This window comes from Urocitellus parryii, chromosome 3 (genome assembly GCF_045843805.1).
Source record: "Urocitellus parryii isolate mUroPar1 chromosome 3, mUroPar1.hap1, whole genome shotgun sequence".
NCBI lineage: Eukaryota > Metazoa > Chordata > Mammalia > Rodentia > Sciuridae > Urocitellus > Urocitellus parryii.
In genome coordinates, this window is record NC_135533.1 from 211363277 (window position 1) to 211499038 (window position 135762).

At 51.2% G+C, this 135762-nt stretch overlaps 10 protein-coding genes across 18 annotated transcripts; 6 read left to right on the plus strand and 4 right to left on the minus strand.

Moving 5' to 3' along the window:
- Window positions 1-4359: 4359 nt before the first annotated feature.
- Cdc37 (cell division cycle 37, HSP90 cochaperone) lies at window positions 4360-14385 on the plus strand. The gene is made up of 8 exons (XM_026399662.2): window positions 4360-4553; window positions 10057-10332; window positions 10892-11000; window positions 11101-11216; window positions 11300-11422; window positions 11962-12144; window positions 12246-12317; window positions 13826-14385. Exons 1-8 carry the CDS (start codon window positions 4452-4454, stop codon window positions 13979-13981), a joined length of 1137 nt encoding a protein of 378 aa, XP_026255447.1. The 5' UTR covers window positions 4360-4451; the 3' UTR covers window positions 13982-14385.
- A 6873-nt stretch (window positions 14386-21258) lies between these two features.
- On the plus strand, window positions 21259-43214 carry Tyk2 (tyrosine kinase 2). 7 transcript variants are annotated; one of them, XM_026399758.2, is made up of 26 exons: window positions 21259-21742; window positions 21836-21929; window positions 22198-22334; window positions 22887-23102; window positions 26366-26489; window positions 26585-26732; window positions 27035-27198; window positions 30228-30594; window positions 31046-31249; window positions 31325-31482; window positions 34326-34434; window positions 34521-34713; window positions 34793-34896; window positions 35001-35177; window positions 35267-35354; window positions 36407-36534; window positions 37528-37663; window positions 37744-37898; window positions 38458-38608; window positions 39046-39143; window positions 39385-39577; window positions 39933-40051; window positions 40483-40655; window positions 41007-41124; window positions 42097-42207; window positions 42291-43214. In XM_026399758.2, exons 4-26 carry the CDS (start codon window positions 22907-22909, stop codon window positions 42423-42425), a joined length of 3549 nt encoding a protein of 1182 aa, XP_026255543.1. In that variant the 5' UTR covers window positions 21259-21742; window positions 21836-21929; window positions 22198-22334; window positions 22887-22906; the 3' UTR covers window positions 42426-43214. The 7 variants fall into 7 exon arrangements, with proteins under 7 accessions (XP_026255543.1, XP_026255538.1, XP_026255536.1 ...); XM_026399753.2 differs by lacking the exon at window positions 21836-21929 and having other exon boundaries at window positions 21259-21336; window positions 21565-21771; XM_026399751.2 differs by lacking the exon at window positions 21836-21929 and having other exon boundaries at window positions 21259-21771; window positions 22890-23102.
- A 7426-nt stretch (window positions 43215-50640) lies between these two features.
- Icam3 (intercellular adhesion molecule 3) lies at window positions 50641-57492 on the plus strand. The gene is made up of 7 exons (XM_026399741.1): window positions 50641-50933; window positions 51523-51795; window positions 55180-55485; window positions 55776-56063; window positions 56342-56596; window positions 56709-56957; window positions 57044-57492. The coding sequence occupies exons 1-7, from the start codon at window positions 50852-50854 to the stop codon at window positions 57235-57237; spliced, it is 1647 nt and encodes a 548-aa protein (XP_026255526.1). The 5' UTR covers window positions 50641-50851; the 3' UTR covers window positions 57238-57492.
- Window positions 57493-57592: 100 nt separating this feature from the next.
- Raver1 (ribonucleoprotein, PTB binding 1) lies at window positions 57593-74147 on the plus strand. Its single transcript, XM_026399738.2, has 13 exons — window positions 57593-57820; window positions 59284-59350; window positions 62087-62556; window positions 67414-67605; window positions 67730-67859; window positions 68225-68319; window positions 69073-69160; window positions 69477-69688; window positions 69784-70080; window positions 71135-71209; window positions 72074-72214; window positions 72598-72681; window positions 72777-74147. Exons 1-13 carry the CDS (start codon window positions 57602-57604, stop codon window positions 72921-72923), a joined length of 2217 nt encoding a protein of 738 aa, XP_026255523.2. The 5' UTR covers window positions 57593-57601; the 3' UTR covers window positions 72924-74147.
- A 254-nt stretch (window positions 74148-74401) lies between these two features.
- On the plus strand, window positions 74402-79347 carry Fdx2 (ferredoxin 2). The gene is made up of 5 exons (XM_026399744.2): window positions 74402-74542; window positions 74630-74684; window positions 74898-75004; window positions 78583-78670; window positions 78913-79347. The coding sequence occupies exons 1-5, from the start codon at window positions 74407-74409 to the stop codon at window positions 79067-79069; spliced, it is 543 nt and encodes a 180-aa protein (XP_026255529.1). The 5' UTR covers window positions 74402-74406; the 3' UTR covers window positions 79070-79347.
- A 388-nt stretch (window positions 79348-79735) lies between these two features.
- Window positions 79736-83997, plus strand: Zglp1 (zinc finger GATA like protein 1). The gene is made up of 5 exons (XM_026399841.1): window positions 79736-79842; window positions 80447-80812; window positions 83001-83071; window positions 83437-83530; window positions 83811-83997. The coding sequence occupies exons 1-5, from the start codon at window positions 79736-79738 to the stop codon at window positions 83938-83940; spliced, it is 768 nt and encodes a 255-aa protein (XP_026255626.1). The 3' UTR covers window positions 83941-83997.
- A 4046-nt stretch (window positions 83998-88043) lies between these two features.
- Icam5 (intercellular adhesion molecule 5) lies at window positions 88044-94234 on the minus strand. Its single transcript, XM_026399720.2, has 11 exons — window positions 94153-94234; window positions 92999-93268; window positions 92501-92821; window positions 92003-92290; window positions 91505-91759; window positions 91114-91362; window positions 90397-90639; window positions 90022-90300; window positions 89695-89934; window positions 89016-89279; window positions 88044-88312 (listed from the first exon to the last, which is right to left on the minus strand). The coding sequence occupies exons 1-11, from the start codon at window positions 94232-94234 to the stop codon at window positions 88044-88046; spliced, it is 2760 nt and encodes a 919-aa protein (XP_026255505.2).
- A 1572-nt stretch (window positions 94235-95806) lies between these two features.
- On the minus strand, window positions 95807-96891 carry Icam4 (intercellular adhesion molecule 4 (Landsteiner-Wiener blood group)). Its single transcript, XM_026399840.2, has 3 exons — window positions 96498-96891; window positions 96072-96377; window positions 95807-95946 (listed from the first exon to the last, which is right to left on the minus strand). The coding sequence occupies exons 1-3, from the start codon at window positions 96889-96891 to the stop codon at window positions 95807-95809; spliced, it is 840 nt and encodes a 279-aa protein (XP_026255625.2).
- A 937-nt stretch (window positions 96892-97828) lies between these two features.
- Icam1 (intercellular adhesion molecule 1) lies at window positions 97829-107938 on the minus strand. Of its 3 annotated transcripts, none has more exons than XM_077795779.1 (7): window positions 107833-107938; window positions 105357-105617; window positions 99981-100286; window positions 99375-99662; window positions 99042-99296; window positions 98641-98889; window positions 97829-98556 (listed from the first exon to the last, which is right to left on the minus strand). In XM_077795779.1, the coding sequence occupies exons 1-7, from the start codon at window positions 107897-107899 to the stop codon at window positions 98384-98386; spliced, it is 1599 nt and encodes a 532-aa protein (XP_077651905.1). In that variant the 5' UTR covers window positions 107900-107938; the 3' UTR covers window positions 97829-98383. The 3 variants fall into 3 exon arrangements, with proteins under 3 accessions (XP_077651905.1, XP_026255489.2, XP_077651904.1); XM_026399704.2 differs by having other exon boundaries at window positions 97829-98559; XM_077795778.1 differs by having other exon boundaries at window positions 97829-98577.
- Window positions 107939-117063: 9125 nt separating this feature from the next.
- Window positions 117064-121868, minus strand: Mrpl4 (mitochondrial ribosomal protein L4). The gene is made up of 9 exons (XM_026399653.2): window positions 121748-121868; window positions 121596-121662; window positions 121355-121505; window positions 120539-120590; window positions 119462-119579; window positions 118623-118729; window positions 118390-118499; window positions 118235-118311; window positions 117064-117482 (listed from the first exon to the last, which is right to left on the minus strand). Exons 1-9 carry the CDS (start codon window positions 121802-121804, stop codon window positions 117337-117339), a joined length of 885 nt encoding a protein of 294 aa, XP_026255438.1. The 5' UTR covers window positions 121805-121868; the 3' UTR covers window positions 117064-117336.
- Window positions 121869-135762: the final 13894 nt, after the last annotated feature.

Consider the following 135762-nt stretch of genomic DNA (forward strand, 5'->3'; position numbering starts at 1 on the left):
AGGAGGGTCCAGATGGCAGAGCAGGCTGCTCTGGGCAGCTGGCACCAGGCTCAGGCTGAGTGAGGCCTCTTCCCCCACTCAGCCAGCCCATCAGTGTCGTCAGCCACCAGCTCAGCCTGGGGGCCTTTGTTCACACCATGGCCTTAAGCATTTGCAACTAACCAAGCTCCACCCCAGAGCTAAAGTAGGCCTGGGAAGCAATCCCGAGGGCTTCAGACATGTGTGCATACACATCGGTGCATATGTAATTGGACAGGCAGACTTTCCAGGGGTCTAAATGTTATATAGTTGAGATCAGATCATAGGTGGAGAAAATGACAGCAGCGCCACATCAGTGTATGTGGGCATGAGGTTGGACAAGCCTCTGTGTGACTGTGAGTGTGTGTGTGCATGTGGGGTGGGTATGTGCATCTAGATGCAGCAGGAAGCAATATTCACAGAGGTTAAAAATGCAGGTTTTACTGTAATCCCAGTGGCTCAGGAGGCTGAGGCAGGAGGATCATGAATTCAAAGCCAGCCTCAGCAACTCATCGAGGCCCTAAGTAACTTGGTGAGAGACTCTTCTCTAAATAAAATATTAAAAGGGCTGGAGATGTGGCTCAGTGGTTAAGCACCCCTGGGTTGAATCCCTGGTACCAAATCAGAGCATGGTGACATACACCTATAATCTCATTGGCTCTAGAAGCTGAGGCAGGAGGATAGCAGGTTTAAGGCCAGCCTTGGAAAATTAGCAAGGCCCTAAGCAACAAGATATCTGAGAATTGTGGCTAAGAGACCCCCCATCTCAAAATTAAAAAAAAAATAAAATAAAAGGGCTGGGGTAATAGCTCAGTGGTAAATCGCCCCTGGGTACAATAAAATAAAATAATGCATAAAATAAAAATAAACTGGGTGCAGTGGCACATTCCTGTAATCCCAACCACTGGGGAGGCTGAGGCAAGAGGATTGCAAGTTCATGGCCAGCCTTTGCAACTCAGCAAGATCTTTTCTCAAAGTAAAAATTAATAAAGGTCTGGGGATGTAGCTCGGTGATAAAACACTCTGGTACCAGTACTTAAGGAAAATAAAATGCAGGTTTTGCACTGAGGATGTGGCTCAGTGGTAGAGGACTTGCCCAACACGTGGTTCTATCCCTAGTAAAAAAAAAAAAAAAAAAAACAACTCTGCTCTGCTACTCAATAGCCAAGGCTCTCAGGCTCCACACATAGATAGTGTTCAACTGCACTGTACTGATTACATTTGTCTGGATTTGAATACTTTTGAAAAGAAATTCAGTTCCTCCCACAGGTCTTCCTGGACATCCAACCTGAAATTCATCTGCCCATTTTTCTCTCCTGGCACAAGTCCTTTATTGTCATTGCAGTCTTAATCACAATGGAACTCCGGGCTAGCACTTGCTAAGCATAGGATCTACCACTGGGCTGTACCTTTTAATCACAATGTTGTTATGTATTAATTTGTTTGCTTATTTTTTCTGTTTTCTCCTCTATCAGCTCCATGGGTAGTGTGTGTGGTGGCAGGGGGTGGGGTAGGGGTGTTCACCACTGTGTCCTCAGCTCCTGGCTGAAATAGGCACTGAATAAATACTTGTTGAACGGATGAATGCAGGGCAGTGTCTGAATCTTATGTGGGGTGGGGTGGGCCCAGCCTGGGTATTAGGAGTGCCTTGAAGGCCTTGTGCTCAATTCTGATCTCCACAGGTCCATTCCTTTAGCTATTTGCAAACAGTCCTTCATCCTTCTTCACTTTCACAGGAGTGATGACATTTCAGGAATCACTCAACCACCATGTAAAATGGAAGGGGGACTGGACTGATTTCATGATAAGCCTCTTCTGGGATCTCAAATTCTCTGAATCTATTCTGAATCCAATCCCCTCTCTAACTCACTTGGCATTTACTGATCACCTATGTGGCCAGCACTGCTCTATACTTGATTCTGCCTTCATGGAGCTCAAAGTGAAGGAAGAGAGCAAATATATATCAGAAATATTTCATTTTATCTTGAGTGCCCTCCCTCCAATCACTCTGCCTGGCAACAGAATTTTAGTTTTCACCGACGGAAATCAACAGGGTTTTTTTTTTTTTGTTTATACACTGATCTTGCTCCTTCCTCAGCCAGGAGCTGGTTTCATTGGTTGCAGCAGCCCTATGGTCTAGCCACAGTGCCAGGCATACATAGGTATTTGGAAAACAGGCATGAAATGAGCCAGGAAATAAATGATGGAGCAAAGATAGCTCACACTGCATGCAGGACCTCGTGGAATCCTCGGGGTGTCATTATCCACTTAGCAGATGAGGAAATTGAGGCTGACGAAGGCAAAGCAGCTTGCGGGGTCCCAACGTAGCTACGTGGTATATGGCTGTGGGATACACCAGTAGAAGCAAAGGCAGCCCCTAAAAGCAGTCCCAGTCCTCCCTAGCCCGAACCCACAAGAGCAAGACACAGCAGGGATGCACTGATGGGGGGTGGGGGATTGCTGGGGATCAGAGACAGGAAGAGTGCAAAGTAACTGGGGGGGGGGGTTCAATTTCTCCGTCCCCAGGGGCTGGAGATGCAGTACTGGCGGCAGATTAGGAAAAACATTTGGTGATGGTGCGGGAAGCTTCCGCCTTCCGCTTACCGAATCTGGGGCTCCTGGAATCCCATTTCACTGGGGCCAGGCAGCTCGTCTACGAAGCTGGGGAGAGACACCCCCCACCCAGCGCGCGCGCCTACCTGGGAATCCTCGCATCCGGGATCCTCCCCGCACACCTTCATCCCAGCTGTGGGGCCGAAGCCCTCAAAGGTCCCTGAGGGGGACCCGTCTTTCCTGGGGAGCCAGGGAAGCCCCACCATCTAGATTCCCTCCCTCCAGTGCGCCTGGCCCCCCTACCCACCACACCTCGCCACCCAAAGCTTACCTTGTTGGGGGTCTGGGGAGGGGATGCCCCGCCCTCTCCGGCCTTGGGGGTGGGAGGGGACAGGGGTGTCCAGACCCTTTGTTTGCTGGTGTGAGTGTGTGTGAATGTGTGTGCGCGATTGTGAGACCTGCTGGATGTAGGTTCGTGCGCGCGCGTGCCTGGGCCGTGACTGCCGCTGGGGCTGGACTGACCGGGCTGTACCCGCAGGGGAAAGAGAAGGGGACTCCCCCGCCCGCCCACTCGCGGGTTTGAATGGAGAGCGAGGGGGAGGGGTGACAGTGGGAGGGCGCTTTTGTCCCGATGGCCCCTCCCCCTCCCTGAGCTGGGGAATCCCTCCTTCCTTCCCCCTGGGGCCCAATCTGGAGCCCTTTACTCCTTTTTCTCCAGATCCGCCCCCAACACCCGCTCTGGGGAAGGCCGGGAAGAGGCACCCTTCACCCAGGTGACTGAGCTCCTCCTATCCCACCTGCACCCCGCGGACACCTTTTAATCTGAGATAATCCTGGCCCTAGGCTACAACATGGCTTTTTATCCCGTTATCAAAGCGTGGGTTGGGATCTAGAAAAGTGTACAGCCGAGGTCCCCCAAGTTAAGAGTAATGGAATCCCTTAAGCTCCTGCTGAGGTTGAGGGCCCCAAATGAACAGGGAGGGGCTATGAGCAGCCAGAGACTGCGACAACAAGGGAAGCCCCCCTCTGAGCCTCCGTGATCCCGGACTGGGCGCGGGGCCAGAAGCATTTGTAGCTAGCTAGACATCAGCGACACTCAGCGGCAGTGCGGGGAGATGCAGCGGACAGGCGCAAGAGACCCGTTAGGCGGTCTCGCTGATGTTGGAGGCGGTGCTTGTGCGCCAGTTGTCTTCAAGGTGGTAGGAGATGGAGGCGGGGTTAGAGGTTGTGGTCAAAACATGGGAAAAACAAGTTCCCAAGGCAGGGCTACAATCACCCCTACACCTCTGACCCTTCCCAGGGGTACAGCCATATCATTCCACACTTAGACCTTCCCAGGACAGAATCATGTCACCTTCGGACTGGGAAAGTTCCATCAGATAGGGTACCCCTCTCCAGAACAGGGTTAACTCCTGTTTTACCAGGGGTAGGTTTCTAGCCGAGGCCCCGCCCCATGCAGTGAGCCCGGGCTGATGTCATTGCGGCGTGGCTAAGGGGACAATCCTCTTCCTCTATCTCAACTCACCCCGCATCCCCGCCGCTGCCCTGAACGTCCACCGCAAGGCGGCGGGAGATGAAGAGGGCTCGTGGTTGGGGTGACTATCCGTATGCCCCCAAGAAATGCCTAGCGGAGCCCCAGGGCCCAATGAAACAGGGTCTCGGCGGGAACTCTCAGTGCTCCGGAACACGTGCGCAGGGCCCTTTAAGGCGGGCCTGGTTGCCAGTGCCGCCGCGACGGTTACTAAGGATGTGACGCCACGCGCTGGTGGGGGCTGAGCGTCCGGACGGAAGCGGAAGGGGCGGGGATCCGCGGCCCGAATCTCCAGCACTGCCGCCGCCTCTGCTACCAGAGCCAGAGCGGGCTGGGCCGCCGAGGCAAGATGGTGGACTACAGCGTGTGGGACCACATCGAAGTGTCTGACGATGAGGACGAGACGCACCCCAACATCGACACGGCCAGCCTCTTCCGCTGGCGGCACCAGGTAGAGCCTGCTCGCCTATCTCCTTTCCCCACTCCCGGGACCCTGATCCAGAGTTCTGACCCCCTAGTACTGCCCAGGGACCCCGGTGTTGACACTTGGGATTCCTGCCACACAGTTTGGGCTTTCAGGATCCTCGATTCAACTCTGGTACCCAAGTATCACTGGGCCCCCCTCTGCTTTCTGCGTGAGACTTCCTATTGACCTTTAGGGCTTTATCATAATCTAGACTCCCAAGCCGAACCTTGGGAGTCTCCTTAATCTAGTCTGCGACCTTTCGTTTACACCCAGAAGTTTGCCTCAGTCTGGACCCGATTTCTGCTAGATGATCCCTGAACCTATTCATGTACCCACTTCTGATTTGGGATCTCCCTTGAACATCTCCCCAATTTCTGGAGTCCAGACCCTCAATAAGTTGATTATATCCTGAGACTCTCCTTGAGTCTTAGCCAGGGATTCCAATTCGGATCCAGACACCCCACTTCTTTTCCAAACCGAACAAGGAACTCCATCCAACATTAAGATTCAGAAACCCCTTCCTAGAGTGTAGACCTGTGCCCCACCAGGGTCTTCAGTCCCACCTAGGACTTAAGTTTTGGAGCCTGGTTCCCTTCCATATTCAGTTTCCAGCTCCACCCTCATGGCGAGTCCAATTCCAGCTGTACTCCTTTGGCCTCACCTCCTCTAGACCCCGTTTTCCATTATACCAGGAAATCCCGCCCACTTAGTTTCCGGCCCAGCCATGCCCCTTGTGTAGTGTTACAGATCCCATCGGTGCCCACCTCCAAGACCATGACTTCGTGTATTAACTTTCCCCATCACTGGAAACTCACCCAACCCAAGCCCAGGACCCCAAACTGCCCTGCCTTACTTGTCTCCCAGCCTCTTGGGCTGCATTCTAGCATCAGGATTGTCTATGCTCTCACCAGTGACCCTCTGGGTCTGATTCCATAGTCACTGACCCTTCTTTTTACCTACCAACAACACCCTGCCTCCATCCATACCTTAGATCCCAAGTTTGGATGAAATCTGTACTACCACCCCTCCTCTGTCCATCAGTGTTCACAGACCAATAGGGTGCTCTAAAGCCTTGATGGCCTAACTTCTTGCTCCCCAAATTAGAGAACCTACACCCACAAACCTGTCCTCATTATGCCTTCAAATCGAAACTTCCAGTTAGGAATCTCTCACCCACCCTCTTTTATGGCAACTTCCAGTTATTTGTCCAGAAACTCCTAGAAAGCCCTTGGGATATGGTATTAGTCTCTACATCTTAGCGTCAGTCTTACCTCCAGACTTATTCCTTAAAACTGCAGCCTCCTTGGTAGAGTACCTGCTGGGCAAGCCCCTGGAGTGTGGGAAGAAAGTTCTAGCACTTCTATTTCTTGCAGTGTGTAACATTTTATTATGAAATATTTAAGACCTCCGCAAAGCTCTAAAGACTATTCTTGGGAACACCTATTTCTGTCACATAAAGAGGTTAATTTTACTACTGCAAAGAGAACAGTTTGGTCCTGCTGGGTGGGAGGCCTCCCCTCTCCTGGCATAGAACCATTTCCTGTCCTGCTGCTGTGGCTATAGTAGAGAGTAGGGGAAGCAGCAGACCTCAGCAGCTCCAGCACAGGTTCAGGGATAGGCAGGCTTGGGTTCTAATCCCAGCCCTGCCTGTTCTTGCTTCAATGGAATGACACGCAAGTTTTCAGAGCCCGTGTGAAACTGGGCTAATATGGCCCCACTGCTTCTGTGAGACCCTTTTAAGAATGAAATGAGACTAGTTGTGAAGAGAATTTGGGCCAGGGCCTGGGAGGACTAAACATTCTGGAGGGGGAGTGGACATTAGTAAGAAGGTAGCATGATAGTATTGTGTTTTCAAGCACAGGCCTGACCACCTGGGTTCAAATTCTGGCTCCTTCTATATTACTGACATACCGTGTGACTTCCAGTGTGTTTCAGTTTCCCCAGCTGAGATTCATCTATCCTGTAGGTTTGTTGAAAGGGTTGCTGTATTTATTTGCTGTCTGTAAGCTCCTAGGACACTAGCTCCTATTGTCGTCATTATTTAGGTAATTCTTGCTCACAAATTCCAAAGGTTTGAGACAGGATATATGAGTCTCTTCACAGCCCCATCTCTCCAACTTCCTTCCCCAGAGATAGCTGCCATCTGTGGCTTCTTCTGGCTCCTTCCATTGACATGCTGTGAGCCTCAGTTTTCCTATCTGTAAGGCAGGATAGTGACATCTGGAGAACTTTCTTGCTCCCAGGCCTTCTGTCCTGCCCAGCCTGCCGTGGCCCCTCCCACACTGGAAGTGTGAAGCTCAGTCATCCCCCCAACTCCAGGCCTTTTTTAGCTTTGGCCTCCCTGGCAGCCACTCTAGAGGACGCTGGGGAGAGTGGTGCAGCCCAGCAGAAGCCAATAGGATGGTCAGTTCCTGCTGCTGCCCAGGGCCAGCATGGTGCCAACCTGAAAGAACCCCTTGCCTCTAGAAACCAGGAGGGCCCCAGGGTGACAGACCCATTGTGGGGAAATGGAGGCCAGGGCTGCTTTCTGTGGGAAGTGGGGATCATCTTGATCTGTTATTCATATGCAGAAAGCAAGGCTCAGACTTGGCTGTGTGGCATTAGAATAGGCTCCAGGTATTCCTATTCTTACCTGTGGTGTGCCTGGCCCTGGGCTATCTGGGCACACTGCCTCAGTAAGGCATAGAGTGAATCAGCAGGTCATTCCAGTGGCTTTGACAAGGACAATGATGATAATAGTGGGACACCAAGTGCTGTGTTGGAAGCATTTTCTGTGCAGTTACTCAATGGGTCTCCTCTGTGAGGTTCCGTTTCACAGAGAGGAAAAAACAAGACCATGAGAAATTTAAGGGACTTAGCCAGATTACTAGTACATGGCAGAGCTGGGTGCTGTGATGCGGGGTAGTGACCACTCCTAGTCACCCCGCATTTCCACTGGGCCAGAAAGCCAGTAGAACACTTGAGACACATTTCCTTGTTTAAGTCTCAGAATAGTCCTCAGAGAGACAGGGAAAGATTGTCCCCTTGGACAGTTGGTTATGACAGTAGCCAACGTGGAAATGGTGCTTGCTGAGCATCCAGCACAGCCCTGGACTTTTTTTTTCCTCTCCCTTTGCTGGGGATTCAACCCAGAGGCGCTCTACCACTGAGCCACTCACTAATCCTTTTTATTTTATTTTGAGACAGGGTTTCACTAAGTTGCTGAAGCTGGCCGTGAACTTGTGATCCTCCTGAGTAGCTGGGATTACAGCTGTGCGCCACCATGCCCGGCTCACAGCTCGAGACTTTTAACTGTAATCATCCTTTTTGCTCCTGCTGTCAGACAGTCCCTGACTTACCTTGGTTTCACTTTGATTTTCCCCCCAGTGGTGTGAAGTATTCCTGTGCAGCCGTTCTATTCTTCACGCTATTTTAGCGCAGTATTCAATAAGTTACATGAGAACCAGAGCAATGGTGCACACCTATAGTTTCAGCCACTTGGGAGGCTGAGGCAGGAAGATTGCTTGAACCCAAGGGTTCAGGGCCAACCTGGGCAACATAGCAAGACCCTATCTCCAACAAATAAATAAAAAACACGAGATAGTCAATGCAGTGTTATAAAATAATTTTGTATTAGATGATTTAGGTGATTAGATTTTGCCTAACTGTAGGCTCAGGTAAGTGTTCCAAGCATGTTCAAGGTCAGCTAGGCTAAGCTAGGATATTCTGGAGTGAGTTGTATTACATGCTTTTGTTCTTTTTTTGCGGGGAAGGGTACCAGGGATTGAACCTATGGGGTGCTCTACCACTGAACCACATCCCCCATTTTATTTTTCATTTTGAGGCATGGTCTTTCTTAAGTTGCTGAGGCTGCCTTCAGACTTGTGATCCTCCTGCCTTAGCCTTCTGACTTGCTGGGATTACAGATGTACGCCACCATGCCTGGCAGTATTCATGCAGTTTTTGACTTACTGATGTTTTCAGCTTATGGGTTTATTATGATATGACCTCCATTGTAAGTTGAAGAGGATCTTTATAACCTTACGAGGTCAGCTGTTGTTTTCATTGACCCATGAGGAAACCCAAGTTCCCAGAGGCTAGTGGATACCCAGGGATAACCATCTGGTATACAGTGGCCATGGGATATAACCCAAGGTCCAGCACCTCTTCACATCATCTGATGGTCACAGTCCTGGGTGGGGTCCAGCAGGGGAAGACCCATCTGAACACAGACCCTCCAGGATGAGGTGGTAGTGAGGGCTGCCTCAGATAAAAGGGTTTCAAAGGCCCTCCTGACAGGCTCCAAGCCTGGCTTAGAGAGGGACATAGTATGAAGTGGTGGCACCCCTCAGGGCTCAGTCAGTGACTCTGGCTAGAGCATGCACTGTTGAGCAGGAGAGATGGCACTGGAGTCGAGCAAGGATAGAGTAGAGAAGGTGGGAGATCTGAGGGTGGTCTGGATAGGGGTCTGATCAAGAGGGCAGTAATTGAGGGTGGACACAGCACTGGGATCAGAAAGACTTGCTGGCCTAGAGCCAGCTGAGGGGGCCTGGACAGTAAACCCACTGCCAAGCTAGGGTGGCAGGAAGTGGATAAATGTCAAGAGTGAAAACCTCATGACAGGAGGTGAGGGCACAGCAGAGGACCTGACTTGGGGGAGTAAGGGCTTGAGTTCTGTTTTGAGCTTGGAGTTGGAGATGGCTGCAGCACTCTAGGCAGAGTTAGCTTGAGGGGATTGTTGGCAGGGCTGGGAGCCCTGGTGTGGCTGAGGGCAGGTCCAGTTCAGAGGCAGAGTCTGAGAGCCAGGGGTGGGGTGGCATCTTCTTACTTTATTCACCTGACCAGACCACCCTTCCCTGGACTCCTGCCATGTTCCAGTCCCAGTCTGGCCCTGGAGATACAGCAGTGAGCAAATCCCCATCTCATGAAGTCAATATCCTTGGAGGAGGACTGCACCCAAAATATGAGAGATAATTGTCACAAGATACTATCAGGCGGCCAGTCCTGAGGAGGAAGACAAAGCAGGGCAAGAATGCCTGAAGGCTTCTACCTTCAGTGTAATACCAATAGCATTCCAGCCCAGAGGGTGAGGACATGAGGCAGCAAGCTTGGGGGGGGGGGGTATCTGGGGACTGAGCATTTAGTGCAAAGGTCCTGAGGTTCAAGGGGAATGAACTCAAGAAAAAGAGAGGCAGCCACTGTGACTGGAAGGAGGAGGTGACAGGACACATTGTGCAGGGTCCTGGGAGCTGCAGTGAAGACTTGGGCTTTGTTCTGAGTGAGGTTGGAGCCACAGAGAGCTCTGAGCAGAAGAGGTACCCAACATGACTCAGGTGGCCCCAGCACCCACGGGACTGAGGGTGGAAGCTGGGATAGCAGGGCATGGAGATTGCTGCCCATGTTTTCTGGGGCCATCTCCAGTGCAAGTTCCAGGCTGCAATGAGGCCAGGGTCAAGGGACAGACTGTTCCCGGAGTGACGGACTGCCCACTGCCTGTCCCTACCTGCAGGCCCGAGTGGAACGCATGGAGCAGTTCCAGAAGGAGAAGGAGGAGCTGGACAGGGGTTGCCGCGAGTGCAAGCGCAAGGTGGCCGAGTGCCAACGGAAGCTGAAGGAGCTGGAGGTGGCCGAAGGTGGCCAGGCGGAGCTGGAGCGACTGCAGGCTGAGGCACAGCAACTGCGCAAGGAGGAGCGTAGCTGGGAGCAGAAGCTGGAGGAGATGCGCAAGAAGGAAAAGAGCATGCCCTGGAATGTGGACACGCTCAGCAAAGATGGCTTCAGTAAGGTGTGTGGGGCACTGGTGGCAGGAGGCCAGGACACGTGTGCAGGGGAACGGGACAGCCATTGCCACTTGGGGTGTAGGTGGCGCCCAAACCAAGTCTGAGGGTGGGATAGGGGTTGGGTGTGGCTCCATGGCAGAGCAGTAATGTGAGGACCTAAGTTGTATCCCCAGCACCACCAAAAAAAAAAAAAAAAAAATCAGGGCTGGGGCTCAGCGGTAGAGTGTTTTCCTAGTATGTTCGAGGCGCTGGGTTGGATCCTCAGCACCACGTGTAAATTAATTAATTGATTAATTAAAGGTATTGTGTCCAACTACAACTAAAAACGACATTTTAAAAAAATCAGATGTCGGGGGTGGTAGTTTGGGGGACTGGGTGAATGAAGCACCCCACCGGTCCCCTCTGATCTGCCCGAAGGCCCACGCCCACGCTCCTGCCACCTTGATGCACATGGCTCTGAGGCCACCTCCGCCGTTGATGGGATGGGCACTGCGGCCGCGGCCCCCGCGCTCCAGGCGCTCCGCAGCCTTGCCCCAGCCCATTTCCCCTCTCGCCCTGTCACAGAGCATGGTCAATACCAAGCCTGAGAAGGCAGAGGAGGATTCGGAGGAAGTGAGGGAGCAGAAACACAAAACCTTTGTGGAGAAGTACGAGAAACAGATCAAGCACTTTGGTGAGTTGGGCTGGGGATGCCACGGGGGAGGCAAGGCCAGGTAGAGGCCGGCCCTTTGCCTCCAGGCCCTTTTCAGCACCTTGCCAACACTTTTCTACAGGCATGCTCCGCCGCTGGGATGACAGCCAGAAGTACCTGTCAGACAATGTCCACTTGGTATGTGAGGAGACAGCCAACTACTTGGTTATCTGGTGCATTGACCTAGAGGTGGAAGAGGTGAGTGGAGCCTGGCTGCAGACTGGGGAAAGGGTCATTCTGAGGCTGCCACTTGGAGACACCGTGCCTCTTTTTCCTGGCAGAAATGTGCACTCATGGAGCAGGTGGCCCACCAGACCATTGTCATGCAGTTCATCCTGGAGCTGGCCAAGAGTCTGAAGGTGGACCCCCGTGCCTGCTTCAGACAGTTCTTCACTAAGATTAAGGTATGGTCCCTGAGCAGCTGGGTGATCAGAGGCCCCTCTATAAGGAACCATTCCAGAGTCCTCTGGGGGAGGCAGGGAGTATGCACTCAGATTCAAGCTCCTGTGGGTCAGAACATCATGTGTCAGGAGAGCCCAGGGTCATGGTGGGTGGGAAGTGGTCCAGTGGCAGCCACATTTTGAGCATGGAGCATCCTAAAATGGGGCGAGGGACAGAGTTATGCCTACAGGGTTTTGATCTGAGCACCTACAGAAATAGAGCTAACCACACTGATGCTGGGAAGGGCAAGGCAGGCTGGAGGGAAATCCAGAGCTGGGATGTGACCATGTTGAGTCTGAGATGCTGGTAGAACCCCACTATGAAGACACTATGCTGCTGTGGGTCTGTGGTTGGGGAGGGCAGAGTGGACAAGGTCCCGGGTAGGGAAGCCAAATGAAGGACAGGTGAGGAGAGACCCAAGCCTAGGGGTGCCCTTCATGCAGTTTAGAACTCACCTGGATGTCGGGCCCATGTCCAGTGAATGCCCCTGTGTTCTCCACAGACAGCTGACCGCCAGTACATGGAGGGCTTTAACGACGAGCTAGAGGCCTTCAAGGAGCGTGTGCGGGGCCGCGCCAAGCTGCGCATCGAGAAGGCCATGAAGGAGTATGAGGCAGAGGAGCGCAAGAAGCGGCTAGGCCCTGGTGGCTTGGACCCTGTGGAGGTCTACGAGTCCCTCCCTGAGGTGCGGCTCCCCAGCCCTAGGCGGGTGGCAGGCAGGCAATGAGCAGGCCCCACTGGGATCTCAGGGACCCAGCCCTGACTCCGGCCCCTCTGCACCCCCAGGAACTTCAAAAGTGCTTTGATGTGAAGGATGTGCAGATGCTCCAAGATGCCATCAGCAAGATGGACCCTACTGTGAGTACCAACTGCGTCTCAGGCTCTTTGGGGCAAGCCATGTGTCCCCTCCCAATCCTGCTCCTGAGTTTCTGAAGCAGACTGATAAAAGTGTCCTTCCTGGGCTTCTCCAGGGAGTAAGGAGGGGTTCATGTTACTGTGCCACATGTGCACTTAGGTTTATTGAGCACCTGTAGTGTGCTCAGCATCCAGCACGAAATGTGGCACTTCTCAGCCCTGTTCCTATGATGGCTGATCGCTGTCATGGTGGGCCATTTGTGATCCTAGCCTTAGTTTCCTCATCTGAACCACAATTTCCCAGTATCAACTTGTAGAATGCATGTGGGGAAGTGCTGAGCACATGGGAAGAGCTGGTCAATAAGAGGTCTTAATGTTTATTATCTGGAATAGTGACGGTGCTGGTGGACAAGGACTGGGAAATGCCTGTGTGGTGCTGAGGATTGCTCCTGGGCCTCAGACATGCCAGGCAAGGGCCCTGCCACTGCGCTGTATTCCCAGCCAGAGGCTTGAGCCTTAGTTAGCCTTCATTTGATGCCATTCCTGCCACCTGGCTTCCTGTTTGTCCATGTTGGTTTCCTTGTCTATAAAATGGGTCTAGTCACAGGACTGGACCAAGGGTGTCTAGAAACTTCTTTGGGGATAAACATCTAGACCAGGGTCTGCAAAGTATAACTGGAAGGCTCATTGTCTGCCTTTATGAAATAAAGTTTTACTGAAATATAGCAGCTGCACTCACTTGTTATCATATTGTCCACAACTAATTTTGCACTATGACTACAGATTTAAGGAGTAATGAGTTAAATCATTCTGACAGAGACTGTATGGTCCACAAAACCAAAAATATTTACTTATTAGTCCTCTACAAGAAATTTTGCTGAGGCTGAGGTTATAACTCAGAGGTAGGAAAATTTCCTAGCATGGTTGAGGCCCTGGGTTCCATCCCCAGCATTGGAAAAAAAAAAAAAAAAAAAGTTTGCTAACTTTTATTCTAGACTGACACTATATAATTTAAAGTTGAAGCCAGGCATGGGGGAATGCCTATAATCCCAGTGACTCCAGAGGCAGAGGATCACAAGTTTGAGGCTAGTCTCAGCAACTTAGCAAGATCCTGTCTCAAAATTTAAAAATATAAAAAGGGACTGGGATGTAACTCAGTGGTAGAGCACCCCTGGGTTCAATCCCCAGAACCAAAAAATAAATAAAACAAAACAAAAAAAGGCTGAGGATATAGGTCAGTGATAGGGCATTCCTGGGTTTAATCCCCAGTATTACAAATAAAAGAAAAAGGTTCCATTCCTCATCTAGACCGCCCACATTTAAAGGGCTCAGTAGCCCCATGTTGCTGGGGTGGTAACTGGACAGTGTGGCACACAGGACAGATATTTCCTTCATTGTGGTCAGCTCCAATGAGTAAAGTAAGTGGTGAGCAAGTTTGAGGATATGCAGGGGACAGCTGGGCCACCAAGCAGTAGCAGCCCAGCCTTACCTGCTCACCCTTCTCCCCACAGGATGCGAAGTACCACATGCAGCGTTGCATCGACTCTGGCCTCTGGGTCCCCAACTCCAAGTCCAGCGAGGCCAAGGAGGGGGAGGAGGCGGGCCCCGGGGACCCATTGCTGGAAGCCGTTCCCAAATCGGGTGATGAGAAAGATGTCAGCGCGTGACCCACCCCAGGCATTGCCACCACCCACCCACCCGCCCGCCTGCCTGCAGGCCTATATGCTCCCCTTTACAGAAAACAAAAAATAGACACCATCTCTCTAGCCCCTGGCTTCCTCCACTTTTGCTGCTCCCCCCAGTCCTGGGGGTCTGCCCCGCCTTCCTCTTCCACTGCCCTGTTCCCAGTGCTCATCCAAGTCTCTGCTTTGAGTAAAGGGGCTTCACTGCCTGCAGCCCCCCCAACCCGTCAGCATTATGCCAAAGGCCCAGGGGTCCAGGGAGGGGCAGAGGTCGCCAGGCCTGCCCTCCATTGGGCAGAGGGTCCCCAGTCAAGGGGCCGGTCACTGTGGGTCTGTCAAGTCTTCTATTTAGTAAAGAGCAATGATCTTCCAATAAAGAATTTCAGATGCTTGTGGCCATAGCTATTATTTTGGGGGCAGAAGGGGAACCCGGTGGAGTACTGATGGAGCCCTTTGCTCCCCAGGCTTTCTTCCAACTGTTTCAGTCCTCACTCTTGGCCCTGCCACATGCTGTTCCACTGTCTAGAACAATCTTCTAGGTGCCATTGCATCAGAAAAGTCCTAGATCTTCACTTCTCACCCCTACAGGGCACCCCTCAGTGCTCTCTTGTTCCTCCCAGCCCCCTTCCACCAGTCCGCCCACTCAGGAGTGGCCTCCTCAGCTGCGCCTTCCCTGTCCCCTTATTTGAGAGCAGCTTGTCCCCAGAACTGATCTGGAATCAGACCCCTGCCTTCATCTCCACCACAGTCTGGGTCCCTATCACCTCTAACCCTAAAATGCTGACCTCCAGGGCCTCTACCCACTTCCCAGGAGCTACCAGAGGACCTTTGTGAACACCAGTCAGGGCAGCTTCCCCCTTAGAGCTAAAGCCAAAGTCCTCCCTGCGGCTCACCAGGCTCTGCACCATGTGGCTATCACCTCCACCCTCTTCTCCCTTTCTGCTCTCCATATTCCTTCCATCCCTACTCCCTCCATGCTGATCTGAGTGCTTGAATTACCTCCATGCTGATCTGAGTACTTGAATTAGTATACGTTTTGTGTTGAGGTTGGAACCCCAGGCCTCACATGTAACCATGCTCTCTACCACTGAACTACATACAACCCCAGCCTTTAAAGTTTCTCTTTATCACTGTGGCCTTAGATGACTTAGTCTTGGTATCTCCCTTTGGACAGCAAGGGTCAAAATGGTTCTTGACACTTGCCTATCCTACCTGGAACACCCTTCCCTGCAAGGGGGTGCTGCTTTAAGAAGTCATGAAACATTCAGCCATGGAAAGGACTTAAAGAGTAACACAGGCCTGGGGTGTAGCTCAGTGGTAGAATGCTTGCCTATCATGGGAAAGGCCCTGGGTTTAATCTCTAGCACTGCAAATAAATGAGTAAAGAATAGTATGATAAACCACTCAATCAGCCCTAGACTTGGATATCCATCTCCAACCCAGTGGAGCCCTCTGCCTGTTCCAAGAGACACCACTCACTAGGAGCCAGTTGTCCCTGAGATCACAGCTTGGTGCCACCTTCCAGAAGTACTTCTTGACCCCCCTTTCTGAGTCACCTTCACACCTAGCCACCCAGCCTTCCTCACCTGACTGTGTGCCCTGCTTTTGCTGACCTGTTTCGTCAACTTTTGGGTGCTGTAGGTGCCAACAGGGCAGAAACAGTCATTTTTTCCTATAATATCCACCATGCTGCAAAGGGATCCTGGCACACAGGCTTAGGAAAACTGCTAGAGCAGGGGATGAAAGAGGCCAAGCTGCTGTTGTGCCCAAGCCAATCACCACCAGGGGGAAATAGTGAGCTGCAAAATGGAGTGTGGTCCCCTGGTGCTTTGTATCTGGGTGAGAAGCAGAGAAGGGGCTTTTTTTTTTTTTTTTTTTGGATATTGGGGGTTGAACCCAGGGGCTCTCTTCCACTGAGCTACTACATCCCCAGCCCTTTTTAATTTTTTATTTTGACATAAAATTTAAGTTGCCCAGGTTAGCCTCAAACTTGTGATCCTCCTGTCTTAGCCTCCTGAATCCCTGAGATCACACCTAACTCATAAATTTGTTTTGAATTAAGTAATGAGCTGGGTGACAGGAGACCACAAACATAGTGGGGATTTACTCTGAAAATCTTTTTGTGCCTTTTTGATTTGGAACCATGGAAATTAATTAGTTGTCCGAAAATAAAGATGAAGGTGCTGTTGTCCTTCCCAGGTGGGCTGCACCCAGAGTTCTGAGATTTTCCTTCACCTTCCTTTTTATTTATTTATTTATTTATTTTAAATTTTAACATTTATTCATTTTTTCTTAGTTCTCGGCGGACACAACATCTTCGTTTGTACATAGTGCTGAGTATCGAACCCGGGCCACACGCACGCCAGGCGAGCGCGCTACCGCTTGAGCCACATCCCCAGCCCCTCACCTTCCTTTTTAATAATGCTTTCTTCCTTAAAAAGAAAAAAATGCTGAAAAGCAAAAGAAAGAGGTTTCTTGGAGCCACAGAATCTCCCAAACTGAAAACCACATCAATGTCCTACCACAAGAGAAGGGACAAATTGCAGCTTATCAATTTGTACATTGCGGGGCTGGGGATGTGGCTCAAGCGGTAGCATGCTCGCCTGGCATGCGTGCGGCCCGGGTTCGATCCTCAGCACCACATACCAACAAAGATGTTGTGTCCGCCAAGAACTAAAAAATAAATAAATATTTTTTAAAAAAATTTGTACATTGCTGGGAGATAGAACGGGGCAATTGATTGGCATCAGTACCTGTGAGATTCATAATGTGGACAGAGCAAGCAAGTTACAGATCCCAGCAAATGGATGACAATTACATTAAGTTCAAGGCTAGATTTTCCCTCAAGGCGTTTGCCTTAGATGTTCCCTGCCTGGTACAGTCTTTGTTAGACATCATTTGTTTCCCTCCTCAGCTCCCTCAGGTCAGAAAGGTGGTCCCCAGCCATTCAACCTCACTGTCCATCTCCAGAACTTTCTCACCTTCCCCAACTGAAACTGTCCCTGTTCAACACTAAATCCCTATTCTCCTCCCTGGCCCTGGCACTCACCATTCCACTTCCTGACTCTGATTGTGACAACTCTAAGGTCATCCTGAGTAGAACCATACAGTATTTGTCCTTTTGTGTGGCTTATTTCACTGAGCATGATGTCCTTAGGATTCATCCACATTTTAGCATGAATGAATTTCTTTTCTTTTTATAGTCGTCTAATATTCCATGTGTGGATATATCATATTTTATTTATTCATTCATCTGTTGGACATGTGGGCTTTTCCTTTTTTTTTTTTTTTTTTTTTGCCTAGGTGATGTTTTTATTGATTTCTATGCTTTTTAAAAATTTTTTAGTTGTAACTAGACACAATATCTTTATTTATTTTTATGTGGTGCTGAGGATCGAACCCAGGCCCTTGGACGTGCTAGGCGAGCGCTCTACCTCAAGCCACAGCCTCAGCCTCTTGATTTATGCTTTTTAAGTGTTTGAAATATTTCATGATAAAACAATTCCACAAAATGGATCTGTATGTAGTATAAAGGAATTCTAGCAAAGAAATATCATTAAATGAAAAAAAAAGTGTGCCAGGTACAGTGGCTCACTTAGAATCCCAGAGGCTTGTAAGGCTGAGGCAGAAAGAACACAAGTTCAAAGCCAGCTCAAAGCCAGCCTCAACAACTTTGTGAGGCCCTAAGCAGCTTAGGGAGAACCTGACCCAAAATAAAATAAAATAAATAATCTGGGGATGTGGCTCAGGGGTTGAGGGTCCCTGGGTTCAACCCCTGGAACCAAAATCAACCAAAAAAAAAAAAAAATGGCAAGGGGGAGAATGTTCCCTCCACTTTGGGCTCCATTCTATTAACTCATCTGATGCCTGAGCCACAACTCTGATGGTGGACCCGGAACAGCAACCCCATTTTACAGAGAAAGAAACAAGCACAGCAAGGGCATATCTGGGATTTGAATTTGGTGCCCGCCTTGGCGCATGTAACTGCCATTTCAAACCAACTATCTGCGGTTGCTGGTGTGAATTTTTTAGAGAATGTAGGTCCTCACACGTGCCCAATGTGGAAAGGAACCTTCTTAGAAAGATTTGCAGGAAATTTACCTCACGGCTCTTAGGGGTGGGAAGCTGTTTCTTGAACTCTAACATTTAAAAGAACACAAAGGGATTTTGTTTTCAATTCACCAACCCTGGCTTTTCCCAGGTTCCGTGAGAGCTCTGGGGAGGCCCCTCCCTACAGACCAGGCAAAGTCAGGGGAATCCCCCAGTTCAAGCTTCTTCCTGAAAAGTAGCCAACTGTCCCAGTGTGCCCAGGGCTGTCCCCAATTTAGCATGGAAAGTCCCTTGTCGGGGAACCCCCCCAGACCCCAGCAAACCCTGGCCACTTGTGGGGTTTGAGGCCTCCCAGCTGGGTGTCCAGATCTAATATCAAAGTTCTGGAAGGAGGCTTCAGGCAGTACATGAGCCCTTCCACCCCACCCCAGACCCCTTTTCTTCACTGTCAAGTGGGGATGTTGGTCCCACTTTGAAAGAACCTGGGAAGGTTGTGGAATGCTGAACACTCAGCCCTTGGCTTAGAATTCTGGCTGGGAACGTGTGAGCCATTGTTTATTATTAGTAGTAGGATTATTGCCTTCATTGTTATAATTAGTCACTCCATCTGACATTTCCTGTCGGTCACTTTTGGAGTGGCAGTTGCTGGATCCCAAGTCCACCAGAAAATCTGTAGTCTAGTCCTAAACCTGGAGGAGGCTCACTCGAGCTGGCTGTTGAAGAATTTGGCACCCACAGTTTCCTGCTACTGAACTCCTAATGGCAGGGGTGGCAACAGAAAAGGAAGCTCAGGCCGGAAGGCCACGGCCAGCCCTTCCGCTACAGTCTGGGCCTCTGGCTCCCAGGCCATTCCCACACTGTTTTTACCTGCACCTACTAGGTGCCAGACACAATTCAGGTGCTGAGCACACAGTGGAGAAGTAGACAGACCTTCCTTTCCACCCTCCCTCCTGGGGCTGACATTCTAGAACAAAATGTCAGGTTGCAGTAAGGCCTGGGAAGAAAATTAGAGCAAGCAGAAAGGACAGAGACAGGCTTGCTGATTCAAAACAGGAAGTTTATAGGAAGCAGTGAGGTTTTATTTCTTGGCCTGAGAGCTTGGTTTATTTTATTGTTTTTTTAGAAAATTTTAAGCTGGATGTGTGGTGTACACCTATAATCCCAGCAACTCAGGCTGAGGCAGGAGGATCATAAATTCAAGATCACCCTCAGTAGTTTGGTGAGATCCTGTTTCAAAACAAAGAACTGCCTGTTAAGTGCAACGGTAGAGTACCCCTGGGTTCAATCCCCAGTATCTCTCTCCTAAAAAAATGCAAACTTTTTTCTTATGAAATGGAAGCCAGGTGCTGTGGCACACACGTGTAATTCCAGTTACTGGGGAGGCTGTGGCAGGAGGATCACAAGTTCAAGGCCAGCCTGGATAACTTAGTGAGACTGTCTCAAAAGAACAAAAAGGGTTGAGAAAGTAACTTAGGGGCTGGGGATGTGGCTCAAGCGGTAGCGCGCTCGCCTGGCATGCGTGCAGCCCGGGGTTCGATCCTCAGCACCACATACCAACAAAGATGTTGTGTCCGCCGAGAACTAAAATAAATAAATAAATATTAAAAATTCTCTCTCTCTCTCCTCTCTCACTCTCTCTAAAAAAAAAAAAAAAGAGAGAAAGTAACTTAGTTGTAGAATGCTTGCCTAGCATGTGCACAGCCCTGGGTCCATTTCCTGGTACTGAAGGGGTAGGGGAGCCAGAGAGAATGATGGGTTCTTGCTATGTTGCCCAGGTTGGTCTAGAACTCTTGAGCTCCAGAGATCCTCCTGCCTCGGATTTCCAAGTTGCCCAGAGGAAGCACATAAGTCAAGGAACTGGGACAACCTCAGGCCAATAACCACCCAATTCACTACTGGGCCCAATTCACTACTGACTGTAAAATAATCTTTTTTATTTCCTTCTTTTTATGGTGCTGGGAATTAGAACCCAGGACCTTGTGCATGCAAGGAAAGCACTCTACCAACTGACCTATAGCCCCAGCCCTAAAAACAATTGTTTTTTATTGTTATAAGGAACAAAGTTTTGGGGTTATTTATTATGCAGCAATAGAAAATTAGTAATTCTCCATATCCCTGTGGCTACTGGGCTGGAACCCAGGGACACTCTGCCACTGAGCTGTTTCCACGGGCCTTATTTATTTATTTATTTGGTATGGGGTATTGAACCCAAGGGGACTTCACCACCTCACCACATCTCCCGCCCACCACCACTTTAAAAAAATTTTTTAAAAAGTATTAGATGAACACAATACATTTGTTTTTATGTGGTGCTGAGGATGGAACTAGTGCCTCACACGTGCTAGGCGAGGGCTCTACCACTGAGCCACAACCCAAGCCCCCCCCCCCACACACACTTTTTTTGTATTTTACTTAGGGATCGGGTCCCACTCAGTTGCTTAGGACCTCGCTAAATGCTGAGGCTGGCTTTGAGCTCCCTATCCTCCTGCCTCAGACTCCCAAACGGATGGGATTAAGGGCGAGTCACCGCGCCAGCGCCTTTTTAAAAATTTTGAGACAGCGTCTCACAAAATTGCCCCAGCTGGGGGCTGTGGTTGTGGCTCATAGGCAGAGCGCTCGCCTACCATGCATGGGGCATTGGGTTCTATCCTCAGCACCTCATAAATATAAAATAAAGACATTGGGTCCACCTGTGACTAAAAAAAAATATATTAAAAAGGAAAAAAAAAAAAGTTGCCGGGGCTGGCCTCAAATTTGCGATCCGCCTGTCTCAGCCACCCAGATAACTGAGGTTACAGTCCTGTTTTTTGTTTTTCCCCCTCTTCCTGAGAAGAGAACTCAGCCAGAGAAGTAGGGTTGGCCAGGCAGAAATAAGAGAAGTCACGGGGGAGAGTCCATGAGCCGCTTTCCCAGGGTCACGACCGTACAATCCGGACTGGAGCCCTCAGCAATCTGATCAATCCACTCTTCAGTCGTTTGGCGTACACACTCTGCTCTTCCGCCCGCCACTGTAGGCCACTCTCTTCCGCGTGTCCACGCCCACGCCCACGCCCATGTCAGCCAACCGCAGACGCTGTGGTGCATCCGGGCGCTCACCTAACCAATCGCTGGCCCACGAAGTTAGGCCAAGGACCAATCGGAGCGGCATCTTCCGGCGGGGCGGAACTACGGCCCACGGGCATGCGTGTTTCAGGGTGCCAACGGGAGGTGGAGTCCGGGCCGCCAACTTGCGGGGGTTTCCCGCAGTGGCGGAGCGGGGTCTAGGGTTCGAGACTGAGTCCCGGGAAAGGGTGAGTCTGGACCGGACACCGAAGCGGCGCGCCCGGGAAGTCATCTGGAAGAAGGCTTGAGGACTGGATGCACTTATCAGAAGGGAGCCCCCACTCCCTCCGGGCTGGCCAGATATCCAGCGGGTGCACAGCGCAGATACTCCCCTGACAGGGGAGGTTTGGAGGTGGTAGAGGGTCCGGAGGTGCTGCTTCCTGGGTACACACCTCACTCCGATTCTATCTTCAAAGCTGGTCCTGGGTCCAGTGGAGACGAGGAAGGAGGAAGTGGCCACCTCAAAAGTTTCATTCTCAAGATGTCATCCCAGACGGTAACGCGAACGTTTATTAAGCGTTTGCTGTGTGCCAGGCTCTGTGCCAAGCACTTTTCCTGCCTCCTTTCGTTGACTCTTCCCAACATCTGTTTGAGGTAGACGTTGGTACATGCCCATTTTCCAGGTGAGGAAGCTGGCTCGGAGGGGAGCCCAGGAATCTGGCAGTTAGAACATTCTTCTCTTTCCAGCGCTGTCTTATATCAGTAACATCTCCAGAGTCGCTGACAGTCTGGTGAAACTGGAGACCTGGGCCAGGAATCGGGGGTACCAAGCTGGACACAAGTGTGTGTCTTTCTCTGCCCCTATGCCTGGGGGAGTCAGCAGGGATAGATGCAGGGAATGGGAATTACTGGGATGGCGAAACCAATTGTAATGGATTTATTTATTTACTTATTTTGTGGTACTGGGGATGGAACCTAGAGGGTCTGGGGCATGCTAAGCAAGCCCTCTACAACTCTGCACCCTCAGCCCCAATAATACTTTTATTCTCATTTGGGTGATGTTCGTTCATTTTTTCATGCCAATGTCCATGTTTGTGCTGAATGTGCAGGACTGCATTGAAACCTCACAGTCATCTTTCCACTCAACATTCTCAGCACCTCCACTTTCCAGATGGGGAAACTGAGGCCTGCAGTGGCTAAAAGAATTGCTTGAGTTGACATAAGAAGTCCTAGGATGCACACCCAGGTTTGTTTTATCACAGTCTGCCTGCCTGATTATTTCAGGGAAGTTGGTTTAGAGTGAGTTGTTGTTGTTGTTGTTGTTGTTTTCAGTGCTGGGGATTGAACTCAGGGCCTTGCACATTGTAAGCAAGTTCTCTACCACTGAGCAACATCCCCAGCTCAGGGTGGATTTTTATATTGGTGCAAATTTGTCAAAATAAGGGAAAGTTCAAGCCAGGCATGGTGGCATACACCCATAGCCCCAACTACTTGGGGGTTGAGGCAGGAGGTTGCTTGAGCCCAGGAGTTTTAAGACTAGCCTGGGCAACATAACAAGACACCATTAAAAAAGGAGGGGTAGTGTTACTAGTGTCAGATGTAGTGGGTGAAGAGGCATACCACCCTGTCAAAAAAATGTGGAAACTAAGGTTCAGGGAGGGGAATTGGGTGCCTAAGGTTTCACAGCCAGGGAGCCAGAATCTTCCCCCCTTGGGCCTCAGCCTGGGTGGGTGCAGGTAGAGGTGCTAAGGGGGCCTGCAGAGAGAGGCCTGGGAGCTAATGTGTTGTCTTCTCCCAGCAGAGTCAGCTTTGAGGAGCATGCCTCTCTGTCAGAAAGGGGCTGCTGCAAAGGGCAGCAAGCCCCATAGGGACAGAGTTCAGCCCATGGCTGACATGGGAGGTCTGAAGGTACTTCTGCACTGGGCTGGCCCTAGTGGTGGAGAGCCCTGGGTCACCTTTAGCAAGACCTCGCTGACGGCCGAGGAAGTCTGCATCCACATCGCACACAAAGTCGGTAAGTCCAGGGTACTGATGTGATGGCCAGTGTTGGGGGATGAGAAAAGCCAAGCCCATCCATCCATCTGCAGCTTCATTCAGCAGATACTGAGTGAGCACCAACTGTATGCTATCACAAAATCAATGCACTTGTGTAGCTGGTATTCTAGGAGGGAAGATGGCAGGAAATAATTTTTTAAAAAGACAAAGAAGACTGTATCAGAGGGCAGAGATGATGAGAAAAATTAAGCAGAAAAGTGACTGGTGGTGAGAAAGTTGCTCTGAGAGGATGCTTAACAAAAACTTAAGGAGATGAGGGAGGGAGCCATGGGACTATCTAGAGGAAGATGGTTCCAGGCCGAGGGAACGGCAAGTACAAAGGCCCTCAGGTGAGAGCTTGCCTGGAACAGTGAGGAGACCAGTGTGGCTGGAGTAGAGTAAATGAAGGGGAGCTGGGAGGTAAGAGAAAGGAGGCGTCAAGACAGTGGTGGAGCGTCTTGTGGACCATGGGAAGAATTCTGGATTTGACTTGCAGTGTGGTGGGAGCCATGGAGGATTCTGCACAGAGGAGAGCTGTGACCAGGCTTGGGCTCACAGATGCCCTCTGTCAGCTGCTGGGGCAGATGAACAGCAGGAACCTGAGACCTGGGCAGGGGTGATCTCTTAGAAGGGATCCATCCACAGGCTGTACCTCACAGGCCTTGTATGTCATGGGAAGAAGTTTCAAGGTGACACTTTCTCCTGAGGGAAGCAGGGATCAGAGCCATGGAATGATGTGAGAGTACCCAGTGGATGTTGATTTGAATCATGGTTCCGGAGGCTGGGAAGTCCAAGAGCTTGGTGCTGGCACCTGGGAGGGCCTCCTGTGCATCATAGTGTGGCAGGGGTGAGAACAAGTGAGCAGGCCAGCTCAGGCCTTTCTTTCTCTTATAAGCCACTAATGCCATCACAAGGACCCTCCTGTCATGACCTCATCTAATTCTAATTACGTCCCAAAGGTCCCACCTCTAAATGCCATTAATAAATGACCCTGGAGATTAAGCTCCAACACAGGAACTTTCTTTCCTTTTTTTTTTTTTTTTTTTTTTTGGACTGGGTATTGAACCTAGGGGCACTTAACTGGGTTATTTATCTATTTACCTATTTATTTATTATACTGAGGATTGAACCAGGGTACTTATCCACGAGCCACATCCCCAGCCCCCTTTATATTTTATTTTGAGACAGGGTCTCGCTAAGTTGCTGAGACTGGCTTTGAACTTGCCATCCTCCTATTTCAACCTCTCAAGTCATTGGGATTATAGGCATCTGCTACTGCACTAGCTCCAACTTATGAATATTAGGGGGACACCTTCAGACCATAGCATGGGATGTAAGGGTGTTCTGGCTGTGACATCTGTCACCTCATTGAACTCCAGGGTTGATTTGACTGACTTGGCTAGCTAGGCAGGTATCTCCTTCCTCCCTCACTACTCTATGTGTGCCCCCTTGAAGTGGCAGCTAGGTGGAAGAGGACGTTACCCCTTCAGAAGAGGACTGCTCTTCCATCAAGTGTATGCAAGGAGCTGGGTGTGCTCCCCTGCTAGACCCTCCAAACCACAGCATGGGTGATGGGACCCCTGCCCAGCAGAGGGAACAACATGGATAGAAGCCCAAAGGGCTTGATCTGTTTGAGGAAGCAAGAGACTAGACATCAATTTTCAGAATCTGGAAAGAGAAGTAAGAATTAAAACCAGAACATAAGCAGAAACCAGATCATGGTTACTCATTGCATAAGTGTTGGTCTTTCTTAGTACAAACTGGAGAGCCATGGAAAGTTTAAGCTAGAAAGCAAAGCACTAAAGAAAAAAAAATTGGAAAAAAAAAAAAAAAAAAAAACGGACTGAGGCTGTAGCTCAGCAGCAGAGCGCTTGCCTAGCATGCGTAAGGCACTGGGTTCGATTCTCAGCACCACATAAAAATAAACAAATAAAAGGCATTGTGTCCATCTACAACTACAAAAGAAATTTTAAAACAAACAAACAAACAAAACAACAACCTCACTGTAAACCTAACTTCTAAGCCATGCAAGGCCTGGGCTTTGGATTTGAAAGAGGTTGCCTGAAATCATCGATTTTGAATAGGTTTATTTTGGTTCCCAGTTTCAGGCATCCCAGTCCATGATTGGTTGGTCCTGTTGCTTTGGGCCTGTGGCAAGGCACCATATCATGGCAGGAGCATGTAGTGGAACAGAACCCCTTACCTTACAACCAAGAAGCAAATAGAAAGGCTCAAGGATCCCATGGTCCTCCTCCAAAGACAGCCTCCATGACCTAAAGACCAACCATTAGACCCCACCTTTTAAAGGCTCTGCCATCTCCCAGTAGTGCTACCCTCTGGCTAAGGCTTTGAGGAACATTTCATTTTATTTTTTATTTTGTTATTTTAAAAAATACTTTTATTTTATTTATTTATTTTTATGTGGTGCTGAGGCTTGAATCCAGGGCCTCGCACGTGCTAGGCAAGCACTCTATCACTGAGCCACAACCCCAGCTGAGGAACATTTAAGATCCAAAATACAGCAGAAGTAGATGGGTCTCAAAAAGATAAAGAATGTAGAAAGAGCAGGACTTGGTGACTACTTTGATATGGAAGGTGTTCAAGAAGTTCTTCAAGTTCTGGCTTGAAGAACTAGGCAGAGGAGGTGCGGATTTGGGGACCATAGATGAGATCTATTTGGAATAAGGCACATCTGAGGAGGCCTTTGATGTCCGAGGAAGACAGCAGAAGGTGATTGGATATATCTTTTGGGCTGGAATTACCCGCACATTGCTAGCTATTTCTAGAATTGTGTTAGTCTGGGATATGTTTTGCCACTGTAGAAAGCAACCCCCAGATCTTCTTGGCTTAAGGTAATCAAGTTTTTCTAAAATCAGATGCAGGTCAAATGGCTCAACTCCCCTTCAGAGCTTCGCCACTCTGTATAAGGAACTTTCAGCCCTCTTAGAGGATAGGAAGATGGCAAGAGGGTTTATTTCCAGACTCAGTAGGGTACCTATACCTTCCATCCCACTGGCCAGCACCCAGTCCATAGTCTCATCCTAGCTGCAAAGGAGACTAGGGAGTATAGTGAAACAGGGTCAACAAATTGCCTTGTCCTCTCCACATTATAACATAAGGCCAGCTGGAGGCCGGGAAGGAGACCCGGGGAAGGCATGTGAAAGGAGATAGCAGGCCTGAAGGTCCTCAGGGCTGATGGCAGCAAATGACACGGCTCCTGACCTCCTTACTCCCCTGTTCCAGGCATCACTCCGCCCTGCTTCAATCTCTTTGCCCTCTTTGATGCCCAGGCCCAAGTCTGGCTGCCCCCAAACCATATCCTAGAGGTCTCCAGAGATACAAGTCTGACACTGTATTTCCGTATGAGGTAGGTGGAGGCCCCTTGAAAACCTTTTCCCCTTTTGTTCTGGAGCTGCTCAGTGCCTCTGCTAAGCCGCAACTGTGTCCCTCCCCTTCCTGCAGGTTTTATTTCCGAAACTGGCATGGCATGAATCCTCAGGAGCCAGCTGTATACCGCTGTGGACTCCCAGGGGCTGAGACTTCCTCAGAACCGACAGAGCAGGGGGTGCAACTCTTGGACCCAGCCTCATTTGAGTACCTCTTTGAACAGGTGTGAGGAGGGCTGGAGGACAGAACCATTTGTGTCACGTTTGGGAGAGTCAAGGAACTCCCACTTCCCTTTCCAACTTGATATAACTAATACATTTTGACTCAGGCCATCCGAGTTTGGGCTGAATGAGAATAAGTGCTGGGATAGACTGGGAGGAGCAGGTGTGTGTGCTGTGTATTTAGCCTTTCTAGCAAATGGTGGTCTCTCCTTCCCCGGATGCCCAGAAGCAAAGAACTAGGTTTCTCTCACTAGGGAATGAAATCATTCTCATACTTCCCTTTCTGCCTGATTCCTACTCCCAGGGCAAGCATGAGTTTGTGAATGATGTGGTATCACTGTGGGAGCTGTCAAGTGAGGAGGAGATCCACCACTTTAAGAATGAGAGCCTGGGCATGGCCTTTCTGCACCTCTGCCACCTCGCTCTCCAACGTGGCGTCCCCCTGGAAGAGGTGGCCAAGGAGATCAGGTGTCTGGGAAGGGAGTGGGGCTACTGAGTAGCATTGGGGGCTGGGTGGGCCTTGAATATTGCCATGTCGGGCTGGGGATGTGGCTCAAGCGGTAGCGCACTCGCCTGGCATGCGTGCCGCCCAGGTTCGATCCTCAGCACCACAACATACAAACAAAGATGTTATGTCTGCCGAAAACTAAAAAATAAATATTAAAGAAAAATTCTCTCTAAAAAAAAAAAAAAGAAAAAAGAATATTGCCATGTCTTTCTTCATTCAGCAAATGCTTACTGAGCACACCCTGTGCTAGCACTAGCTCTAGGTGTTGTGGACACAACTCCAAACACGTCAGACAAAAATTACCCATCCTCTGGGAGCCCACATCTCATGAAGTAAGCAGGCAATGAACAAGATACAAAAGGGAAATGTAGAGTGTTTTAGATGGTGATCAATGAAATGGGGGAAATTAAGCAGGAACCCAATGTGGTGTCCATGCCTGTGATCCCAGCGATTTGAGAGATTGAGGCAAGAGGATGGCCAATTCAAGGCCAGCCCTGGTAACTTGGTAAAATCCTATCTCAAAATAAAAATAAAAAGGGCTGGAGAATGTAACTCAGTGGTAAAGTGACTTTGGGTCCCAATTCTAGTACTAGAAATTAAATAAATCAGGATTGAGTGTAGCCCAGGGGTTGGACACTTGCCTAGCATGTGTAAGGTCCTGGGTTTAATCTCCAGTGCTACAAAATACTACAAAAAATAAAAAATAAAATAAGTAGGAAAGTGGAACATGAAATATCAGGGGTGAGAGGTTTATCATTTTATTTCTGTATTCATTTGTTTAGTTAATTTTTTTTTTTTTTTTTTGGTGTGGTGCTAGGTGCTACGTAATTGCTCTACCACTGAGCTATATCCCCAGCCCTTTGTTTATTTTCTGAAACGGGGTGTCACTATGTGGCCCAGGCTGGCCCTGCACTCCTAGGCTCAAGCCATCCTCTACTCAGCTTCCAGAGTAGCTCAGAGGACTTAGTTTATATTGTTAAATTGGTTAAGTTAGGGGATTCTTTTTTTTTTCTTTTTTTTTTAGTTGTAGATAGACACAATACCTTTATTTTATTTATTTGTTTTTATGTGGTGCTGAGGATTGAACCCAGTGCCTCACACATGCAAGGCAAACACTCTACAAACTGAGCTACAATCCCAGCCCCAGTTAGGGGATTCTTCATTGTGAAGTTTTGTAGTCAAGGAGGTGAAGGAGGGAGCTATACACATGTCTAGGAGGAAACCATTCTATACAGAGGAACTGCCTGTGCCAAGGCTCTGAGGCTATTTCATGCCTGATGTGTTGGAGGAGGTGTGGCTAGAACAGCAGGAGCCAGGGGTTATGGGAGGAGGTTCCAGCAGGGAGGTGGGGACTTGGCAGATCCTTAAAGCTCTTGGCATTAAGAACTCACTAAAATTCAAGGGAAGGCAGGGCATGGAGGTGCACACCTATAATCCCAGTGACTGGGGAGGTTAAGGCTGAGGATTTCAAGTTCAAAATTCTCAGCAAATTAGCAAGACCCTGTCTCAAAATAAAAAAAAGAGGGGGAGGCTGGAGATGTGGCTCAGTGGTTAAGCACCCCTGGGTTCAATTACCAGTACAAATAATAATAATAATAATAATAATAATAATAGTAAAAATTCAAGGGAAGGAAGGAGGCTGGATTCTGGGGAGCTGGAAGCCAGCTCTACTGACAGAGCCTTGGGGGATCCCTGCATTGCAGTAAGGGCTCAGATCATCAGGACACACTGTCTGGAGGAGGCAGCACAACAGTTGTGTCTTTCAGGATCAGCTTGTTTTGGAATTTTTTTGCTTCCCAGTTCTGGGGGGTTGAACCCAGGGCCTTACACATGCTAGGTACATGCTATACCACTGAGCTACATCCCCAGCCCCCAGGTGTTCTTGAAGCACATGTTTTTTAGTTCCTGTTATGGTATCACTCTGAAGGACTAGAAATGTGACAACAATATACAGGAGGAGGGAACACATCCAACCTGGACATCAGGGAGTGTTTCCCAGTTAGGGAACGTCTCTGCTGAGCCCCAAAGTTGAGTTGCTTTATCCAGTTGAGTTGGCAGTATGTTCCAGGCACAGGGAACAGCGTGTACAAAGGCTCAGAGGCAGAAGGCGCCAAGGCTCCTTTATAGGCAAACTGGATGCAGGTGATTGCCTGAGTGAGTGTGGAGGTTGGCCACGCCCTTTTCAGGGTACTGGTGAGCCCTGGGAAGCTTGGAAGTGGGGGAGGGAGAGAATATCTCAGGAGGTAGAGACCAAGGCACGGAATCCTGTGATCTAGCCATACTGGTGGTCGGTTGCAGGCAGGCAACAGGCAGAAGGGGGTGGACTGGGAGAGTGAGGAGTTAGGACTCTGTGAGCAGCAAAGAGACCTCCCAGAGCTGGGTTGTTTATTGATGGTTATAAAATGAATGATTCAAATAATAGCGAGTTCTCCTGTGATGGCAACAGCCACACTCTGTCCTTACTGTGTGCTGGTCCATAGTCCAAGCACTTTGCAGGCAGCAGTTTGCTGAATGCTCTCATCCGCCTTGGAGGTGAGCACCATTTGGTCCCATTTCAAAGATGATGCTCTAAAGGAAACGGAGCCCTTTCAAGCTTTCAGAAGTTGCCTGAGACCTGGGATTTCAGCTCCAGTGTGTCTTTGGGAGGTCTGGGCCCTGGACCCCCACAGCACCCCACTTCCCTGGGTTGGTCCTGTGTCAGGTCTCTCTATCCACTTTCTTTTTTTTTATATATATTTATTTTTTAGTTTTCTGCGGACACAACATCTTTGTTGGTATGTGGTGCTGAGGATCGAACCTGGGCCGCACGCATGCCAGGCGAGCGCGCTACCGCTTGAGCCACATCTCCAGCCCCTCTCTATCCACTTTCTTGCCAGTGTGCATATTCTCTCACTGAGGCAGCTGAGGCTCATAAGCCACTTGTCCTATGTCATTCAGCCAAGCCTGCCAACCAGGTCCCTTACCAGCCCCTTCCATGTCAACCCCACAGCTTCAAGGACTGCATCCCGCGCTCCTTCCGGCAGCAGATCCAGCAGCACAACGCCCTTACACGGCTGCGCCTGCGCAATGTCTTCCGCAAGTTCCTGCATGCCTTCCAGCCAGGCCACCTCTCTCAGCAGATGGTCATGGTCAAATACATAGCCACCCTGGAGCATCTGGCCCCCCGCTTTGGCACTGAACGCATACCTGTTTGTCACCTGGAGCTACTGTCCCAGGCTGAGGGAGAGCCCTGCTACATCCAGGACAGCAGGCGGGCCTCCGCGGACCACAACCTGGAGCCTGCCGTGGGATCCCCCACCCACGAGGTACTGGTGACAGGCACTGGTGGCATCCAGTGGCGGCCAGTACAAGTGGAGGTGAGCAGGACACCTCCTGCCCTCTGTGGGTTCAGGCAGGCCTGGTGGGTGGTCTTTGCTCACCTCTGCTGGTGGGCTGCTGAGTTAGCAGTGGTGAGCCCTTTCCCTACCTACCTCGGGCTGTGTCCCTTGTTCCCTGGGGTCTATCTCTTGGTGAGCATCCTCTGTCTGTCCCCTTGAGACCTGATTTCTGGGGCTTACACCCCTGGGGAACCTTTCATTGTCTGGCAGTTGGGGATGGGGCAGGATTCTCCTCTCTGTCCTCCTTGAGGTCTGGCTTCATCCTATGTGTCTCTTGGGATGAGTCCCCATCCTGCCTGTGGCAGAGGGACTCCTAAGAGAGATTCCAGAACAGGTGACTGGCCCTCCATCTCCTGACCCCTGGGGACGGTGCAGGGGATAAGTGGGCTGTGTCCCGCTTTGTCTTGTGCCCCACTCATTGGATTTGCAGGTTTCTAGTGACGTCAACGACAGCAGCAGGAATTCCCAAACCCGCCTGTCTGGGAAGAAAGCCAAGGCCCGTGAGGCGGGTGGCCAGCCAGCAGACAGGCGGAGGGAGCCACCCTGGACCTACTTCTGTGACTTTCAGGACATCACGCACCTGGTGCTAAAAGGGTGCCGTGTCACCATCTACCAGCAAGACAACAAGTGCCTGGTGGGGCCTGGGGCGGCAGTCGGGCGGGGGGAGCTCTGGCCTGTGTCACCTGCATGACATGCCCCTGGCCTGCAGGAGCTGAGACTGCTTTCCCGGGCCACGGCCCTGTCCTTCGTGGCACTGGTGGACGGCTACTTCCGCCTGACAGCAGACTCCAGCCATTACCTGTGCCAGGAGGTGGCTCCCCCACGGCTAGTGATGAGCATCCAGGAGGGTATCCATGGGCCCCTGCTGTGAGTGGCCAGGGCGAGGAAGGTGGCCAGGATGGGTGCCCCCCCCCAAAGCCGCTCTGCAGGAACTGCATGGTGTGCAAGTGCCCGCTGTGTGAGAGAGCACCCTCTGCGGTCCTCTAGAGTGTGCTCGTGTTTGTGCACATGTGTTGGCTGTGTGGCACAGGTGTGCGCATCTCAGCGAACACGTGTGTTTGTGTCTGTGTGCATGGGACGGCAGGCACACTTATGAGTGCATCCAGACCTGCGTGTGAGTTCAGGCACTACTTGTGTTCACCTGTGTGTGTGCACAGTGAGGGGCTACATGCAGCGAGGGTACCTGGGATGATAGAGGTGCATTTGGGACTGTTACCCCGTATGTCTGGATGTTTATTGTGTAGCTGTCACTGCTCTGGTGATAGCATTTGGGATTAGCGTCACATGTTGACATTGGCATTGTACAGAATGGGTGGTTTTCATGGGACAGTTTGTTGCACCAACCCGTGGTCATTCAGGGGCATGTTGGGGGTGTCCACCTGTGTGGGGGTGTCCACCTGTGAGGTGTATCTCTGCTGGGATTTGTGTGTCCCTGTCTAAAGGATTCTGTTGGTGACCTGGTGCTGAGGTATGAAGTATCCGTCCCCACGTAGGACGAATGTGGAGATGTGTGTGTGGTTCTCTGCATGCTGTGAGGTTTGTGACTGTGGCTTCTCTAGTCATTGGCCCTGTGTCTGGCTGTCCCTTGTACCACCTGTGATGCTGGGGCTTAGCACCTGGGGGTGTCTGAAAAGGGTCTGACCTCTCAGAGGCTTGTCCCTCTACCAGGGGAAGTGTAAGTGGCCATTTTGCTTCCTGTGACTGTCATCACAGGTGTGTGCTGCCACAGTATGGGTGTCTCTGGACCTGGTCATTATGGCAGCCACTTTGTGTGTGGCTTCTTGCCCTACATGGCTGACACCTTGTAGTGTCCATTTGTTCTAGTCTTTATTGTCTGTGATGTCAAGCCCCCGTATTAGTCCATTTTTTGTTTCTGTAAAAAACATGAGTTCTTTTAAAGAAAAGAGACTATTGTGGCTCATAGTCTGGTCCAAGGTTTGAGGGCCCATATCCGGTGGTGGCCTCCTTGCTGGCCGTCCTAGGACAGCCCAGAGCATCACCTGGCCACAGACAGGCAGCACAGGAGTGTCTCTTCTGGTCTCCCCCTCTCTTCTTTTTCTTTTCTCCTTCCAACACTGGGGTTTGAACCCAGGGACCCACACATTAGGCACATGCTCCACCCCTGAGCTTCACTTCTGCCCTTTTTTATTTTGAGACAGGGTCTTACTCAGTTGGTAAGGCTGGTCTCAAACTTGTAATCTTCTTGCCTTAGCCTCCCAAATAGCTGAGAGTGCAGAGAGGCACCACCACACCCAAGTTTTCTTCCTCTTCAAAAGCCACCAAGATTCAATATGGGGCCCTACTCTATATTATTCAGCTTTCTAATACCTATAATGAAAGACCTGAGACAATCAACTTATAAGAAAAAAGATTTGACTCCCAGTTCTGGAGGTTTTGTCTATGGTCAGCTGGCCATGTTGCTTTGGGCCTGTGGAGAGGCAGCGCATCATGGTGGAGTACGTGGGAGCAGTACTGCTCATCTCAAGGCCAGGAAGCCAGAGAGCATGAGGAGGAGGAAGAAGAGAATGGGGTCTCAGAATCTCCCTTTTTAAAAAAAAAAATATTTATTTTTTTAGGTATAGATGGACACAACACAATGCCTTTATTTTTATGTGGCGCTGAGGATAGAACCTGGGTCCCGCCAGTGCTAATCGAGCTCTCTACCACTAAAGCCACAATCCCAGCCCCTCAGAATCCCCTTTGAGGGCATGCTTCAACGGCCTGGAGCCCATGAGCCTCTACCTCTTAAGTTTCTACCTCCTCCCCAAGAGTACCGAACTGGGGACCGAGCCTTTGGGGGGACACAGAAGATCCAAATGATGGCATACCCTCGTGAGCTCATCCATTCCTAATCTCTGTCCCTAAGGCCCCACTGTTACAATTGTCTCTGGAATGTTCCTCAAGGGCTCCTGCGCTGAAGGCTTGGTCCCCAGTGCAGCAGTGTTCAGAGTGGGGTTTGGATCATGAAGGTTCTCACCGGCTCACAGGTTCGACATTGGATTTTCGGGAGGTGGTGGGAACTGTAGCAGGGAGGTGGTGGAGTCGGTCCCTGGGGGCATGCCCTGCAAGGGTATATCTTGTCCCAACCTCCCCCTCCCCTGGCCACCGTGAAGTGAGCAGCTTTTCTGCATCAAGCCCTTCCTCCATGACGCGTCTGCCTCACACAGGCCTAGAAGCAGTGGAGCCCGCCAACTATGGAATCAGTAGCCAGAATCAACCTTTCCTCCTTTAAATTGATTTTCTCAAGTATTTGGTCAGAGTGACAAAAAGCTAACGTGTCAAGGGGATTAGACTCCAACATGGTTTTCGGAGGGGACAAACCCCATTCAAACCAAAGCAGCACCTTTGTTGCTCTGTCACATTATGTAACCAGATGTATCGGTGGTCGCTGTGTGCTAGACTATCCGTGTGTCCCCATGCAGGTGGCTATGGGTGGTGTGCACCTGTCCCCCATTTGATGGCTATTTCCTGTCTCAGCCTGTAAACCATCTTGTTAGTAGTGGCTGTCTCCAGCGTTATGTACCAGTGTGTGCCTGTTCTCTGCTCTCATGCTTGTGTCTCGAATGAGTAGCCGTGTGTGTGTGTGTGTGTGTGTGACTTTTATCCTAGCTGGTGTGTGTTCCTCTGGGCAGGTCTCATGTTGTCTTTGCCAGGTGTAGGTCTATCAGTGGCCCCAGGTGGCCTAATGGCACCCCTCTGACCCCCCCTAGGGAGCCCTTTGTGCAAGCCAAGCTCCAGCCAGAGGAGGGCCTCTACCTTATCCACTGGAGCACCGTCCACCTGCACCGCCTTATCCTCACGGTGGCCCAGCCTGAGCCGGTGGGCCTGGAACTGGGGGGTCCTGGGCCGGGGTGGGGCCTGAGCCCTACCTGGACCTCTGCTCAGTGCCCTTTCCACCCACCCAGGCACCTGGAGTGCAGAGCTTGCGCATCCGGAAGTTCCCCATCGAGCAGCAGGGTGACGGGGCCTTCATGCTGGAGGGCTGGGGCCGCTCCTTTGCCAGTGTGCAGGAGCTGCGGGGAGCCCTGCAGGGCTGCTCCTTGCGGGCTGGGGACGACTGCTTCTCTCTGCGTCGCTGCTGCCTGCCCCAGCCCGGAGGTACAGGGTGAGCCATGGGGTGGGCAGAGCTTCTCTCCCCCATGCCAGTCCGTGTCAGCCACTTCGCATCTGCCCCCAGAAATCTCCAACCTCATCATCATGCGCGGGTCTCGGGCCAGCTCCAGGCCACTTAACCTCAGCCAGCTGAGCTTCCACCGCATCCACCAGGATGAGATCACCCAGGTGGGGTGTGGTAGGGACAGGGTCCCTGGGGATGTGGTAGCTGGGGCCTTGGGAGGTCAGCAGGCAGCTGGCATCACAGCGGTATTCTATGCTACTTCCTGCAGCTATCCCACTTGGGCCAGGGCACAAGGACCAATGTATATGAGGGCCTCCTGAGAGTGGGGGGCCCTGAGGAGGGCAAAGCAGATGGCGGGGACTCCCCCAAACCTGGAGGGGGCTGTGGGCAGCAGCTGCGAGTGGTGCTTAAAGTACTGGACCCCAGTCACCATGACATCGCCCTGGTGAGTGTGCAGGGTGGCCTGGCGTGTTGTGCGATGGGGACAGGGTGCGGGGTGAGGTTCACAGCCCCCCACCTGCCTGGTTCCCACAGGCCTTCTACGAGACAGCCAGCCTCATGAGCCAGGTCTCCCACGCACATCTGGCCTTCGTGCATGGTGTCTGTGTGCGCGGCTCCGAGAGTGAGTGGACCCCATTATACCCCGTGGCACACTAGAGTCCCCATTGGTACCCACGACCTCAGCTGTTCCTGACCCCTGACTACAATCCCAGCGTAGACCTCTTCTCTGCTCTCCTCTGTCCCCACCGCCCCCCAGGCTATATCTTGACCATCAAACTATGCCCCACTCCTGACCACGTGCCAACCTCAACTTGCATCCAACCCCAGATTACACCTCGGCCTCACCTATACCCCTCCCACAGCTGTGGCCCAGCCCTCAGCCTAAACCCTGACTGCTGACCCCATCCCAGTCTCCATCCCATCCCAGCCCCCTCCACAGCCCAGCCTAGTCCCCTCTGACCCAGCAGTACTCTGGCCCCCAGCAGACTCCAGCCCTGTTTGTGTCCCTTGGTCCTCCCAGACCTCAACCTCTGAATATCCAGCCTTGTCTAGAACCTAAGGCCACCTCTGTCCTTCCTCTACATGTCCCTACTTGTACAGGATGACCCCAGCCCCACCAGGACCATAACCCCAAGTGTATGTCTGTCTCTCTTGCTGTCCCCAGCACTGGCCTTACTCCCACCTTGCCCACCTCCACTGTTCTTCTATCCTGACCTTGGTCCTGCCCTAACCTCCTCCTCTACATTTCTCCTTGCTCCACATCCTCTGCCTCACCCCATGCTCCATCTTTTTTGGAAGGGCAGATACTGGGGATTGAACTCAGGGGCACTCGACCACTGAGCCACATCCACATCCCCAGCCCTATTGTGTGTTTTATTTAAAGACAGGGTCTCACTGAGTTTCTTAGCACCTCGTTTTTGCTGAGGCTGGCTTTGAACTTGTGATCCTCTTGCCTCAGCCTCTCGAGCCCCTGGGATTACAAGAATGCACCACATTACTCCACATCCATCTTGCATTTCTTCTCTCCCCAGACTCACTCCCAAACCTGACCTAACCTTCTGTCCCCACACCATCCCCAGCCACAGGCCCAGCCCCCAGGTTGGCCCCGGGCCCCATGGAGGTGGGAGGCCCACAGGAGGTGGGACGGCCTCTGCAGCAGCTAGGTCTTTTCAGACATCATGGTGACGGAGTATGTAGAAAACGGGCCCCTAGACGTGTGGCTGCGGCGAGAGAAGGGCCATGTACCCATGACCTGGAAGGTGGCAGTGGCTCAGCAGCTGGCCAGCGCCCTCAGCTACCTGGTATGTGGGCTGGGCTGGCACCTGTGTCAGTGAGGGAGGCTGGATGGCTGGGCTTCGGGTGGGTGGCCAAGATACATCTCTTGGACCACATGCCACACCTGGGAGATCTGTCCATGAGTCCATCTGTCCTATGCTCACTGTGTCCCAGGTCCCCTGGGTACTTATCCTTAGATGCTGTCTTCTGTCTCTGGCCTTTCATTGCCCAACCCTTCCTGTATGATCACCCCACTTTCCAGAGTTCCAACTTCACCTCCTTGTTCAGTGGGCACCCTCTGCATGTCAGGCCTAGACCTAGCCCTGCAGATAACAGAACAGAACCGGCAAACCCCTACCCTCAAGGCATCTTCACTGGAAGAGTGTCTCTGGGGGATTGGTTCCGGGACCCCCAAGAATACCAACTACACAGATGTTCAAGTCCCTTCTATAAAATGGAATAGTGTTTGCCTGGAACCACCTACACCCTCCCAAAGGCTGTATTTATTTACTCACTTATTTTACTTATTTAGGACCTGGGGACTGAACCTACGGGCACTTAATCACTGAGCCATATCCCCAGTCCTTTTTTATTTATTTATTTTGAGACAGAGTCTCACTGAGAAAGGTGGAACTTTAGGTAGGTAGGTTGGAAGGCCTTACTAAGGCCACCTGGGAGTTAGAGAGGGAGCCAAGAGGACATCAGGCAGGGAACAGCAAAGGCACTGGGGCAGGAGTACACCTGACATGCATTTAAGGAAACTGCAGGGGCCTCTGGCCTTTCATCCCTGGCCACAAGCCACCAAGTTTGGGAGAACAAGAAGGACCCACTCAGCCCCGTGCTGCCTAGCCCTGTGCTGCCTGGTCACGATAACAGTGTATTGTCTTGGCATCCCAGTAATGACCAGGACATCCTTTTCACATGCCTGTCCCCATGAGGGCCTCATGGGATGGGGGTTGTGGATAGTCGGTGCCCCTGCCAGGTGGCCATCCCCCTCCTCTCCTTGTCTGCCACCCCAGGAGGACAAGAACCTGGTTCATGGTAACGTGTGTGGCCGGAACATCCTGCTGGCACGGCTAGGGCTGGCAGAGGGCACCAGCCCCTTCATCAAGCTGAGTGATCCCGGTGTGGGCCTGGGTGCCCTCTCCAGGGAGGGTGAGTACCCAAGCAGGGCTGGCCACAGGGACAGGCTTCCCTACTCCTCTGCACTTGGTGACTCTGAGCATGGCCTGCAGAGAGGGTGGAACGCATCCCCTGGACGGCGCCCGAGTGCCTGCCTGCTGGGGCCACCAGTCTGTGCATTGCCGCTGACAAGTGGGGCTTTGGTGCCACACTCCTGGAGATCTGCTTTGATGGGGAGGCCCCCCTGCAGGGCCGCGGTCCCTCTGAGGTATGACCAGGGGATCCCTGGGCCCAGGGGGTAATCGCATCCCAGCTTTTTACAGTCCTTGTGGAAATCAGTAGTCCCCAGCAAGTAGCAGGCTTCAGCTTTAGGCAGTGACAGACAGAGATGGGGAAGCGCAGGCCGAGGGAGTGGGTGCTGTTCCTTCTTGTCCTCCCAGAGCTGGTGCTCAAGGCTCTTGACCAAGGACAAAGGGCATCTGAAGAGTCAGACAAGGCTTCCCAGGGGAGGTTTGATCTAAGTGCAGAATTAGGCCAATGAGCCAGACCTGGCACTGCAGCGGCGGCAGAGGGCCTGGCCTGGGCAAAGGCCTGGAGACTGTGCTACCCTCAGGGAGCTGCAGTCTGAGAGATGAGGTGCGAAGAGCAGAGGTGGGTGACAGCCACAGCAGGATGTGCTGGTGGTGAGATGCAACAGCTCCCCAGAGGCAGCTAGGCTCGGCTCTGCAAAATGGCAATGACAACAGCAGGCACCAGTGGGCTCCACCTCTTTTGAGAGGGGGCAGGACTGGGGCCACGCTGAATCCCATGGGTCCCCACACACACAGAAAGAGCGGTTCTACCAGAAGCAGCACCGCCTGCCAGAGCCCTCCTGCCCAGAACTGGCCACCATCACCAGCCAGTGCCTGACCTATGAGCGGGCCCTGCGACCTTCGTTCCGCACCATCCTGCGAGACCTCACTCAGCTGCAGCCCCACGGTGAGCCCCACCTCGGTGCTGGCACCCCAGTGGGTAGGGGAGGGCTGGGGTCCCTGCTGATGCAGACATGGTGTCCTCAAGGTCTCTGTACAGAGGCAGGGCCGCTGAGTCAAAAGTCAGAGTCTTGGGGGAGAAGTTCAACTTCTTTGGACGAATTGGACCCTTGCAGTTTTTTTCTTTTCTCTCTGGTGTTTTCTGCCCAATCTCACTATATCCAGGTGTTTACTTTTGGTTTCTCTTTGTTTTGCGGTCTGGGAATGGAACCCGTGACCACCGGCGCTAGGCAGGCTCTCTATGGCTAACTGTGCACTTTGTACAGAAAGTGGACTCTTCGGGCTGTTGAGGGGGAAGTTCCCTTCCTGGGGATGCTGGGGAGCAGTGTCCCCCGCCTGCTGGGGAGAGGGCCGGGGTTGAGCCTCACCTGTTACGACTTCCAGATCTAGTGGACGTCTCCACTGTAAATCCAGACTCACCAGTGTCAGACCCCACGGTTTTCCACAAGCGATACTTGAAAAAGATCCGGGATCTTGGCGAGGTGAGGGCAGAGCCTGGAGAGCTGGGGGCGGGGCCCACCTGTGGAATTAAGGGAGGTCCTGCCTAAGGATAGTTTTGTGTTGTGGATGGGAACACCCTCGGCTTTGAGAGAGGTCCCCGGATGTAGGGCCAGAAGACCCATCCACACAGTAGGTAGAGCCTGGGGCTTTCTGAACAGATCTGCTAGGAGGTATGACTTAGAAACACAGGAGTGGGGTTTATCTTCTGTGCACTGCGGCCAGGGTCACTTTGGCAAGGTCAGCCTGTACTGCTACGACCCGACCAACGATGGCACAGGCGAGATGGTGGCCGTGAAAGCCCTCAAGGCGGACTGCGGGCCCCAGCTCCGTTCTGGCTGGAGGCGGGAGATCGATATCCTGCGCACGCTCTACCATGAGCACATCGTCAAGTACAAGGGCTGCTGCGAGGACCAAGGTGGGCCGGACTGGGTGAGGCTTAGATGTGCGGTGTTGGACTTAGTCTTGTGGCCTTTGGGGCAGAGCCTCTGGTTTGTTCAGTTAGAATCTTGCAACCTCAGGATGGGGTGCAGCCAGGCAGCCTCCTTTCCAGCTGGGAGTTGCCACCTGCTGAGACCAAGAGGGATGAGAGCACTGGTCCTTCCCTTGCTCTGGGACAGGAATCAGGATGGGTCCATCTTGTTTGAGGACTGGGCCCAGAGTGTGCGGGTCCTGGCTTTCCTCCACACCTAGGAGGGGACTGTGTAGGGCTAAGGGCGGGTACCCCTGGCCGGTCCCTCTGCTTCCCCTACGAATCCTTTTTTTTGCAACAGGCGAGAAGTCAGTGCAGCTGGTTATGGAGTACGTGCCCCTGGGCAGCCTCCGAGACTACCTACCCCGGCACAATGTTGGGCTGGCTCAGCTGCTGCTGTTTGCTCAGCAGATCTGTGAGGTGGGAGGGCCCCCCACCCCGATTCTGTTTCCCAAACCTGTGGCTGATTTGGCCTACGCTGAACGACTTTGTCCTGTCTGCTAGCCCTCTCCTGCACACTGGGCTGGGTTCCCTTATCCTTGAACTGACTTCCCTCCACCAGCTTCTTTGTGTCCAGTTCGCCAGGCCACACCCCCTTGGCTCCGCCCCAATCCACCTGCTCAGTTGGCCACGCCCAAAACACTCCTTGGGCCCAGCTTTGCTCTTGTCCCTCACCAGCTTCCTGGCTCCTCCTTTGCTTGACCCCCACCTGCCACCCTGCTGTCTTCAGCTGGGTCCCCCTAAGCCTAATCTGACTGTTCCCCAGCCATCCTGGTCACCTATTCTCAGGCCCTGCTGTTGGGGACTGATCTCCACCCCACTGATCCTGACTCACCCCACCCCGCCCCCAGGGCATGGCCTACCTGCACGCGCAGCACTACATCCATCGAGATCTAGCTGCCCGCAATGTGCTGCTGGACAACGACAGGCTGGTCAAGATTGGGGACTTTGGCCTAGCCAAAGCCGTGCCTGAAGGCCACGAGTACTACCGTGTGCGCGAAGATGGGGACAGCCCTGTGTTCTGGTGACCAGGCGGAGACACAGTCTGGGGGTGGGAGGATGGTGCAAGGGTCACTGGGAATAGGCAGGGTCTAGGCAGACTGGGTCTGAGAGGGCAAGACCTAGTCCCAGTGAGGTTGGGCGGGACCTAGAGATGCAAGGAGGTGGGGCTAGAGCTCAGCATTGCCTGGAGGGTGAGGTCAGCTTGGCTTGGTCAAGTAGAGCTTCACTCCTCTTAGGCTGAACCCTTAAGAGTGGGATCCCAACTGGGGCCAAAGGGGTCCTTCAGTTGTACCCACCCGCATGAGGGTTCTAGTCTGGTCTGACTCCCAAGCCCTGAGTCCAGTCCCTAGAGCTGAGTGTTGCCTCTCTGCAGGTATGCCCCAGAGTGCCTGAAGGAGTGTAAGTTCTACTATGCGTCTGACGTCTGGTCCTTCGGGGTCACCCTCTATGAGCTGTTGACATACTGTGACTCCAGCCAGAGTCCCCCTTCCGTAAGTGCCAGCCCCACACCCTCACCCTCGAGTAGGCTGGGGAGTTAGAAAGGCAGGCATTCACAGCCCAGCTCCCACCCTAGTAAGTACTTCACCTACCTGAGCCTCATAGTCCTGACCTGGAAAATGGGCCATTTGCAGTGCAGGGGGCTGTGACTGTGATGGAAACTGTGCTCAAGTGGACACAGGCAACATAGGAGCAGTTTATCCCACTATTTGCAAATGCCGCTGGGAATGGGGCCTGAGTCATCAGGAGGCACATACATCTTCTTGGTTCTGTACTCTATGCATTGTAGGCTGACTCTCCCTCCTCTCTGGCAACTGTGCCCCCAGCCCTCCAGGTACCCACCTCAGCCCAGGGGACCAAGGGTCCTCTTTCCTGCATAATTCCCAGGACTTCCTCTGATTGGCCTAGGTTGACGCATGTACGCCTGTAGCCAATTACTGTGTAGATGAGGGTCTCGGGTTGGTCAGGTCTGAATTGAGGGGCAGAGTCAGGAAATTGTTAGATTGTCCACAAAGGCAGAATGCCTTCATAAAGTCAAATAAATAATTTTGATTTGGGCATTTTGGGCAGACCATATCGCAGCTACTCCAGAGGCTGAGGCAAGAGGATCACTTGAGTCCAAAAGTTGGAGACCACCCTGGGCAATACAGTGAGACCCAGTCTCAAAAAATAATAAAAACTTTATGACAGGTAGAACCAACATGTCGCAAGGCTTAAGAACAGTGAGCCCCTGAAGGAGGCTTAGCATGAAGATCAGATTACCTAACTTTTATAGTAACCCCAGTGGAAGATGTTAGCATCCCTTTTCAGGACTGAGCAAACTGAGGCCCATAGAAGCTTAGTGGCAAGTCCAAAGTCACAACCTAGAAGTGTCAAGGTGGGATTCGAACTCTAGCAGTCTAGTGCGAAGTTTTTGGCTAGTCTTCCCGGCTTCTGGGAAAGAGCTTGTCTTGATTCTACCGTAGAAATTCCTGGAGCTTATAGGCCTCACCCAGGGACAGATAACTGTGCTGAGGCTCACTGAGTTGCTGGAACGAGGGGAGAGGCTACCACGACCTGAGAGATGTCCCTGTGAGGTGAGAGCCTCCTGCCTTTTCCTCTGCTCCTGCCTTCAAGCCACAGAGCCAGCAGCAGCCACAGCCCGTTTCTCCTTCCCTAGATCTATCATCTCATGAAGAACTGCTGGGAGGCAGAGTCCTCCTTCCGCCCTACCTTCCAGAACCTCATACCCATCCTCAAGATGGTCCATGAGAAATACCAAGGCCAGGCTCCTTCAGTGTTCAGCGTGTGCTGAGGCACAAGGGCAGCTCTGCCTGGGGGATGTGCCCAGGCAGTACCCATGGAAAGGGCTCCTACTCCCACCCCAAGAGGAGGAAGCTGACCTCACACACCCCTTGTGCCTTACTCCTGTCTGGAGACTCCATCTCTGTGAACTGACTTCACTTCCTTGGCCATGAACCTGACCATGACCCTGAAAGACCCAGGATAGGCAAGGGGCTAATCATGTCCTTGGATCCCATCCTTTTGCCTTCCCCCAACTCCCAACTTGAAACCCACCATCTTCACTGGCTGGTAGTGAAACTCATAATTCCTTGCTGCAGGCTGTGGCCTTTGGGGCCCATCTTCAGCAAAGTGGGTTTGCTGGGGTCTACTTTGGGGGACATGCAGCTAGAGTGAGACTGAAGAGGTAGCAGGATTCAGCTATTAAACTTCTGCTTCTGTCTGAACCATTCTGGTCGGCTGGGGTGGAGCTCAGTGGTAGGGCGCATGCTTACCATGAGGGGGGCCCTGGGATGTCTCCAGCTCCAATAGTAAAAAGTTAAGCCACCCGCTCAGTCTGTGCCTGGTACACAGAAGGCACTAAGTAGCCACTTGTTAAATGTACAAAATAGTGGGGGGGGGCCACTTGTCACATAGACATGACCTAGCCAGTTTCACTCTTTCCTTCCTGTGCGGCCACAGGAAGGAAATGTATTCACCTCTTTGGGCTTCATATCTCAGCTGTGGGGATGGTGGTACTCAGTACCTCATAGTGTAAAGAGCTGATGAAATGGTGTGTGTAAACTGCCTAGCAGGGAGACATGCAGATGTGCTTAATAAACATTTGATATTATTGTTGTTCTGGTGTTTGTCAAAGTGTTTCTGCTTAACAGGCCTGATTTGAGGTGGATTATGAAGTCAGACACATTTGTGAAAGGCAGTTAAGTATTTTCCTTCTCCATTTCCATACAGAACTTCTTTTTTTTTTCCCCCAGTACCAGTGATTGAACCCAGGGCATTTACCCACTGAGCCGCACCCCGAGCCCCCCCACCTTTTGTATTTTATTTAGAGACAGGGTCTCACTGAGTTGTTTAGGGCCTCACTAAGTTGCTGAGGCTGGCTTTGAACTCATGATCCTCCTGCCTCAGCTGCCTCAGCTGTCTCAGCCACTGGGATTACAGGCGTGTGCCACTGCGCCCTGCTCCATCAATAACTTTTAAAGACTTGTGTGTTGGCCTGGGGATGGCTCAGTAGTATGCTTGCCTGGCATGCACGAGGCCCTGGTTGGATCCCTTGTACCACACACACTCTCAATGCTCTCCTGACTGAAAATTCCATACTATTCCAAAGCAGTTTGGGTTATTTGGTAGTTTTGTTTTGGCAGTGCTGGGGATTGAACCCAGGGACACTCTACCACTGAGCTCCTTACCTAGCCCTTGGTTAATTTAAAGGTAAATAAATAATTTTGATTTGGGCATTTTGGTGCAGACCATATCACAGCTACTCCAGAGGCTGAGGCAGGAGGATCACTTGAGTCCAAGAGTTGGAGACCACCCTGGGCAATACAGTAAGACCCAAAATGTTGAGAGAGGGTCTCATTAAGTTGTTCAGGCTGGCCTTGAATTTGTGATCCTCCTAGGAGTCTCAGCTTCCTGAATAGCTAGGCTTACAGGTGTGCACCAGCATGCCTGGCCAAATCTTAATTTTTTGGGGGGAGGGGTACTGAAGATTGAACTCGGGGGCACTCAACCACTGAGCCACATCCACACCCCCAGCCCTATTTTGTATTTTATTAGAGACAGGGTCTCACTAAGTTGCTTAGCACCTTGCTTTTGCTGAGGCTGGCTTTGAACTCTCGATCCTCTTGCCTCAGCCTCCTGAGCCACTGGGATTACAGCCATGTGCCACTGCACCTGGCCCCAATTTTAATTTTTTAAAAAGTAGTCTTTAAGGTTGGGATTGTGGCTCAGTGGTGGAAAACTTGCCTCACATGTGTGAGATACTGGGTTTGATCTTCGGTACCACATAAATAAAAAAGGCAATATGTCCATCTACAACTAAAAAAAAAAAAAAGCTTTTTAAAAAAAGCAGTTTTAGGTTTCACAGCAGAGTGTAAAGTGCAGGGTTCCCACAGACCACTGCCCTCTCTGGCCACATCCTCCCTTGCTATCCACATCGCATCCACAGAGGTACATTTGCTAGAATCAGTGAACCATCAGTGATGGTAATTGACATTACCATCCCCCAGAGTGCAAGTTAGAGTTCACATTAGGGTTCACTTTTGAGTTTTTACAGCCTGTGGATTTAGACAAATGTGCAATAACATGTATTGTGTCATCCAAAGTCTTTTCACTGTCCTAAAAGTCCTCTCTGTTCTACCTATTTATCCCCACTCCTCCCAAGACCGATCAATCTCTTCACTGTCTCTAAGTTCACCTTTTCAGAATGTCATTAAGTGGGAATCACACAGTATGTAGCCCTTTGAGATTGGCTTCTTTCCCTTCGCCAAATGAATTTGTTTCCACCATGTCTTTCTGTAGCTTGAGAGCTCATTTCTGAGGTTTGGTTGGGTTATTTGGTAATGCTGAAAGTGGAACCCAGGGCTAAGAGCTCATTTTCCTTTTTTTTTTAAGTTGTAGATGGACATAATATCTTTTCAATCATTCATTTTTTTTGGTGGGGTTCTCTTTCTTTCTTTGGAACTGGGGGTCAAACCCAGTGCTGTGTGAATGCAAGGCAAGCACTTTGCCACTGAACTACATCCCAACCCTTGTTTATTTTTATGTGGTGCCGAGGACCAAACCCAGTGCCCCACACATGCTAGGCAAATGGTCAACCACTGAGCCACAACCCCATTTTTTTTTTAAGCCTTGAATAACATTACATCATCTGAACATACTCCAGTTTATCCTTTCCGCTACTGAAGGACATCCTGGTTCCTTCTACATTTTGACAGTTATGAATAAAGCTGTTATAAACATCCATGTGCAGGTTTTTGTGTGGATGTGTAAGTTACTTTTTAAAACCTTTTATTATGGACTATTTAAAACATATTCCCAACTGGAGAGAACAATGTAACAAATCTACACCTTAAAACCAGGCAGCATCAAAGGGGGCCAGTCTTTTGTTTTTTGTTTGAGGGGAGGTCTTGCTATGTTGCTCAAGCTGGTCTCTCAAATTCCTGGGCTCAAGAAATCCTCTTGCCTCAGCCTACAAAGGAGCAGAGACTATGGGCTCAATCTTGTTTATTTATTTAGTTTTGGTGCTGAGGATGGAACCCAGAGCCCCCCACATGCCTAAGTATGTGCTCTACAACTGAGCTACACCCCCAGTCTTGTGTTAAATCTACCCCATCCCCACCCCCAGTATCTGGGAGAGGCTGGTACTGGGATTGAACCCAGGGGCACTTTACCACTGAGCTACATCCCCAGTTCTTTTTATTTTTGAGACAGGTCCTCACTAAATTGCTGAGGCTGGCCTGGAATTTTCTTTTCTTCTTTTTTTTTTTAATATTTTTTTTAGAGAGAGAGAGAATTTTAATATTTATTTTTTAGTTCTCGGCGGACACAACATCTTTGTTGGTATGTGGTGCTGAGGATCGAACCTGGGCCGCATGCGTGCCAGGCGAGCACGCTACCGCTTGAGCCACATCCCCAGCCCTTTAAGTATTTTTTTATTAATTTATTTATATTCGGGAAAATCAAACCCAGGCAAGTATTCCACCACTGAGCCACAACTCCAGCCCTTTGACTGGAACTTTCGATCCTCCTGCCACAGCCTCCTGAGCCATTGGGACTACAGGTGTGCACCCCTGTGCCCGGCTGACAGTAAGAAATTCTGAAACAAATCCTGCACATTATATCATTCCATCTGTAAAAACTTCAAAAATGTATCTCAAAAAGATAACTGCAAATAGTAATCTCAGTGTCATTGACACAGAGAAAAAGCTTAAAGATAATACCTAGTATCATTGTATAGCATATGAAGGTTTAGATTTCCCCAACTGATTCTTAAATATTTGTGTTTTGTCTGTTTATAATTTGTTCAAATCAAAATCCAAATGAGGGATGGGGTGGCAACTCTGTGGTAGAGCACTTACCTGGCACGCATGAGGCCCTGGGTTCAATACTGAGCACCATATAAAATTAAATAAATATAAATAAAGATATTGCGTCCATCTACAACTAAAAAAATAAAGATATTGCGTCCATCTACAACTTGGATCTTATTTGGCTGTTTCAGCCAAATAAGGTCCAAGTTGCATTTAGTTGAGGGCAGTTTCCTGAAAGTCTCTTTGAGTCTCTGGGTTCTGCTTTCTCTCTTTTCTCACCCCTTGCAACATATTTGTTGTTGAAACCAGGTTTGTTGTCCAATAGATTTTACTAGTATGATGTCATCTCTGTGGTTAAGTTTAACACATTTCTCTTTCCACTGAACTTGACAAACTGTTTGCTTTCGTTTTTTGGTGTTTTTTTTTTTTTTTTTTTTTTTTTTTTTTGGTGGGGGGCCAAGATTCCTTCTCTGGTGGCATTGTGTTCTCAGCAGGAAGCACAGATCTGCTAGTCCTGGTTTTAGTGACAGGAGCAGCTGCCCACATCCTTTGGGGATCAAACCCGGATTGGTACTGGGGTTTGAACCCAGGGGCTCTTCACCATTGAGCTACATTCCCAGCTCCCCCCTTATATATATTTTTTTAAGTTTAACTTGTCAGACTGTGCCTGGCAGGGATGCACAGGGTTTTATTGTTGTTTTGTCTTTTTGTGGTGCTAGTGATCAACCCCAGGGCCTCACACATACTAGGCAAGCCCTCTACCACAGAGCTGCACTTCCAGACCTGCACAGATGCAGTTTTTATTTTCCAACATTTGGAAAATTTTCAGACATCCAAAAAAGTTGGAAGAATTGTTCAATGAACACCCTAAATTCTACAATGAATGTCTGGGCCACATTTGCTTTATAATGCTAGCTCAATTCGCCTAACCATTCCTTTGCCCATCCATCAGTCCATCTCATATTTAAGATGTAAGACAGAGCTGGGATTGTGGCTCAGCAGTAGAGCGCTCGCTTAGCACGGATGGGACCCGGGTTCAATCCTCAGCACCTCATAAAAAAATAAAATGCATTGTGTTGTGTCCATCTCCACCAAAAAATTAAAAAAAAAAAAAGTAAGACAAAATAGGTGGATGCCATTTTTTGGTGTGAAAATTTATATAATACTTTTTCCTGCTTTATTTTTTAATATTTATTTTTTAGTTATAGTTGAACACAATACCTTTATTTTACTTATTTATTTTTATGTGATGCTGAGGATCAAACCCAGGGTTCACATGTGCTAGGTGAGCGGTCTACCGCTGAGCCACAACCCCAGCCCCTTTTAACCATTTTTAAATGTACTGTTCAGTGGCATTAAATATAATACCACTATAATTTTTAGAACTTATTCATCTTTCCAAACTGAAATTCTGTACCCATTACACAATACCTCCTCCTATCTGAGCTGCTGGTAACTTCGTTCTACTGTCTCTATGAATCTGCCTATGTGAGGGACCTGGAATAAGTGGAAGCACACAACATGTGTCCTTTGTGACTGTCCTACCTCAATTCACATAATGTCTTTCATGTTTATCACATAAGCCAGGCATGATAGTATACCCTTGTAATCCCAGTAGCTCAGGAGGCTGTGACTGGAGGATTACTAATTTGAGGCCAACCTGGACAACTTAGTGAGACTGTTTCCAAAGAAAAAATAAAAAAGGCTGGGGAGCTGAGCACAGTGGTGCACACCTGTAATCCTAGTGACTCAGGAGGCTGAGGCAGGAAGATCACAAGTTCAAAGCCAGCTTTAGCAAAAGCGAGGTGCTAAGCAACTCAGTGAGACCCCATCTTTAAAAATAAAATACAAAATAGGGTTGTGGATATGGTCAGTGGTCGAGTGCCCCTGAGTTCAATCCCCAGTACCAAAAAAATAAAATAAAATAAAAGGCTGGGGATATAGCTAGGGTAGTGTGTCCCTGGGTTCAATCCCAAGCAGTGGGAAAGAAAAAAATAATAAGATTTGTGTTGTAACCTTTGTCAGAATAACCTTCCTTCTTAGGGCTACATAATATCTCCTTCTATGGACAAACCACATTTTGTTTACCCATTCATCCACTGATGAGTGCTTGAGTTGCTACCACCTTTTGGTTACTGTTCGTAATGCCACTGTGAACATGGGTGTACAGATATGAGAGTCCCTGCATTCAGTTCCTTAAGGTACACACAACTAGAGGCAGAACTGCTGGGTCATACAGTAAATCTATGTTCTTTTTTTTAATTTAATTTTAGTTTTTTTTAGTTGTTGATGAACCTTTATCTTATTCATTTATTTATATGCGGTGCTGAGAACTGAACCCAGTAACTCACACATGTGAGGCATGTGAGGCAGGTGCTCTACCACTGGGCTACAACATTGAATCTGCCCATGGGGGGGACCTCGAATAAGTGGAAGCACACAGCTCTATGTTCAACTTTTTTGAGAATCTGCCAAACTGTTTTCCATAGCAGCTATATACCATGTTACATTCTACCAATGAAGGGCAAGGGTTCCTGTTTCTCTAAACTTCACCAGCATTTATTATTTTCTCCTTGTTGGTTTTGGTTATGGCATCCTAATGAGCATGAAATGGCATCTCATCAGAGACTCTCTTTTGTTTTACTTTTGAGATGGGGTGTCTTGGTTGTCTGTCAGCCTCAAACTCCTGGGCTCAAGCCCAGCAGGGGATACCACATGCCAATGTAGCCAAGTCCAGTTTACACTGAGGTTTTGATTTGCATTTCCTGAATGACTAGTGGTGTTGAGCAGCTTTCCTATCCTATGCTTATTGGCAAAAGCACATCATTGGAGCAAAGTCTGTTTGAACCTCTTGCCCATTTTTGAACAAGGTTATTTTTTGTTGTTGAGTTGTATGAATTCTTTATAATCTGAATATTGATCCCTTATCAGATATGCTATTTATAAAATACTTTTTTTGGGGGAGTCCTAGGGATTGAACCCAGGAATGCTTTACCACTGAGCTCAACCCCAGCCCTTTTTTTTTTTTTTTTTAAACTATGAGACAGGGCTTTGCTAAGTTGCTGAGGCTGGCCTCAAACTTGTAATCCTCAGCCTGAGTTCTTGCGATTACAGGCGGGCACCACTGTGCCCAGCTATAAAATACTGTTGATTTGGGCTTTAGCTTCAAATTTAGTTCTCAACTTAGGCTGGGAAATGCACTGTTTGGGGAGTAGAGAGGGCAGCAGAGGGGCAACCTGGTTGGAGGGGGAGTGCTCTGGGTGGGGGTGCTCGGATGAGCCCAGGGATAGAGAGTGGGTGAAGGCAGGGGCAGCATCAAGGCCTGCAACAAGGTCCCTCTCTGGAGGTCAGATCAGAGGCCCAGGAGGCTGACCAGAGGCCAGAGATGTGGTGGGTGGGAGGGGAAATGCCTAGATCCTAGACCCCTAGATCCTTCTTTTGGAGTAGAGACCAGCTGCCTGGAGAGGGCAGAAAGGGGAGAACAGAATGGTGATAAAAGCCAACCACGAGCAGCATCCTGGGGAGACAGTGGCTCAGGACCCAGCTGTGGCCAAAACACCCCACCTCAGGACTACCTGCAGGAAATGGGGTCCCCCAAATCTTCAAATGTACAGGTCCTCAGTGGTCAGCCAGGGCCTGGCACACAAGTCCAAAAAGTGTTGGCTTTGTTCATTTTTGTAGCTCACATTTCCTAAGGCAACTTACTGTGGCCTCCAAATCTCTTATTTGCCCCCTACTCCCAGAGGGTTGCAATCTCCCACAGACCCTTGAAACTATGCCTAGCAATCCCGGCATTGTGGCCCCTTGAAATGCTGCCTTGAAATCCCACCTTACTGGCAGCCGGACAGCACATACAGCCTCCTAGCTACTCAGGAGGCTGAGGCAGGAGGATTGCTTGAGCCCTGGAGTTGGAAGCAGCCTGGGCAATAGTGAGACCTAGTCTCCAAAAAAAAAAAAAAAAAAAGGAAAAAGAAAACGAAATGCTGCCTTATCGCTTCAAGGACAGTACTAGAGGCTCCTATTAACTTCCTCTCTGGGGACAGAACCCTGTCCCTGCACCTAAGTTCAGACGGAAGGTGTGTCATCCCCCTTCACTCCCCACCCTCAAGGCTTCCAGGGCTGACAGCAAAAGCAGCCACTATCCTGTCAGCATTTCCTGTGGGTTCATTTGCGTGCCAGCAGAGCAACTGGGTCCTGCCCTGTCCCTGTTGTAGACTCCCCAGCTGCTGGCCCCCATCTGGGACCCCCATCCTAGGTCCCTGGGGCCAGGGACTCGCCCTACTCACCCCAGGCCTGGGGAAGGACGCAACCCCTGCACTTCTGCAATCTTAACTGCTGGCTTCCGTCTCCTCCCTCTTCCCCTGTGGGACACCTCCTAAAGGCACCTTCCTCTCTCAGCCTGGCCACCATGACACCTTCCAGCCTGCTGCTGGGAGCCTGCCGGACTCTGGTCATCTTCCAGCTATTGGCCTGTTGTCTGCTGCCCCTAGGTGAGGCTGGTCAAGCTGGGTGGACTGGGTGAAGAGACGGGCAGGGGTTGAGGGAACAGAGAAAGCGAGGCACTGCACATCCTGAGCCCTCGCCCCTGGGAACCCTTCAGTCAAACGCAGATCTGACGACGGGCTCCCCAGCATCCCCAGGAGACAGTTCTAACTCCTTGACTCATTTTGGGGATGGTTGGGTCCTTGCTTGTGACATATGCTCTGTTCCAGATTCGTCTCTCTCCCCCGTTCAGTACTAGAGGCCTCTTATTTACTCCCAGGTTTATCTAAACCCCACCTTTGCCTGTGTGGCTCCTCTGCCAGAATCACTCTTTTTTTTTTCACTTGGCAAATTCCTACTTAGGTTTCAGAACTGGCTGTCCAGGAAGCCTTCCTTGACCGACCTCCCCCAGTAGCCCAATCAGTCTCCTCTGACCTCCTCCCCTGCCCCCCACATCCCTCATTGATCCTTACTTCCTCACGGGCCTGGGAACATCACCAGAGCAGGGACCGACCGTTATCTGGGCATGAAAGGGGCCTGATGCTGGGTGGGTTGTGGGCACCTAAACAACCACAGAACTTCCTCCTGTTCTTGCAGGTGCCCAGAGCCAGAGCCGGGAGTTCTCCCTGCAGATGGAGCCCCAGGACCCAGTGCTTCCTGCCGGCAGGTCTCTCTTAGTTAACTGCAGCACCAGCTGTCCTCATCCTGAGCTCATTACCCTGGAAACATCCCTACCGAAGGAGGTCATAGATGAAGACCAGGGCTGGGCAGCCTTCCGCCTCAGCAATGTGACTGGTGACAGCAAGATCATTTGCTCCGCGTTCTGTAATGGCTCCCAGATGACAAGCTCCTCTAACATCACTGTGTACCGTGAGTAGATGTGCCTGGGGGTGGGATTGGCCTTGTTCAGTGCTGGGGGCAGATGGCCAATGGGATCCTGAGTTTGCAGGATGCACGAGGGCTCAGACCTGGATGCTGTGTGCAAAAGAGACAGACACAGGCAGACAGAGAAATGCATCTCAACTGTGGATTCCAGAAAGTACCCTGTCCCCTGATGGGTATGGAACCCAGGGCCTCACATATGCCTGGCAAGCGCTCACCCAGCTACACCCCAGCTCCCAAATCCCTGCTCTGCCCTCCCCTTACTGGTTTCTTAGGGATCATTCAGAGTTTCTCAGCAGCTGTAGCACAGGTCTGTAATCCCAGGGAGGGATCCTCCTGAGACAGGAAGAATGAAAGTTTGAGGACAGCCTGGGCAACTTAGTGAGAACCTGTCTCAAAAAAAAAAAAAAAAAAAAAAGGTCTGGGAGGTGTAGCTCAGGGATAGAGCAGCCTTGGGTTAAATTCCCACTACCAACCAGTACCCAAATAAGTAATAATAATTATAATGCAATAAAATATTCAGGTGTGGTGGTACCCCTCTGTAGCCCCAGCTAGCTACTCAAGAGGCTTAAGCACAAAGATTGCAAGTTTGAGGTCAGCCTGGGCAATAAAATATAAAGTGCTCAGTGGTAAAATGCAGAATGCTTGCCTAGCATGTGAGGGCCTGGGTTCAATCCCCAGGATTGCAAAAAAAAAAAACAACCAACCAAACAACAAAAAGCAAAGATTAGAATAATCTACAAAAATAGCAGATTCCAATCTGCATAGGTAAGTGTACTATATGTGTGATTATATATATGCCTGTGTGTGCACTAGCGTCTATATAGATGTTTGTGTAACTATGTGATTGTACATGTATGTGTGTATGTTAGCATCTGTGTTTATTTGCCTATGAATGTTCGTTTTTTGGAGGAGGGTACCAGAAATTGAATCCAGGGGCACTGAACCACTGAGCCATATCCCCAGCCTTTTGTATTTTTTATGTTGAGACAGAGTCTCACCCAGTTGCTTAGAGCCTCTCTAAATTGCTGAGGCTGAACTTGTGATCCTCCTGCCTCAGTCTCCCAAGTCACTGGGATTACAGGTGTGCATCACCATGCCTAGCTGTCTCTGAATGTCCGTCTATGTCTGTGCACCAGTATCTCTGCCTATGTGTGTATCCTTCTGTATATCAAAATGTTTGTGCATGTCCATTTCAGGATGTGTATGAGTGTATGTTGATGTGTCAATGTTTCTGCCTTTTTCTTTTTTTTTTTTTTAAGATGCTAGGGATGGAACCCAGGTCCTCTCACATGCTAAGATTATGCTGTACCACTGAGCTACACCACAGCCTTGTATCTGTACTGATGAACATGAATGTAGACCTCTTGTGTTTATTTGCCTATATATATTTCTTTGTATGTTCCTATCTATGTCTTGAGTTTACCATGACCATAACCTGGGCCTGTACCCTGAAGCTTCTGAAGGATACTCACTGGGATGCCTTTGTCCAGTGCCCTTTGTCTTGACAAGCTATGGCCATCTCTTCTTAATTCTGCATCACGTGAAGTGGCATCAGATCAGCCAGAGTGGGAGCATTTACACCACAGGAACTGCCAAATGCCAAGTGCCAATGTCTCCGCTTGGCACAGAATCACGAGCCACCACACAGCTTTGTAGGTTCAAACAGCAATTCTTTATTCCCGATCTCACACCAGCCTCCACACACGTTCAGGGGCAATTCCAATATGTCCGATCCCAAATCCTACTCCACGAGGCTTTTTCCAAATCCCATTTTAATCTCACGAGAACTCAACAAGCCGCAGGAACACCCTAATCCCAGCAGCAATAATCTTCAACCTCAACTTCCCTAAAACCCATATTCTTAAACCGGGAAACGCCTTAAACCCAAGGACCGGGATACTTCCTCAAACCTGCAGGATACTTCCTCAAACCTGGATCCACCCTCGATCACCTTGAGCAGGGTCATCTTTCTCAAACACACAAGCAAGGTCGCAGCAAATTTCCAAGGCAAGTCCATTTAACATGGGGTACACTGGCAAGGATTACGATGCGTCATACCTACTTGGTAATGGCCCTCAGCAAGGAACTAGGTCAGGATTTCCTCTGCCAACCCCAAGATCCCAATTACTAGCATCACAGTCTTGACCTGCAGGCCACTATCCCTGCCCAGTGGGAGCCAAGGTAAAGGTGGAGACATATTGAAATTATACAAATTAAGATGTTAAATGTCTTCCATAGCAGCCAGTCAATGGAACTCTGTGTAATAGGTTTGTGTTGTCAAGGCCAAGAGTGACCTGCTCCACAAAGGAGGCTCAGAATTTTTTCTCTTTTGGACCAGAGATTGAACCCAAGGGCACTTTACCACAGAGCCACATCCCAGCCCTTTTTTATATTTTATTCTGAGACAGGGTGAATGCATGATCCTCTTGCCTCAGCCTCTGCAGCTACTGAGATTACAGGCATTTGTCACCACACCTGGCAGGCTCAGGATTATATAGGTGTGCCTGTGAGAGGCACTGCAGCCACCCCTGGGAGAGGACCAGCCCTGGAGTATTGTGTTCCCAGTGACTGCGTGCCAGAGCATCCTGAGAGGCTGCTGCATGGCAGGTGAATTGTGACAGATGGGAGCATCTGGGACTGATTGGAGAAAACAGAAATAGTCTCTGGAAGTGGCCAAGGCAGGAGTCAAGGCCAGAAGCTAGGAGGAAAGGCCTAGTTAGTCCCTAGGTATGACTTCCAGGATGCACATCCGCGGTTTGGAAGACCCATATTCTACCCTGGCTCTGTCACTTTCTGGCTGTATGTCGTATCACCCCACTTCTCCTTTTTATGGCTGGGGAAGAATAAAAAAGAAGAATGATCAAGATTTCACTAGGTTGATGTGAGCATGAAGGTGGCTGAAGTTGAAGGTGGAAAGTATAAAGAAAAATCTAGATTAAACAGGAACTTTAATGACTAATATGAATATCATAAGTGGTTAAAAAAAGTGTCCATCTTCTTCCTTCCTCATTTTTTTTTTTTCCTTCTTAGCTGTGATGTCCTTGGGAACAGAAAATCTTGACTTTTAGTGCCTGCAGTAGGGGTGAAAGGAAATTTCTCTTCTGCCCTCTGAAGGTTTGCTAGAATAAACTGACAAAGATCAACAGGGGGTGGTGATATAGCTCAGTGGCACAGTGCTTGCCTAGCATGCCAGAGACCCAGGGTTCCATCCAAAGTACCAGAAATTTTTTTTTTTTTTTTTTTTTTTTTAGTGACTTAAAAAAAAAAGTTGTTCGGGGTTACAGTTCTGGGCAGGGACATCCTGTCTCAAGCAGTAGGGTGTTGCAGGGTTGGTTGGCTGACAAATACATTTCTCCTCCCTTCTGCCAGGGTTCCCAGAGCTTGTGGAGCTGGACCTCCTTCCCCGCTGGCAGCCAGTGGGTGAGAACCTCACCCTGCAATGCCATGTATGGGGCGGAGCACCCCGGGCCCAGCTCACCCTGGTGCTGCTCCGTGGGGAGGAGGAACTGAGCCGGCAACCTGCGGTGGGGGAGCCAGCAGAGGGCACTGCCACAGTGCTGGCAGGCAGAGGTGACTATGGTGCCAAGTTCACGTGCAGAGCCGAACTGGACCTGCGGCCCAGAGGGCTGGGACTGTTCCAGAACACCTCAGCCCCCAGGCAGCTCCGAACTTTTGGTGAGGGAGGGGGCTGCAGAAGTTGGGTGATGAACTGAGTCAGAGTTGGGGGTGTTGTGGACCTCAAGAATTTCTGGGAAGGCATACCCTTGGCCACTGAACAAGGTTGCCCCAGAAAAAAAGCAGGAGCCTAAGGGAGAAGGCCCCAGGAGGAAGGTCTATGGCCATGCCTGTGGTTCTGGGAAGGGAGTGACCCAAGTGAAAATGTATCCCATGAAGAGGACCCTAGTTGCAGGGATGAGGGATACTGTGTGAGGCCTCCTCTTGTTCACAACTATCCTTCTTCCTAGTCCTTCCTATGGCTGCCCCGCGCCTTGTGGCTCCCCTGTCATTGGAGGTGGGCACCTCGTGGCCAGTGGACTGCACCCTGGATGGGCTGTTCCCAGTCTCTGAGGCCCAAGTACAACTGGCGCTGGGGGACCAGATGCTGAATCCTGCAGTCTCGATCCACGGAGACACGCTCAGGGCCACAGCTACAGTCATAGCACGCGCAGACCAGGAGGGTGCACAGGAAATTGTCTGCAACGTGACCCTGGGGGGCGAAAGTCGGGAGGCCCGGGCGAACTTAACTGTCTTCAGTAAGAAGGGAAGGGAAAGAAAGCAGTTCCAGAGGAGGTACAAAGAAGGACCTCCCGCTGCACCAGGGCGTGGCACTTGGGGGCAACTAAGCAGGGGAGAGACCAGAGCTGCCAAATTAGGGTTGTAGAGCGGGCAGGACCTCTACCCCAAATCGGGCAGAGCCTGGAACTCTCGGCCTGGGGCCTGGAAACCTCGGGAGAACAGGGCTGGTGGAGGGCGTGGCTAGGGCGGTAGGAGGGTGGTGGCCAGTAAGCCCCAGGGCAATGCCCTGCTTTAGCCTTCCTAGGGCCCATTCTGAACCTGAGCGAGACCAATGTCACCGAGGGGTCCAAAGTGAATGTGAGTTGCACGGCTGGGCCCCGAGTCCAGGTCATGCTGGACGGGGATCTGGCCCGGGCTCCAGGGGAACCCGCCCAGCTTCAGGTAACTGCCACGGAGGGCGACGACGGGCGCTACTTCTTTTGCAATGCCATCCTGGAAGTGGACGGAGAGATCTTACACAGGAATGTGACTGCCCAGCTGCGTGTCCTTTGTGAGTTATCAGTTCTTTCAATTCCTCACCTCTATCTTAGGAAGACTTGAATTTCCCTTGCCCCATTGTGCCTCTGGGGAATTTTGGGTCTGATCACATGATGGTTTCACAGATGGTCCCAAGATTGACCCGGCCAAATGTCCTCAGCGACTGGCGTGGAAAGATAGGACTAGTCATATTTTGCAATGCGAGGCCCGAGGCAACCCAGTCCCCCAGCTACAGTGTCTGCATGAAGGCTCCAGACGTGAGGTGCCCATTGGGACCCCATTCCTTGTCAAGTTACACCACAATGGCACTTATCACTGTCAGGCAGTCAGTCCAAGGGGCACGTACACCTTGCTTGTGGTGATGCACGTTCAGGGTAAGCAAAAAAGGGGCTGTGGGGATGAAGGGGCAAGCTCAGGAGGGGCAGGAGAACACATATTTACTCCCAGCTTTTCTGTGCAGATCGGAACTCCTTCGTGGTCACCATCCTCATAGGGGTGTTAGTGATTCTAGGCGTGGTGACTGCCATAGTGGCCTTAATGTGCATCTTCGGGAAGCAGACACGGAGCGGCTTCTACCACGTGAACCAGCAAGACACCTCATTGCCCCTCAGGCCTGTGCAGCCGAAAGAGGCAGTGGAATTAGAGCAGTCCTGAGCTGCGGAATGCCAGGATACTGGGCCAAAGACGGCAGTGGCTTTGGCTGTATTCTCAACTTCCTTATCAATAAAGGCTATAAATTCCGTAATCCGCGGCTTGATTCCACCCGCGCCGCGGGACTCTCCGACAGCTCCGCGAATCTACTGAATGGCCCCGCGGAGGAGGAAGGGGGCGGAGTCTGCGACGACCCAGACACCGCTAGAACTCTAAGAGGCTGGGGGGGGGGGAAGTTGGCCAATGGTCTGAAGGGGTCGGGAGACAGGCGGGGCTTTTCTCGGCCAATCGGCGGGCGCGCCCTCGTTGCCGCTCTATGCCGCTCCGCCCTGGCTCGCTGGTCCCAGAAGGCGCCGGGTTTCCCAAGATGGCGGCCGACGTGTCCGTTACTCACCGGCCCCCGCTGAGCCCGGAGGCTGGGACCGAGGTTGAAGCCAGCGATGCCGCGGAACACCGGTCTCCCGAAGAAGAGTTACCGCCGCTAGATCCAGAAGAGATCCGGAAACGCCTGGAACACACCGAGCGCCAGTTCCGTAACCGCCGCAAGATACTGATCCGGGGCCTCCCGGGGGACGTGACCAACCAGGTATGGGGGGGGCCTGTGTGGGAGCATGGCGGGAAATACCACCGTGCGCGTGCGCGGGGGGAACCAGGCGACACCAATGCTGTTGTCGCCCAGGGGGCATCAGCGGGGGCGCAGGATCCTCAGCAGGGTCGGAAGAGACCAAGAACGAGATTTGGGGGGGCTATGATGAAGGGAGAAACCAACTTTGAATTGAGCGAAGACGTTGCTAGGGGCGACCACTGGCTTGGGCTAGACGGAGTGATTGAAAGGGGCGGGGAATGTTAGGGGGCGGACAGTTTTAGCCCTGATGGGGGATTGTGAATGGACTACCGGATTGGGAGGTGGCATCTGCTCAGATTGTGCTTTCCCCCCACCCCTTTTCCATCCAGTGGCGGGATCTCATATCTAAAAGTTTCAGGGTTAGAGTATTTTCTATCATATCACGCATTTATTCATGACTCTTTAAGAGGTAGATCCGGAAGTTGTAGCTGCCTTTCCCCAAAGGCTCAGGATTGTTTTGGGAAAATGAGGTCTTCTGCCATCATCTTTGTGCAGGAAAGGCCGCCCTGTATTCTGTGGCGCTCCTCTTGGCTAATCTTCCTGCTAGGAGTGCCCTTTTCTAGGGCAGTGCTTCCCCGTGCTCTTTGGACCCAGGGAAATGCCATCGGTACTGCAGTGCCCTGTGGGAATGGAGGGGATTGGATTGCTTTACTCTCTGCTGCTGAGAATCCCTGTTCCCTGGCCCACCAGCATACCTGCCACTGGCCTTTCTTGCCATGGGTACATGGTACATGGCAAGTGGGGTCCCAAGAATGTTAGGAAGGCTTGATTTGGACAGACCCGGGCAGATGTCACTGTGCCTTGTCTGGTTTGTTTCTACAGCTGGTGCTCTTCCTTGTGCCTACCTTGTTTCAGTTGGGAACACATTGTCCCTCTTGTAAAGTGTACAGTGTATCTGGCACAAGCAGGCCCCCAGCCTCGCCCTTGAAGCTGCTTGTGAGAAGGTGGCCCTGTAACAAGAGGGAAATGGGAGGCATGTGAAGCCACACAATGTAAGCTTATTAGGTACATGAGCTCCCTGGTCAGATACCCCTGGTTAGTGTTCCCACTGCTGCCCTGACCAACTGCACATGTTTCTTCACCTCTTTGAGCCTCAGTTTCCTCACATACAAGATGGGTTTGTTAATCCTTAATTAGAGTTGTTAAAAACAGTCAACTTGCAGATGGAGCTTCAGACAGGTTCAACAACTTCCTGAAGGCACACACTCTGTGTTGCCTTATTCACATGGAATCTGCAGCCAGGCTCTTAATATCAGCTCTGCGGGGATGGACAGAATGGGCTTGGGCAAATAATGTTGTTAAACCTCAATTTCCTCATTTGTAAAACGGGGTGGTAATTCACCCACCTGTATAGTTGGTCTACCTGAAGGTGGCACCTGGTTGTTCCCTAGTGACTCCCTGTCCTTTGATTTCTGTTTCCACAGGAAGTACACAACCTACTCAGCGACTATGAGCTCAAGTACTGTTTTGTGGACAAATACAAAGGGACAGGTTTGTGGGGAAGTGGGGCGGACCAGGGCAGGAGAAAACAAGAGTCTGAAGATGGGAGGGTTTTGGCTGTGCATCTCCTTTCCTAACTTTGGTTCCAATACCTTTTCCAAGGCCAGTGCAGCATGAGCACCAGTCTGTCCCTTGTCCCAAGATGCCCATTTTGGGACAGCCTTGCTGTTCTTCTCTGTGCTGTCTGGCCAGACACCGGGGCTTGGGCTCACCCTCTTCCTGCACTACTTGCCCAAGCCAGCCAGTCACCCAGGCCTTTTCTCCTTTGAGCTTTCCATTATCTTGGCTTCTACCTGTTCTGTGTCCCCCTCCATCTCTACTTAAATGGCAGCCCCTCTGTAGCTTCTCTGCTTCCATGATTTTAGCCTGCCTCCTGCTTCCCTCAGGGACCCAACTCTAGTCTCTTTGCAAATCTGATCAAACCTTGATCATTTTTTTTTTCCTTCCCCAAAACCTGTCTGAGACCTTTCTGGCACTGCCTTGCAAAAATATGCACAAGCCTCTCCACTTCCTCAAGCACCCATAAGGTTCTGGGCTGTTCCTTTTGCTACTGATCTTAGCTGTGCCCTTTCTATCCAGGCTGCACCCAGGTGGGCAGCTTTGGCCTCCTATGTGAAAGGCCCTTGGTAAACATGTCCTGCCAGGATTGTGCCGGGTGTTAGACCTCACAGAGGCTTCACTGACAAGCTGTAACTTAGGTAGGAGGGTGCGTTTTGGGGATTACCTGGCAGACTGGGGTAGTAGTTAAACTCTTGGGCCCTGGAGGCAAACAGACCATCCTGGTCTGTCCTCACTCTGGCTATAAGCAAGTAACAAGTGATGCATTAGCATTTGTGTCTGGCATATACAAGATGCTTAGTAAATAGCCGTGGGGACAACAAGTCAAATAGTTTCTGAATACCTAGTAAATTTGCCCCTCAGTACCCACAGAAGATTGTTTCCAGGACCTGCCTTGGATATAGCAAAAGCTAAGTATGCTCAAGTCTATTATATAAAATGGTGTAATATTTGCATATAACTCACACATATCCTGTATATCTTAAATCATCTCTAGATGAGTTATAATACCTAATATAATGTAGATGTTATATAGATAGTTGTTATACTTATTGTTTAGGGAACAACAAAAAATCTGTTCATGTTTAGTACAGACACAGTCCCCCCTATATTTTCAATTCATGGTTGGTTGAATTTACAGATGTGGTACCTGTGCTACAGGGAGCCAACTGTATGTGTCAAGCAAGGGGAATCAGATGTTGAATGACACTTTTTATTCAAGCAGTTTTTCAGCAAATACTTAATCAGCACCTTCTCTATGCTGGGTCACAGCGACACGGCTATGAACCAAACAGAGATGGTCTAGTCTGGGAAGAAGGATGTCATTCAACAGCTCCAATCATGAAGTTTTGTGAAATGGTCTTGGGACCAAAAGCTATAGGGAGGATGCTGTGTGAGCACAGAACCAGGATCATAGGAGTAGTCAGGATGGCTTCACCAGGGAAGTGATGTTTGGCCTTAGGCCAAGGTGGATTGGGGTTGAACAGTTAAGGGAGGGGTCCTCTCTTCCATACTCAGGGAATAGCAGTTACAGAGGCCCCAGGTGCAGTGTGCCTGGTGAGGTCCAGGAAGCAATAGCAAGAAATGCAAAAGGCCAGCCAGACCATAAGGCTGGGCCACACAGGCTTTGCAAATAGAAGACACTGGAGCTGAGGGTTGAGGCACATGCCTGTAATCCCAGAGACTTAGGAGGCTGAGACAGGAGAATTGCAAGTTCGAGGCCAGCCTCAGCCACTTAGCAAGGCCCTAAGCACATTAGTGAGACCCTATCTCAAAATAAAAAGGGCTCAGTGGTAAAATGTCCCTGGGTTCAAACCCTGGTACAAAAAAAAACAAAGAAAAGAAAGAGAAAACAAAGACTGAGGCGGGTATGGCACCATTTGAGTACCTTTTGGAACAAAGCTTCTTTTTGTGACTGCTAGGTGGATTGATAATTTGGAATGGCAGGTGGCTGAGGGACATTTGATGGCCTTGAACAGTGGCAAATGAGGGATGCAGAATGGACCTCCAGAGCTTGACTGCCTGGGTTAATTTTATTTTGTTTTTTTTTTTTTTTTTTTTTTTTTTTTTTTTTTAGAAACACGGTCTCACTATGTTGCCCAGGCTGTCCCTGAGCCGCTCGGTTCAAGTGATCCCCCTGCCTCAGCCTCCTGAGTAGCTGGCAACAGGCCTGTAGCACCGTGCCTGGCTGACTGCCTGGTTTTAAAGCCAAGTGTTCTCTACTGGGCAGGGGGCCTGTTTCTTCTGCCCCAGACCTATGGTTGTGAGGATTAAGTTATTCCCATTTGACATAAGAAAAAGCTCAGAGCCCATTTTGGATTTGGGGCTTAAACCCAGGCTCCACTGACCATGTACTTAACTACTCCTCTCATTGTCACCCAAGTTTCTCACTAAGTTCCTAGGACAGATCAGGTGTAGCTGATGAACACTGCTGTAGGTTGTGAGCAGGTGGAGGGGTGACAGAGGGAGTGGGCCTCGTGGAATCCTGTAGCCCCAGTTGGCTGGCTTGCACTTTTCTCTATAAACTGCTCAAGGTTGGCAACTGTTGGGATTAGCGGGGACCTGAGATGTCTGGTGGCTTCATTCTGAAGTCACATCTGGTTTAGACAGCATGGAGTTGGGGGCAGGCCCTCAGGGGCCCTGGCTGACCTGTGCTCCTCTGCTCCGTAGCCTTTGTGACCCTGCTGAATGGGGAGCAAGCCGAAGCCGCCATTAGTGCTTTTCACCAGAGCCGCCTGCGGGATCGCGAGCTGTCGGTGCAGCTGCAGCCCACGGATGCCCTGTTGTGTGTGGCCAACCTGCCCCCTAGCCTCACACAGGCACAGTTCGAGGAGCTGGTGCGGCCCTTCGGCAGCCTGGAGCGCTGCTTCCTGGTCTACAGTGAGCGCACTGGCCACTCCAAGGGCTATGGCTTTGCGGAGTACATGAAGAAGGACTCGGCTGCCCGCGCCAAGTCGGACCTGCTGGGCAAGCCACTGGGCCCCCGCACATTATATGTGCACTGGACAGATGCTGGGCAGCTAACACCTGCCCTCCTCCACTCTCGCTGCCTCTGTGTTGACCGCCTGCCACCAGGCTTCAGTGATGTGGATGCCCTGCGTCGGGCGTTGTCTACAGTCCACACACCCACCTTCTGCCAGGTGAGTCTGGGGCCCAGTGCAAGAGACTTTTGGGAGCAGATGACAGCCCAAAGTATCTAGGAAGGGTCCTTTGGGTCAGCTGCTTCTCTAATCTGGTTCCCTTTTCAGTAAAGCAATAGCCACACAACTTTGAATGGGGTTCTTGGAAGAGGACCTGGGGTGCAGTAGGTGAGAGCCTAGAATTGGACTGGACGGCTGGGATGTGAATCCCATCCATTGCAGGCCTCTGCTGGGTTCTCCTCCCATCAAAGGCAGGCAAGGCTGCCTTTAGAGTCGCTGATCTTGACTGAGCCCTGCTCACACTTCATCATTCACTCATACAAGCATCAGATGTTTATTGAGCTCCAGATATGGGGGCCCAGCATGGTCTCATAGGAGGACCCTGTGTCTTGAGGTCAGAGAGTCAGGTTTGGTCAGATTTCAGCCCTACTCTGAACCCTGGGGAAATCACTCATTGTCAGTGACTCAGTGTCATTGGTTTGGCAAGACAATTCCTTGTTTGTTCAAGTCACACATGCCAGGCACATCTGTGTGTGTTCCTTGCCCTGTGTCAGGCACAGTAGGGTAAGAGCAAATTAGGTCCAGCTCTCTGAGAGCCTCCAGAAGTCTTATCCATAGATGCCCAAGGAGGCCATTCCTTCAGCACTTCTCATGCAATTTACTGTCCTGTAACAATCCAGAAAAACAGATGTCATTCCTATTTTCAGGATACTGAGGCACAGAATTGATAAAGTGACATGCCCACAGTTATATAGCCTTGGATACAGCAAAAGCTGAGGATGCCTGGTAGTGTCAGGATTCGTGCAGCAACCTGGCTCCAGAGTCCTGGGCTATCCAGAAGCCAGCATGTGGGCTCAGATGGGACATTCGTGGGTTCAGACCTCAAGTTTGCAACTTTGAGTGGGTATGGTATTCTCATGTAACTGAAATATTGGTGCCCCATTTAACTCAGGTATCCATAGGAACCTGACTCCTTGTATGCTAGTTACTCATTCATCTGCTACCTCTGTTGCACACCTATGTGCTGGGCCCTGTGTGGAGCTGAAAACAGACCAGTAGTTCAGTGACCTCATTCTCTTGTGTGGAAGCTAAGGACCACAGGAGCATGGCCAGCTGTAGGTCTTCTCCCTGAGCCTCACTTTACCCATCTTGAAATGAAGCTAGTAGTGCTGTGGTTTTTATTACTATGTTTTTTGAGATGGGGTCTTACTACATGTCCCAGAATGGCCTTGAACCCGTAGAACCAGGTGGTCCTCCCAATTCAGCCTGCCAGGTATCTGGGACTACAGGCATCACCCCACACGCTTAGTAGTTACTTTGAGTGGAGTATTATGAACAGCTGCCCATTTATTCTTTCATTTACACATTTACCACCCATTTATTCATTCATTTATTTTTACCTTTTTCAATTTTGGGGATTGAACCCAAGGCCTTGCATATGCTAGACAAGCAGTCTACCATTGAGCTACACACACTGACACCCCAGTTATTGTCTGCTGTGTAGCACACGTTGAGGTGACCACCTCTGAGCAGCTCACAGTCATGTGCAGGGTCCTGAATGGAGGAGTGCTGGGAGTCAGGCATGTCAAGGTATGTGCCTTAGTCCCCATGTAGAGAAACTGTTGTCCTTTGACCCTCTGAGTCTCTGGAAGATAGGAATGATTATGAGAAGATATGTGTTGGGCCTCTGCACTGGGCCTGACCAGAGATGAAGGTGAGGTGCTCTTTGAAATTGAGCTGAAACCAGCACTTCTGCTTAGGCACTTAGCAGGTGCTGGGCCCTGGCCTAACAACCTCCCATAGCCTCAAAACCAGGCCTGGCCCCTGCCTAAAATGGGAGACTTCCCCTGCCCCTTGTTGAGCACCTTGTTTAATGCTCTTAATAATTCTGTCAGGTGTGTCTGGTTGCTGGTCTCATTTTATAGATAAGAACACCAGGGACAAGGATGTACAAGGATGTAGGAACCTGTCATGACTGCCATGGTCAGCCAGCCAGTGAGAGGCAGGCTACGGTTCTAGGTTATGAAGCTGACCTGGGGCCCACACTCTTAGCCAGGCAGGTACAATGCCAAATGCCAAGCTGGGAATTTGCTGTCCTAGTGGGGAGCATTTGTTTTCTACATAATCAAGTTAAGAACACCTAATAAATCCATGGAAACCCACTCTAGAGCATTTTGCCATTTATTCATGGACAGGTTTACTCCTCTTAATTGCCTTATTTGATTACAAAATTGCTTTAAGCCAGACACAGTGGCACATGCCTGTAATCTCAGCAGCTTGGGAAGCTGAGGCAGTAGGATGGCAAATTCAGAGCCAGCCTCAGCAATTTAACAAGGCCCTAAGAAATTTAGCAGACCCTGTCGCAAAATAAAAGAGGGCAGGGCCCAGTGGTTAAGTGTCCCTAGGTTCAATCGCCAGTGCCAAAAAAAAAGTTACTTTAATATATGTAAAGCAGGATCATGGGCTCAATGTGACTCAGCATTTTCAAGACCTTGGATTCCATCCCCAGCACAATATATGTATATATATGTACACACACATATATACATATACACGCGCGCGCGTGTGTGTGTGTGTATATATGTGTGTGTGTGTGTGTGTGTGTGTGTGTGTGTATATATATATATAAAACAAAGCAGGTATCCTAATACCTTTGTTGTTGAAAAGTCTTTTCTGCTTAGTTATTTTGTGAAAGGCAATCTAGACATACTTAAAATTCAATAGAGGCTGAGATTGTGGCTCAGTGGTGGAGTGTTCACTCACCTAGCACACAGGAGGCACTGGATTTGCATAAGACACTGGGTTTGATTCTCAGCACCACATAAACATAAAATAAAGGTATTGTGTCCACCTACAACTAAATATAAATGTATAAAAATATATATAAAATTCAACATTCAACAGATCTTGAAAGGCCAGTGGCAAAGACTCCCAGCCCCTAGCACTTTCTCTGGCTGATCCTACTCACACCAATTTGTCTCCTTCTACCAAGATTGTATAGAGAGAGCATACCAAATGCAAACTTCTGAAATAGGAAACATTCAAATCTGAAACCTTTTTTTTTTTAAGATGAGGACTCACTGTGTTGCCCAGGTGGCCTTGAACTCCTAGGCTCCAGATATCCTCTTACCTCAACCCTCTGATTACTTGGGACTATAAACGTACGCCACTATGCTCAGCCCCCAAACTTTTTGAGTACTGATTGACATGATATTCAAAAAGTTTCAGATTTTGGATTTTTTTTAATATTTATTCATTTATGTATCTTTAGTTTTTTAGGTGGACACATTATTTTGTTATTATGTGGTGCTGAGGATTGAACCCAGTGCGTCATGCATGCCAGGCGAGCGCTCTACCTCTGAGCTATATCCCCAGCCCCAGATTTTGGATTTTTTTTAAGGATGCTCATTCTATAAAGTCCATGCAAATATTCCGAAATCTGAAAAACTCCAAAATCTCAAAACACAGTCCTGAGCATTTCAGAAAAGGGATATTCAACCTGAATTATGTACATTTCAAAATAGGTGTATACATTCCTGCTTTTCCTTGTTCTTGATCCCCCCAAATTGTCATTCCTGGTTTGATTTGATTTGGCTTGGTTTCTGCACTTTGGTTTTATCTTTCTGTATTTGGACATAAGCTCGCTCTTACTCCTCCTGTGCCATATACCATTTTAGGGACATTGCATTGGTCTCAAACCTTAATAGTCCTCTCTGTGTCATTAAGGACAGGGATGGACAGCACTATTTCCTGAGACAGCCTTTACCACCCCAGGGAGCCAGGCCTGTGAACAATACCAGCCTGTTTTGCCTGTGATCCCTGCTTTGGCTTGGTGGCCTAAACAGGAATCCAACCCTCTCAGCCTCAGTTTCCTCTGCAGTGCAATGGCAAACGCCAGTGGCCTGTAAGTGTGCAGTCTGTGTCAGTCACAGAGGGACCTCCTTGCACACTTACAACCTGGGGCGGGGCACTGCTGCCGGTCACCACTGTGCTGGTGAGCATCTGCTTGCTCCGGGGCAGAGTCCACCCACAACTCTAGCACCTGAAATACCCTGAGAAACTAGAGACTGGTTCCCTGAATTTGTGGCAGACCCATTTGGCAACAAAGCCTGAACAAAAGTGGGTCATCTGTGGCCTCCTTATTTTAGCCTTCCTGCAAAGCAGTTGTGTCTTTGAGGTCCTGGGAGCTGCCCTAGACCACTCCAGGGGTGACTGGGATGTGATATACACTATGTGCAGCATTTGAATGTCCTAATCTCCAAGTCTTAATCCTGGAACATATCTGAACTCAGAGTTGTGGATAAAGGCATGTGGGTCTGAAGAACAAAATGGCTACTTTTTTTTTTTTTTTAAAGAGAGAGTGAGAGAGAGAATTTTTTTTTTTTTTTTAAAGAGAGAGTGAGAGAGGAGAAAGAGAGAGAATTTTTAATATTTATTTTTTAGTTCTCGGCGGACACACATGCCAGGCTTCACCACTGAGCCACAAAATCCCAGCCCCTGGAAAATCTTAATCAGATTCCCTTCACCATGGCATGAGGCCCAGGGCAATTGACCCATGTGAGGCAGGTCCTAGCTCTGCTCTCCTCCCAACCTTGTGGCCTTGGGCTGCTGAACTTTTGGTCCTCAGTTGCCTCTGATAAATGGATCCGAGAGCTTCTCAGAGCCATTGCAAAGATGAGTTGATCTAACACAGGAGCAGGACTTGAGACTAAGTTCCTGGCACTAAGTCCACCCCTTCTGAGGACTTGCTGTCATGATTGGGAGCAGTATCTGGTCCCTGTTGTCACTTCACATGAGAGATGGCACTCAGGGTGGTATGGTCACTTGCCCCAGTGCTCATGGCCATCTCCTCCACAGCTGGCGTGTGGCCAGGATGGGCAGCTGAAGGGCTTCGCAGTGCTGGAGTACGAGACAGCGGAGATGGCGGAGGCAGCACAACAGAGGGCGGATGGCCTGGCCCTGGGGGGCAGCCACTTGCGAGTCTCCTTCTGTGCCCCAGGGCCTCCTGGCCGCAGTATGCTAGCTGCGCTCATCGCTGCCCAAGCCACAGTGAGTTGTGTGGGAGGGACTGTTCCCCAAGGTAGGCATGGGGGCCTCCCTCAAGACACTGGGCTCTTGGGGGATGCCCATTGTGGCTGGCAGCACTCTTAGCCACCTGTGTTCCTCTCTGTAGGCCCTCAATCGTGGCAAAGGGCTCCTGCCTGAGCCAAACATCCTACAGCTGCTGAACAACCTGGGCCCGTCTGCCTCCCTTCAGCTGCTGCTCAACCCCCTGCTCCATGGCAGCACAGGGGGCAAGCAGGGTAAGGGGGCCAGGCAGCGTCACCAAGCACTCACCAGGGCCTACAGCCTTGTCCCTCCCACCTCACATCAGAACGCCTCCCCTGCGCTCTCCTCAAGCCTCAGTGGCAGAAGCTCCTGAGGGTGCTGAGAAACAGGCTGAGGGTAGAGGTAGCTGGGGGCAGCCAGGTGGGGTGGTGGGAAGAGCGTGCTATTCCTCCCTGGGGTGGATCCTGCCTTTCTGGGCCCTTCTTCAGGCACATTAGGTGCTCTCTGAGAGCCTCAGTTTCCTGCCCTCTTAGCAGTCTTGAGGCAATGTTGAATGTAGTGGGGACAAGGGATTGTCTAGCCAGGACTACTATCCAGCTTCCCCCTGCATCTCCCCCAGGCCTCCTGGGCGCCCCCCCAGCCATGCCACTGCTCAGCGGGCCTGCCCTGTCTACAGCACTGCTGCAGCTTGCCCTGCAGACCCAGAGCCAGAAGGTAACTATCATGGTGGGCACCGGGCTCCCTCCGCACCCCACACTGCACAGCCCGTCTTCCCCTTTTAGCACCTGAGTGCTGCCAGTGGTCCCCCAGTGGAGTTGTGGGATATCTGGCTATGTCGTGTCCCTAGGGCCCAGGATGACTAGCCTCTTCTTCTCTCATGGCAGGGTTTGGCTTTTTTTTCACTATGCAGGGGACAGCTGGCCTAGATAGCCAGGGGCAGGTCAGGCCACACTGGACACACTCTTTTACAACCTGAAGCTGGGTGTGGCTACAAAAACCACTGTACTATAGCAAGTTGTAAATAGCCATCTTGCTTCTAGGGAAGAATTTCCAGGCCTCATTCTGCCCAGTGCCCCTCGCAGACGCACATAATATACAGAAAACACATGCTCCACTGGCTTAGTTTACTGGGGTGTGTATTCAGTGATATGGCTGTGTCTGGTGGCAAGTGACACTGAATTTGTGGGTTTCAACCATTGTGTGACTAGAGTGACCAAAACCCTTTGTGGCTGTGGTCAACACTATCTGTGATGATCAGCAAGGGATCTGGGTGCCTATGGACTGTCACTGTATATGTGTCTGGTAGTAGTGGAGAGCTTGGGGTTATAGGTCCTGACATGCAAGTATTTCCTGTGACTGGCACTGGGCTGGAATCTGGGTGTGCTGGGTGTTGTGACCAAGGCTCTGAGTGACACCTGTCTGCTACCCAGGTCACCCTGTCTCCAGCTGTCTCTGCTCTGTTCCTAGAAGCCTGGGATCCTGGGAGACTCACCCCTGGGCACCCTCCAGCCTGGGGCCCAGCCCACCAACCCCCTCCTTGGAGAGCTGCCTGCAGGTAACATGGACCCCACCCACCCACCCCTCTGAGGTCCCATTTTCCTTCCCAGCTCTCTTCCTCCCTGGGAATTATAAATTCCCAGCTGTGTGGCCTTCGGCAAGTGACCTAACCTCTCAGTCAAGTGGGTGCTCATGTTATAAGGGTAGCCAGGCACACCCTGGAGGTTAATGTCTTAGAGGCATTTGATCAGGGGCTAGATGTTGGGCAGTGTTGCCCCTTGGCCTCTGGGTATTCCAGGCAGAGGCCCTAGGGCCCAGGGAAGAGGGATCCTTCTGGCCTAGGCCACTGACTGACACTCTTCTTCTCTCTGTAGGAGGGGGCCTGCCCTCGGAGCTGCCACCCCGGCGAGGGAAGCCACCACCCCTGCTACCACCACTGCTGGGCCCCTCTGGGGGTGACCGGGAGACCATGGGCCTGGGTCCTCCAACAGCCCAGCTTACTCCACCCCCTGCCCCTGCGGGACTCCGTGGCACAGGCCTCAGAGGCCTTCAGAAGGACAGTGGGCCCCTGCCAACTCCCCCTGGGGTAAGGCTCCTCCTTGCACACAGCATCATTCCAGCCTCCCGCTTTGCGACATCCCCTCTGCTTGGGACCTTGCAAATCCAGCTCTCCTGTCACAGGTCTCGCTACTAGGGGAGCCCCCCAAGGACTACCGGATCCCCTTGAATCCTTACCTGAACCTACACAGCCTGCTCCCAGCCAGTAACTTAGCGGGTAAGGAGGCCCGTAGCTGGGGAGGCGCTGGGAGAGGCCGCCGCCCAGCTGAGGGCCCCCTGCCCAATCCCCCCACCCCTGGTGGAGGTGGTGGTGGCAGCAAAGCCTTCCAGCTCAAGTCCCGCCTGCTCAGCCCCCTCACCAACGCCCGCCTGCCCCCTGAACCAGGGCTGCCTGACAGCTATGGCTTCGACTACCCCTCGGTAAGTACCTGGCTGCCTGGGATCAGCCATCCCTGAGGGCCAGGTTCTGTGGTCCCTTGTCCCCTGAGAGCAGCTCAAGGATACAAGTTGAACATCCCTAATGCAAAAATCCCAAATCTGAAAAGTTCTACATTTGAAAACTTTTGAGCACTGACATGCCAATACAAGTAGAACATTCCACACTTGACCTCATGTGGGTGGGTCCCAGTCAAAATACAGAATTGTTAACCATACATGTAAAATGACTTTCAGGCTATGTGTGTTAGGTATATATGAAACAAATTTCTTGTTTAGACTTAGGTCCCATCCCCAAAATATTTCGTCCTATATATACAGGTGTTCCAAAATCTGAGAGTCCAAAATCCAAAATACTTCTGGTTCCTAAGGTTTCAGATAAGAGACACTCATCCTACTCTGCTTCTCTGGTATTAATTGTACCAGGTCAAGCATTAGGGAGACACCAGGGGATTTGTTGGATATGGTCCCTGCCCTTAAGGCTCCTATTGCCTTTCCATCCCCAGGACCTGAGCAATCTCACCCTGCATTTGTCTTTCTGTCTGTCCTGTGAGGTTTTAGGCTTTACTGTTTCTCCATATTTAAAGAACTCAGAGTCCTGCCTGTCTTTCCATTTCAGCCTCCAATGTGAGGAGGATTCTTGTCTATATCAGAGACTTGGTCTTTATGAGATCCCCACCACCTACTGATCAGAAATTATAAAGTGGACACCCACAGGCCACCTGTGTTAGGTTTGACTCACACTGGATTAGAAAACAACAAAAGACTGAATAAAAACTGCTAGAGTTCACACATCCCAGATTCCCAGCTTGCCTTAAAAACTATGAACCTCTGACTCCCTTGGGTCTGTACACCATAGCATCCATCCCTGGGACCAGATCCACCTGCCCACTGGGAACAACTACTTCTGGTCTCACTTCAGCTGACCCACCTAGTCACAGGCCCTGTATCATGAATTTGCCTCCTTCCTGGGGGCAGGGTGGGGGGAGGGTGGCTGGCACAGATTCAGACCATATGTGTTTCTGCTCCTTTCATTCAGGATATGGGACCTCGGAGGCTCTTTTCTCACCCACGGGAGCCAGCCCTAGGGCCTCATGGACCTAGCCGACACAAGGTAAGAGTAGCCTTTTCATCCTACCCCGGGTTATAGCAGTTAACAGGCTGGCCCATTACTTAATAGCTGAGCAAAGCTAACTTTTTTTTTTTTTTTTAGATTAGTGATTGAATCCAGGGCCACTTTATCACTAAGCTGCATCCCCAGTCATTTTTTTTTTTTTTTTTTTTTGGGTACTGGGGTTTGAACCCAGAGTTGCTTAACCACTGAGCCACATTCCCAGTCCTTTTTATTTTTTATTTTGAGACAAGGTCTCACTAAGTTGCTTAAGGCTTTGCTAAGTTGCCAGGACAGGCTTTGAACTTGGAATCCTCCTGCCTTACCCTCTGGAGCTGCTAGGAATTACGGGCCTGTGCCACCACATCTATTTTTGAAATAGGGTCTCACTGTGTTGCCCAGGCTGGTCTTGAACTCCTGGGCTCAAGTGGTCCCCCATTTAATCCTCTCAAGTAGCTGTTATTACAGATGGCTGCCACTGTTCCTGGCTGCAAACTTTTTTTTAAATTTCTCACCATTCTGTGGGGGCAGCAGGCAGTTCCTCCAATCACTTGGGAGCTGAGCTCATCAGGGGCGCAGTGGTCCCCAGTGTCCCCTCACATACGTGGTAGTTCGTAGGCTGTTGAAGGATGCTGAGCCGGGGCAGTTTATCTCTTATCCACATGGAGCTCATCCTCCCACAGGCCAGCCTGTGCTCACTCAAGTGACCATGGTCTCAGGGTTCCGTGAAGGACCAAGGGAGAGCAGGTCCCCATGTGCCAGCTTTCTTCATTCCTGTTGATCAAAGCTCATTATGGTGAAGCCCAGAGTCCTTTAAGAGGGGATCCTACAGTTGTCTTCATCACTCAACCAACCCCCTCTCTGCAGACGTCTCCCCCACCCAGTGGCTTTGGAGAGCGGAGTGGTGGAGGTGGCGGGGGGCCCCTTTCTCACTTCTATTCGGGCTCGCCCACTTCCTACTTCACCAGCGGCCTGCAGGCTGGCCTCAAGCAGAGCCACCTCAGCAAGGTGAGGAGCCTCCCCAGCCAAGGACAACGAGGATGTGGGGGTTGGGGGTGTCTGCCTCCAGGGCTTTGTGACCCTTGGTCCCTCAGCCAAGGCTGGGGCAGAGGCAGCGGTTGGGCTTGCTCAGGGAAAAGTGAAAAACACTTACACACTGCCCCTATACCTTCGTATTGAGTGATAGACTTCTTGCCTTCCCTGCTTCCTCTACCATTGATCCAGGTAGCTGGTATTAGCCCCAGTTGACAGGAGGAAACTGAGTCTCAGAACTACAGTAATCTGCCCCAGACCTTATTGGTTTAAGTGGCAGATGCAAGACATGAACCAGAAATCTCTCACCCTCCCTCTGACCTCAGGATTGACCTTTCCCACTTCTTCCATTTTTCCAGGCAGTCGGCTCCTCCCCTTTGGGCTCCAGTGAAGGACTCCTGGGTCTGGGCCCTGGGCCCAATGGCCACAGCCACCTCTTGAAGGTACATGCAGGGGCAGGAGGTGGGGACATACTAGGCTGGGAAGTCTCAGCCCTTGGGTGGCCCCTGATCTGGTCCCCCCTGCCCTTTGTCTCCAGACCCCACTGGGCGGCCAGAAACGCAGCTTTGCTCACCTGCTCCCCTCACCTGAGCCCAGTCCAGAGGGTAGCTACGTGGGCCAACACTCCCAGGGCCTTGGTGGCCACTACGCAGACTCCTACCTGAAGCGGAAGAGGATTTTCTAAGGGGCCAATGCTAGAAATGCTCAAGGGCCTGCACCAAATCACTTTTGGGTTTTCTGGTGTTGTTTTGTGTGTGCGCGCGTGTGTTTTTGTGGTTGTGGTTTTTTTTTGTTTTTTTTTTTTTTAATTTTCTTTCTTTCGGTAATAGAGAAATCTCTGAAAGACTTTGCTGACCAGCCAGCCGGAGCCCAAGGAGTATGGTGGCACCCGGGAGCCTCATGGCACCTCTGGCCTGCTCCCAGCGCCGAAACCCCGCAGCCTTAAGAGAGAGGGGCCACAGTCTGCTCTCTCCCCCTCCTGTGTCTCCTGTCCTCCGCCTGTGCCCGGCTCTCTGGGAGTCCTCTCCTGCCTCATCACTCCTGTATTTTGGCCTTTCGAGTGCCTTGGAGGTTTCCCTGACCTCCCGTGAGGATCAGAGACTGTCCCCCTTTTTTAACTTTGACAATTGACTTTTGTTTCCTTTTCTAATTTTTATTATTTTTTAAGCCATCCAGGATGAGCCCTAGCTCTGATTGCATCAAGGTCCAACCTGTCTGGGCCTCCATTCCACACTTTGCAGTTTGTAACAGCTCCACACTTTTCTCTTTTTCCCATGTCTGCTGCAGGCATGGCTATCTTTTGCCCCTACCTGCCCACTCTGGCCAGTACCCCAGCCCTGGGTCCCCAGCTCCCTACCACAGTCCCCTTGCCTTCTGATGCCTTAAAGTTGGGCCACAGGCCCTGCTGGCCAGAGCCTCTCAGATGCCGAGCTCCAGAAGCTTGACTCAGGACCAAACAGCTCTGGCCTGGGGATTGGGCCCCTCTACCCAGGGTCTCCAACCCCGGGACGGTAGAAGGCCAAAGCCTTGGTCTTGGCAAACCAGCCCTCACCACCCCTTCACCCAGGCCTAGGTGCAGAGACGGGCTTTCTCTGCCAGCTTCAACCAATCCCCCTGCCTGTGGGAGTGGGCTTTCCATGCCCATCTCCCGGAACCTCTGCTGTCTCCCCTTGTTGAAGATGAGTTCCATCTCCACCCCAGGCCAGATCCCCCGGAGCTGGCCTCCTTTCAGCCCAGTACGACTCATGCAGATAGGCTGTACACCTGCCCACCAGCAGGACCTGTCCACCTGAGGTGACCCTGGGCACTGCCCCTGGCCAGCTGGGCCACCAGCTTCCCTGTCTTGACTCTGGGGCCCACATTCACTTCAGGGGGATGTCCTCTCCCCAATCTTCCCATACAGACCTTTGCTGAATTAAAGTTTGTAAGTAAACGGTTTTAAAGAAATAAGAGCTGGCTGTTTCTTGGGATGACAATGGTCCTGGGTGGGAAGGCCGGGTTGATCTAGGACGTTTCCACGACTGAGTTCCCACCTGGTGCCCTCCTCCCCCGGCGCAAACACCTCGCCGCCTCAGGACCCAAGCAAACCTCTGCGTTTGTGTTTGGGTAATTACGAGCTCTTGGTTCGCGTGTCCGGGACTGCGCATGCTCGGTCGTCTGGTCACGTGATGCCTGTCATGGCCGCCTCCGTGGCCCGGGGCGGCGTGAATGCCAGGGTCTTGCTGCGGATGGCCAGGGGTTCCTGGTGGAGCAGGTCCAGGGAGGCAGCGGCGCTGGCGACAGCCAGAAAATTCTGGACGACAGGTACCCAGGGCTCCTGGGACAGACTGCGTCAACCAGTCGGACGCCGGCAGAGCGGGGCGCAGCCGCTCACCTAACCGTGTTTTCTAGGCTCGCGCCCGGCAGGAGAGGAAGAGGCCAGAGGCTCTGAGCGGCCCGGGGACGTGTGAGTGTACGGGTCCAAATCCCTCGTTCCTCGTCCCATGAGGCTCCCCGATTCAAGCCCTGTTCTGCAACTTCATCCGGGGCTTTTTTTCTGCCTCGCCCCATTCAATACCTACCTATTTGTCTCGCCCATCCCCTGTCTCCTAACCCTAGAATCTGTGCGGCCCCTGAGCCCATGGTCCAATGTGGCATCCGCTCTACCATCTGTCCCCAGGGTGAACGTGGTCTTCGTAGACCGGTCAGGCCAGCGGATCCCGGTGAGCGGCAGAGTCGGGGACAATGTTCTCCACTTGGCCCAGCGCCACGGTGTGGACCTGGAAGGTAGGAGCCAAGTACAGGAAATTATGGAGGACCTGATCCTCCCTCCCCCCCTCCCCCTCCCCCCTCCCTCCCTCCCTCCCTCCCTCTCTCTCTCTCTCTCTCTCTCTCTCTCTCTTTCTCTTTTAATCACATCAAAACAGATATGTCTCTCTATTGACTAGCCCACCTGTGGCTTACTACCTAATATGTACTAAAATCCAAATTCTTCACCATGGCCTCATCCCTTTCCCAGTCTTCATTTATTAGAGGCACTAGAACTTCCCTCTGGGAGCTGTGTTCCCTTCCTGCTTGCTCCCTCCATTCTAGCCACTCTGTGATTTCTCAAACAGACAAGCTCATTCCTGCCTCGGAACCTCTGCATTTTCTGTTTCCTGTGTCAGAAGTGCTAGCCTAGCAGACCTTTTTGGTTCCTTCTCATCCTTCAGTTCTCAGTGTAAATGTTTTCTTCCTGACACTTCCATCCCACTCAGTCCAGCTAAAGTCTCCATCCCAGTCACCCTCATAGCACTGTTTTGCTTCCCTCCTTGCCATGTTTCCCACGGTGAGCTCAGGGACCCAGTTCACCTTGTTCATGCTTATCTGTTGCCTGGCATGGTACTTAGATGTAACAGGTTTTAAATCAGCTTTTGCTGAAGGAACAATAATAATAACGAATTACTTTAAGCACACTAGTACATATCAACTGGCTGAATCTTCATGAGAACTTTATGCGATAGAAGAGATTTATTCCATTTTACAGATGAGGAAACTGAACACCAGCTTAAGTAGACCCATCCCAAAATCAAGTAAGTGGCAAAACTAGATCCAAATCCAGCCCATTTGAGCCCCTAATCTGTGCTACCCTTCTGCAAACATTGAATGCCTACTATGTTTTGGGTAACAATGTACAAAACAGATAAGGACTCTGTCATCTCACACCAATTTCAGCCTAATAATGATAATAATCCCAAGAGTAAACATATTATTAAGTCATGATCAACTGGAAGGGTGGTATTAAAAAAAACATATACACTGCTGGGTGCAGTGGTGCATGCCTATAATCCCAGCAGCTGGGGAGGCTGAGGCCAGAGGATCACACACACACATGAGATGCTAAGCAACTCAGTGGGACCCTGCCTCTAAATAAAATATAAAATAGGGGGCTGGGGTTGTGGCTCAGTGGTAGAATGCCTGCCTCACTCATGTGAGGCACTGGGTTCGATCCTCAGCACCACATAAAAATAAATAAAAATGTTAAAAATGAATAAATAAGGAGCTGGGGTTGTGGTTTAGCACTAGAGCACTCACCTAGCATGTGCAAGGTCCTAGATTCGATCCTCAGTACCACATAAAAATAAATAAATAAAATAAAGGTATTGTGTCCAACTACAATTAAAAAATAAATATTTAAATAAATAAATAAAACACAAAATAGAGCTGCGTATGTGACTCAGTGGCCACGAGCCCCTGAGTTCAATCCCCAATCCCCCACCTCCACAAAAATAAAGAAAAATAAAAATAAACAGGGTTTATTTGTTGGGAGACTATAATAAGAAATCTTTTCAAGCCAGATGAGGTGGCATCTGCCTGTAATCCCAGTGCCTAGGGAGACTGAGGTAGGAGAATCACAAGCTCAAAGCCAGCCTCAGCAATTTAGAGAGTCCTTAAGCAACTTAGCAAAACTCTGTCTCATAAAATAAAAAGTACTATGGATGTGGCTCAATGATTCATTAAGCATCTCGGAGTTCAGTCCCTAGTACCAAAAAAAAAAAAGTCTTGGGGTTGGAGCTGTGATTCAGAGCGCTTGCCTAGCATGTGTGAAGCACTGGGTTCAAACCTTAGCACCACATAAATAAATAAAATAAAAGTATTGTGTCCATCTACAACTAAAAAATGTATTTTAAAAATTTTTTAAAAGTCTAATCCAATCATTAAAGGGGCCGTTGGGATATTGGAAGGCCATAGCAGGCCTTCCTACCATGGAAGCAGTTTTTTGGTTTTTTTTTTTTTTTTTTTTTTTTTATTGTTAGTTGTTCAAAACTAATTACATAGTTCTTGATATATCATATTTCACACTTTGATTCAAGTGGGTTATGAACTCCCATTTTTACCCCGTATACAGATTGCAGAATCACATCAGTTACACTTCCATTGATTTACATATTGCCATACTAGTGACTGTTGTATTCTGCTGCCTTTCCTATCCTCTACTATCCCCCCTCCCCTCCCCTCCCCTCCCCTCTTCTCTCTCTACCCCCTCTACTGTAATTCATTTCTCCCCCTTGTATTATTTTTCCCTTTCCCCTCACTCATGGAAGCAGTTATGTATTAGAATGCAATAGCCAGAAGTCCAGAACTGAGTTTGGAACATGAATTTTCGAGGCAAGTATCCTGTATTCAAATCTTGCCTTTTAACAGCTATGTCCCTGAGCAAGTTACTTAGCTGTTTCCTCATCTATAAAATGAGATGATTTAGTTGTCATCTCACTGGATTGCTGTTCGGATGAAACAATATTTAGTAATACTTTGTACTTGGCACAGAGAGAGGGAAGGCAGATTGACTGGGATCAGGTAAACCCAGAGATTAAGGTGGTTGAATTAAGACACTCTGGTTGCAGATGAGCCAGGCTCAGTGATGCTTGCTTATTATCCCAGCTATTTGGGAGGCCAAGGAGGAGATCACTTGAGATTAGGAGCTAGAGACCAGCCTGGGCAACATAGCAAAATCCCATTTCCAAAAGAAAGAAAAGTTATTTGTGGTGTAAACGGGACACAAAATTAAAAGGGGGACAGGGACAAGAAATAGGAGTTGGGGGACTCAGAGAATAGTTGAGTTGAACCCCCAGAGACAAGAATGGAAAAAGTGGAGAGAAGAGCATTCCAAGTCATGGATACAGCAAGTGCAAAGATCCTGAGGTGGGGATGAACTGGGGTATTGGAGTTTGGCTATTAGAGTGGCATCAAGAGGGTCAATGTGAATGAAGTGGAATGAATGAGGGGAGAAGGAATCTCAAGGACTCAGTAGAGGAGTCTAGATTTTTTCTGGATATGAAACCATTTGAAAAGTTTTAGGCCAAGAAAGACACCAAGCATAGTTCTTGGTGACTGATCAGAGGGTTCAGAAGTGTGTCCAACAACAAGTGATGAGTAGAAAAACCCTAGGTTCTGCCTCTTTTAATCCTTACTCCTGACCTATTCTCCCTTCTCCCTCCGGAGTCAGCCAGGGTGTCCTCTGGGAGCAGCAAGGAGGCAGGGGCACACTGGCCTAGCACAGGGTCACAGCACGGGCTCACAGGCTGCAGGGAATCTGCTGGCCGTTCCCCTCTCAGCTTTGCTGAAGTCACTCCATGCTTATTATTGGTTCCACACACCCAGCCAGGTCCTCCGTCTGCTGGAGAGTCCTTGGGAATTAAGACACTCTGGACATGCCCTCATAAAGCCTGCAGGCAGCTCCAGAACAAGGAACTGTGCAGGTGACCTGACATATGTGACCTGGAGGGAGTGCTGAGGCCTGCAGTGAAACAAAGAGCTTCTCCTTGGCACCCTTTGTGGAATGGCGCCTGCCCCTCACCAACATTCCCTTCACTTCCTGCCCCCAGGAGCCTGTGAAGCCTCTCTGGCTTGCTCCACCTGCCATGTGTATGTGAGTGAGGCCCACCTGGATCTTCTGCCTCCCCCTGAGGAGAGGTGAGCAGGGCAGACCCCCAGGCTCTGAGTGGCAGGGCTCAGCTGCTGAGCCTCCAGGTCCCCATGTCCATAGGGGCCACCAGGGAGGGCAGCCCCAGTTCTCCCGCCTCCAGCTGCTGGAAGGGGAGCCTCCCCTCTGCCCATTCCCAATTGGACTTGGTCAGCCTGCCTACCCCAGGGCTGCCAGTCTCCCCAGCAGCTGGGCCAGCATGTGGACGGCTAACGCTGCGCTCATTGCCCAGGGAGGACGACATGCTGGATATGGCCCCCCTCCTCCAGGAGAACTCGCGCCTGGGCTGCCAGATCGTGCTGACCCCTGAGCTGGAAGGGGCTGAATTCACCCTGCCCAAGATCACCAGGAACTTCTATGTGGATGGACATGTCCCCAAGCCCCACTGACATGGGCAGCAGGACTGTCCCCCACACCACCATGGCCCCAGGGCCAGGACTTGAAGGAATAGTCGAGCCGCCAGCCCAGCCCAGCCCGGAGTGCGAACAGGCTGGAGAGAGATGTCAGAAGCACGGTGAAGGCCAGAGACCGTGCTTGGAGAGATCACTGTGTCCAGAGTCTGGAGGGGACAGGGCCCCTACTTGGGGTGCCATCCCCCAGCCCCTAAGAATGGGAGCGTGAGCAGGGGTGGACTCAAATTGGAGCTGCAATAAAACTGTCTCATAGATTTCCAGCATGTCGAGTATCCTTGGGGGACCCCACATTCTGCATCTGCATCTGCTGGAACCCCAGCTCTCCTGTCCCGGCAGCAAGAGATGACCGCTGGAGATCTGAGGCAGAGCCTCGGGGTCCCCTTCTTCCTAGGCAGGTTACCCCGGCGGTGAGGCTCCGCCCCTGCAGCTGCGGAGGGATTTGGAGGGTTAGAGGCTGCCCTTGGCCCTGAGGGGTGTGCAGGTGACCTGAGTAAAGCCAGGAAGGGGAGGCAGCGCTGAGGAGACCCCAGCGGCCCGCCCCACCCAGCTGGGGCTCATTGCACCCTCGGGCAGCAGCCGTTGGGCTTTCCACCCCTTAGTGGTGGGGCGGGGCTGGGGTGTGACTGCCAAGACCCCGACCTGATGCTGCTGGGAGAGCTCCTGGCGTCTCGCTGTCTGGACGTGGAGCCGCCAAGACCCTCCGCCCAGCAGAAGCCGAGGCCTCCCGGATGCTTCAGGCTCAGTGGCAGGTGCGTAAGGCGGCGTCTGACCCCACCCTGCCGACATTTCACCTAGCCTGGTGGCAGGGGGTCATGGCCTCTGGTTCTTGAGGTTATCCAGAGGTCACCAAGTTAGTTACTAGTACTTCCAAAAAGAGCTTCTGGTCTCCAGACACTTGAGATGATCTAGGCTCTGAGGCCATACAATTTCACACCTCCCTGAATCCCCATGGCCCATGTGAGCACCACCGAGGGTCATCCAGGGGTTATGTAGGCCAGCGTATCAGTGATACAGACAGAAATCATATAAAGTCAGCGGGTCTTCTACTCAGAAGTCAGAAGCCCTGGCCTGGTCACCAAGAGTAAGTCCCTGCTTCCTGGGCTCCTGGGTGGATTAAATGGTTAATAAGGGCTGAGAACATCACCTGGCATGCTTACCTTGAGCCTTGTTTGCAATTGCTTTGTAACTTTTAAACCTGAAACAACCTAGAAGGGATTCCACAGCCCAGGCTGGGTGTGTGACCTGCTCAAAGGCACAGTTAGCAAGGAATAGGCTCCAGTGAGCACCCCCCAGGCCTTCTGGACCCAAGAACCACCCAGGGATGGAGGTAATCACCTGGCCTCTTGTCCACAGGTCCCTCTGGCCTGGATGCCAGGACTCCATCACTGCCCTGGGCTTCCTTCAAGAGACAGAAGAGGGGCTGGCCCTGCCCCCAACTCAGGACCCCCTGGCCCTGGGACCCTGCTGGGGACCAATGACCCTGGGGACTTTGGACCCCTTAACTATGGCCAGGAATTCCAAGAACATGCAGACCCCAGTCAGCCAGAAGCGCTGCAGCATGGTGCCCCCTGAGGGTCCTCCAGCCCCATCCCAGAGAAGACCACGCAAACAGCCGCACCCCTGCCGGGGCACTGAGAAAGGGGACCCCACGTTCCAAGGAGTGACTCTGACTTTTGAGTTAAAGCCGGACTGCAGCCTGCAGATCTTGCCCACCTACAGGTAGGGCCCAGCTGGGACAGGGTGACCTTTACAATATCCACAGCAGCTGGTTCTAGGACCCCACCTCCCTCCAGTTACCCAAATGTTATAGAGAATGCCATGCTATTTGCATAGAGCCCATGTACAAACCGTATACTTTGCTTTATTTATTTTTGTGATATGATGGGTTGAAACCAGGGCAATCTGCCACTTAGCTACACTCTCAGCCCTTTTTATTTATATTTATTGTGGTATTGATGATTTAGCCCAGGGGTGCTCTACCATTGAGCTACACCCTTATTTTTGAGACAGGGTCTCCCTAAGTTGCCCAGGCTGACCTCAAACTTGTGATCCTCCTGCTTCAGCTTCAGAGTTTCAGAGTATCGGGGATTACAGGCATGGGCCACTGAACCCAGCTTCCGGTGTACTTTAAGTCACTTCTAGACCCCTTAAAATATTTCATGCAGTGTATATACATGCAGTATGTAAATAGTTAAACTGTATCATTTAGGAAATGAAAAGTCTGTATGTGTTTAGTACATGTGGATTTTTTTCCCTAAATATTTCCTTTCTTAAAAATTTGTTCTAAACTGGGCGTGGTGGTGCGCGCCTATAATCCCAGCGGCTCGGGAGGCTGAGTCAGCAGGATCATGAGTTCAAAGCCAGCCTCAGTGAGGCACTAAGCAACTCAGTGAGACCCTGTTCTAATAAAATACAAAATAGGCCTAGGGATGTGGCTCAGTGGTGGAGAGCTCCTGAGTTCATTCCCTGGTATCGCCCCCCACACTTTTTTTTTTTCCTAATTATGTATACATAACAGTAGAATGCATCCTGCCACATCAGGCATAGATGGAATATGACTGCTCATTCCTCTAGTTGTACACATACATGCACATAGGGTCGGAATGTCCAGTTCATTCTACTATTCTTCATACCTGTTCCCTTCTCTCCAAATATTTACAATCCACAGAGTTTTTTTGTTTGGTTGGTTTGTTTCTTTTCTTACTTTTTTTTTTCTTTTTCTTTTTTTTTGTATCAGGATTGAACCCCAGAGCGCTTAACAACTGAGCCACATCCCCAGCCCTTATTAATGTTTCATTTCCAGACAGTGTCTCACTGAGTTGCTTAGAGCCTCTTAAGTTGCTGAGGTTGGCTTTGAACTTGCAGTCCTCCTGCCTCAGCCTCCCAAGCCTCTGGCATTACAAGGTGCGCCACCACACCTGACCAGATTTTTGTTGTTATTTTTACGATGCTAGGGATGGGCCTCCAGGGCCTCCTACAGTTGGTTGTGGTCTTGGATACAGAATCCCTGGATAGGGAGGGCTGACGTGCACATCCAAGAAAGGACCAGGACATTGATGGGGACTGGAATGTGGCTCAGCGTATGGTGATTGCCTAGCATTTGCAAGGCCCTAGGTTCAACTCCCAGCACACCACCAGAAGAAGAAAGGAAAGTATTGGGAGACAGATGCCCTGCAGTCAGTCCTTCCACATGTGAGACGGCTCAGTCTGATTAAGACCTCAGGCCAGTGCCATGTCCAGCCCTGCCTCTGTCTCCACTGAGACTTGGTCCCCTCTGTCAAACAGGCTGGTCCATACTGAGGGCAGCTGTATACTTTCCCCAAAAGTGAGGCTCTAAGCAACTTAGCAAGACCCTGTTGCAAAAAAATAAAAAAGGGGGGGATGTGGCTCAGTGGTTAAGTGCTCCTGGGTTCAATCCCCAGTACTCCGCCCCACCCCACAAAAAAAAAAAAAAATGGTTACTGGCAACACGTCTATGTTTTATGTTTATGTATTGGGAATTGAGCCCAGGGCACTTTTCCACTGAGCCGCATCCTCAGTCCTTTCTTTTTCTTTTTTTAAAATTGGAGACAGAGTCTTGCTAACTTGCCCAGGCTGGCTTTGAACTTGCCATCCTGCCTCAGCCTCTTGAGTTGCTAGGGTTACAGACATCACTACGGCCCTGACAACAGGCAGCACTGGATGTACACGGGCTCATGATGCCCATTGTACAGATTAGAAAACTGAAGCCTCGAGGGTGAGGATGTAGCTAGTCCAGGGCCACACAGCAGGCAAGGGGGAGAACTGGCACTTGAGCCTGTATCCCAGCACACCACCCTGTCTCCTAGGGCTGCCCCCATACCTTGATAATGAGTGTTCAGGGGACAGGACGCTGATCCCCAATGCTAATGCCTCATCTGCCCCGCAGCAGCCACTCTCAGGGACCACCCGCAAGCCCTGCCAGCCCTGAGCCCAGCCCTGGAGGCAGCGAGGCCCAGGGTGAGTCCTGAAGATGTAAGAGCTATAAATATTTGGGGGGGGCCAACTTCCTGTCCTCCCTGTCCTCCCTGCCTCTGTCTCCCTGCCCCTCCCCCTCCGGCTTCCCCATTTAGACCTGCCCAGGAGGAGTTGGAGTGCACCCCTCCCTTCAGGCTGAGTCACCCCACCCCCAGCTTCCTCCCCTGCTGAGCTGCACCATCTGTCCCTCTTCCTGGCTCTCCCTCTGTCTTTAACAACACCCAAGGCTGGCCCAGAGCCAGGTGGGGCCGTCACAGGGACCCCCACACACAATGCCCTACCTCCACAGGTCTCTTGAATTCAGATTCTTGACTCTGATCTTTGCCCTTTGACCTCTGACCCTCCAGCTCCACGATGCTGTGCCTCCTGTAGGACCCAGAGGACCCCTCTCTGGAGAGATGCTGAAGATGGGACCCCTCTCTGCAATGCCTGTGGTATCAGGTCCTCAGCATGGAGGGGGGAGTTGGGGTCGGGCCCCCCATTAGTGTGGGGGGATCTGGGAAGAAGAGGTACTCTTGAGGAGAATGGCTTCCTCATGATAGTTTCTGGGTCCCTGCTGTATCTTTTGTTTTTAGTTGTAGATGGACGCAATTCCTTTATCTTATTTATTTATTTTTATGTGGTGCTGAGGATCAAACCCAGGGCCTTTCTCCACTGCTGAGCTACATGCCCAGCCCCCCTGCTGCATCTTAAATGATAATTTCTTGTATCTCCAACCCAGGTACAAGAAATATGGTACCCGTTGTTCCAGTTGCTGGCTGGTGCCCAGGAAAAGTGTCCAGCCCAAGAAGCTGTGTGGCAGATGTGGGTTGTCCATGGACCCCCACCAAGACCCAACTCAGGAAATGTAAGCCCTTCTTCACTCAAGTGACCTGGTTCTGCCTCAGTTTTCCTAGGGGAAGAATGGGCAGAACTCCTAGGAGTAAGGAAAGTCAAGCCTGTCTCCTGTCTCTCCCAGGAAGAGTATCCAGGCTCAGTCCCCAGATTCCCTGTTTCATGAGGTCACCCCCCCTGGTTCAGCCCCTTCTCCAGTCGGGCTTGATTGGACTCCAAATAAAGGAAACTGTTTCAGCTGTGACTATTGTTATTGCTGTTAATACTTTGAGAAAGCCTGAGCTACTCAGAGCAGTGTGATTTCGGAATCCCATTCTGGGTACTTTCCTTCACTTCTCCCCATCCTGGGAAGATGGGGGCAGGTGTTTCATTGGGGTTGTGAGGAACACACACACACACACACACACAGAGATATATATATATATATACAGACCAACATAAGAATTAACCACATTCACTCAGCACAGTGTCCTATATAGGGAAACAGTCACCACACAAACGACACACATAGATGTACAAGACAAATGCATGTGCTGACACCCACATGTGAAAGACACACAGATACAGACTGACCACACCAATCAATAGACACAGCCAGTGACAGACACCTGTGTGTCATCGCACAGGGGACAGATGCATGTCGACAGACACACAGGTGGGCCCTTCATCTGCTAGCCTCACCCCTGCTTTCAGACTGTCACCCTCCCTGCATCCTTGAGCATACCAACCCTGTGTCCCCCCCCCTCTTCAAGAGATGCCCCCCAACCCAAAGCCAAAAATTGACCAGGGGAACCAGCCCTGGGCAGCTGGGATGCACAAGTCACCAGAGCTTATTGAGAGGGAGAACTTAGCCGGCAAGCCCTGGCTTCCATCCTCAGCACTGCAAAAATAAATAAATAAATAAATAAAGGTGAGTTGCATCAAGGTTGTGTCTGCTGCCTACTGCAGGAGGTGAGAGAGTACAAACCTGCGAGACCCTCCTAGTCTCACCTGAGTACAGCTGTAGGAAAAGCCCCGGGGCCCATATTCTGAGCCCTCAGATCATTGCTAACCTTTCCTCAGCCTGAAACATCTTCCCTCCCCAGGGCTGCTACCTTCTTGTCATTTGGAAAAACTTAATATCATCCCTTCAGGGAAGCCTTCCTAAACCACCGACTCTAAAACAGAACTCCACACCCACTCAGCCCACATCAGTCTCAGGTTCAGCTCCTTGCCGGTATTCCTCTTAGAACCTGCCAGAAGTTTCATTTCTCTATCTGGCCCAAAAGTATTTAATCACATTCATCTCTCTCCCACTAGACCATGACTTGGGTCCAGGGTGGCCACATCTGTGTGCTTGACCACAAGAGGCCTCCCCAGTGCCCAGCATGGAAAAACTTGAGGTTACACATTGAACTCATCAAGGTCTTTGTCTGCAGATTCACAACTGTTTTTACCCATTTATTGAGCATCTATTGTGTGCCCCAGTGGGGATACTTGGTGAGTAGAAAGAACAAAGTACAGGGCTGGGGTTGTGGCTCAGTGGTTGAGCACTCATTTCCCACGTGCAGGACCCTGGGTTCAAGCCTCAGCACCACATAAAAATAAGTGAATTAAAGGTGTTGTATCCAACTACAACTAAATTTTAAAAAAATATATTAAAAAAAAAAGAACAAAGTACAGTACTATGGTACATCCTGTAATCCCAGTGACTCAGGAGGCCAAGGCCAGAGGATGGCAAGTTCAAGGTTAGCCTCCAGAACTTAGAGCCTATCTAAAAATAAAAATAGCTAGGGGTATAGCTCAGTGATAGTGTTCCTGGATTCAATCCCCAGTACTGAAAAAAAAAAAAAAAAAAAAAATTTAGGGGCTGGGGTTATGGCTCAGTGGTAGAATATTTGCCTCGCACCTGCAAGGTCCTGGTTTCGATCCTCAGCACCACAAATAAATAAATAAAATTATTAAAAAAAATTTAAAAATGAAAAGATCAATGATCTTCTGGGGCCAATATTCTAGGCTGAGAGAGCAATATTCAGTTAGCTGGAGCAGTGGTGTACACCTGAAGGCCCAGCTACTCAGGAGGCTGAGGGAGGAGACTCACTTGAGCCCAGGAGGTGAATTCAGTCTAGGAAACACAGAGAGACCCCATTTCTTAAAAATAAATACAATTTCAATAAAATGTCAAATAGAATCTTTTTTTTTTAGTTGTAATTGGACACAATATCTTTATTTTTTATCTTTATGTGGTGCTGAGGATCGAACCCAGGGCCTCGCACATGCTTGGAGAGCGCTCTACCACTGAGCCACAATCTCAGCCCCCAAATAGAATCTTAAGTAGTGATCTGGGCTACAGAAAAATGTGTAAGAGGAATTGAGCCAGATGCGGTGGCACACATCTGTAATCCCAGCGACTGGAGAGACTGAGGCAGGAGGATCATGAGTACAAAACCAGCCTCAGCAAAAGAAAGGCACTAAGCAACTCAGTGAGACCCTGTGTCTTAAATAAGATTCAAAACAGGGCTGGGGATGTGGCTCAGTGGTTGAGTGCCCCTGAGTTCAATCCCCAGGTACCCCCCCACAAAAAGAATTGAGGGGCTACTTTATCCATGGGGCTCAGGGAAGGTCCCCTCAGGGATTGACATGGCATAGAGACCTCAAGATAGTGAACTAGGGCTGGGGTTGTGGCTCAGTGGTAGTGAGCTTGCCTAGCACGTGCAAGGCCCTGGGTTCGATTCTCAGCACCACATAAAAATAAACAAACAAAATAAAGGTACTGTGTCCAACTACAAATAAAAAACAAATACTTAAAAAAAAAAAAAGGGGAACTAGCAAAGGGACCTGGAGGTGAGGACTCCCCTGTCAGAAGGAACAGCGTGGGCTGGGTATGGTAGTGCACACCTGTAATACCAGGTACTCTGGAGGGAGATTGAGGCCGGCCTCATCTTAGTGAGACCCTATCTCAAAATGAAATAAAAAGGGCTGGGGGTGTAGCTTAGCGGTAGAGCACCCCAGGGTTCAACCCTCACTATCAACAAAACCAAACCAAAGGACAGGACAGGCAGGCAAGATTTTGTGGGCTTCAGGGGAACTGGAGGAGGCCAGGGGGAGTGGTAGAGACTTGAGGGGGAGCCCAGCAGGGACTCTAACTTGCCTGTGCTTTGTTGCTTTTTGTCCCTGGCACTTAACACCCAGAACCAGTTTGCCCTCTCATGCCCTCCTTCCTGTTCTCATCTTTGCTCATTAAATGTTCGCATGGGGGCAGCCAATGAAGCTTGGAGCTGCCCAGGCGGACTTCCTTCTCCAGAGCTCTGTGTTCCTGTTTTTGAGGGAGGAGGGAGAGAGGGGGAGGCCCAGCTGTTCTCTCCTTATGCCATTGGAGGGATGGTGATGTGCGTGGGGGTTGCTGCTGATCCCCTGTGTTAGCTCTGAATCATGATGGGTCAAGTGAAAAAGCAGGTTGGGGTAAACTGAGGCAGTGTGGGTGGACACTGGCTGGAGGAAGCTTTGGGGAGGGGGCAGCAGTGGTCCTTTAACAGGAGGGATATCCTGAGGGCTGACATCCACAACTGCAGCCACTGCTCCTCCCTCCACCCATCCCACCACTTGGGAAGGACTGCTTGGCCTCTCCCGGCAAGGCGGCGTGGCTCTGCCGGTAAACAGACCTGGGGAAAGCACCTGATCTCCCACCTTCAGGATCTAGCTGGGTCAGGGGGCAGATGGGAGGTCCGCGCTGGGCGGAAGAGATAAGCAACAGGGAGGAGGAGGAAGGAGCTGGTCCCCACCCCTGCCCAAGGGTCCTGTGATGGCAGGAAACAGGGTACAGGGAGGTAAATCCAGATCACACTGCTTACCCGCGGCTTGTCACGAGCCTGACGCCTGACACATAGTAGGCTCTCAAAAAAAAGTCTTTTGGAGGAATAATCGTCGCAATCCTGATTCGACCACATTGTCTCACTTTGCATCCACAGAAGCCGAGACCGAGAGTCCTTTATAAAAACTTTATTGGGGGAGATGGGTAGAAAATCGGGGTGATACCCCTGGAGTTGAATAAATAAATAAATGAATAAATAAATAGAACAATAAATAAGCCCCCGTGTGCGCCTGGGGGGCGGCCCCCGGCCCGCGGGGAGAGGGGAGCAGGTCACGCGGAAGTCAGCTGGATGGAGAAGACCTCGCCCCCCGCCGGCGACTCCGCGGAGCCCCCAGTCTCGGGTCCACCTTCCGCGCTCCCGCCGGCGCCCCCGCCCGCGCCGTTGAGGCACACGGCCTCTCCTGAGCTCTCGGCCTCCTGGACGTTGTACTCGCCCTTCTTGCAGGCGGTGGACTGCACGTAGAAGGCCAGGCCCGCCCCAGCCGCCAGCAGCGCCGCGCCCCCGGCCGCTCCGCCCACGGCCACCCACAGCCACGGACCTGCCGCGTGGAAATTTTCACCCAGGGAGGGAAAGCGCCAGGCTCCTCCCACCCCCAGTCACTGTCCCCTGGCATGAACACGAGGTCAGCCTTCATGCATCTGGCAAGTGAGCCCCAGGGAAGTGGGCGCGGCCTGTGAGAAGTTGGAGAGCACCTAAGGCCCTCTAGGGGCAGTGGGACCGCAGACCCAGTTGACACCCCATGCGAATACAAGCCCTTGACCCCATAGTGGTGACTCAATTGTCTCCATTCCCAGAAGGAAGAAGACCAGTGAGGCCAGCGCAGTTTCTCCACCCCAGAGAGAACCATCCCCAGGAGCTACATTTAATGGGGGAGGGCACCTCGTTGACCCCCATCAGCTTCCCTGGGTCCCCCTTCCCCACAGCGCCATAGTGGAGGGTGAGTTAGGTCAAGTCATCCTCACCCTCTACCCCAAAACCCACTCCAAGTTCATCAGAGCCTCCCACAGCTGTCACAGCTCTGAAGGGTCCCTCCCCCTGGAGCTGACCTTCCTCCCGACCTCCGCCTCCCACCCCTGATCTTCCATCAAGAGGCCCATTCGTCAGGCGCGTTGACTTCTACTTTGACCCACTTTGGTCTCGTCTTTTGGGATTGAGAGGCAGAGATTGATACTGACCCGAGCCCCAAGGCCCGGGTCACGCCCTCCAGCAGATCCCTTGCTCCATCCCCAGCTGTCACTTACCAGCCACGCGCACCGTGATGCGCCGTGCATGGCGCCCGTGCGCGTTGGTGGCGGCGCACTCGTACTCCCCGCCGTGACTGCCCATAGCGCCCGCCACGCTTAGCGTGCTATTGTTGCTCGACAGGCCGATGTTGAGGGCTCCCGGGGGTGCGCGCCAACTGATCTGGGCTGGAGGCCAGGCCTCTGCTCGGCAGGTCAACGTGAAGTTCCCGCCTGGCCGCACGCTCGAGGGTGAGGCGGCCAGCTCCGCCACTACCGGACGGTCTGCAGGGGTCAAAGCGGTGAAGACCGATTTAGCGGCTGCTCAGCGGTTACCCAGGTGCCCTACTCTGGCCCATCATAATCGGCCTGACGCCTCCTCTTTTCCGGTGAGGGGAGAAAATGCTGCTGGCGTCAGAGCACCTTCCCTCCACAATCAGCATTTTAGGACATAAATTTTGCTCCCTTCTTATTGAATGGGAGGAGGTGGAGCTTTGCCACTATCCATCCAGGATTTAAGCAAGCCGGAGCGAGTTCCTGTTCTCTAGAATTTTCATTACCACCCAGGTTTAGGCCAGAACTCCCTGCTCCCAACAATGGGACTGAGAGAGGTGTCGCTGAACTTCCGTGGGCTCTGTTACCACTGCAAATTACTTTTCCAGGGACAGAGTCCCTTGCATCAGGAAAGGCCTGCACTCACATTCCACGCCCACAGTGATGGTCCGGGAATCTGTGCCATGAACATTGGTGGCCACACAGAGATAGGTACCCGCGTCCTCTCGGGACACGCGCTGCCTCTCAGGCTGGGGCGCACCCTTTCTGGAGCAGTGCACTTGTGGGAAGGGCTGACCTCGGGCGGTGCAGGCCAGCGCTGCAGGTTTAGCCCCTTCCAGCCATGTCTGATGACTTGGGCAGGTGGACTCATCCATCTGTGGCGACGCTGCAGAGTAGCCAGTAGAGGGCGTCAGGGAGGGGGCCCGGGACCCTGGGGACACCCCTTATTCCCGCCCACCTGGGCCCCGCTCACACTCCGCGCTCACGACAACTGTTTTGACCGTGGAGCCATGCCGGTTGGTGGCGTTGCAGATGTAGATACCAGGTGTCAGGTCACTAGCAATACTGGGGTCTCTAGGATTAGGGTTTGAGCTTGCCAACGGCAGCACGGTCCCCTCACTGGCACCCTCAGAGCCCACGCACTCCACGCTTGGCTCTGGCTTCCCATCGACATCACAGGAAAACAGTCGTCCAGATCCTTGCACCCAGGTCCAGTTGCTGGGGCAACTCAGCTCGTCAAAACTGGGGCCATCTGGGACACAAGGAAGCAGGGGTTCACATAGGGGACAGGAAGCTGGTCTGGGTCGTGCCAACAAACCCCATCTTGTCCTGAGCCGCCTCTACTCACATTCCACCGTGACAGCCACATTTTTAGCTGCAGAGCCTCGAGCGTTGGTGGCTTCGCATCGGTAAGTGCCTGCATGCTCCCGAGCCACGTGCAGCAGCCCTTCGACAATTTTGGCCTCCCCAGTGCGTACACAGCTCACGTTGGGCGGAGGGACCCCGTGCGCCACACAGCTCAGCGATGCCTCTGTTCCCTCCAACCAAGTAATCTGTTCTGGGCAGCCCACACTGTCTAGCGCCGGTGCATCTGAAAGGAGGCGTATGTTGTTGGGTTTGAGGTCTGGGGACCGATGTGATGACCTTAGTGACCCTTTTTGGGTCCCAGCGCCAGGCTGGGTTGGGCAGGCTGTGCCCTGCAGGGAGTGCTAGCCAAAAGGGGTGTAGCTAATCAAGCCAAGAACTGCTTTGAGGCTCCATGAGCCCTGAGTAGGGACATTTTTCTAATTCCCACAATGAACCCACAGGCCCTCTCCAGTCTTCAGCCTAAATTTTTTGGCCACTCAGACAGCCCATTTTTGCCAGAGTACACCCACACACCCACGCCCCCATCCTTTTCCAAGATTGGTCCCTGATGCCGCTTCCTCACCAGCCTCTTCCCTTTTCCCAAATCTTGCTCAGAGACACACTTCAAACCCTATTCTTATACTTCGCTGTAGGTCAGCCCCGCTTAGGCCCTGAGAACCAGAAAGAGAGGAGGCGCCCTGGGTACCCCACTACTCACATTCTACTGTTAGTGTCACGTCCTTGACCGCCTCGCCCTGTACATTGACCGCTGTGCAGCGGTAAGTGCCCGCGAGTGCGCGAGTGACCGGACCTAGTAGGCCAAGCGCCAGCACCGCCCCGCCGTCGGGCCTCGCGCAATGCACTGAGGGCGCTGGGTTTCCTCGGGCCTCGCAGCGCAATGTCTGCTCTGGGCCCTCTGGCCACGTCCAGCTTCTGGGACAATCAGAGTCGTCCAGCCGGGGACCATCTGTGGACAGGGGCGTGGGATACAAGAGGCTAAAAGTGGCTTGCGATGAATGACCCCCGCTGCCACTATGCGATCGCGATCGGAGAGTGAGCAGGTGATTGGAGGTCACTAGGAGCTGGGCGATGGGTTAACATTAACTCACACAGGACGCGAAGCTCCGCGCTCGCGTTCTTGCTCAAGATCTCCCCATCCACCTCGAGGATGGCTTCGCAGAAGAAGCCGCGCCTGTCATCATTCTCAGTGATGTTTAGCTGGAGTTGGGCGGGCTGCCCCAGAACAGCAGCTGGAATTCCCTCCAGTGTGACCAGGGTCCGAGCCCCGGCTGTGCAGGTTACTGTCACCATCTTCCCCTCAGGGGCGTTGGGTTCGCTCAGGTTCAGGAGGGGCGCGGGGAAGCCTGGGGACCGAGCATTGCCGGGAGTCCGCTGACCACGCCCCTCCTACGGGTCAAAGCCCGCCCCTTATGTCCCGGGGCGTTTCCCGGGTTGCAGCCAACTTCCCAACCTCTATCTGTCGGTCCTTTAAAAATTCTCTGGCCATGCCTGTTCAGATACTGAGATCCCGCCCACTCATCGCCCCGCCTTTGAGTGGTTTTGGCCCCACCCCTAGGTCGCGGAAATCTGGGTGCGCAGCTCCTTACTGTAGATCGTTAGGTTCTCCCGGGTCTCTCGGCTTTCGCCCCCCAAGGTCACGGTGCAGACCAGCTGCCTGGCACCCTCCTGCTCTGCGCTTGCGGTGACTGTAGCAGTGGCCATGAGGGCGTCCCCCTCGAGTGTGACATAAGGATTCAGTCTCTGATCTCCCAATTCGAGGTAAACCCCAGCCTCCGGGGCTGGAAACAGTCCGTCCAAAGAGCAGCTCACCGGCTTTTCTGAGCCCACTTCTAGGAGCCGGGGAGCATTGAGGCGCGGGGAGTCTGGAGACAAGGCTAGGGTCGAAGAATAGGGCTTAAATTTATGTACTGAGCAGTCGATATGTACTAAGCATTTCACATTCACTATCTTATATTATCAGTCTTAAGGCATAGACGAAAATAACTCAGCAGGTGAGCATTGAAGTAAGGAGTAGCATTCAGATGCATATGTCTCTAAACTTAAAAATCAGCCCGCCCCAACTTGGGGACCCCACACCCACTCACCGAAGGTTCGGAGCTCTCTGGGGGCGGAGCTGTTTTCAAACAGTCCCAGGCCATGCGGCCGAAGGTCCAGCTCCGCGCGGCACGAGAAATTAGCTCCATGGTCCTCTCTCCGCGCCAGTACCGTGGCGGTGAGCACCGCGCCCCGCGCTCGGGGTGGCTCGCCGGCAAAGTTGCGGCGGATCAGCTCCTGAGCCCCGCGCAGCAGGGTCAGTGTGAGGCTCCCGCGGGGACCGGCGCCCGGGACCCTACAGCTCAGGGTGAAGTTCTCGCCCACGGGCTGCCAGGCAGGTAGCGGCACCAGCTCTACGCGATCTGGCCGCTCTGCAAAATGGGAATCGCTGCTATTGGAAACGCTGGGGCTTAGGGAGGCAAGACCCAGAAGGGAGAGTGTGGGAATCTAGAGGGTGGAGCCTAAAGGGGAGGATCCCGGAACCCTGGGGCGGGGCCTCGGAAGGGAAGGAAAGTAGTGGAGTATGAGCTTGGCCACACAGAACTCACGGAAAGTGCGAATGAGCCCACGCGCCTGTAGTGTGCGCCGCGCGCAGCGGAAGAAGCAGACGGGCTGGGTCTCTGGCTCGCGGATGTCCACTAGCTGCCGCGCCAGCCAGCGCAAGCCCCTCTGGGTCCCATTTCGACGCAGCGAGGTCTCCAGGCCACCGCGCTCCGGCCGAGGGCAGTTGGTGCTGCAGTTCAGCCACAGCGAGCCCCCGCGCTCCACAAGCGCAACGCGGGGCTGCAGGTCTGCCCAGAAGGGCTCCTGCGCGACCGCTGCCCGGGGAAACGCGGGCTCAGCCTGAGACCTCAGTGCCCCTACACTGAGTCAGGGGTCCCCGAGGGACGAGCAGAGGCCACAGTCAGGAAAGAACCCAGGAGTCCCGCGTCCTGCCCGGGCCTCAGGTTTGGATGTGTGCTCCTAGAGTCCAAACCTTGAGGGTGTCTCTGGGACATGGCAACGGTGAGCCCTGGTCTCCAAGGCTCCAATGAAGTGGTGGGAAAACATGGTGGGAGGGGAAGAGAGGGAAAATGGGGTCTTCGATGCACACAGCAACGCTGGGAGGAGGGGACTCCAGGTGGGGGATGGGGAATGAACGAGTTCTCAAGGTCCTGGCAGATCGCCAGGAGACTGAGGTTGGAGTGAGGGCAAAGCTGAGTTGTGCCTGAGTCAAGGATACGGGAGGACCCCAATCCTGGGTAAAGAATATGGAAAGAGGACGCGGGGCTGGACGCTTGGAAGGAACCGCGGGAACGACTCGGTTGCCAGGGCTCCGAATGGAGCGGGAACAGCGCCTCTGAGTCATGAGTTGAGGAGATAGGGTCTTTGCTGATCGTGAGTGGGAAAGACGCCAGTCCATGGTCCACAGTGCACCACACAGAGCGAGGAGGTACCCGGGGAAGGGACAGGAGAGCCACAGGGTCTCTAGGGCACAGGGTTGGGTGCAAAAGAACACCCTCCATCTCGAAGGGAGTAGGAGGGCCAGGAGTCACGAGGCTGGGTCTCTGTGCGTGGTGGGGGGAGGGAGACAGGGGCTCAAGGTGGGGAGCAGAAGCGTGGGAGAGAGGAGAGGGCGGAGCTGGGAGGGGCGTAAGGCCGCTGCTCAGGTCTGGCAACTCCGCCCCAGCTCTGTCCACCCCGAGCAGCAGCGGGCTCTTACCTGAGAGGCCAAGGATCCCCAGGCCCAGGGCAGCCCAGAGGCCGAGTAGCGCTCGGCGCAGCCCCGGCGAAGGCCCTGGCATCGCCGCCGCGGGGGAAGCGAAGGAAGCGAGGGGAGCGCGAGTGACGAGCCCGGCTAGAGGACGGCGCGGCGCGGCGGGTGGAGTGTGGGGGAGGCAGAGTTGCGCTCGGGGATTGGTTTAAACGTTGGTAACTTGGTTTCCAAGGAGGGGGCGGCGGCAGAGGCGGCGGGGGGCGGGAGGCGAGCGTGCACTGGGCTCCAGGCCTTGGCGAAGGCGAGCCGGCAGGAGTGAGCGACCCCCGGGTTTACATGGAGGTCGGCCCGATCTCCTGGAGCCTTCTGGGGACGACCACGCTCTCCCGCGTCATCCTCGGCCGCGACGCGGAGGTGGGGGGATGCTGGGTTGCCCTGCCCAAACCTCCACCCACCCTGGTTTAGATGCCAGGATAACAAGCTGGGCTCTGAGCTCCGCCCGCAGGTTTAGCTCCTCCTACCAGCGCCCCTTAGGGCGGGGATTGATTTGGAGCTTAAGAGAGGTTTGAGCAACACCGTGTGGGGAAAAGACGGGTCTAGAGGACGGTGTGGGGATGCCTCCTTCCACTGAACCGTCTTCTGACCCCGAGGAGCTGAGGATGACAACCACACCTCTAGTCCTCCCGCTCGGCTTCGGCACGCGACGAGGGGGCGGGGACGAAAGTGCCAGCGAGTCGGAGACACGTGTGCGTGCGCGCAGCGTTCGCGGGCGTCTAAATTAGAGTCGGCTCGGCTCGGGGTCTGTATTTACCCAGCGTGCAGCGGGCATGTGTCTACCCGCCTGTGCGAGCGCAAGCTTCCCAAGGAGCGCTTCTGAATGCGCCTTCCTCGGGGCGGGCGGAGCCCTGGACAGTGTCGGCTCCGCCAGGTACCCTGAGCGGGCCTAAATTCTGCATCTTCGTGAGACCGAGAAATCAAATGTCACGCTTTTGTGCATCTGGGTCCCAAGCTTTGACACCTCCCATATGCCCACCTGGCCCAGTGACTACCAGGACGTTGCTAGGACACCAGGCTCTGACAACCTACGTGGACCATCTGATGACCTCTCTCTTGCTGTCACTACATAGATAGTTTGGGTATCCCTTTCCCGCAATACGTGACCCTATATGACCCCGCCCACTTATTTTCAGTTCCTCAACGCTAATAGTGGGCTGTGGGGATGAGGACCCCTCCGATGACCCCTCCACTGTAAAGTGGAGATGGGGGTGGGAAAAGAAACTTAACATCCAATCAGAGCTGCTGCGTGGTAGCAACGGAGCCAATGAGGAAAAGCTGTACAATGAACCAGCCCTCCCCCAGCCCAAGGCCCCTCCAGGGCCCCATTTAGCCCATCTGCACCTCACTGATAATGCTAGCAGATGTTTTTTTACTACACCGGTTGGGAATGCAGAGGTACTGGGCCCTGGAACCTCAAGTAGGCCTTCAGGGAGAAACCTCAAGTGCCTAACTAAGCAAGACAAAGAATTTTGAGAAAGCAGGGCCAGTAAAGGAGACACTTTCCTCTAAGGACCCTTAGGTTGTGTGACAGAGACTGGTCAAGGAAGCTTTATTGATCCAAGCTGGGTTTACTAAATTGTTCCAGACTTCTTTTTCCTTTGGCTTAGTTGGCATAGAATAGCTTTCTAAGCCAGGGCTGCTTAGCTGGGCACTTGCACAGGTAGGCAGCCCCCATGGCAAGAAGAATCCCCACAAGGGCTGCGATGGAGGTGGAGGCCAAGGCTTTGGAGGCGGGGTTCCAAGCTGGGAGCAGGAGGTGAGAATTAGGAAAGGAGCACATAGAGGTCTGGCGACCACCATGTGGTCATTAGGTCTGCACACCATCCTGAAGTCATAACCTCCCTCCCCCAAGTCCCCAGGTGCCTCACCTAAGGCTGTTAGCATAATAGGTGCTGAGCTGCTGTGTATCACCAGACCGTGGAGACTGAGGCGCGCGTGGCAGGTCAACGGCTGCCATAGGTTGCTGGGCCCAGCGCGCAAAACATGGGTCAGCGTCACATTGGCCACATGCAAACCTTGAAAGTGCTCCAAGGTTTCGAAATAGATGATCTGGCCGCGGCGCCTCAGGATCACCATCAAGGAGCCCACTGGGAAAACGTGCATCACGTGGCAGCGCAGAAAGTACCCTTGGCCAACCAAGATGGGTGGTTCCAGGATAACGCTGCGAGGCCGCTCTAAAGCAAGAAGGGAGCCCCACCGTAAGGTCCGCGGGCGCCCCCTCTTGCGACTTTCAACTACCCCATCCTTCACCTTCTTCCCCTCACCCCAGCTGGACCTGTACCCCTGTCCCTCACTGTAGGTGGTGATCCTGGCGGTGGCCTCTCGCGTTTTTCCTGCGCAGGTGACGAAGCAGTGTACGTCGGAGCTCCAAGCCCTCACATTCAGCAGCTGGTAAGATACCCAACCTGGCCCACTGAGCGTCTTGCCCCGCAGCAGCTGGGTGCCGACGCTGGAACTTGCCGGCAGGGGGCAGCTATTGCTGCAGTTAAGCCACACTGAGCCCCCCTGCGGAACCACCACCAACTCCGGATTAATGCGTACCCAGAAGGGCGCTGGTGTCCCCGAGGGTGCGGGAGGGCTGCCGCTGGTGCCTTGCACACGCTCAGCCTGGCGCCCCAGCACGCCTCCATCTCCTGGATACACGGTCACCAGCAAAAGCAGCAGCGACAGGAGGAGCAGAGACCCCATGGCAGAAAGCCCGCGCTGAAGGGCCTGGCGCCAGAGAGCCACCACTGGCTCTGGAGATAGGAGATTCGTAGTCCCGCCTCCTTAGACCCGCCCAGAGAGGGGCCCGAGATCCCCAGGGGACCCAGGAGCCCTGCAGAAGATATCAGTCCCTTTTAGCCCAGCAATGAGATTCCAGACCCCATTGACAACCAGTTGTCATTTCAATTTTGTGGACGGGGTCCAGATAAATTTTTTTAAACTCCCAGATTTAGAACAAAGCCTCAGATCGAGCCAACAGGCAACCTTCTCTTGGGAGAGGAAGTGGGAGGTTAGGAGCTGTGGCTGGGCTACATAGAGTTTCCTCCAGTAGATGTAACAGGGTTCTCTCTACTCACAGAGGCTGACGCTGAGGCTGATGAAAAACTTTATTGGCATAAAGGAGAGGCTTCCTGAGCTGGGAGGGGGTCCAAAGCCTGGCAGGACTGGACCCCCATCACTGCCCCCAGTGTCCTGAACACTGAAGGGTTTCGGAGCTGCACGGTGTTCTATTCCTTCATGGTCCCACTGAGGCAGAGACAGGTGAGATAAGGTGGGGTACACAGTTGGGAAGAATTTCATGGGACTTTATAGTGTCGCTGCACAGGAGGGGCATAGTCACTGAGGATCACTGAGAACATAGGCTGAGAAACATGTGGGTGGAGAGGTGATTAACAGCACCAGTGCCAAGAAGGGGAAATAGTAAGGTCTCAGTGAGTGGTGGCCAAGCATGTCACCATTGCTAGCTCCTACGGTGCCTTAATGCCTGACAGAAAAAGCACCCTTTCTGGGAGAAAGCAGCTTGGCCAATGGAGTATGAAAGTCCAGCCCCACTTGATCTTTTTACCAGGCACTCTTGTGCAGTGCCCAGCCAGGACAACTCTACCTGGCGACTCTGAATGTAATTAGACGGAGAATTCCATGAGAGTGAGAACCTGTGTTCACCTTGTTCACCATTGTAGACTACATAAAAGGTAGGCAATAAATAGCTGGCAAAATACCAAATTAATAAATACATCATCATCAAGAGTTGGGGACAACTGGACAGCAGTGTCAGAGCCTTAGAGGATGTATGGGCCTTTTTGTTTCACTGCTACCTAGGTCTGTGGGTTTATTCTTCCTTGGGGCTGCAGGGCCCCGCATAGGCAGTAGGGAGCGGACCTCGGTATTTCCAGGCTGGGGATCCACAAGGTCCACGGCCACCACTCCCCCACTGTCCTGGTCAGATCCTACATGTGTCCAGGTCTTGGCGTCTCCTTTTGGCACAGACTGTGACTGCGGGTCAGGTGTGAGGCCTGGAGATCCTATTTGTGCAGATGCCCCGACACCAAATGTTGTCTGCATCCTCAGGCCACGGTCCTATCCTGTTACCCTGAGGAGGTGGACGTAGCCAAATGGCTTCTGACCACCATTCTCTTTCGTGCAACACCATGCAGATGAGGGGGTGGCGAGAAGGAGGCCCTGTCTTGGGGTGTGCTCAGGGGGGCGTGGCCTGTGTTTTCAGCTTCAGGGCGGCAGCGGCCTCCTGCGCCTTCAGGAGCTTGTATATCTTGATCTTCCGTTGGCGGTTATAGAGGTAAATGGCCGCGACCACAGCGCCCAGGATGGCCCCAGCCGTCAACAGAACGATGATGAGCACATTTTTCCCGGCTGCTGGAAGGACACAAGGGACTGAGGATCAAGCTAGGATCTCTGTTCCCACCTGCGCCCAGCCCCGCACACTGGCACACTCACTGAGCACGGTCAAGAACACCTTCCGGGCCACCGCTCCACGAGGGCTCTCTGCCTTGCAGAGGTAGGTGCCCTCATACTGCTTCTTGACAGGTCTCAGGTCCCCAATGGGCAGCGGAGCCCTATCCGTTTCCCGAAGACAGGTCAGCTGAGGGACCGGGTTACCCCATGCCTGGCACGACAGGTTCTGGTTGGTCTCTTCTGGCCACGTCCAGTTCCCCAGGCAGTCACTCTCGTCCAGTCGGGGCCCGTCTAGGGAAACAGCAGGATGAGCGAAAGGGGGACAAGGACACCCCTCACATCTAGGACTACCAGGGGTGGGGACAGGCCTTGGAGGGCAAAGTTGACGGGGCCTTTGGGCTGGGCCACAAGGGCAGGGGTCATTGTGCAAGACCTCCACTCACACAGGACCCGAAGCTCCTTGGTCTGGTTCTTGTACAGCACGTGCCCAGCCACCTCCAAGGCAGCAGAGCAAGAGAAGTGGCGACCGTGGTCCTCAGCTGTGGCGTTCAGCAGGAATTGGACGCTCGGGGCCCATGGCTCAGCTGGGGCCTCGCTCAGCCTCACCCTGAGGCCAACGGAGGCTTCACACGCCACTTCCACCTGGGTCCCTTCTGAAACCTCCTGCTCGCTCAGGGTCAGGTTGGGAGCTGGGAAACCTGAGGCAGAACACAACAGTGAGCCCAGCCCCCGCGGCAGGCCATGTCCCCTGAGAGCCTCACCCCTGCCCTTCTTACTGTAGACTGTCAGGTTCCTCCAGGACTCCTGGCTCTGGTTCCCCAGCATGATTGCACACACCAGCGCATGGTCACCCTTGTTCTCTGCAGTCCCCTCCACCCAAGCTGTGGCTGAGACGGAGTCCTCGTTGTACGTGACTGTGGTGTTCAGCCTGTGGTCCCCCAGGGCCAGGTGGACCCGGGCCTCTGAAGCTGGAAACAGCCCACCCATGGAGCAGACCACTTTCTCTGATGTGCCCACCTCCAGGATCCTGGGCGTCTCAAGCTGTGGGGAAGTCATCGGCAGGACTGGGGAGAGAGGGTGAGCGTGAACAGAGAGGCCGAGACATCCCACAGCTGGCTGGGGCATCTTTACTCAGGCCATAGAGAGTCCAGGAAGAGAACGTTCCAGGTGTGGGAGTAAAGATGCTCCAGATCCTGCGGCCACAGGCACCCCATCCCCAGGGCATCCCGCTCCTGTAGGTAAGCATCTGTCCTTTCCAAAAGCTTCCGCCACCTAGGCCACCACCTTCTCGATACTGGCCCAGCCAGGGGCTCCTTCCCAGGAAGCCGGCACCCACGCAGCAACGCTGTTCCCCTCCGAGTCCACCTTGCCCGGGGCCTCACCAAAAGTCCGGAGCTGCCTGGGGGCCGAGGTGTTCTGGAAGAATCCTAGTCCTTGGGGCCGCAGGTCCAGTTCGGCTCGGCACGTGAACTTGGCACCATAGTCACCTCTGCCCGCCAGCACCGTGGCGGTGCCCTCTGCTGGCTCCCCCACCGCAGGTTGCCGGCTCAGTTCCTCCTCCCCACGGAGCAGCACCAGGGTGAGCTGGGCCCGGGGTGCCCCGCCCTTCACCTGGCATTTCAGGGTGAGGTTCTCGCCCACCGGCTGCCAGGGGGGAAGGGGTAACAGCTCCAAGTGCTCCGGGAGCCCTGTGGGGAAAGTGGGGGAGTTTCCCATGAAGCTGGCCAGCCGGCACCTGTCCTGGAATCTCGCCACTCCCCCGACTTCCCAAAAGAGGACGCCAGGCAAGCAGACAGGAATGCAAGAGCTTCGGGAAGGCTGCTGAGAGGCCCAAGTGTTTGTAAAGGGGACCAAAAAATTCTTTATGCAGTGCAGCCGGATCTGAAAAGAACTGCAAACTCTGTGCCCACAGCCTGGTCAAATATCATGCCCAGGAGAAGCCCCTCCACTAGACATACTTTAACCAGGGCTCCTGTGAGCTGAGGGTGCGGCTGGGGCTAGAGCCCTGGTTCCACCCCAGACCACAGAACGAAACCTCTGCTCAGCCTGACTTTTTGCTCCATGGTGCACACCACCTTCTTTTTCTTCCCCATATTGGGGATTGAACTCCTGAGCTACACCCCCAGTCCTTTTTATTATTTATTTTGAGACAGGGTCTCTCTAAGTTGTTGAGGCTGGCCTTGAACTTCCAATCCTCCTGCCTCAGCCTCCTGAGTTGCAGGGATCACAGGAGTGCACCATCACGCTCAGCAACACATCTCCATCTTCTAAATATATACGACAATCTATTCTATTCAATTAAGTTGTTTCCCTATTTCCTCCTTTTGCCCAAGGAGGGAAGGGATGTGTGTGTGTGTGTGTATGTGTGTGTGTGTGTGTGTGTGTGTGTTGGGGACAGAACCCAGGCTCTGGGGGAATGCCAAGCACCCCTAGCCCAGGGGCAGAGATTTTTGTCTGCTTGGTTCTTTTGTTCTTCCTGGCATACAGTAGTTGCTCAATATTTGTCAAAAGAATGAGGTAGAGCAGGCCAAACTGATGGGAGGCTTTTCAGGAGCCCAATTTGTAAAAAAGTTGTTTTTTTTCCCCCCAGTGCTGGTAAAACCCAGGGCCTCACTGAGCTCCATCCCCAGCTCCAAGGGCCAGATTTCAAGGGAAAGAGAAGAAGGAGCTGTGGATCCCATGTTAAAAATGGGCAAATAGAAAAATGAAACCGAGGCTGGGGCTGGGGCTGAGCGGTAGAGCGCTTGCCTGGCATGAGTGAGGCCCTGGGTTCCCTCCTCAGCACCGCAGAGGAATCAACCAAGTGAGAGATCCATGGGCAACTAAAAAATATTTTTCAAAAAGAGAAAAGAAAAAGGAAACCGAACACCCCCTTGAATATACACACAACACGGAGGCCAGACCCCATTCCATACGGAGGAACAGAATCCCAACCTGATGCCCAGGACGTGTATTGCACCATGAGCTGGGGATTAGCACCAAGACCCCTGATGACCTTCCCTTCCCTAATCTCTTCTCAAGAGGTCCCAAAATGTCACCTGCAATGCCCCTAAGGTGTGGGGAGCCAGGCTGGCCTGTGTTGGACGCCAGCTTATGTGGCTTCTTGCCGTGGATGGTGGTCAAGTGCCTTTGCCCCTCTGAGCCTCAGTTTCCTGAACTGTAAAATGGGGCCATTAGAAGTGGAATATTATTAATCAATTTAAGAGACTGAGTGACTAGAAATGGGCAGGAAGCTTCTTTTTAGGGTGATGAAAATGTTCTCAAAGTAGATAGCGGCAGTGGTTGTACAATTCTATAAATACACTGAAACATTCATCCAGTTGTGCTTTTTTTAAAAATTTTGCGGTGCTGGAGACGGAACCCAAAGCCTTCGAATGCTAAGCCAGGTACTACCACTGAGCTATACCCCAGCCCCCAAAGGGGTGAATTTTGTGGTATGTAAATAATATCTCAGTAAAACTGTTAAAAAAAAAACAAAAGGTCACAAAAACCTCAGAGGTACAGCTCTTAACTCCTTTTTTTTTTTTTTTTTTTGAGTGGGGTGGTGCTGGGGATGGAACCCAGGGCCTTTGTGTGTGCAACACAAGCACTCGACCAGCTGAGCTATATCCCCAGCCCCAGCTCTTAACTACAGAAACTGGAAATGGCAGAATAGGAGGTCCCATCAAACCTCAGCCTCTAAATGGGACTCAGCAATCCTTAAGCCTCGTTCCCTTAAAGGACAAGGGGGTCTGATTTGTCCTTACCTCTCCTGGACCCTGATCCTCAGTCCCTCACCAAATCCTAGTCACTTCGTCCTTCATCCCTTCTTGGATGCCACCATTGCCAATAACATGTGCAGCCCCTCAGGCCCAGCCCAGCCACTTTCTGACTCCTGTACACCCTGCTACCTGGATTCTTGACCTGCCCACAAATCCTCCTGGCTCCCAGCACCCCAAGGAAGAGAAGGTCGCACGGCTCCTCCTTTCCACCCCAACAGTGTCCAGCTCTTCCTGACCTGCCCCCAGGATGTCCCCTTGTCCACGGGCTGTTCCCTCTGTGCTGGGGATTGACCTCGGGGGCTTGCCCATCCCAAAGGCACACGCTACCCCAGCCCCAGGGCGCCCATTTCTACCAACTCCCACACATCCATCAAAGTCCTAGTGGTCCCGTTCTCTAGGAACTATACTTCTAACTTTTTTTTTTAATATTTATTTATTATTTTTTTAAGTTATTGGCGGACACAACATCTTTGTTGGTATGTGGTGCTGAGGATCGAACCCGGGCCGCACGCATGCCAGGCGAACGCGCTACTGCTTGAGCCACATCCCCAGCCCCTATACTTCTAGCTTTTAAAAAAAAAAAAATTATTTTTTTAGTTTTTGACCTGCTCAACATCTTTGTTGGTATGTGGCGCTGAGGATCGAACCCGGGCCGCACGCATGCCAGGCGAGTGCGCTACCGCTTGAGCCACATCCCCAGCCCCTACTTCTAACTTTTTTGACAAGGCTTAGCCACCCAGAAGATGCCTCCTCATGTTGGCACCAAGAGTGGGGCAGAGCCCTGCCCGTCTCTCCTAGGCACTGCCCACCTCATATGCCCTGGAAACAACCGCCAGGCAGCCACCGGCCCATTTCCCAGAGGTGGAAACCAAGGCAAAGGGAGATCCAAAGTCACAGAGGAGAAATGCGGAGGAGCCAGGACCCAACGTGTAGTGCTGGGTCCTCAACTGCCAGGCGGAGACTCAGAGAAGCCCTTAACGAGATTTCCCAGGGGTTTTCAGAGGCCACCAGGAATGTTTGGGGACTTTCCTCACCTGGCGGCCAGCATCTGCTCAGACACCCTCCAAACCAGAAGTGGAGTCGATGAACGCCCAAAGGCTTTCACCCTCCTGTCCCCAAGGCAGGAGGTCTCCCGTGATGGAAAAGTAAACCTAGAACCCATGTCCCCCACCCTCACCCAGTCCCTAGAGCCACGCTGGGCCTGGGACCCAGACAGTCTCATTCCAGGTCACTTGGCCAGTTCTCTTTGTTGTTTCTCCTTTTCGTTTTGTTATGATTTGAATTGTATTTGTCCTTTTTCTCCCTTTGCCTTGGAAACTCATTCTCACAGATCAAAAATCCTCAAAGCAAAAAGGACATTACAAGAAAATCCTCTGCCTCCCCCTTTCCTGGGGCCTCTCAGCAGTTTTTCTATTCACAGCCAATTAGTATTGTCCTTGTCATTTCTCTCTCTTTTTTTTTTTTTTTTGAGATGGGGGTCTCACTAAGTTGCCCAAGCTGGCCTCAAACTTGTGATCCTCCTGCCTCAGACTCCTAAATTGCTGAGATTACTGGGCCCACATTATTATTTCTTGTGTTTCCTTTTAGGGCTCCTTTGTGTGTAAATACCACCTCCCCATCTGCCCCCTTTGGCTCTCTGCCACAGAAGATGGCATGCCACTCATGCCCAGCAGTACTTTCTTTTCAACTTTACAGTACACCTTGGAGCACTTCCCTTCTGGCACAGAGGAGCTTCCTCATTCTTTTACACAGTTACATACTATTCTCTGATATGGCAAACCTACTTTTCTCTCCCTGGCCCTCTAGAATGCAATCATTTGTGAACTTGTGTCCTCAAGCAGCTAAGTGGTAGAGAGCTTATCTAGCATGTGTCACATCCTGGATTTGATCCCCAGCACCACAGGAAGAAAAAAAATAAAAACTTTAAGGGCTCCACCAATGCCTTGATGGGAGGGGCCCATTTAGGACCAATTCCCAGGACTGGGATTTCTAAAGTGCAGAACACAAGCATATATCAATTTTTTGACACTACCAGAGATTGAAGCCAGGGGTGCTCTACCACACAGCTAATATGCAAATTCTTTTTAAAAAATTATTTATATTTTGAGCTGGGTATGGTGGCACATGCCTGTAATTCCAGCAACTTGGGAGGCTGAGGCAGGAGGATCATGAGTTCAAAGTCAGTCTCAGTAAAAGCAAGGTGCTAAGCAACTCAGTGAGACCCTTAGTTGAGGGGCACTCAACCACTGAGCCACATCCCCAGCCCTATTTTGTATTTTATTTAGAGACAGAGTCTCACTGAGTTGCTTAGCACCTCACCATTGCTGAGGCTGGGTTTGAACTCTCGATCCTCCTGCCTCAGCCTCCTGAGCCACTGGGATGACAGGTGTGCACCACTGTGCCCAGCAAGCAAATATCATTTTGAGACTCAATACCTAATAACTTGCCACAGGGTTGTGCTCAGACTCCCCACAGTCTGGCCAGCACAGCTGTTGTCAATTCTTTTAATCAATGTGTGAACAATGTCATCTGAGGGCTAGTTTTAATTTGCATTTGTTTTTAGGGTTAGGAAAAAATATTATTTTGCAATTCTGGGGATGGAGCCCAGGGCCTCACACATGCTGGGCAAGTGCTCTATGGCTGCTGGGCTGCACCCCCAGCCCATGCATCCTTTTCTAAAGCATCAGATCCAGAGCCTCCTGCTATGTTTAAAGAGTATAAAACCCCTGGGCGAAGCTCCGTGGTAGAGCATGTGCTCAGCATGCGCCAGGCCCGGGGTCCATCCCTAGCACCACACACAGAGAGATTAAGGTATAGAGAGATGGTGTTTTCAAAGGGTCCCAATTCCTGTTGATACTCGAAATGTAACCAAAGAAATTCAAAGGGCTTCCAGATGACAGTGGAACTTTCCCCCTGCCCTTCCGTGCGCTGCTCTGAGGTTCCACCCCCACCTCCCCCACCCCATCTCCCTAATCCTGTCCCCTGGCCCACACTCACTGTACACGGTGAGGGAAACCACAGCTAATGTCTGGTTTGAGCCACAGAAGGAGAAGCACATCGGCTTGCTGTCTTCCTCCACGTCACTCAGTTCGAACACCTTCCAGTTGTGCCCTTTGTCCCGCTCCTCCTTGGTCAGCGGAGTCTCCAGGCCCAAGAAGGCCTTCTCTTCACAAGTTGAACTACAGTTCACCAGCACAGAGCCTCCTCGGGGCAGAGTGGCTTCTGTGGGGAAGACCGACGTTTGGGCATCTCCAGGCTCTGGAACACAAGGGTGAGGACAGAGGCGTGACCCATCACATGCGCCAGCGTTACTGTGTGCCCAGCTTGGGCGGGGAGCTGGGCACACGGCCCTGAATTAACAAAACCCTCTGCCTTCAGTGTGGGAGACAGGAATATTCGTGAGCAAACAAGATAATTAATAAGGGATGTTAGTAAAGATTTGGCAAAAACAAAACAATGAGTGAACCAATGATGCCTTGGTGACAGAGCTGGGCAAAGACCTGAGTGACGAGAAAGGGCTGGCTATCCAGAGAAAAGGGAAGTGGCTTCCAGGCAAAAGGAACAGCAAATGCAAAGGCCCTGAGGCAGAGTGGCTGGAGCCCAGGAAGCAGGGGAAGGGGGAGTAGGGGGAAATGAAATCAAGATCACGTGAGCAGGAAAGAGCACACTAAAGAAGAGTTTTTAAGGCTGGGGATGTAGTTCAGTGGTAGAATATGCAAATATATGTAATATATGTATTACATATATTGTAATATATGTAATATATACATATACATAATATATATGAATATACATATACACAAATGCTTATGGTGTTCTTTGAGGACAATGAAGAGTCATGGAAGGAGAGTCAGATTGTAATACCAAGTCAGTCCTCTCCTGCCTTCCAAGAGGTCAGGGGAAGGGAGCTAGGAATCGAGCTAGCTCCTTACTCCTTCAGACACACTGTTTCCCCTCTCCGAGCCTCAATTTTCCCACTTACAAGGTGAGTGGGTGTAGTCACCACACACCCCTGTTAATAGGAGTCACAGCACAAGGCAGGTAGCGAGTGGTTAGCTATCTTGTAAGGAAGTGCGATTAGAAGGAAGAGGTTATGTTAGACCTCAGACTCGGCCTGCAAAGTTGAGAAAAAAAAAAGAAAAGAAAAAAAACTTAAAGTGCTGTGGGGGACAACTGTAATGTTTGAGGCCAGCCTCACAATTCAGCAAGGCCCTAAGCCAACTTAGTGAGACCTTGTCTCAAAATAGAAAATTAAAAGCTGGGGATGTAGCTCAGGTGAAGCACCCTGGGTTCAATCCCCAGTACCAAAAAAAAAAAAAAAAAAAAAAATTAATTAAAAAGGAGGGAGCCTGGCTGGATGGCCAATACCTGTACAATACCAATACATGCTACCTGAGGAGCATGGCTGGATTGAGCTTAGGAACTTGAGATCAGCAGGGGCGACATAGCCAGACCCCATCTCAAATGATAATAATCATGATGATATTAATATTAATAATAATAAATCTGAAGGGCTGGGGCTGTGGCTCAAGTGGTAGAGAGTCACCTAGCACATGAGAGGCACTGGATTCGATCCTCAGCACCACACAAAAAAAAAAATAAATAAAGATATTGTATCCACCTAAAACTAAAAAAATAAATATTAAAAAAAAATAATAATAAATCTGAGCACCCCTGCCTGACCCTTGCAAGATTCCAGGCCTCAGATTAGCTCTAGCTGGGGCGGAGGCAGAACACAACAGAGACTGGAAATTCTCCAAGGGTGATTCTGGAATTACTCCCATTTCACAGGGGGAAAGAGGGAGGGCAGGCATCGGCCTTGCTGGACAGCGTTGGAAAGAAGGAGACAGCAAGACGACACAGTTCCAGCTCCACCACGGGTTCTAATCTGGACTCATCCTGATTTCTAGTTAAGTCACCTCCCCTCTCTAGGCCCCCATCCGGCCTGGAGCGGGGAGCTGGGGAGTGCTGCTGCGACCTGCTTCAACCACCTGCTGCGACCTGCTTCGCAGTCCGTGGTCCCTGAGAAAGTGACTCTGGAATTCCCCTGAGCAGAAGCAGCCTGGACTTCCCCAGGGGCAGAAGATGAGGAACAGAATGTCTGTGGGAGGAGATGGGTCCCCAAAGCCTACTCAGAGCGGAGGCCAGCCCCCCACACCATCTGACCGTGTCCTGGGGCCAGGGTAGTGCTGCACCCCCACACAAAGCCTGCGAGGTGGTCCTTATAAATGGTGGCCCCATTTTACAGCCGAGACCCTTAAGTGTAAAAGGGGCCCGAGGCCACCCATCGAGGTCATTCGGAGTCTGGGTTCCACCTGCGGCTGGTGACTTTCAATGGGGGGTTCTAGTTCCATCTCCCATAACCCTAACATGACCCCTTGCCAACCGGAGAGGCGTCCTCCCACGGCGCACGTCCAAGGCGCACGTCGTATCCGGGGAGCTGACCTGACGGCCACCCGCACCTTCGACTCACCTGGGAGCAGAGCCCCGAGCAGAGCCAGGAGCAGGGGCAGCGCGGACGGGGCGCCGGCGGGGGCCATGGCAGCCTGGGCAGTTCGCAGGGAGCAGCGCGGAGGCGAGAGGCGCTCACTGCGCACTGGAGCCCGGAGAGCGCACGGGTCCTTTATAACGGCTGGCCGCGGGGGGCCGAGGGGCGGTGCTGCTTTCCCGGAAACCTCGAGCCTTCCCCTCCTCAACGAGGGCTCTGGCATTTCCGGACTGAGAGAATGCCCGCCCGAGCGGGTGGTCCTGCCTCGCTGGCCGTGGCAGGGTTGGAATTTCCAAACTGAAGCAAGGAGGGCGGCAGGGCCGGGAGGGAAGAGTAGGGGGCTGCTCCGGGCCACCTGGGGGCGGGGGTCTCATTCCCGGCCGGAGTAACCTCGATTCACCGTTTACTTAGTGATGGAATACTGCCAACTACCCTGAACAGTCGAGACTGATAACGTGTCCATTTCACAGAGGGGTAAACTGAGGCTGCGAGTTGCGAAGGGATCCGAACTCAAGTCTTGACTCCCCAGCTCGGGCAGGCCTCTCTAATCGAGTGGACAAGCCCCTCGCGGGGGTGGAAGCCCAGGGATCCTTGCCCGGAGTCCTGCATTCAAAGGTGCCCCTCCCCAAAGGACACGTTCCAGCCAAGCTGCCACCGAGGTTTCCGGAGAAGCGACCTGAGCAGGCCCAGGCACCTCCCGGTGCCCGCCAGCCCTGCGAGTGAGACGTGCGGCGCTCCCCGTCCGTGGGCTCCCGCCCCTCCCCCGACGCGCGCGACTTCTCTTCCCCTTTCGGCCTCGGCCACGAGGGCGTCTTCACAGCTCCCAGAAAAAGGAAGGAAGCCGGTGATCCTGACCCCCGGAGACCTTCCGCTGTCGTCCCAGGCTCTGCAGGGAAACTGAGGCTTCGCGGTGGCGCGGGGAGAAGGGCGCCTGCCCCAACTGTGCGCGCCCGGCCACGGCCTGCACGTGTGACCCCAGGTCTCGGCATCCACACGTCGAGGCTGGGGACCTTGGGTCTCAGGACTCTGAGCCTCGCCGCCTAAAGCTTCCTGTTGTGGGACGCTTGTGGAGTCGCTATGGAGACCTTGGAGGGGCCACGGAGGTCGTGAACCAGAAGGGGAAGGGAGAGGTCCGGGGGATGCGCTGGCCCTTCCTCCCGGGGACCCGGGCTGGGAATAACACGCCATCCGAAAAGGCGCCCCGCTCCCCGCTCGGATTTTTCTAAGGAATTTCCACGGGGATCTTTGGTCTTGCGGGTGCGGGTACGCCGCGTGCTGAATCCCCGCCCTGCAACGACCTGGGCAAAGTCCCAGAGTGAGATCAGGGACGGCCCAGCGCGCAGTCTGGAAAAGCCCGAGCCTTCTTTCGGGCGGAGTTTTCCTGGGCTCGCCTCGCGGGTTGCTCGGTTCCAGAGCAGGAGCGCGAGCAGCGAGCTCCCTCGCGCGGCCTCAGGCCCCCTTTGCAGCCACGAAGCTATATTCTTTTCTCTGTTTATCAGGCGCCTACTGTGTGACAGGCATCGTTCCAGGTGTTGGAGACACATCAGTGAACACAGAAAACAATCCTCGCACCGTGCAGGGATCGCCTTAGTAGAGGCGGTACCAAGAAACAAAAATAAGATATATGGAGCGTTGTGGGGTGGGGGTTCCTTTGACAGTACTGGGGACTGAACCCAGGGCGCTTTACCACCGAGCTACATCCCCAGCCCTTATTCATTCATTCATTCATTCATTTTTATTTTCAGACAGGTTCTCATTTGCTTAGGGCCTCGCTAAGTTGCTGAGGATGGCGTTGAACTTGCGATTTTCCTGCCTCAATTTCCTCAATCACTGGGATTATGTGGCTAGCAATTTAGTTTTTGATTAATACTAAAAAGATAAATTAAGCAGGAAAGGGAATAAGAAGTGTGAGAGTTAGTGAACTTTCTTTTCACACACACACCAGGAATTAAACCCAGAACTCTGGCATGCTAGGTAAGCTCTCTACCACTGAACCGCACCCCAGCCATTGTTATTTGCTAAGTTGTTCAGGCTGGACTTGAACTTGCGATCCTCTTGCCTCTGGCTCCTGAGTAGAGGAAGACTTAGTGAGAAGGTGACATTGAGCACAGACCAGAGGGAGATGAGGAGCAAGTCATGCCAGCCTCCCGAGGAGTGGTGTACCAAGCAGAGGGCCTGGAGGTGGAAAACCCCTGCATAGGGAACAGCTCATGGCCAGTGTGTCTGCAGCAGGGTGGGTGAAGGACTGGAGGGAAAGAGGGCAGAGAGGTGACAGTGTAGGTAGCACAGGTGCTTGGCGTCTAGGAAGGACTCTGGTTTTTATTCCTAGTGAAGTGGGAGCTGTGAAGGTTTCTGAGCGCGGAGGGACTACCTGACTCAGGTGTTCACAGGTGACTTCTTGAGGCTGCAGGAGCTCCAGGCCGCTCTGGTCCAGATGAACAATTGCTGGAGCTGGGCTGGGAGGTGGCTTTGGAGAAGTGGTTGAATTTGGAATGTGTTTTGCAGCCTGGACCAACTGGTCTTACAGGCAGCATCAAGGGTGACTCCTTAGTCCAGGTCTGAGCCCCTGAGAGGATGGAGGGCCATTTCCTGAGATGGGGATAGATGGTAATGTGGGGCAGGCTGGCAGGGGGGCATGTTCCTCCTGGTCTTGAACTGCCTTTGTATTTCTGCAAGGAAAAGGGAAACAGATATTCCCCAGCCCTTTGCTGTAGTCTCCAGGAAGGGAAAGGCTTCCTGCCAGGTGCCAGGCAGTCTCAAGCAGGCCTAAATTCAGGGCATCATCATCCAAACCCCACTCCATGGCTTTGAACCTTCTCTCCCCGTTCTCTGAGCTCTGGTGTGGCCACCTTGCCATACCCTCAGCCTAAATGCTCTTCCAAACGATCTCCAACACAGACAGCTCCACCCTTCTTATGGCCTGGCCTTCTCCTAAAGGCTTTCCTGGGTGCCCCCAACTACATCCTGCATCTTGCCCTGTCCACTGTCACTTCCCTAATATTCTCATTATATTACTGAACTGATCACCCCAGTAAATTCTTCTGATTTACTAGATTCTCTGTCACCTCAATTTCTGGGAACTCCAGAAGAGCATGGAGTCTGTCAGCTCCAGCACCCAATCAATTTCTGGTCCAGAGGTGGATGACGAGCACCTGCAGTCAGCTCCTTCTACACGTGGGTTCCGCAACCACAGATTCAACCAACTGTGGACAGAAAACTTGTTTTTTTTTTTTTTTTTTTTTAATCAAATCTGTACTGAACATACACAGACTTTTTTCCTAGTCATTGTTCCCAAAACAATCCAGGATAACAAAAATACTTCCATAGCATTTAGATTGTGTTAGATATTGTAAATCTTCTAAAGATGACCCAACCTCTATGGGAGAACGTGTGTAGGTTATAAACAGCAGATAAAACCCCACTTCACATAAGGTGCATCTGTAGATTTTGGTGTTGAGAGAGGTCTTGGAACTAATCCCCCTGGTAACCAAGGGACAATTATATTCGCTGAGTGAATTAACTTCTTTTATCTCTGAGCATTCCGAATATACTGCTTCTCCAGTCTGGGATTCACTTTCCTTCCCATGCACAGCCTGCCCCCCCCCCCCAATTTTAAATTTTTTTTTTTCTTCAGTGCTGGGGATGGAACCCAGGGCCTTATGTATGCTAGGTAAGTGAGTGGTCTTTCAGAGATACAGTTCCAGTCAATGTATGTGGGTTTTTTTTTGGGGGGGGGAGGTGGGGATTGTTGTTTGTTTGTTTGTTTGTTTGGGTTTTTTTGGACCAGGAATTGAATCCGGGGGCATTTATCCACTGAGCCACATCCCCTCCTTTTTAGAGACAGGGTCTTGCTGAGTCGCTTAGGGCCCAGCTGAATTGCTGGGGCTGGCCTCAGACTCATGATTCCTCTGCCTCAGTCTCCTGAGCTGCTGGGATTACAGGCATGCGCTCCCATGCCCAGCAACGTACGTGTTTTGTTCCAATCACAACTTTGCTTATCTTTCCACCCTTCAAAACCTTATTCAGTGGTGGAATCTCATCCTGTCCTAGTGGAGAATCTGCCCAAGATTCAGGCCCAGGTGAACATCATGCTCAGAGTTGGCTCAGCTGGGAGCCCTGGCGTGGGCCTTTCTAGGTTGGAGGCTTCTTTGGGGAGGGGACAGGACAGTTCCTTCTTGGCTGCTGGCTTTGCACTATTTGGATGACCCAGCAGAATCAAGTAGCACCCACTGGGGAAACCGGAATTTCTCTGCTTCTGCTCTTGAGTGGGGTCTGTTAAGCTGCAGGCCTCTACAGCTGAGAAAGCCCGTTTCTTCTCCGCTGCCTCTGAGTGATATGTGGCAGCTCTTAGTGGCTGGCTATGCCCTCCAGAGTTGCAGCAGACCCCAGCAGCTCGCTGCCGTTTCTTCTTTCTGGGTTCTCCTCTTGCAAATTCAAAGAATGAAATCCACAGACGAGGATGAGGGAGTATGAGTAAGATTTATTCAAGTGTGAATAGAAACACACTTGTCCCACAGGGCAGACAGGATCCAATGGGGGTTGCCACTTGCTGGTGCGAGTCTAGGGGTTTGTGTAGCACTTGGGTCAATGTTGTTGGTCCAAATTTATGCTGACTCGGATTTGGCAAGGTACTGATGTTGGTTAACCTTTGAGTCTGAGCTTCACTCAGGTCTGCCCCTCTTTTGTTTTCCTGTCGGCTGGCCTGCAATCCTAGCTTTCCAGGGGTTTGAGGTTGGTGGATTGTGGATGCTTCAGGGTTCAGAGCTGTGGCATACCCTGCCTGGGGCTAGGCCGCCACAGGGTGACAGGTGACAGGCTGACTGTCTCAGGCCCTGGCCATCATGGCAGGCTCTGCCAGCCATGGCCTGTGCTTGCTGCCTGTTCTCTGGCTCCGCTGGGTCACTGCTCTGCAGATCTGGGACAAGGACATGGCTTCACTGGCAGACTAGGTGGGTATGACGTCCTGGAGACCTCTTTGCTGAGATAGGGGCATCTGTGAGCTGGGTGCTGGCCTCTATGCCAACCATCCCTTGGCAGATGCCGGGTTCCACCATCGTGGCCACCTGCCTCTCAATGAGTTTCATGGGGAATCGGATCCAGTGAACTTTAGCTTTCAGGAACCAGAGTCAGCTGGGATCCTGAGTGTCCTGCCTTTTGGGGAGACTTTTCAAGACAGTGAAGTCCTTGCCCTCTCTGGGCCCTGGATTACTTCACCTCCCAAGAGGCTGGGACAAGGGACCTGTGGGTAGCATCAACTCCCAGGAAGAAGAGTCTTCACTTGTCTTCTTAAAAATGACTTTTTGAGGGTTGGTGAGTACAGTGCTTATCTAGCATCGACAAGGGCCTGGGTTTCATCCCTAGTACTGCAAAAGAAACAAAACCCAAAAAACAAAAACTTTTTTTTTTTTTTTTTAGCACATGCCTGTAATCCGTTACTCAGGAGGCTGAAACAGGAGAAATGCAAATTCAAGATCAACTTTAGCAATTTATGAGGCCCTAAGCAACTTAGACCCAGTATCCAAATAGAAAAATAAAAGTGGGCTGGTGATGTAGCTCGGTGGTAGAGCCCTGGCCTAGCATGTGCAAGGCCTTGGGTTCAACTCTCAGTGTGGGGGGAAAAAAAATCGAACCAAAAAAAGCAACTTTCATTTGTTTTTGTGCCGAGGATTGAACCCAGGCCCCTCACAAGCACTCTACCACTGAGCTATATCCCCAGTCCTTTTTATTTTTTTAGACAGGGTCTCACTAAGTTGCCAAGGTTGGCCTTGAACTTGCCCATCCTCCTGCCTCAGCCTCCCTACTCATTGGGATTACATGTGGAGAACCATCCTGACACGTGACTGGGCGACTCCCGGTTTGGGTCTGAGGCGCTCTGGCTGTGTAGGAGCTTTCCCAGCCTCTCCTGATGAGAGAACCCGTCAGTGTGGGGGTGTGACTGACCACTGACCCCAGGGGCCCAATCACTGACCCTGACCTTGGAGTGCGGCCCCCCCTCAACCTTCATTGGGTGGAATTCTCCCCTGAATTTCTTGTTCCCCAATAAAAGGCTACTCCCAGGCGTGTTCGCTCTCTCTCTCTCCTGCTAGCCCTGAGTAATCCTTGCTGCCCTGCCAGGCGGTTAGAGGTGGGAACCAGAGAGGGAAGCCGTCTCGGACCTGGCAATAGAAATAAGGTAACTGAGTCTGTGTGTTTTATTTCGATCTCTGCTAGCTAACTTTTATGCCAAGAACCTCATTAATGAAACCATTGAGCTGGTCACATGGTGGAAATTACAAGCATGTGCCACCAGGCCCCTGCATTCATGGAAGATTTCAAATAAGCAACCGTGGACATACAGTCAGCCTTCTGTATCTATAGGTTTCAAATTCTGTTTCAACCACCACCCACAGACTGAAACAAAAAGAAAAAATTACATCTGTCCTGAACACTTCTTTTTTCTTGTCACTAAATGATACAGTGTAACAACTATGTATATAATATTTACATTAAATTAGGTATTATAAGGCATCCAGAGATGATTTAAAGTCTATGGAAAGATGTACATAAGTTCCATGCAAATACTATGCCATTTTATACAAGGAACTTGACAGCTATGGACTTTAGTACCCCGCCCCCCCCCCAAAAAAAGACATTGAAATCCTAACCCCTAGCACCTGTGAATGTGATCATATTTAGAAATTTTTAAAATATATATTTATTTTTTAGTTGTAGTTGGATACCTTTATTTATTTATTTTTAATTTTTTTAAAATATTTATTTTTTAGTTCTCAGCGGACACAACATCTTTGTTTGTATGTGGTGCTGAGGATCGAACCTGGGCCGCACGCATGCCAGGCGAGCACGCTACCGCTTGAGCCACATCCCCAGCCCCATAATACCTTTATTTTATCTATTTTTATGTGGTGCTGAGGATTGAACCCAGGGCCTGGAACATGCTAGGCGAGTGCTCTACCGCTGGGCCACAACCCCAGCCCGGAAAAGGATTTTTCCAGATGACTAAGTTAAAGTGAGGTTATTAGAGTGGGCCCTAATCCAAAATTATTTACGTCCTTATAAAAAAGGAAGATTTGGGCTGGGGATTTGGCTCAGAGCTTAACATGGATGAGGCACTAGGTTTGATCCTGGCAGGGGGGTTTGAATAAGGAAAAGACATGCGTAGAGGAACACAGAGGCAATAACCAGCAACACTAAGGGAAGGTCAAAGATTGTCAGGAAGCCACTGGAAGCTGGGCCAGAGGCCTGGAACAGATATTCCCCAAGAAGGAACAGTTCTGCCACCACCTTCATCTTAGACTTCTGGCCTCTAGATTCAACACATTTCTGTCGTCTAAGCCCTCCAGCTTGTGGTAGTGGTCCGGCAGCCCTCGCACACTCATCCACACTACTGTCCACTCTGTGTACACCCCAATTATTGGGAGATGGGATCTCACTGTTGCCCAGGCTGGACCTGAGCTCCTGGGTTCAAGATCCTCCTGCCTCAGCCTCCCAAGAAGCTGGGACTAGAGACACATGACCTTGAGCCTGGCTACATTCCGGTTATTTGAAAGCATATTCTAGACTTTGCACCATTTCCCTCTGATGCCTATTCCATTCTGAATCTGGCTGAGGATTCCAGCTTGAAGGCATGGGTTCTGACTCATTCCTTTCGAAAATCTGTGTGGGCAGCAATTGGCCTCTCACTTCCCTGAAAGTCTTGAAGCAGAAGGAACTGCATTTGTACATCTAGTTATGACTGTTGAGGCTAGGCTGAGCACTGCCAGGACAACTGGGTCTTTTTCTAGGCCTTGGTGACCCCACAGGGCCAAGTGAGAGGTACAGCTGAGACACAGGTAACAGTCTGGACCAGCTTAGGCACCCCTTTTTTTTTTAACACTTTAAGATAGAGAATTTTTTTTTTAATATTTATTGGCGGACACAACATCTTTGTTGGTATGTGGTGCTGAGGATCGAACCCGGGCCGCACGCATGCCAGGCGAGCGCGCTACTGCTTGAGCCACATCCTCAGCCCCTTTAACTCGTTTTTAAAGTCTTGATTTATTCTTATGTGGTGCTGAGGATGGAACCCAGCGCAGCTCTGCTGCTGAGCCTCAGCCCCAGCCCAGCACCCCTTTTTAATGGCCTCCAGTAGCTTTGTTTTGGAGGTGGTAGTTTTTATGGGCCTCACTCTTGCTGAGCTCCGCCCCAGTCCTCCAATACCTTTCTTTGTACTTAGTTGTGAGCCCAGCACATTCCAGAGATGTTTGCAGACAGGGGAGGCCCAGCACACTCGGGGTGGTCACCATGGCCACCTACACTGCTGGGCTGCACATCCAGAAGGTAGTTTTGGCCAACTTTCTTATTTACGTATTTAAATTCATGAGGTATCAATATATTGTCCAGGCTGGCCCCCAACTCCTGGCCCCAAATGTTCCTCCTGTCTCAGCTCCACAAGCAGCAGTTGGGAACTACAGGTGTGTCCCACCACTCAGCCTGGCTGACTTTAAAGAACTTGACCATGTTACTTTACAGTCTAGCCAGTTTTAAGTTTGTTTAGTGGGAAACACCACCAGCAGACTCAAGAGTTGGGTCTTTGTGGTGGGCACAGGGGCACAAGCCTGTAATTCCAGTGACTTGGGGGGCTGAGGCAGGATTGCAAGTTTGAGGCCAGCCTCAGCAACTTAGTGAGAGCCTGTATCAAAATGAAAAATAAAAAGGGCTGGGGATGTAGCTCAGTGGCAGAATCCTTGTTTTGCATGAATAAGGCCCCGGATTTGATCCCCAGCACTGCAAAAAAATAAAGAATTGGGATATCGGTTTGGTGTCTTTAAAGATGTTTATTTACTCATTTATCACAAGATCAGGAGGCACTGGCTTTCCTGATTCTGGGCTTAGGGCAAGTTCTGTGCTTGGGAGCTTTGTCTACTTGTGGACTCAAGACCACACTTTGGCTGTGACAAACAGGACAGCAAACCCTCAGAGCCAAGCATGCAGTCACAGTGCCAGGAGGATGACATACCAGAGGCCCACTCAGCTCCTCAAGCTCCTGGGCCTGACTCACCAGGGGTTAGTTAATTCTGGCAATTTCAATGAATGATTAATACCCTTTCATAAATGATAGCACTGCAGACTGCAAGCTCCTTGAGGAGAGTGCCCAGTGGAGCCCAGCTCTGGAGACCAAGCCCAACACACCAAACAGGATTATTCCAAATGGCAATGAACTGTTCTCTGAGGCTGATCCTTGGATGAAAAAATAAAATTTATTTTACACCCAACAAAAAAGAGAACTGGGATGGAGCTCATCCTGGCTCTGCAGAACCACCTCTTCCTGGGGCTGAGGCCTGCTTGGTCGCTCTGTGTGGCCTCAGCTTCCTAAGTGAGATGAGGCGGGGCCAGGCAGCATCTCTCCCACAGGGTTCAGGAGGCTCCCAAGCCTGCCAAGGGCTTGGTCTGGCTCATGGCCATGCAGCAAGGAGGAGGGTATCCAGGGCCCTGGGCAGTGCAGGGCAAGGGTCAGGGGAAGTTGCTGTAGGGCAGATGGAAGGGGTAGAGGGGCGAGTAACGTGAATCCTGCCAGAGTAGCTTTTTCTCCAGAAAGGCGACAGTGGGCAGGGTGAGGACCAGGCTCTGGTGCTTGAGCATGCTGTACACGTTCAGACCTGGGCAGGTGGGGAGGATGGCAGCCAGGTCAGGGAGAGGCTGCCCTTGGGCTCTGCTCCAGTCCCGCCCGCATCCAGAACCCCATTCCCTCCTCAAGGCACACCTGTCCTGTTTACAGGGACATCATGGTCTAGCATGGTTAGGAGAGCTGGGCACCCTGGCTTCAGATCTTGCCTCAGCCACCCCCAGGACCCTCACCAGAGAGCTGCCTCACCTACTAAGAGGCTCTTGTATGCTGGGCTCTGCCCTGTACTTGGCCATGACTCCTACCTCACATTCCAGAAGGAAAGATAGAGCAAATGAATAAGCATAATGTGCTAGACAGAGACCAGAGCTACCAGAGTTAGTGAGCAAGGGGAGAGGGGGAGGGGAGGACTGGGGAGGAAGAGGGAGGCTGAACAGGGCCTGGGGGGCCTGCAGGTCATCTTGGGCTTTTTCCCTGAGGGAGGTGGAAGCCATAGAGGGCTTTGGGCAGAGCAGGGACAAGCTATGGTTCAGATGCTCACACATGCCCTCTGGTGGAAGTGGGGGGAACACACTTTAACAGCTATTACCTTGGAGCTTTTATTTTTTTAGGCAGGCAGTTAGGGAAAGCTGAGGGTCTGATTAGGGAGTGAGGTCATTTGCTGATCCAGACCATTCAGTGACCAAGTAACAGATGTAAGATTTGAACCAGGTCATGACTCTAATGGTGGGACCTGAACATGCGTATTCTGGGGGTCTGGGAGATGGGCCAGTGCCCTTCACTCACCTACAGCCGGGATCAAGTTGAAGGTCTTGAGCCCAGAGGTGGCCTCCACAGTGTTCTGTGGCATCTCCTCATGTATCCTGTGAGAGGACAGGAGGTGAGCCCTGTAGAGGATGGAGCTCAGGCCTCCCCGTCCCTGCCCTTCCCAGTATTCTCACAAATCCACAAGGAGCACAGAGTTCCCCCAGCGGCGGTAGCGCGCCAGCTCCATCAAGTACTGGGGGTCTGGAGTGGGCAGCTCCAGGGAGTCTACAATATGCAGGTCATCCTGGTGGGAGGAAGAAAGCACCCCTGAGCCTGGGTCCAGAGCTCCCCGCTCCAGCCGACCTCCCCAGGCACCCTGCCCCCATTCTCCAAGATCCTCATGGCTCCCAGTAGGACTGCTTTGTACCTGAGCCAGCTTGACGGTCAATGCCACCTTGAGGCCCAGCGCCCTCATTTTCATGGGTAGCATGTAGTAGTAACTTGTGGGGCCTCGGGGACCATGGGCAACACCTCCTGTGGGGACAGAGGTGTGTGAGCAGGTATGGGCCACTGCTGGGCTTGGAGGTCAGAAATGTGCCTCACTGGCTGGAAAGAAGTTGCTGGAGGAGAGGCTGCCCCCCTGCCCAGTCAAGCAAAGAAGTGGGGATCTTGGGAAGGGAGAGAGAGAGGAGGCTGGACCAGTGACTTTACCTCTCTGGAACTTGGTCTACCCAGGTGTCAAGTCCTGAGTTTTGATGATTCCTAACCCATAGGACACTGGGAATTACAGCACAACATGAGATTAATTAAAGCACAAACCATTAATGCTGCAGTTATGAGGAAGTTAAAATGTCCAGGACTGGCCAGGCTTGGTGGCACAAGCCTATAATCCCAGTGGCTCAGGACCTGGAGTGCCAAGGTAAGGAGCTCAGACTTCACTCAAAGGCTTGTGGAAGCTGGGTGGTTTGGGAAGATCCCTCTGGGTGCCATGTGAAATGTGGGCAAGGAAAGATGAGAGGGGAGGGGAGGCCAAGAGGGGCTGTGGCCATGATCTGAAAAGAGAAGACATGCAGATGAGGAGAGGGAACAACTCTCAGAACTCTGTCCCCCACTGAGACAATAGGGTCTATAGTCCCAGCCTCTTGGCTGATGAGGAAGGATGCATGGGATTGAGACCATATCACACAAGGAGTGGGCAGCTGTGTGTGAAGAAGCACCCAGGTGCTGGACTCAGCCAGAGCCCTTCTCCCCCTTGTCCCCACTTACCTCCTCGCCAGATGGGGGACCGGATGCTGCCATGCCGAGCTCGCCCACTGCCTTTCTGTGGCCAGGGCTTCCTGCCACCACCCCGCACCTCAGCCCTAGTCTTGGTCTTGGCATAGCTCTGTGGGTACAAAGTGAGCAGGGGTCAGGTCCATAAGACAGATGACTTTGCAGGTGCCTGGTCCAAGAATATGGTGGTAAGCCATGCTGACCTGCTGCCAGGAGGCACAGAGATCAGGGCTCTGATGGGACAAGCACAAAGTGCTTAGAGATGGAGGAGAAGATGAAGAAATCAGAGTTCCCTCCTCTGTACCAGAACATCAGCCTCCCAAAGAAGGGTCCTGCTGGCTCTCAGCAGATGTCCTATACTTTTAAAATTTTAATGTAGCTACACATTAATGGTAGGTGGCTGGAGAGAACAGGGAAGAGGCGCGGGATAGGGATCATGAGGAACATGGGATGCCATGCTGGTGGCTTTATTTCCAGGGTGATGGGGAGACAAGGAAGGAACTCTCTGGACCTCTGGGGCAGGTGCTTAAAGGCAGACAGACCCTGACTGATAATGGATTCTTCCATGTTTTTGGCATAAAATCCAAACACCTCACTATTGTTCCCATTGAGCTTTACAGCACTATTGGGCTCCTTCTGGTCCCTGCCACAGTACTTTTGCATAACCTGCTTTCATTATCTCCACCTTAGCTCCACTGCCACCTTAATCTAGCCAGATCTACAGGAAGGCTTGAGGTTAAATGCCCTTTTTCTGGGATGACTGCCCCAAACTATACATTTACAGACATGACTACTTAAGTAGTGTTCATCTCTCCCACACGACTGTGAGCTTCATGAAGGCAGGGACAGGGCCTGTCTTGTCCACTGTTGAATCCTCTCACCTAACACACCGCCACAATGCTGGGTGCTCAGAAAATGCCTAAGAATTGACCTACCCTTGAATGGCTCTAGAAAGAAAAGACGAAGTCCATGTTGAGCAGTCCAGAGAAAACACACCATTGGTTTCCTCTGCTCCTGCCCGAGCCCCACAGGAAACTCCATCCCCTTTCCTCCCTCTAACCAGGAACTCACAATTCTCTTGAAGTTCTTCTGCCAGGTGGCAACCTGGTGCAGGATATCTAGCCTAGGGAAGAGGAGGGAAACATGAGAACCAACTCTACTTAAAACCTCCAAGGTCCCACAAGACCTGCGTTTTCCTGTACCTGCTCCTGCCAAGTTGGTTTCTCTGAAAGATGAAGTCTAACCTCAGGGCTTTTGCACTTGCTCTTCCCTCTGCCTGAAATGCTTTTGCTCTGGCTGGTTCCTTTTCAGCTTGCAGGTGCCAGCTTAAACTACTTGAGAGGAGTCCCTTTTTACTACAGCTATACTTTACCTTTTTTTTGGTACTAAGGATTGAACCCAGAGGCACTTTACCACTGAGTATGGATAGGGTCTCACTAAGCTGCTTAGGGCCTCATTAAATTGCTAAGGCTAGCCAAGCCAGGCATGGTGGCACACACCTGTGCCACCCACAGGCTCAGAGGCTAAGGTAGGAGGATTGCAAATTTCAGACCAGCTCCAGCAACTTAGTGAGGCCCTAAGCACTTCAGTGAGGCTCTCAAAAATGAAATAAAATAAAATAAAAGGCTGGGATGTGGTAAAGCACACCTGGGTTAAATCCCTGGTACCAAAATAGAAAGACAGACAGACAAGACAGGTAGCTAAAGCTGGCCCCGAACTTGTGATCCTCCTGCCTCAACTTCACACAATCCCGAGGCAGGGAAACCGTCATCCCCCTTTGGCAGGTGGAGGAACAGGTTCACGGATATGAGCCCTGGTCACCCCATTCCTGAACTCGGGCTCCCCATCCCTTGGCCGATCAGTTCGCCATTACAGACCCCCACTCACCTGGGTGCTGTGGCGAAAACATCAGGGTGCAGTTCAGCCAGGCCCACGCGCTCCTGCTCGAAGCCCCGCAGGGACTCGACCCAGGCCTGCACAGGGCGCCGGTGCGCGGGTAGTGGGAGTTCGCACTTGCGCAACACCGGCTCCCGGAGACCTGGAACGATTGGGAGGTCAAGGGTCAGGGTCAAGAGTCAAAGTTCTAGGTCGCCGCCGCCCCTCCTGAGGACGACCCTAGCTGCCTCACCCGCACCCGCCACCGGCTCTGAGTTCTCCGCGGGCCGTGCTGCCTCTTCCGCCAGCGAGCTGAGGCCCTGTTAGTGGGAGGCAAGAGTGAGAGACGACTCCCCGGCCTCCCTGCCTTTGTCCTCTGACCCTGTCTCCCGTCCTCCGCCTCACCCTGCAGCCCGAGGGCCGAAGCCAGGCCCGCGCCCCGACCCGGACTAACTGCAGCATCGCCCAGCAGCTTCCCACGCCACTGGAGGTCGAGGCTCCCTCGGGTCGCGCGCGTGACGCCACGAGATGACGTCACGCGCGCGACACCGCCCGCCGCGCCAGGATCAGATGCAGGAAAGCGGAGTGTTGTGAGAACGTGGCTCGGCCGGGGGATGCAGCCCAGCGTACCCCTACCTCCGTCCCGGAACTAACCCCCGGCCCCACTCTTCACTTCTTAGCTTAGGGGCCTCTACGGCGCTTGGGAACTTGACCGCATCGCAGGAAGCCCCACCCTCCCTTAGGCCTTGTCCCCCCCTGGGTTCCGCCCCCAAGGAACCGTGCAGGAATCCAACCAATGAAACGTCTCCTGCCTGAAGCCAATTAGCCAATGGTCGTTAAGTGGGTGGAATGGCCCGCCCACGACCGGGAGGTTTTGAGCGGGTACCCAGGAATGCCAGCAGTAACTGTTGAGTTTCTGCTGCTGGCCACGCCCTCTGGCCACGCCCCCACTTAGCTTCGGATTCGCCGGGTGGTTTTCTATGTTCAATTTTTTTTTTTAATTTGTTTTTTAGTTGTAGTTGGACACAACACCTTTATTTTTATTTATTTTTATGTGGTGCTGAGGATCGAACCCAGGGCCTTGTACGTGCTAGGCGAGCACTCTACCGCTGAGCCCCAGCCCCAGCCCCAGCCCAGCCACAACCCCAGCGCCTGTGTTCAATTTTATGGGTTGGTGGGTGTAGTTGTTTAAATGCAGGGCCTTGTAGCTCCCACAGAACCCCTTCAGGTTTGGGCCTGCCAACTAATATCCCCCAGGGGAGGGCTGCATCCTCTGGAAGCCCCTCAGATCAGCTCTGTGTCTCCCTCACCCCTGGGCCGAAGTCCTGTCCCCTCTCACATCTTCAAGAGCTCGCCGAGGACAGAGCAGAGTGGGGGTTTCAAGCTCCCAACAGTAATCCAGATGCTTATTTTTAGGATCTTTTCTTCGTTCCCACACCACCTCCAGGGGGCGCCACGAGCCCGTATCTGGCCAGAGCTGTCCACTTGAAGGCCGATAGGCTCTCGCCTCACTGCCGACCTCGAGGTTTCGGAGCCAACCTTAGTTTCTTCATCTAGAAAATGGAGAGGTTATGAGATTTTGATAAAACGATGGTGGCAAAGTGTGCCAAGTTTGGAATTCAGTTAACATAGCTTTACCAGGGATTGAATCCTGGGACGCTTAACCATTGAGCAACACTCCCGGCTCTTTTTAGTTTTTAATTTTAATTTCCAGGATCTCCCTAGCTTGCTAAAACTAGCCTTAAACTTGAGATCCTCCTGCCTCAGCCTCCTGAGTCACTAGGATTATGGACATGTGCCACCACGCTAGGATGCAGCACTATTATTGAAGGGAGAGGTTTGTCATCAAAGAGAAAGGAGACAAAACAAGGGTGGGAATGGACCCTGGAGGATTTAAGTGCTGTACTAAATTGAATGTGGGCTTTTTCTTCTTTTTCCTTTTTTTTTTTTTTTTTTTGCATCTGATATGTAATACTTTCTAGGCGTTTTTATGGAGTATTAATTAAAATTTACAATGGAGCTGGGGGTGTAGCTAAGTGATAGAGTGTTTGCCTAGCATGGGTTCCATCCCCAGCTCTGCAAAAGAGCTTTTTAAAATTTATTTTACAAAGTATTTGTTACAGTCATGTGCCACCACATAATGAGGCTTCAATCAGCAGTGCCTTGGCATAATAGAACTAAACATTAATACTGCTTAGTGACTTTTTTTTTTTTTTTTGGTACCAAGGATTGAACCCAAAGGCATTTAACCACTGAGCCACATCCCCAGCCCTGCTTAGTGTCTTTTTAAATTGTTTTTTTTTTTCATTGCTTATAATATTCAGTATAGTAACACTGTACTGATTAGTAGCTTAGGAGCAGCAGGGTGTATCACATAGCTTAGGTGTGCAGTAGGCCACATCTCCTAGGTGTGATGTAAAAGGCATACCCTCTGATAGTCTGCTCTGAGAACAAATCTGCTCTGAGGACAAAATCCCCTCTGTATACATTTCTCAGTATGTATCCTTGTCATCAAGTGACATGACTATTCTATCACCACAAAATGTGAATGTGTGTTTAAAACTCCATAGACTTTGCTTGTTTGTTTGTTTGTTTGTTTGTACTGGGAATTGGACCCAGGGATGCTCTACCACTGAGCTATAATCCCCAGTGCTTTTTATTTTTTGAGACAGGGTCTCACTAAATTGCTGAGGCTGGCCTTGAACTTGTAATTCTCCTGCCTCAGTCTTCCCAGGTGGCTACCAGTGTACTTGGCTATATTTTGCAATTAAAAAGAAAACTGACACATACATACACCCTGGGGCGGTGGTACATGCCTTTAATGCCAGAGATACAGGAGCCTGAGGCAGAAGAATCACAAGTTCTAAACCAGCCTCAGAAATTTAGTGAGGCCTTAAGCAACTTAGAGACCCATCTAAAATAAAAAATGAAAAAAGGCTGGGGATGTGGCTCAGTGGCTAAGCACCCCTGGGTTCAATCCCCAATTCTCCCTCCCCCCAAAACATAATAATTATGCATTTTATGGGATACTGTGTGACAATTCACTATGTATTTATATAATGTGTGATGATCAAATCAGGGTAATTAGCATGTGCCTGTCTGTAAACATGTATCATTTCTTTGTGTTGGGAGCCTTTGAACTCTTCTTTCCTAGTTCTTTATAAAATACATAATAAATTGTTGCTTGCTAGTCTCCCTACTTTGCTGTAGGATATTATAATGTATTTCTCCTATTTATCTGGGTTTTTCCTTTGGGGGAGAAGGGCAGGGATTAATCTCAGGTCCTCTCACATGCTAAGCAAGCACCTACTACTGAGCTACACCCCAGGCCCCTTCTAAGTATATTCCGGAACCTGTTTTCCAACTTTGTTCTCTCTCCCCTTCCCCTACCTTCCCAGCCTCTGGTGACCATTTTTTTTTTTTTTAGTGGGAGCGGTTACTGAGGATTGAACCCAGGAGTACTTCACTACTGAGCTTCATCCCCATCCCTTTTTTATTTTTTATTTTGTGACAGGGTCTTGGTAAGTTGCTTAGGGCTTGGTTAAATTGTTAAGGCTGGCTTTGAACTCGATCCTCCTGCCTCAGCCTCCTGAGCAGCTGGGATTACAGGCATGTACCACCACTGTTTTACTCTATACTCTATGATATCAACTTTCATAGCTTTCACATGATGAGAACATGCACTATTTGTCTTTCTGTGATTGACTTATTTCACTTATCAGTCTTCCAGTTCCATCTGTGTTGCCACACATTCTTTTTATGGCTGAGTAATACTCCATTGTGTATGTAGATTACATTTTCCTGTGTGGATGGACACCAGGGTTGATTCCATATCTTAGCCGTTGTGAATAGTGAAGCAATAAACCTGCTCGTGGAGGTATTTCTTTGGTTCACTGATTTCATTTCCCTTGGTTATGTGTCCAGTGTAGAATAGCTGGATCATATGGTAGTTCTATTTTTGGTTTTTTGAGGAACCTCCATACTCTTTTCCATAATAGCTGTACTAATTTGCATTCTCGCCACACACAAGTGTTCCCCTTTCTCTGCATCCTCACAAGCATTTGTTATTTTTTGTCTTCTTGATTAAAGTCATTCTAACTGCAGTGAAATGACAACTTGTTGTGGTTTTGATTTGCATTTCCCCTCATGATTAGTGATGGTGAGCATTTTTTTCGTGTGTATTTCTTGGCCATTTACTTTGCAATTTTAAAAGATCTTTTCATCCCCAATTTTGTAGAATTGTATTCATTTTGTGTTTTCATTGGTTATTCACATACCTGGTAAAGAAAAGTTCAAAAAAATTTCAAATGGAAGGGCTGGGGGTAGAGCTTAGTAGTAGAGTATATGGTTAAGTATTCACACAGCCCTGGGCTCAATTCCTGGCATCAAAAAATAAAGAAATAAAAAAAGAAAGGGGGGCTGGGGCTGGGGCTCAGTGGTAGAGCACTTGCCCAGCAGGTGTGAGGCCCTGGGTTGGATCCTCAGCACCACAAAAAAATAAATAAACAAAATAAAGGTATTGTGTCCATCTACTACTAAAAAATAATAATAATAAACAATAAAAAGTAAAGAGTGAATAGAGTTAGAACCATCTCTTCCAATGTATGCCCCTGACCCAGTTCTCCCAGAAGCCCCCACCACAGGGTGTCTCCTTCCAAAACCAGTTCACGATTTTACAGGCGGATTTGCAAAGTTGGCAGGGAGTTTAGCTTTCATACAGTGATGATGGAACAGCACCTAGTTGCTTCATGATTTATTAGGCACCAACTGTGCATTACCAGGGTAAATCCAGAAGGTACTCTTGGGATGCTCATAGCCCGATGCAGAAGGCTGTGGGGTCAAAATGGGGGAGGAGATTAATATGGTAGCAGGGAGCTCAGGGGAAAAATTCCTGCAAAGGGACAGGGGTTGGGGGGTGAGTCCCTAGGCTGTAATCTGAAAACTACAGCTAGAGGGTGTGACAGGACTCCCCTACCCCCCAGATTCTGAGGATAAACCCAAGGCCTCAGGGAGCTGGCTAAGTGCTCTACCACTGAGCCACACCCCAGCCCAAGTTCTGCCAGGACTTCGACCGGGGGATGAAGTATCTGAGGGAATGAACTGCAGTTGCAAGGGCCTGGGGTGAGGAGAGACTTTCCTGACCACCACTTGCGTCCTTCATGGATTTTCACTAGTGCTGGTCCACCTCAGGGCCTTTGCATCACTGTTCCTTCTCCCTGCAATGTAGTTTCCCCAGAGATCCCAATTCTACTTGTTCCCATGCCTCCTTGGATTCTTTGCCCAAATATCACCTCCTTAGAGGATCCTGTCCAACCACCCTACTGAAAACAGCAATCTCTGCCCCTCATCCTTCTTTTTGATCCCTTATTCTGCTCACCCCACCCCTCTTTTTGGTACTGGGAATGGAACCAGGGCCTTATCTGTGCTAAGCACTCACTACCACTGAGCTGCACCCCAACGCCCTGCCCTATTTTTCCCCATTAGTATTTATGTTCTCCATCTTCGATGCTTTTTGTCTGTCTCTCACAGTGGCTGGGGCTGGAATTTTCTTCTGTCTTGATTCTTGCTGTAGCCTCAACATTCAGCATATTGCACGAACACCAGAGGTGCTCAATAAGTGCTTCTTGAGTGAGTTCCTTCACTCATTATCCTGATGCAGGATCCTGGGCCTCAAAGTCTCTACCCTCTGAGGTCAATGATTTTTTTTTTTTAACCCATAGTCCCAGAAGTCACATAGACACAGGCTCAAATCCAGGGGCTGCCACTCATTGACTGGATGTCCTTGTGAGCTCTTGGGAGCTGTGGCCTCCTTCCTAATCTGTAAGTGAGATATGCCCAAACTCTCCCCTGCTGCGCTGGGCTAAGGATCTTTTCTTCCATTCCAGCTCCTCACAGAGGAAGTCTGTAAACACCTGAGTCAGATCATGTTCCCTGTTTTCCTTAGAGAAAAAGCCAAAGTCCTTGTCAGCCTACAAGGCCCTAGAAGGACCTGTCCTCACCTCCTCCTTCCCTCCACCTGTATCACCCTGTGGCTGCAGCCTCTTTGCCAGAACCTGCCAATAACACCCAGCCTCAGGGCCTTTGTACTTTTTGTGGGGGTACTAGGGATTGAACTCAGGGGCACCCAACCACTGAGCCCCATCCCCAGCCCTATTTTGTATTTTATTAGAGACAGGGTCTCACTGAGTTGCTTAGCGCCTCACCATTGCTGAGGCTGGCTCTGAACTCACGATCCTCCAGAACCACTGGGATTACAGGCGTGTGCCAACCCACCGGGACTTGCACTTGTTTTTAATTTCTTCTAGATCCAGAATCATTCCCTTCCAATTGGCTTTTCCCCCATCCCAACACCTGCATTCCTCAATCCCTTAACTGAAACAATCCTTCTTTTTCTACCCCTCATTCATCATCCACCTTCCTTGTTTAATTTATCTGCAGAACATTCGCCACATTCTAATAGATGATGTCATACTCTTCTTTATCCTGGTTTTCTGTGTTGTTTTTTTCCCCAGTGCGGGGGATGGAACCCAGGGCTTCACTCAGGCTAGACAAACACTGCACCACTGAGCTACACCCCAGGCTTGCCTTGTTCTGCACTAACATATTGATTATGAGTCTTAATAAAAAAGAGGTGATGGCTTTGAAACCTGCACCCCAGGAGGCTCAAAGTTTGACTATTTGAGCCTAAGCCTTAGTAGAGGTCAAAGGTTGATGCAACCAGTTCTTTCCTGTGGATCAAAGGCTCAATTGCAGGTGACCTGTGTCACTAATAGTGACACAACTAGCAGCAACCTTGCTTTCCAGAGAGGCACTTTGCTGGCTGTGGATATCCCGGCAATTGAGGGGATGCACTTTGGATGCTGGAGGGTCCTGTGGCATCTGGGTTCCTGCATCACTTCATAAAAGCCAGCACAGGGCTGGAATGTCATGGGTCAGATCACGGGTAGGAAGTACAAGGCAAGCGGACGGGTCGGGGGCAGTCCAGCATAAAGTCCCCTCCCCCACCAACTGCCAGAACATCTGCTGAGCGTTTCTATTCAGCTCAGCCTGTGAGTAACTGCCAAACCCCATGAGGAGGAGGAGCCTCCTATCAAGGCACCCCTCCAGCCTCTGGAGATGAGGCTGATTTGCATGGACATTTCTGTTTGCTTCATTTCCCTGAGCAACTGCAGTGGGGGAATGAGGCAGAAAAAAGACAGAGAAATAGCACCAGAGCCAGGTGTTGGCAGAGTCTGACCTCCCACTCAGGCTAAACCCCTAGGCCGCTCACATGGGGTCCCTGGCCTCCGTTTCCTCCTCTGCAAAATGGGAATACAATTGCCCCTTTCTCATATGCTTTTTGTCCCCACCTCCAATACTAGGGATGGAACAGAGGACTTGCACGTGCCAGGCAAGTGCTCCACCACTGAGCCACATCCTGAGACACTCACATGGTTTGTGGCAGGACTGGGCTTCTGCATCCTCACATCTCCTCCTCACCTCCTTCTTCCCTCCGGCTGCATCACCCTATGGTTGCAGCCTCTTTGCCAGAACCTGCCAATCACATCCCAGCCTCAGGGCCTTTGCACTTGTTCTTTTTGGTGGGACACGGGGGTCTCCTAGATGGCGAGGGGCCAACCTTTGCATGACATCTCTTGTGCATTGGCTCTTGTGAGACTCAGCTGATGGGAGGCCCTGGGTATAGATTGGAGGTAGAAGGATGGGAAGAACCAAGGCTTTTCTCCTCTCTCTGTTTCTGAAAGCCTCTCTCATCTGACAAAACTGCCTTGTATGCTAATTTTTGTTTGTTTGTTTGTTTGTTTGTCTGTGGCACTGGGGATTGAACCTGGAACCTCAAGCCTTCTAGGCAAGTGTCTAGCACTGAGCTACATCCCCAAGCACCACCCCACACTGTAAATTTTGAGACAGGTTTTTGCTAAGTTACCCTGTTTGGCCTCCAACTTTTGATCCTCCTCCTCAGCCTCCGGAGTAGCTGGAATTACAGGTGTGAACCACTGTGCCCAAAGCATGTTTGTTCATTTTTAGTTTCATTCATTCCTTCGTTTTTGCTGTGTTAAGGGTGGAACCCAGGTCCTCTCGAATACCAGGCAAGTGACCTACCACTGAGTTTTACCTATACCAATTTTAAGTAGTCCCTCAACTATGTTATCAACTATGTCCTCTGGTTTGGGATTGTTTTCTGATTAGGCCCTGAGTGTTGCAAGGGTAGGAGGGTTCTTTTGTAATTGTTTTTGCTATTATTTTTAGATATAATTTAAATACAATAAAGTCTTGCCTTTTTAGTGTACAGTGGTGCAAGTTTCCACAAACCTATATAGTCAAGTAACCACCCCCACAGTCAAGATCTAATATGGTTTCATCACACAAAAAATTCCCCATGCTCTTTTTTTCTTCCGAAAAAAAGTAGTAGTAGAGGGACACAATACCTTCATTTTATTCTTTTTATTTAAAGAGAGAGGAGAGGGAGAGAGAGAGAGAGAGAGAGAGAGAGAGAGAGACAACATCTTTGTTGGTATGTGGTGCTGAGGATGGAACCCAGGCCGCACGCATGCCAGGCGAGCGCGCTACCGCTTGAGCCACATCCCCAGCCCAATACCTTCATTTTATTTATTTCCATGTGGTGCTGAAGATCGAACTCACTGCCTTACACATGCAAGGCAAGCGCTCTACCACTGAGCCACAACCCCAGCCCCCCCATGCTCTTTTGTAGTCAAAGACACTCTAGAGTCTGGCGATCACTGATCTGTTCACCTTCCCTAAAGTTTTCTTTCTTTTTTTTTTTTTAAAGAGAGAGAAAGAGAATTTTAATATTTATTTATTTTTTTTTTAGTTCTCGGCGGACACAACATCTTTGTTGGTATGTGGTGCTGAGGATGGAACCCGGGCCAAACCCATGCCAGGCGAGCGCGCTACTGCTTGAGCCACATCCCTAGCCCAAGTTTTCTAAAGTTTTACCTTTTCTTTCTTTCTTTTTTTTGTCCTAGGGATTGAACCCTGGGGGCATGACCACTGAGCCACATCCCCAAGTCCTTTTTTTATTTTTTATTTTGAGACAGGACCTCAATAAATTGCTTAGGGCCTTGTTAAGTTGCTGAGTCTGGCTTTGAACTTGTGATCCTCTTGCCTCAGCCTCCTGAGCTGCTGGGATTACAGGCATGAGCCACCATGCCCAGCTACTGTTGCCTTTTCTGGAACATCCCAGGAATAGGATTATATGAGTTGTAGCTTTTTTTGTTTAGCTTCATTACCTCCTCACGATGCCTTTGATTTTCTTTCACGGTGCTGGGGATTGAACCCAGGGCCTCCCAAAATCTAGGCAAGTGTCCTACCACTGAGCCACCGAACCACACCCCCAGTAGTGCAGTGGGAAGGATAGACTACGAATTCTCTGTTCCTTCCCTACTACTGTGCTACTGTGAGAGTTTGCTTTGTTGTTGTTTAAGGGAGAATATGTATTTATTTATTTTTATATAATTTTTGCCCCCAAAAAATATTAACTTAGAATCAGCTAGACTCAGTTTAGATAATCCCAGTTTGATCGGTGACGTTCAAAACATCACAATCAAGATGAACAGATGCCTCTTCTTCATTAGGCCTGATCAGGCTTGTTTTTGTTTATTTGTTTGTTTGTTTTGTATATTTATTTGTCAGTTTTTGTTTTTTTATTTTTATTTATTTTTTATTTTTGGTACTGGGGATTGAATTTGGCACTCAACCACTGAGCTACATCCCTAGTCCTTTTTTTTTGTATGTTATTTAGAGACAGGGTCTCACTGAGTTGCTTAGTGCCTTGTTGTTGTTGAGGCTGGCTTTGAACTCGGGATCCTCCTGCCTCAGCCTCCTGAGCCACTGTGATTACAGTGGCTGATTTTTTTTTATTTTAGTGGCTGATTTTTCTTTGTTAGTTAGTGCTGGAGGGGCAACACAGGGTCCCATGCACACAAAGCATGACTCTACCACTGAGCTACACTGCCAGTATCCTTGATCAGGATATTGACCTTGGTCATATCAGTGTTACAGAATGATCTGGTGCTGGTTGACCTTGACATCCACAGAGAGCACAAGATGATGGCACGGAGGTCAAGTTTGTTAATCTGGGAAGTGGCTGCCTTGGGAGCCTGGGAGTCCTGGCTCCCAAGAGGCGGGGTGACTTGGGGAATCTTCTTTTTTTAATTGGCTGTGGACCTCTTTCAGCATTGACCTTCAAACCCTGTGCTTGGTCTTGGCCTTTGGGAGGGGCAGAAGCCCCCCTCTTCACCTTCTGACCCATCTTGGTAGAAAGGCTGCTGTAAGCTTTTGACGTGTTAATATTTCTCAAGGGCTTACTTAGGACAGTAACTGGCCAGTTACTCGCAGCTGTTACTGTTGGGGGGGGGGGCTTGCTGAGAAGTGGGCTCCTCCTCTCATTGGGGCCAGAAGAGGGAGCCCACCTCTTCAAGGCTCCAAGGGCCAAGACTGCATCTGGTGAGGACGTGGCAGTGGCTAGGTTCCGCTGGGAGCCTCCCCATCCTATCCGTCCCCGCAGCTAAGAGTGGGCCCCAAGCCCATGGACGGCTGAGACAAGGCAGCTGCCAAGATCGGCATCTGGAAGGTTTCTCCGCAGCCTGGGGCCCCTTCCCCCGCGCTGGGGCGATGATGAGAAAGTTGAGACCCATCTCAGACACTTCTCTCCTTGTGGCTCCTCCTGCCAAAAGCAGAGGGCTGGGGGTGGGGGGCTGGTGGAGGGCCAGGGAGAGCTGAAAACAGGCCTAAGCCTCATGGATTTGGGGACGTTAGCAATACAATATATGAAGTGGGGATGGCATCGGAGGTCAAAGGGTTTCCTTCCTTTGGATTATGGAGAACATGCCACATTTCCTCATTGACTGATGCGGGCTTGAAAAATAACCACTTCCCTTCTGTTCTAATCCCTAGGGCAGGGGCAGGAGTCACTGCGGTAAGACTGGAGTGAGACTCAGGATGAACAAGAGGGCTGCCAGGTTAGAGGAGCAGGTGGCTCCAGTTCAGGTCTCACCATGCCTATAAACCCAGGCTAAGGCAGGAGGATCATAAATTCATGGAGAGTATATTAAAAAAAAAAAAAGCTAGGAATATAACTCAGTGGTAGTGCCTTATTTAGTACACCCAAGGCCAAGGTGCTGAGTTCAATTCCCAGTACTGCAGAACAAAAAGAAAAGAAAAAAAGGAAGAATGCCATCACTCCTATGTGCCTCCGTTCTATCACGGAGCTACACCCCCCAACCTCCCTGTTTCTCATTACTATAACAAAATACCTGAGAGAGGAGGACTTATAAAGAAAAGAGAGGATTCATCTTGGTTCATGGTGTTGGTCTATCTGGTGATCACCTCCTTTTCCTTCTCTTCCTTCTCATGTCTACATAGTGCTGGGAATTGAATTAGGGGCCCTCTAACACTGAGATGCACCTCCAGCCCTTTTTATTTTGTTATTTTGAGACAGTCTGGCCTTGAATTTGCCCAGACTGGCCTTGAATTTGCAATCCTCCTGCCTCAGCCTCCTGAGAAGCTGGGATTACAGGAATGCTTCCCCTACACCCAGCTGGTGATAGCCTTTGTGCTAGCAGAGTCCCAAACCATGCAGGGCTTCACATGTCAAGAGACAGGAGCACGTGCCGACAGGAGCCCATATCTGTTTGTCACTTCTGATCTCTGTCCCTCTGTCACCCCTCCTAGGGATGGAACCCAGGGCCTCTCGCATGCTAGGTAAGCCTTCTACCACGGAGCTACACCCCCAGCCTCCCTTTTCTTAGCCAACAGTATTCAATCACGGGGGCTGCACCCTGATGACTTATCCTAATTACCTTCCAAAGGCCCCATCTCTAAACACCAGAACGGGAATCAATTTCCACCTCTTAATACTCCACAGTAGGAACTCAATGTAAACCTGTGAAGCCTGGGGCACACACACCAACCTTATCCAAAGCACAGCACTCAGGTTTCTTCATCTGTAAAATGGGGTGATGAGAATAATAATAATAATATCCACCTCCTTAGGTTGTGAGGGTCCACAGAGCCACGCCCAGCACACAGTGTGGTATGAGCGTTAGCCATTATTGTGATTCTATAATTCGTGGAAGCTCATCTGAACCCCTTCCTTCTCCTCTATTTTCCCTGCCTGAGAGCTCTTCAAGAAAGGTCCCTGTTTCCTTCCTCTGCCACTGTTCCCTCGTTCACGGGCCCCCTAGGGCAGGGCCAGCTCTCCCTTTGACCTCTTCAGATTATCAGGAAGTCCAGGCCTCTCCCAGCTGACCTGGAGAAGAGCACATATTGCCCCAGAGGCAGGAGGGAGGCGGAAGTTGCCTGTTGGTGTATCTGTGTGTCGCTGGGGATATCACCTTCGTCTGGGAGCCACTGTTGCCCTGGCAGACACCGGATATGTCTGTGGCCTTGACATCACCCCCACCCCAAGGTCCCTGGGGAGATGGCAAATTGCTGAGCCAGCCGAGAGGCAAGTGGGGGGGCACTTCCTCCCCAGCCTTCAGGTCCCCGCAGAGGTCTGAGATTTCCGCTCCGATAGCTTCACTGAAGAGAGGACCCAGTTTCTCTGCGTCTCCTCCCCTGTGGGTTGAGCACCTGGTTTCTAGACGTTGTCTGGGCAACACATCTTCATCAGGATACAGTGAGGGCTGGCTGAAGTCCAAGTGAACCCCAAGATCTGGTCCAGAATCAAGTAGTCTCCAAAATGCAGCTCAGGGAAAGAAGTCTAGAAGGCCACAGCCAGTCACTCTCCCCCATGAAAGCTCCAGACCCTGTGTTAGAACTCTCTGGTTTCTCTGCCTCCGGTCAGACCGCAGCTTTTCTTCCCCATAAGGATTGAACCCAGAACCTTGGTCATGCCAGGCAATTGCTCTGCTGCTAAGCCACATCCCCACACGACCCAGACTGAGGACTTTGAATGGTACAACTAACAAGGCATCACCAGGAGCTAGCCAAGAATATTATGTACGTGTCACGTGCATGTATTTGTTGCAGGCATATATGTAACATTCAGATGTTGATTCCTAATATTAATTTCTTTGTCTTTTTAAAAAATCTTTTTCTTTTTGGCAGTACTAGGGTTTGAACTCAGCCATGTTCTACCCCTGAACAACATCTCCAGTCACCCCCCCCCCTTTTTGTGTGTGTGCTACTGGGTGTTGAAACAGGTGTACCCTACCACTGAGTTACTTCCCAGTTCTTTTTTTTTTTTTTTTTTTTTCAGTACCAGAGATTGAACCACCCAGGGGCACTTAACCACTGAGCCACATCCCTCAGCCCCTTTTTTTTTTTTTTAAATATTTTTTTAGTTGTTGATGGACCTTTCTTTATTTTACTCATTTATTTATATGCAGTGATGAGAATTGAACCCAGTGCCTCATACATGCCAGGCAAGCACTCTACCACTGGGCCACCACCCCAGCACCCCCAGCCCTTTTAACTTTTTAAGTTGCTCAGGGCCTCCCTAAGATTGCTTTGTGCGATCTTCCTGTCTCAGGTTCCTGAGCTGCTAGGATGACAGGCATGCACCACCACACCTGGCTTCCACAGTCCTTTTTACAAATTTTTTACTTTAGCCTGGTGCAGTGGCGCATGCCTATAATCTTAGCCAGAGAATCACAAGTTTAAGGCCAGCCTGAGCAATTGAGTGAGACCCTGTTTCAAAAAAGGCAGAAAGAACTGGGGATGTAGCTACAGGTAGTGTGTCCTTGGGTTCAATCTCCACAGTACCACAAAAGAGAGAGAGAGAGAGAGAGAGAGAGAGAGAGAGAGAGTTTACTTATGCTTCCCAGGCCAACCTCTAACTTGTAGTCCTCTTGCCTCAACCTCCAGAGTAGGCATAAGTAGAGGTATGCACCATAGCTCCCAGCAATATTCATTTTTTTATTGATTATGTATGTATGTATTTATGAGTTGCTGGGATTACAAATATGCACCACTGCTCTCAGAAAAAAAAATTATTAACAATATTATTGGGGCTGGGGGTGTAGATCACTTGCCTAGCATGTGCAAAGCTCTGGATTTGATCCCTAGCATTGCAAAAAAAAAATTATTAATTTTTTTCTTTTGGTACCAAGGATTGAACCCAAGGGTGCTTAACCACTGAGCAACATCCTAGCCCCTTTGTATTTTTTATTTTTTTATTTTTTTTTAAAGAGAGAGTGAGAGAGGAGAGAGAGAGAGAGAGAGAGAGAGAGAGAGAGAGAATTTTTAATATTTATTTTTTAGTTCTCGGTGGACACAACATCTTTGTTGGTATGTGGTGCTGAGGATCGAACCCGGGCCGCACGCATGCCAGGCGAGCGCGCTACCGCTGAGCCACATCTCCAGCCCCCTGTATTTTTTATTTTAAGACAGGGCCTCGCTATATTCTTTAGGACCTCCCTGAGTTTCTGAGACTGACTTTGAACTTGTGATCCTCCTGC

What these genes read in the sequence shown, in the direction of transcription:
- Cdc37 (XM_026399662.2), top strand. Translation starts at nt 4,452, where the DNA reads ATGGTGGACTACAGCGTGTGGGACCACATCGAAGTGTCTGACGATGAG. An exon ending in TCTTCCGCTGGCGGCACCAG is followed by an intron (nt 4,554 to 10,056) that starts GTAGAGCCTGCT and finishes CCCTACCTGCAG; the next exon opens with GCCCGAGTGGAACGCATGGA. An exon ending in GAAACAGATCAAGCACTTTG is followed by an intron (nt 11,001 to 11,100) that starts GTGAGTTGGGCT and finishes ACTTTTCTACAG; the next exon opens with GCATGCTCCGCCGCTGGGAT.
- Tyk2 (XM_026399751.2), top strand. Translation starts at nt 22,907, where the DNA reads ATGCCTCTCTGTCAGAAAGGGGCTGCTGCAAAGGGCAGCAAGCCCCAT. An exon ending in ACACTGTATTTCCGTATGAG is followed by an intron (nt 26,490 to 26,584) that starts GTAGGTGGAGGC and finishes CCCTTCCTGCAG; the next exon opens with GTTTTATTTCCGAAACTGGC. An exon ending in CGGTGGCCCAGCCTGAGCCG is followed by an intron (nt 34,435 to 34,520) that starts GTGGGCCTGGAA and finishes CCACCCACCCAG; the next exon opens with GCACCTGGAGTGCAGAGCTT.
- Icam3 (XM_026399741.1), top strand. Translation starts at nt 50,852, where the DNA reads ATGACACCTTCCAGCCTGCTGCTGGGAGCCTGCCGGACTCTGGTCATC. An exon ending in CTCTAACATCACTGTGTACC is followed by an intron (nt 51,796 to 55,179) that starts GTGAGTAGATGT and finishes CCCTTCTGCCAG; the next exon opens with GGTTCCCAGAGCTTGTGGAG. An exon ending in TGTGGTGATGCACGTTCAGG is followed by an intron (nt 56,958 to 57,043) that starts GTAAGCAAAAAA and finishes TTTTCTGTGCAG; the next exon opens with ATCGGAACTCCTTCGTGGTC.
- Raver1 (XM_026399738.2), top strand. Translation starts at nt 57,602, where the DNA reads ATGGCGGCCGACGTGTCCGTTACTCACCGGCCCCCGCTGAGCCCGGAG. An exon ending in GGACAAATACAAAGGGACAG is followed by an intron (nt 59,351 to 62,086) that starts GTTTGTGGGGAA and finishes TCTGCTCCGTAG; the next exon opens with CCTTTGTGACCCTGCTGAAT. An exon ending in GCCACAGCCACCTCTTGAAG is followed by an intron (nt 72,682 to 72,776) that starts GTACATGCAGGG and finishes CTTTGTCTCCAG; the next exon opens with ACCCCACTGGGCGGCCAGAA.
- Fdx2 (XM_026399744.2), top strand. Translation starts at nt 74,407, where the DNA reads ATGCCTGTCATGGCCGCCTCCGTGGCCCGGGGCGGCGTGAATGCCAGG. An exon ending in CAGAAAATTCTGGACGACAG is followed by an intron (nt 74,543 to 74,629) that starts GTACCCAGGGCT and finishes CGTGTTTTCTAG; the next exon opens with GCTCGCGCCCGGCAGGAGAG. An exon ending in CTGCCTCCCCCTGAGGAGAG is followed by an intron (nt 78,671 to 78,912) that starts GTGAGCAGGGCA and finishes CTCATTGCCCAG; the next exon opens with GGAGGACGACATGCTGGATA.
- Zglp1 (XM_026399841.1), top strand. Translation starts at nt 79,736, where the DNA reads ATGCTGCTGGGAGAGCTCCTGGCGTCTCGCTGTCTGGACGTGGAGCCG. An exon ending in TGGAGGCAGCGAGGCCCAGG is followed by an intron (nt 83,072 to 83,436) that starts GTGAGTCCTGAA and finishes CTGACCCTCCAG; the next exon opens with CTCCACGATGCTGTGCCTCC. An exon ending in TGCAATGCCTGTGGTATCAG is followed by an intron (nt 83,531 to 83,810) that starts GTCCTCAGCATG and finishes TCTCCAACCCAG; the next exon opens with GTACAAGAAATATGGTACCC.
- Icam5 (XM_026399720.2), bottom strand. Translation starts at nt 94,234, where the DNA reads ATGCCAGGGCCTTCGCCGGGGCTGCGCCGAGCGCTACTCGGCCTCTGG. An exon ending in CGCGGAGCTTCGCGTCCTGT is followed by an intron (nt 91,363 to 91,504) that starts GTGAGTTAATGT and finishes CCCTGTCCACAG; the next exon opens with ATGGTCCCCGGCTGGACGAC. An exon ending in CATCACGGTGCGCGTGGCTG is followed by an intron (nt 88,313 to 89,015) that starts GTAAGTGACAGC and finishes TCCACGCGGCAG; the next exon opens with GTCCGTGGCTGTGGGTGGCC.
- Icam4 (XM_026399840.2), bottom strand. Translation starts at nt 96,891, where the DNA reads ATGGGGTCTCTGCTCCTCCTGTCGCTGCTGCTTTTGCTGGTGACCGTG. An exon ending in CGCCAGGATCACCACCTACA is followed by an intron (nt 96,378 to 96,497) that starts GTGAGGGACAGG and finishes TTCTTGCTTTAG; the next exon opens with AGCGGCCTCGCAGCGTTATC. An exon ending in TATTATGCTAACAGCCTTAG is followed by an intron (nt 95,947 to 96,071) that starts GTGAGGCACCTG and finishes TCCTGCTCCCAG; the next exon opens with CTTGGAACCCCGCCTCCAAA.
- Icam1 (XM_077795778.1), bottom strand. Translation starts at nt 107,899, where the DNA reads ATGGCCCCCGCCGGCGCCCCGTCCGCGCTGCCCCTGCTCCTGGCTCTG. An exon ending in GCTCGGGGCTCTGCTCCCAG is followed by an intron (nt 105,618 to 107,832) that starts GTGAGTCGAAGG and finishes CTTGTGTTCCAG; the next exon opens with AGCCTGGAGATGCCCAAACG. An exon ending in CAAGGAGCTTCGGGTCCTGT is followed by an intron (nt 98,890 to 99,041) that starts GTGAGTGGAGGT and finishes CTGTTTCCCTAG; the next exon opens with ACGGGCCCCGACTGGACGAG.
- Mrpl4 (XM_026399653.2), bottom strand. Translation starts at nt 121,804, where the DNA reads ATGCTGCAGTTAGTCCGGGTCGGGGCGCGGGCCTGGCTTCGGCCCTCG. An exon ending in GTTTTCGCCACAGCACCCAG is followed by an intron (nt 120,591 to 121,354) that starts GTGAGTGGGGGT and finishes CCTCTTCCCTAG; the next exon opens with GCTAGATATCCTGCACCAGG. An exon ending in TCTGTGCTCCTTGTGGATTT is followed by an intron (nt 118,312 to 118,389) that starts GTGAGAATACTG and finishes GTCCTCTCACAG; the next exon opens with GATACATGAGGAGATGCCAC.